The sequence below is a fragment of the Mesoplodon densirostris genome, chromosome X (assembly GCF_025265405.1).
Source record: "Mesoplodon densirostris isolate mMesDen1 chromosome X, mMesDen1 primary haplotype, whole genome shotgun sequence".
NCBI classification, from domain to species: domain Eukaryota; kingdom Metazoa; phylum Chordata; class Mammalia; order Artiodactyla; family Ziphiidae; genus Mesoplodon; species Mesoplodon densirostris.
The window spans coordinates 48,302,254-48,446,432 of NC_082681.1; the positions used below are offsets into that span (position 1 = coordinate 48,302,254).

At 43.2% G+C, this 144,179-nt stretch overlaps 3 pseudogenes; 2 read left to right on the forward strand and 1 right to left on the reverse strand.

The window, feature by feature from the left end:
- Window positions 1-23,805: 23,805 nt before the first annotated feature.
- Window positions 23,806-39,345, reverse strand: LOC132481562 (nuclear RNA export factor 2-like; annotated as a pseudogene).
- Window positions 39,346-42,752: 3,407 nt separating this feature from the next.
- LOC132482249 (nuclear RNA export factor 3-like) lies at window positions 42,753-84,996 on the forward strand (annotated as a pseudogene).
- Window positions 84,997-114,873: 29,877 nt separating this feature from the next.
- The window catches only part of LOC132481444 (nuclear RNA export factor 2-like), a 66,319-nt pseudogene continuing 37,013 nt past the window's right edge, over window positions 114,874-144,179 (forward strand).

Sequence of the window (144,179 nt, forward strand, 5' to 3'; positions counted from 1 at the left end):
ACCCATTCTTCTCAAACTCGTCCAAACAATTTCAGAGGAAGGAACACTCCCAAACTCATTCTACGAGGCTACCATCACCTTGATACCAAAACCAGGCAAGGATGTCACAAAGAAAGAAAACTACAGGCGAATATCATTGATGAACATAGATGCAAAAATCCTCAACAAAATGCTAGCAAACAGAATCCAACAGCACATTAAAAGGATCATACACCGTGATCAAGTGGGGTTTATTCTAGGAATGCAAGGATTCTTCAATATACGCAAATCAATCAATGTGATACACCATATTAACAAGTTGAAGGAGAAAAACCATATGATCATCTCAATAGATGCAGAGAAAGCTTTCGACAAAATTCAACACCCATTTATGATAAAAACCCTGCAGAAAGTAGGCATAGAGGGAACTTTCCTCAACATAATAAAGGCCATATATGACAAACCCGCAGCCAACATTGTCCTCAATGGTGAAAAAGTGAAAACATTTCCACTAAGATCAGGAACAAGACAAGGCTGCCCACTCTCACCACTCTTACTCAACCTACTTTTGGAAGTTTTAGCCACAGCAATAAGAGAAGAAAAGGAAATAAAAGGAATCCAAATTGGAAAAGAAGAAGTAAAGCTGTCACTGTTTGCAGATGACATGGTACTATACGTAGAGAATCCTAAAGATGCCACCAGAAAACTACTAGAGCTAATCAATGAATTTGGTAAAGTAGCAGGATACAAAATTAATGCAAAGCAATCTCTGGCATTCCTGTACACTAATGATGAAAAATCTGAAAAGGAAATCAAGAAAACACTACCATTTACCATTGCAACAAAAAGAATAAAATATCTAGGAATAAACCTACCTAAGGAGACAAAAGACCTGTATGCAGAAAATTATAAGACACTGATGAAAGAAATTAAAGATGATACAAATAGATGGAGAGATATACCATGCTCCTTGATTGAAAGAATCAATATTGTGAAAATGACTCTACTACCCAAAGCAATCTACAGATGCAATGCAATCCCTATCAAACTACCACTGGCATTTTTCACAGAACTAGAACAAAAAATTTCAAAATTTGTTTGGAAAAACAAAAGACCCCGAATAGCCAAAGCAATCTTGAGAATGAAAAATGGAGCTGGAGGTATCAGGATCCCTGACTTCAGACTATACTACAAAGCTACAGGAATCAAGACAGTGTGGTACTGGCACAAAAAACAGAAAGATAGATCAATGGAACAGGATAGAAAGCCCAGAGATAAACCCACGCACATATGGTCAACTTATCTTTGATAAAGGAGGCAGGAATGTGCAGTGGAGAAAGGACAGCCTCTTCAATAAGTGGTGCTGGGAAAACTGGACAGGGACATGTAAAAGTATGAGATTAGATCATTCCCTAACACCATACAGAAAAATAAGCTCAAAATGGATTAAAGACCTAAATGTAAGGCCAGAAACTATCAAACTCTTACAGGAAAACATAGGCAGAACACTCTAGGACATAAATCACAGCAAGATCCTTTTGGACCCACCTCCTAGAGAAATGGAAATAAAAACAAAGATAAACAAATGGGACCTAATGAAATTGCAAAGCTTTTGCACAGCAAAGGAAACCATAAACAAGACCAAAAGACAACCCTCAGAATGGGAGAAAATATTTGCAAATGAAGCAACTGACAAAGGATTAATCTCCAAAATTTATAAACAGCCCATGCCGCTCAATAGCAAAAAAACAAACAACACAATCCAAAAATGGGCAGAAGACTTAAATAGGCATTTCTGCAAAGAAGATATACAGACTGCCAACAAACACATGAAAGAATGCTCAACATCATTAATCATTAGAGAAAAGCAAATCAAAACTACAATGAGATATCATCTCCCACCAGTCAGAATGGCCATCATCAAGAAATCTAGAAACAATAAATGCTGGAGAGGGTGTGGAGAAAAGGGAACCCTCTTGCACTGCTGGTGGGAATGTGAATTGGTACAGCCACTATGGAGAACAGTATGGAGGTTCCTTAAAAAACTACAAATAGAACTACCATATGACCCAGCAATCCCACTACTAGGCATATACCCTGAGAAAACCATAATTCAAAAAGAGACATGTACCAAAATGTTCATTGCAGCTCTCTTCACAATAGCCCGGAGATGGAAACAACCTAAGTGTCCCTCACCGGATGAATGGATAAAGAAGATGTGGCACATATATACAATGGAATATTACTCAGCCATAAAAAGAAATGAAACTGAGCTATTTGTAATGAGGTGGATAGACCTAGAGTCTGTCATACAGAGTGAAATAAGTCAGAAAGAGAAAGATAAATACCGTATGCTAACACATATATTTGGAATTTTTTAAAAAATGTCATGAAGATCCTAGGGGTAAAACAGGAATAAAGACACAGACCTACTTGAGAATGGACTTGAGGATATGGGGAGGGGGAAGGGTAAGCTGTGACAAAGCGAAAGAGAGGCATGGACATATATACACTACCAAACGTAAGGTAGATAGCTAGTGGGAAGCAGCCGCAGAGCACAGGGAGGTCAGCTCGGTGCTTTGTGACTGCCTGGAGGGGTGGGATGGGGAGGGTGGGAGGGAGGGAGATGCATGAGGGAAGGGATGTGGGAACAGATGTATATGTATGACTGATTCACTTTGTTATAAAGCAGAAACTAATTTAAAAATTAAATTAAAAAATGACACAGACCTACCAGTGAATGGACTTGAAGATATGGGGAGGGGGAAGGGTACGCTGTGACAAAGTGAGAGAGTGGCATGGACATATATACACTACCAAACGTAAAATAGATAGCTAGTGGGAAGCAGCCACATAGCACAGGGAGATCAGCTCGGTGCTTTGTGACCACCTTCAGGGGTGGGATAGAGAGGGTGGGAGGGAGGGAGACAAAAGAGGGAAGGGATGTGGGATCAGATGTATATGTATGACTGATTCATTTTGTTATAAAGCAGAAAGTAATTAAAAAATGATAAATTAAAAAAAACTAGACAACTCAATTTCCAAGATAAAAAGAAAATAAAAGCAATAAATAGCAGACTAACCAAAGCAGAAGAATAAATAAGTGATCTGGAAGATAGAATAATGGAAATCACCAAATCAGTCCAGCAGACAGAAAAACAAATTTGTAGAAATGAAGAAAACATATGAGGTCTATAGGATAATATAAAGCATGCGTAATATGCATAATCATATGTATAATGTGCACATTCATATGCATAATAGGGGTACCAGAAGAAGAGGAGAGAGAAAAGGGGATAGAAAATGTATTTGAAGAAATTATGACTGAAAACTTCCCAAACCTAAAAAAGAAAACCTAAAAAAGATATCCAGGTACAGGAAGCACAGAGGGTCCCACCCAAGAAGAACCCAAATAGAGGGACACCAAGACATAGCATAATTAAAATGCCAAAAGTGAAAGATGCAGAGAACTACAAAGTCAACTGGAAAACAAGGTTTAAAATGGCAGTAAGTACATCCTTACCAATAATTACTTTCAATATCAGTGGACTAAATGGTCCCATCAAAAGACAGCGTGGCTGAATGGATAAAAAAAAAAAACCCCAAGGACCTACGATATGCTGCCTATAAGAGACTCACTTCAGGGCACAAGACACAGACAGATTGAAAGTGAGGAGATGGAAAGCTATTTCATGCAAATGGAAACAACAAGAAAGCGGGGTGAGCAATACACATATCAGACAAAATAGACTTAAAACAAAGTCCATAAAGACAAAGAAGGACATTATATAACGATAAAGGGATCAATAAAGAAGAGAATATTACACTTGTTAGCATATATACACCCAATATAGGAGCACCTAAATATATAAAGCAAATAGTTACAGACATAAAGGGAGAAATTAACAGGAATACTCTAATATTAGGAGACTTTAACACCTCACTGACATCAATGGACACATCTTCCAGACAGAAAATCAATACGGCAACAGAGGCCCTAAATGACACAATAGACCACTTGGACTTAATTTATATCTACAGGACACTACATCCCCCAAATAAACAGAATACACATTCTTTTCAAGCGTGCAAGGCACGTCCTCTAGGAGAGGCCACATACTAGGACAGAAAACAAACCTCAACACATTTAAGAGGATAGAAATGACTTCAAGCATCTTTTATTATCAAAATGTTATGAAACTAGAAATCAACCACAGAAAGAAAAATGGGAAAAGAACGAATACATGGCGACTGAACAACATGCTACCAAAAAACCAGTGGGTCAATGGGGAAATCAAAGAAGAAATCAGGAAATACCTCAAGACAAATGACAATGAAAACACAACCTTCCAAAATCTATGTGATGCAGCAAAAGCAGTTCTCAGAGGAAAGTACATAGCGTTTCAGGCCTTCCTCAAGGAAAAAGAAAAATCTCAAATAAACAAAAAGAGAAAAATAATTAGAAAAAGGAGAACCAAAAAATTCCCAAAGTCAGTTCTTTGGGAAAGATCACAGGGAAAGAAATAAAAGAGATAAAAATAGAAAAGATCAATAAAACCAAGGGCTAGATTTTTGAAAAGACAAACAAAATTGAGAAACTTCTAGCCAGGCTCACCAAAAAAAAGAAGAGAAAGGGCCCAAATAAACAAAATAAGAAATGAAACAGAAGCAACAACCAATACCACAAAAATACAAAAAAAAATAAGCCCACAGAAACCAAAACACATAACAGAATACTATGAACAGTTATATGCCAACAAATTAGACAACCAAGAAGAAATGGACAAGTTCCTAGAAATATACAGCCTGCCAAATTTGAGTCAAGAAGAAACATATTTTGAACAGATCAAACACTATAAGTGAAATAGAATCTGAAATTAAAACAAAACAAAAAAAAACCTCCCTGCAAACAAAAGTCCAGTACCAGACAGCTTCACCAGTGAATTCTAGCAAACATACATATAACTTATACCTATACTTCTCAAATTCTCCCAAAAGATTGAAGAGGAGGGAACAGTCCCAAATTCATTCTATGAAGCCACCATCACCCTGATACCAAAAGCAGACAAAGACACTACCAAAAAAGATAATTACAGGCCAACGTCTGTGAAGAATATACATGCAAATAACCTCAACCACACATTAGCAAACCGAATCCAACGGTACATTAAAAGGGATCATACACCGTGATCCAGTTGGATTCATTCCTGTTGCTCTGATAGCCTTATGGGAGTTCCCTTGTATGTTATTAGTTGCTTTTCCCTTGCTGCTTTTAATATTCTCTCTTTATCTTTAATTTATGCCATTTTAACTACAGTGTGTCTTGGTGTGGTCTCCTTTGGCTTGACCCTGTTTGGGACCCTCTGTGCTTACTAAACCTGGATATCTCTTTCCTTTCCTAGGTTAGGGATGTTTTCAGCTATCGTGTCTTCACGTATGTTCTCAGCCCCATTCTCTTTCTCTTTCTCTTCTCCTTCTCAGACCCCTATAATGCAAATGTTAGTACACTTGCTGTTGTCCCAGAAGTCTCTTAAACTGCCCTATTTCTTTTTCTCTTTTTTTCTTTTTTCTATTATGCTTCAGTTATTTCTACTACTCCGTCTTCCAGCTTGCTCGTCCATTCCTCTGCATCATTTCATTTACTGTTGATTCCATGTAGTGTATTTTTCATTTCCGATAGTGTTCTTCTCTGTGTGGTTCTTCCTCATATTTTCGAAATCTTTGTTAAAAACTTCTCACTCTGTTCATCCAATCTTCTCCTGAGTTCTTTGAACATCTTTATGATCATTACCCTGAACTCTTTATCAGGTAGATTTCCTATCTCTACTTCACTTTGTTCTTCTTCTGGGGTTTTATTGTGTTCCTTTGTTTGGAATAGATTCCTCTGTTGCCTCATTTTGTCCAATTTTCTATTTTGTTTCTCTGTATCTGGTAGGTTGGCTATATTTCCCAACCGTAGAGAAGTGGCTTTTTGTAGGAGACGTCCTGTGTGTCCCAGCCGAGCTCTCCCCTCTGGTCACCAGAGCTACATGCTCTAAGGCTGCCCCGTTAGGGCTGTGTGTGTCTTTCTGTTGTGAACAGCACACTACTGTGCATGCTGTGGTAGGTGTGGCTGGCCCCTGTTCCAGTGGGTTGCCACACCCTGCCTTGTGCAGAGGCTGGTGACCACTGGCGAGTGAGGCTGGTTCATGAGGCTACTGGCTGCAGTGCCACAGGAAGTCCCGGGATTAGCGCTGGCCCACTGGTGGGTGGTTCTAGGCTCTGCAGTGGGTGGTGGTGGGGCTAGAGGTCCTGTATGTAGTGTCAGCCTGCTGGTGGGCAGGGCCAGTTCCACATGGCTGGCTGCCGGGTTTGGGGGTGTCCAAAAGCTAGAGTTGGCCCACTGTTGAGTGGGGCTGGATCCCAGGGCAGTTGGCTGTGGGGACCAAGGTGTCTTGGAACTGGGGTTGGCCTTCTGGTGGGTGGGGCTGTGGCCCAGAGAGTCCTGGAGGTAGTGTGGTCTCGCTGGTGGGCACAGCCAGGGTCCTGGGTCTCTGACTGCTGGGCCTCGGAGTCCTGAAGCTAGTGTCAGTTTGTTGGTGTTTGGGCCAGTTCCTGACATAGCTGGGTATGGGGTCTGGGGTGTCCCAAGGCTGGCTTCATCCCACTGGTGAGTGGGGCCAGATCCAGGAGCAGCTGGTTGAGGGGCCCAATGTGTCCCAGAGCTGGTGCCAGGCTGTTGGTGTATGGGCTGGGTCCTGGTATGCCAGGAGGCAGGGCTGTGGTGGTTCTTGGGCTAGTGTTCCCAGAGGAATATTCCTTTTTACATATTTACAAATATGTACACTAACAGAAGATGTTCTTTAATGTTATTACATTTTTATAAGACTGAATTTCTTCTAAAAGCTTGAAGCTTTTTTTTTTTTTTTTTTTTGCGGTACATGGGCCTCTCACTGTTGTGGCCTCTCCCGTTGTGGAGCACAGGCTTTGGACGCGCAGGCTCAGCGGCCATGACTGACGGACCCAGCCGCTCTGCGACATGTGGGATCTTCCTGGACCGGGGCACGATCCCGTGCCCCTGCACCAGCAGGCGGAATATCAACCACTGCGCCACCAGGGAAGCCATGGATGCCTTTGTGGTTCATCCTAAACTTACTGCAGGGATGAGAGCTCTAGTGCTTTGTAACTACCCATTCACTAATTCAATGTAGGTATTTCCTGAGTAGAAGTATTTGTTGCCTGGAAAGACATAGTAGTTGAAAACCATTTGAGCTTGAGTACTGTGGGTATTATGCTTATATTGATAATTGTGTCTTCAAATGGTGCCTGAAGGTGACATTTTTGTTTACCTATGCAATATACATTCCTCTTCTTCCTAACTGGTCTCAGATTTTCATTAGTGCATTTCCTCCCTCATACAGTCTCATGTTTGGGGGGAATTTGACTGCTAGTTCCAAGGGTGAGACCAGAGTTACTCTAGATCTCACACAATAATCCTATGTCCCTAGCCACAGTCATTGGTTCAAGATTGGGCCTGAGTCTTTATATCTTTGAGCCACTGGATCAACTAACCTAAAGTCTCCTCTACCTCTGGGCTCTCAGTTATATAAGCAAGTATATTTCCTTATGGTATACACAAAAGTGGATTTTACTTTCTGTTACTTGTAACTTTGTTACTTACTGCTATATCTGTTTTAAAGATATGTTATTAGGTGAATGTAAGTTCAAAATTTATAATCTTAATACATTTTCTTTTATGGTTTGATAGCAGCCTTCTTTGTTGCAATTGCTTGATGTCTATTTTGCCTGATAGTAATACAAATTAACCACGTTCCTTTCAGTTTTACTGATCATTGGTATTTTTTACCATCACTTTATTTTCATCCTTTCTGACAGTCTACTCTACCTGCTTCATAACCTACTGAAACACATTCATAATGCCTGTATTAGACTGTTCAGACTGCCACACAAAAATACCACAGATAAGTGGCTTAACAACAGAAATTTGTTTCTCACAGTTCTGGAGGCTGGAAGTACAAGGTCAAGGTGTGAGCAGGGTGATTTCTTCTAAGGCCTCTCTCCTTGGCTTGAAGATGGCCATCTTCTTGCTTCTTTTTCACATGGTTGTCCCTCTGTGTATACACACTTCTGCTGTCTCTCTGTGTGTCCTGAACTCCTCTTCTTGTAAGCACACCAGTCAGATGGGATTAAGGTATCCCCTAACAGCCTTAAATTAACTTAATCACCTTTTAAAGGCCCTATCTCCAAATCCAGACACATTCTGAGGCACTGGTGATTAGGGCTTCAGGATATGAATTTTGGAAGAACACACTTCAGTCAATAACAAAACCTAATGTTAAGATGACGTTATCATAGAAAACAAGAGAGCAGAGGCAGGAGCAATGATGCGGAGCAGGCAGGAGGATGGCATGTTAGGCTTTCATTTTCCTGTAGCTTCTCCAGTTCCTAAAATCCTCTAATGGCCAATGAATCCCAGGCCTTTGACTGGGAAACTTGCATTGCTACTACCTCAGCCTGGACCTAAAGGACGGGAACGAGTCATCCACACTAGTTAAGAGCTCACAGCTTAAAATCTAACACTTTCCTATTATCAGTAGATCTGCTGTTTTCTTCCAAGATACTTGACCCTTCTTAACCTCAGTTTATTAATTAGCCACAGAGACAAAATAATTAGTCATACAACTCCAACTGTGAGAATTACGTGAAATTGAGATCTACTTCTGCACATAATCAGGGCTGTTTACTGGGTGGAAGGTTTGGAAAGCTGTTTCCTCAGCCATTTATGCACAGCATGTTCAGGCTCATTCTATTCTAACAGCTCTATATTCTAGGTCATGCCACAGCATTGTCTATGAGACATGCAGAAGGGGAAGAGTTGCATCTGTGCACTGGGCTTAGACCTTTTGGGGGCCCAATTATCTCACCAAATACCTCCCTTACTATTTAGCAACCAGAGCCACTTGCAGTTCTCTATTTTGCCTCCTAATCTTCAGGAAGACAGAGACGTTGTCTGAATTTTTTCATGGTCCTATCTTCCCTTCTTAGCACAGAGCTTGACATGCGCTAGGTGCATGAATGAATGAATAGGTGGGTAAATGATAGTTATATTCCAGACATACATGTTTCTTCTCTAATAGTTAGTAGCCCCTGGCAGGCCAGAGCCTTAGCCTTATAGCTAAGTCCAGTGGTTAGGACTCGGTGCTCTCACTGCAAGGGGCCCAGGTTCGATCCCCAGTTGGGGAATTAGGATCCTGCAAGCCGTGCAGAACAGCGGAAAAAAAAAAAAAAAGATTGATGCATTCTGTTGAACGTAAATTATAACTCAGTGAAGTAGGTTTTTATTATGTCATTGTATCCCTTCCAGAATCTAGACCTGCATCATGCTCATATGTGGAATCAACCTGTATTTTCAGATTGAACGGTACAGTTGGGTATTTCGTTTGTTTTCTTGCATGCTTGTTCTTTTGTTTTATTTTGTTTGTTTTTTGTTTTTTTTGTTTTTGCCACAGCCAAGAATATTCTCAGGATCTCCTGACTTATACATCCAACCACATGCTCCCCACCCAGATTTTTCATAGGCTCCACAAACGACATGGTCAAAATAGAACTGTCAGTTTCCTGGCATTGCACTGAAGCTGGTCCCCCGTTCATTTCCCCAGCGAAGAAAACCACCCTAACCCAGCTGCCAAAATCCACATTCCAAGAGACACGCTTACTTCCTCTCTATCCCTTACCACAAACGTGGACTTCATCAACAAGTTCAGTACTTCCAAGATACATGTCATTTCAAACCCCATCTCACCCCTTCCATTGCTACGACTGTGGTCTACGAGACTGTAACCTCTCACTCTCATGCATGTCGTAGACTCCTAATCTTGTCTCTTGATCTTACAGTTGCTCTAGTTCAGTCTGTCTTCCAAGGAACATTTAGAATGAGCTTTAATAAAGTAGATTATAATAATAAATTCCCTTCCTTTCAGAAAGCACCCATCATAATAAGATCAAAAGCCAGAGTCCTTACCATGGCCCACAGGACCTTCTGTTATTGGGCCCCTCCTACCATTCTCATCTCATTTTCTAACGTTGTCCTCCCAATACACACTGGCATACAAGCTGTTCCCTAAAACTGCCAAGCTTGCCCATATCTTAGGGCCTTTCGTCTTGCTCTTCCCTCTGTCTCGAGGGCTCAGCTCCGATATCTTCCCACTGCTGACTGTGTACTTCTTGTTATTTGAATATTAAATCTAAGTTACACCTTCAGAAAATCCTTCCTTGCCTTCCCCACCCTAGTCATTCTTTGTCACATTTTCCCATATTATTTTCTTAATGGCTTTTAAATCTTGAGTGAATGAACCCCTGTAGAATGTGAGCTCCATGAGAACCATGACCCTGTCTGTCAGGTTCTCTGATTATCTTCAGTGCCTATTACAGTGCTTCACATATCATTGGTAACCAATAAATATTTGTTGAATGAATGAATGAGTGAGTGAATGACGTAGATTAAGCACGCTAAGTTGTGAGGACTCAGGCATAGTCTGGGACATGGGATTTGGGCGGATGGGAGAGTGAGCTCAGGTGTCTCTGAAGCAGCAGTTTTGTTTGAACCCATGAAAACTGTGGTTGGAAAACTGGGTAGAAAGGACATGATAATTGAGGTAGTGCTTCTAGCTGCCTTGGGTATGAAAGTGTAGCATATGTTCTATACCAATTCTCCTTCTTTCTTAATAAAAGAATCCCACATTTATTTGGTACAGTAATGTTTCCAGTAAAAGAACATATTTATAGCCTGCTTTGCAGGCAAGAATGGTCATATGACCAACTCCTACCTAATGAGGTGATGGCAGAAGTGTTGTATAGTAGTTCCAGGAAGGTAGCTAAAAGGGAGATGAATTTCTCACACCAAGGTATTTCTCATACCATCTGTTGTGGACTGAACTGTGTCCTACTCAAATTCATATGTTGAAGCTTTAACCACCAGTACCTCAGAATGTGGCTGTGTTTGAAGATAGGGTCTTTAAAGAAGTGATTAAATTAAAATGAGGCCCTTAGGATAGACACTAATCCTATATGATTGGTTTCCTTATAAGAGGAGTTTAGGACACATAAAGAGATACCAGGGTGTGTATGCACAGAGGGACAACCATGTGAAGAAGGACTAAGAAGGAGGCCATTTGCAAGCCAAGGAGAGAGTCTCAGAAGAAACCAAACCTGTGGACACCTGGATCTTGAACTTCCAACCTTTAAAATGTGAGAAATAAATTTGTGTTGTTTAAGCTACTCAGCCTGTGGTATCTTGTTATGGCAGCCATAGCAAACTAATACACCATCAGATAAGGTTTTCAATTCTGACAGCTCATTAGAATCAACTGAGGTGAACCTTGAAGATACTGATGACTGGGCTTATCCCTAGAGGCTCTGATTCAGTTAGTTGAATCTGAGCATTACAGGGGATCCTAATGGATATCCAGAGTTGAAAACCACAAGTCTCGGAGAATAGTTTTTTGCACTCCATTGAGCAGGCTGAGAGTGATGAATCTAGCATCATTTAGAAGGCATCCCCCCATATCTCCCTCCTTCCACTGTTCTTCCTCTCCCCTATATCCCCCTTCTTTTTCTGACCTATCCAGATCTCCACAGATGGACCCAGAGATGCCCCCACCTCTTAATCCTGTTCCATATCCAAGTTCAGTCCTAATTTGAGGAACATTTAATAGCTTCAGCCCCACTTCTGCCCTCCCTGTCAAGAAAAGTGAGTCTCGAGGGGCCTCACATTCTCTTACTCTGCCTGCTAGCCAGAGCCAGGGCAGCTCTCTAGAGGTAACTTCTTGCCTCTTAATCCAATTATAAAATGGATGAAAGACATGACCAGAGGGCAAATAGGCTTAGGAAAAGCTATTCAACATCTTTAGCCGCCATGCAAATGCAAATTGAAGTACAATGAAATGTTAAACCCACCTATCCGAATGGCTGAAAAAAACAGTGACAAAACCAAATGCAGGCAACACTGGATAAACTGAGTCACTCATACATTGCCAAAGGGAATGCAAAATGGTACAGGCCATCTGGAAAACAATTTGGAAGGTTTTTCCAAACGATACATGCAATTACCATACGATACAGCAGTTGCACTCTGGGCAATTTACCCCGAGCAATGAAAATTTATGTTTACACAAAAACCTTTACATGAAGTTCATCACAGTTTTACTCCCAATACTTAAAAAGTGGAAATAGCCCAGATGTCTTTCAATGGGGGAATGGCTAAACAAAGTGTGGTACATTCACACCATGGAATCCTATTCAGCAATAAAAAGGAACAGACGATAGACACACTTTACAACTTGGATGGATCTCAGGAGAGTTATGCTGAGTGAAAGAAATCCATTCCTACAGGTAATGTACTATAGGATTCCATTTCTATGACATTTAGGAAATTATAATAGTGTTTGACAGAGTTTAGGGATGTGGGATCAGGAAGAAGGTGGGTGTGGCTATAAAGGCTAACATGAGGGAAACGTGTGGTGATGAAACAGTTTTTGATCTTGTTTGTGGTGATAGTTAGAACACCTGCATAGCTGGTAAAAGTGCATGGAATCATATGTATGAGTATTATGCACAGGCGTTCTAACACACAAATGAGTGCATGTAGAACGGCAAAATCTGTCTTTAAAACTTTGAACTCAAGGCATACCAGAGAGAGATTTGCTTCCTTCATAAAGATATGTATATTCTCATTAGGAGAAAGAATGAAAAACGCATTTCCACAGTGCCTGCCTTAGCCCTAAGGCTGAGCCAGGCCCTGCTACTGAGTCTTGACTTTTAAAGAGCCCTTGAAGTCCCACAATATGCCATATACTTAGGGCAGGTTTTCTCAGTTTCTCCTTGGGATGGCTGTGTGACAAAAGGATCCTGAGTCCCATTTCACAGACAACAAAGCTGAGGCTCATAGAACTGACAGCACCTCTTCAGATAAGTGGCAGGATTCAAATGAAGTTACATCCCTTGCCCTAAGAAGAGGACACAGAGCAGCCTCCCTTTGAGAAAATGGGCTTCCAAGGCTTGAGAAGTGAGCATCTTACACTCCCCTGACATTGTGGCCCCATGGGTACTCACCCAAAAATCCCTCTTGACGATGAAGATGATAGTGCACATATGTGTGCACATACATTCTTCACGTTATAAACATTCATTACATTCAATTTTATAGAAGAACAAAGTAGATTTTACAATTGAATTGACACTGTGTGTATGTGTGTGTGTGTGTTTCTATATGTCCTATGGCTTGTACACTCCACGTCACAATCTTTATCTTCGTATCAGACCAGAGCTTGATTCCTATCTCAGATTTAGATATGGCAGAAAAATGGTAGATACAGAGAAATTGCCACCAGCAAGTGAACAATTCCGGAAAACACTGGCTAAAACCATTAACCCAGAGCCCAAACTTCGTCCTCACTCTCCTTTGCCAAGCTCCCTGGTCAGAGCCTCAGAGCAGCAATCCTGGATCTGGCCAGCAGGTGGCTTCCACCTCCATTTTTCTTTTACAAAGAAAATGAGCGCTTGACGCCAAGAATAAGAAGATCTTGGGATGTTTTGTTTACTAAGACACTAATTATGTTTGTGAAATTTATATGTATTACTAGAGCAGTCCCATCTGCTGTTGACCCGAAAAGAACATCGAGTTCATTGAGGTATCTCCTTCCCTCCTAAGTGTAGTTTGAAGTGTCCACACTGCAGATGGGGTGACCCTCCCAGAGAGTAGGGTGTTCACCCTCCAGCCCCACCCAGCCCGTAGAGTCTGTCCAGAACTTTTCCCACTCCGTGTCTGTCATACCCTGTCCATGACACTGGACACAGCCGCCAAGACCCCGCTCTGGAGCCCCATTCTCTCTTCCACCTCCCACCAGTCCTGCAAAGCCCTTCAACAGCCGACCATTGCCAACACGCTACTGCCACCTGCTATTTCGTCTTCGTATTCAAGACCCGGAGTATATGTTTTTACCCTCTGCTTTTACACCTAACAGGTTTTTCAGACAAAACTAGAAACATTCTATACATAGGTTCATGGGCTGGGTTTTGAGGAAGAGGATGGAATTTTTTTGCTCTTTGAATGAAAGTCTTTGTGGAGAAGTTTGACCATCGAGGTACGAAGGTGCCAACTCGTGACAGTGGACTGAACTGAAGCATGAACATCGCTGAGCCAGAAGGTGGGAAGGAAAGGCCTAAATCCAGAGAGCTTTCTGGAAGCCTGGGTGGAAAAGGGGCACACTCCGGGTACAGGAATACTGAGGTATCTAGACAGAAAGTGCAGCTTCTTTCTATGCTGAATGGAAATCTCTATGTGATTTCAACAGAAAGACCATTTTTATTTTTTAGGTTTTAACAGAAAGAGTTTTTTTAAGGACCTCTGGATAAAGGGTTATACACCTATATAAGCAAATCTGGATCCCTGTCATTTATTTTTTATTTTTTATTTTTTTTTAACAATTTTTTTATTTTTTACTTTATAACAAATTTGATCAGTTATACATATACATATGTTCCCATATCCCCTCCCTTTTGCGTCTCCTTCCCACCCTCCCTATCCCACCCCTCCAGGCGGTCACAAAGCACCGAGCTGATCTTCCTGTGCTATGCGGCTGCTTCCCACTAGCTATCTACCTTACGTTTGGTAGTGTATATATGTCCATGCCGCTCTTTCACTTTGTCACAGCTTACCCTTCCCCCTCCCTTATGATCACTGTAACCCACCTTGGCACTTATTGTGACCATATTTCCATGTAAATGAATTTCTGTGATAACATTTTAAGTTACTTGACAATAAAATTTCACTTATTTTTTTATATTGACCTGTTGTTGCATCATATGGATGCTCCAGAATTCACTTTTCTAGTACTAGTGATGTAAATATAGTTCCTTTACCACGTTTTCTGCTACAAACTATAGTGTGCTTAACATTCTTGTTCATATACATGCAGATATCTTAGTAAGCATTTTTATAAGTTCCTGAAGTGTTCTTTCAAAACAATGAAAAAACTATTTTATTTGAACAAACTCTATTTTATATTTCTAACAATAGTATATGAAAATTCCTGTTTCTGCACACTTTAGAAATAATGTGAATTACTGCTAATCTGATAGGCCACAAATCCTTTCTCCTTGTCGTCACTATAACTCGTTTTTGCTGCCTGACTAGAATTCCATCCTATGGATGTGACATAATGGAGTCTCACAACCTCGTGTCATTTGGAATTCAGTGTTCCTTATATTCCCCATTGTCAAGGCTGTGTGGATGGCATTTAACTGTGCTGAAGGGCACAGCTCAGGATTCATGTGGCTATTTGCACATGAGCTGAATGTGTCCTCTTTGAGCACACACTGCACTCTCTGGGGAGAGTCCTAGGATTCAAAACGCAGCCTGGTCGATGCATGAATATATATGGTGTGAGTGTGTCAGTGTATGGGTGCATGTGTGTGTGTGTGTGCACACTGACAACCACATTTCCTTCTGTTTCGTTCAGCCCCTTTATGGCCTTGCTTCTCATTCGTTCTCCCTTCCTAAATCCAGGTTCACGAAGGAAGGTAGGGAATTATCAGGATGGCAATCCTTATAACCAACTCCTATCACCATCCTTTACTACGTCCATCCTGCATGTAATTTGCTTGGTATGGTGGTACAAAAGAAGACCAGGGCAACATCATATTTTACTTTTATTTTTAATTTCTTTTATTTTAAACAGCTTTCTTTGGGTAAAATTTACAGGCAATAACGTTCACACATTTTAAGGGTACAGGGTGATGATTTTTAGTAAATGCACGCAACCATCACCATAACTGAATTTTAGGCATTTCTGTAGTTCCCAAAACTTCCATAATGCTTGAAAACACTGAAGCCCCGTACCCATATTTAGTACCAGGCAAGCACTGATTTGTCCCCTGTCTCTATGGATTTGCCTATTTTGAACATTCCCTATAAATTGAATCATATAGTATTTGGTCTTTTATGTTTGACTCTGTTCACTTAGCATAATGGTATCAAGGATTATATATGTTGTACATGTATCAGTGCTTCATTCATTTCATGGCTGAATAATAGTTTGTTGTATAGCTAGACCAAATTTTACTTGTGCATTTATCAACTGATAGGCATTTGAGTTGTTTCCACTTTTTGGCTGTTATGAGTAATGGTACTATGAATATTTTTCTCCGAGTTTTTATGTAGACGTGTTTTTATTTCTCTTCAGTATGTAACTAGAAGTGGAACTGCTGGGCCATACGGCGCCTCAACATGTGAGACAACATTACAATTTCAGATGATTTCATTCCATAATTGGAAATACCTTGAGAAAAAAAAAGAGAGACAGGTGAGACAGTCTCTAATGAGACGACCCTAATAAACATGCTTATCCTGCTGTAGACCTATTTGTAAAATCCCTCTCAATGATGCAAAAGTATGAGACATGTGGGGGACATTTTCAACTTCATTTGAAAGCCTACTGTCTATAGCACACACTTCCCCATTATCTGACTTGGTCTCCATGGAAGGTGTTTTACCATTCTAGATTTCAGGTAACTGACAGTATCAGTTTGCAATGTAATCCTTGTCTGTAGACAAGCAACTTAATTGTATCCTGGCTAGGGAAACCTCTGTCTCCATTTGACCATGCATTTCAACACTCATGATGTATAAATGTGACAAAAAGGTGGTTGTTGACTTGGGCAAGATCAATTTCAGTGGAGGAGTGGAGGGACGTACCCATTAGATGAGAGATGAAGACTGGGTTGGAGGGGAGGTCGGGGGATGTGAATTGAGTATCAAGAGTTCATTGTAGATCTTTGGTTGAAGACTGCAGAATATATATGTAAAGAGGTCAGTAACCAGAGATGTGGACAGAGGTCCACAGCATTAAATGATGTTCTATAATCACCATTTATCAGAAACTTGAGCAGCTTGAAATCTTAATGAGAAGGATCTATCTCTTTCTAGATTTAACATCTGAATTTACCACACCAGCCTTCCCACACTTTATTTCCTTGTTTCCTTCCATTCAGGAGAAGCCTAAAACTTACTGAAGGGCTAGTGCAGAGTTTCTTCGTAATGTCTGTTAAACGTAAGAACAGATGAATAGGTGGATGCACGATGTGCCAAAGATGTGCTTAGAATTTAAGGATTTTTATCCCTGAGTGCGGAGCTCCTCGTGCAGATGACTGAACCCATGGTGGTGGATGGCTGAGAGGATACAGCTTCTCAGGACTCTGCAACTGACAGCTGCAAGATGGGAGCCCTCAACTTCAGTGTTCAGAAGCACATTTAGGCAGACTGCCACACCTTATGTCCTGGAGGGATCCATCCCTGACCTGAGCAGGTGAGTTCACAGACAGGCTTGCCTTGCATCTGGGGGAACAAGACTATTGTCTGCTCAGAAGCTTGCTGTGGTCCAACTCTTGTGCCATTTCTAAAGACTCCAGAACGAGCAGATCCAGCTCCTCTCTAAACTTGAACTCAACATATATCACAAAGAGATATTCTCAGTCTCTTTCTAGGGTTACACATTGTCCTTAGGAGCCCCCAGAGGACACACACACACACACACACACACACACACACACACGCACACACAGCCTAGAGCCTTCATGCAGGCAGTAGCCCTAGGAGAACTTGCTGGCTTATAAGGCCGTCACACATGGTTTGTTAGGTTGCAGAGGTCACTGGAACTTTTTGCGTTAATAACTAATGCAAATGATGATTAGCAGAATAGTCTGCATACTAGGGATACTTTTAAATAACCTTACTATCCAATTAAATCTGATGACAATAAGAGAATTTCTATGTTCCTGTTTTTCAAGTGTAACAATAAACTACTGAGAATTTCCAGTGTGGGTGTGCCTGTGGGGTCTCCTACAAAGTCTGATATTGCTGGTGGGGATTTCACTTAGTACAACTTTTTCACAGGTTGATTTATAAATATGCATTAATGAATCCAGGAAGTTTTGACCTTCTTGCATTTGGAGCCTGTTCCTTCAATTATTCATCCTCAGCATAACACCTGTCCCTCTATTATACTGTGCGTATTCCTTATGTTGTCTGGGAATTCACTTTCAAACACTAATGAACTAATCACATTCAGTTGTCTCCACAGAATAGGAAAATGAAGTACAACTTGCATAAATACAAGCAGGACTATCAGCCTGGCATCGGAAGTGAAGATAGATTTCAGAAGTGACACAGGTCAGCAGGAAAGCAAGACTTATTTGAATATGGTGTCATGTGCGGCTGAGCATCATGCAGCCTGCACTTGGACATACAGGGTGTCAGTCTCTGCTTTTCCTCTTAAGAGAAGGATGACCCCCAGCCAAGTAGCGTAACCTCTGTACATTACTGTTTCTCCAGCTACAACATGATGTAAAGATATGTTATTCTCTGCCTTCCAGGAATGTTGTGGAAAATGCATGAGAGAGAAAAATGCATGCATTCACAATAGATAAGCCCCTATGATTTGCTGGGTCAGAGGTCCTGCCCTAATATATAACTTTTCAGTTCCAACCATCCAAAGACTATTCACAAATGGCCGTTCAAGTACAAAGTAATGCAAGGACTTAAGCCTATTGAATTCATTCAACACAGAGTATGATAATATCTGAAGTGTAGATTGGAAAGTAATTACGTAGAAATAATAGCTTCTTCCATCCCATCTAAGGTCTCAAAAGTGCTTTCCCAGATGGTATCTCATTAGCCTCTACATCTGAGAGGTTTTATCCAAAAAAATGGCCAGCATGGGGGAAACGATTTAGCCAAGAACCTATGATGTGTCTGAACCCCAGTGATTTACTGTAGTGTTCTTCTGCAAAGCCCATTCTTGCTGGGTTACAGTACATGTTATTCTTTTTTATTATTATTGAAGTATAGTTGATTTACAATGTTGTTTCAATTTCTGCTGTACAGCAAAGTGATTCAGTTACACATATATATTCCTTTGGACTTTCTTTTCCATTATGGTTTATTAGAGGATATTGAATATAGTTTCCTGTGCTATACAGTAGGTCCTTGTCGTTTATCCATTCTATGTATAATACTTTACATCGGATAATTCCAATCTCCCAATTCATCCCTTCACCATCCCATCTCCCCCTTGGCAACCACAAGTGTGTTCTCTGTCTGTGAGTCTGTTTCTGTTTCATAGATAAGTTCGTTTGAGTACACATGCTATTCTTAAGAAATTAACATAATTATTAAAAGTGGAATGGGAAAGGATATGAAATAATGTGAAATGGACCAATGGTTTTCTTTCACACACCCACTGGAAATGCTGGAGTCAGGTTTCCTTTCTCCTAAATTATCTGAGAAATGATTCCAGCACAGAGGAATGACACTGAAGCGAATACGTAATGATAACTTATACATTTCCCTTCCATTTAATATTTCCACATTACTGTCTTATAATCATGTGGTTTGGATTGTATCAAGGGAATCTCCTTTAAAGTACAGTCAGGTATGAAATAAGACTATTCATCCCTATTCAGTACTATATGTATCATCTGCCCGATTGACCTTTTGCTCCTCACAGTAATTGTCTAATATGGATAGAATTGTTTCCGTTTTACAAGTGAGGAAAGGCAAATTCAGAGATACTGTGATGCAGCTATTATAAAATTTCCCAACTGCTTTTCACATCCCTTTTTTTTTTGCAGCCTCTAATGATCGTTGCCTAGAGCTACATTTCATAAAAGGTTGCAAAAGCATGATGTACACATTCTTTAATTGCTTCTGCATGTATCGGCGGAAATTCTTTTATAAAAGAATTCTTCCCTCAACAACTATGTGTAGGTATAACATGCACAGGAAAGGCAAGGTGTATATACAGTTCATTGGCAATATTTCCACTTTCAAACATTAGGTGTTTCCCTAGGACTCTCAAAGGTGAGCACTGAGTTGGTTTTGTTGGCTTTTTTTTTAGAGTTGTCATAGATATCTCCATATTTGACGTGTTTTAGTGCATGATAGTCATTAATGTTTGTTCTATCTTTGGCCAATGGGAGGCCCTGAGGTTATGAGCCTTTTTTTTTTTTTCCGGTACGCGGGCCTCTCACTGTTGTGGCCTCTCCCGTTGCGGAGCACAGGCTCCGCACGCGCAGGATCAGCGGCCATGGCTCAGGGGCCCAGCCGCTCCGCGGCATGTGGGATCTTCCCGGACCGGGGCAGGAACCCGTGTCCCCTGCATCGGCAGGCGGACTCTCAACCACTGTTCCACCAGGGTAGCCCCAGAAGCAATTTCTTATTGAGCCCCAGGAAAAAGAATTAGCACAGAAGAGCAAAGAATAGGCACAGTTCAGCTAGACAGAAGTCATCAAACATATGTCCAGTTCCAGAGCCATCCACTGACCACAGGACCTGGGTTGAATCTCTTCCCCTGTGTCGGCCTGAGTCCTAACATAGAAGTACACTCGATATAGAAACAGGGGTTAGGGGTGGGGCGTTTTTGGTCAGAAGACCAGGATTTGATACTGGGAACCATTACTGTCTGGTTGACTTACCTCGAGCAAGTAATTTATCTAATATGTGTGCTATACTTGTTGCTATCTTTTATTACTATTGTGGGTTTATTCTTTCAGTTTTATGAGTATTATTATTTTCCCTACCACTCAGCCAAGTGTTAATGGTAGGAGTGGTGATTAGCACAAAGTTAGGGACGAACCCAACTGAGGGTGGAGAATAGAGGAAGTGAAGACAGAGAATGGAGGTGAAGTAAGCAGACAAGGCCTGGGCTCTCTCTGGGTGCCAGGCCCTGGTCCCACCCTTTCATGACCCAGGGAAGCTTCTTACCCAACAGCACTCCTGCTTCTCAGCTGCAGACAGTGGTGACCTGGGGGCTGCCAGGGAAGTGCCCAGATGAAGGACTATAGCCTTATTAGCTCCCTCCACACCGAAGACCACCAGAGCTGCCTCTCCATTGCCATCTCCCTGCTCTTTGCTTCTGGGTATCGGAAAAGGTACCACGTGGAAACTTCCACACCTGACCCTTGAAGGGCTTTCCTCATACAAAAGATACTCTACCTTCCTCAGTCCTCAAAGGTTGTCCTGCACAACTTACATTCCCACCAACAGTGCAAGAGGGTTATGACCCAGCAATCCCACTACTGGGCATATACCTTGAGAAAACCATAATTCAAAAAGAGTCAGGGGGCCTCCCTGGTGGCGCAGTGGTTGAGAGTCCGCCTGCCGATGCAGGGGACGCGGGTTCGTGCCCCGATCCCGGAGGATCCCACATGCCGCGGAGCGGCTGGGCCCGCGAGCCATGGCCGCGGGGCCTGTGTGTCCGGAGCCTGTGCTCCGCAACGGGAGAGGCCGCAGCAGTGAGAGGCCCGCGTACAGCAAAAAAAAAAAAAAAAAAAAAAAAAAAAAAAAAAAAAGAGTCAGGTACCACAATGTTCATTGCAACACTATTTACAATAGCCAGGACATGGAAGCAACCTAAGTGGCCACTGACACATGAATGGATAAAGAAGACGTGACACATATATACAATGGAATATTTACTCAGCCATAAAAAGAAATGAAATTGAGTTATTTGTAGTAAGGTGGATGGACCTAGAGTCTCTCATACAGAGTGAAGTAAGTCAGAAAGAGAAAAACAAATACCATATGCTAACACATGTATATGGAATGTAAAAACCAAAAACGGTTCTGAAGAACCTAGGGGCAGGACAGGAATAAAGACGCAGATGTAGAGAATGGACTTGAGGACATGGGGAAGGGAAGGGTAAGCTGGGACGAAGTGAGAGAATGGCATGGACTTATATATACTACCAAATGTAAAACAGACAGCTAGTGGGAAGCAGCCGCATAGCACAGGGAGATCAGCTCGGTGCTTGGTGACCACCTAGAGGGGTGGGTTAGGGAGGGTGGGAGGGAGACACAAGAGGGAGGCGATATGGGGAGACAAATACACATATACCGCATTCACCTTGTTATACAGCAGAAACTAACACAACGATGTAAAGCAATTATACTCCAATATAGATGTTAAAAAAAATAATTGTCCTGCACACTAAGGAATGCGGACTCTGAGGTAAAGACAGACTCAGAGGTATGTCATCTCCACGTTTTTACCTGATATATTGTACTTTTATCACTAATGACTTTATACATTTCCTACACACAGCCCATCGATACGCACACACAAACACACACACACACACACACACACACACACACACACGGAGATATGCTGTCAATTCCATTTGGTTCTACTTTATCTCCCCCATGAAACTGAGCACAATGAATGCTTTTCCAAGTTAATGAAAGCATGTGCACATGTATGTGTACTATCCTATTCCTCAATAGGGGTTTTGAGGGAGTACCCCTTGGGCCTGTTATATCAGGGGGGAACAAATTGACCATTTCCCCAGCCCTAGAAGCCCATTGTCTAAAAGGGAGGCTGCTCCACTGTCCTCTAGAGAGGGTGAGGGATGGAACCTCATTCCCAAACTCCCACTTACCTGGATAGGTGACAGAAGCTATATGAGGAGGAGCTTTGTCATGTGTGAAATGGGACTCATCTTTAACACAGAGCTGTCCTGAGGGGTGAATGAGAAAACCTGGGGCTAAGGCAGGCATTGTGGAAAGGTGTTTCTCATTGTTTCTCCTAATGAGAACATAGATATCTTTATGAAGGAAGCAAATCTCTCTCTGGTACGCCTTGAGTTCAAAGTTTTAAAGACAGAAGGATCTCTAGCTTCTTGGGAGACTCAGAAGCTCCTAAGAGCTGCCCAACATCGTGCCTCTGAGCAGACCCTAACCCAGTTCCCCATGCTGGGAAGACAGGCTTGCCTTTGATTCACCTGGTGAGCTCAGTGAGAGATGGCACCAGGGCAGCAAGCTGTGGTGTTTGCCTAACTGCTGCTCCTGGACTGCTCCGCCTGTTAATACGTTTATGGGAAAAGTCTAGACCTGTCTCCCATTCAGCAGTGCAGGGGTCCTCAGATCACGTGTCATCCAGCCACGTCACACCACAGTTTCAACCATCCGCTGCCTCCCTGTGAGACCAAAACCTAAAAAGTACTACCATTTCATTGAAATACAATTGTCCCTTCTTTCTTTCACTAATAACTAAATATATATTGGGCTTAAAATTTATACTATTCCATTTGAGGTGTCTCATTAGCTCTGTGGTAGAAATAAGATAAGAAGGAAAATTAATATATGGGCAAATTTAAGAGTGGAAAATGAGCTGAGATGGCTCCTTCCCATTAGCTGTTAACTTGCTCAAGCTTCAAGGCACTGAAGATTAAATAATCCCTCTTTGGACCCCTCTTCCCCATTCAGCCACAAGCCCCTCTTTCTCTTTGTCTCTGTCTCTCTATTTCCTTCTCTCTCTCTCTCATGATGAGATCTCATTTTCTGTAGATAAATATAGAAATATATAAACGTGCATAATAAATATGTAAACACCTACATAAGCAAACTTACAGGAAGATATGATGAAGATGAAAACATTCAACGGTTACCTCTGGGTAGTATGTTTTGGGCTAACGATTTTTCCCCCCTCCACATATACTGTGACATATACAGTGGAATGAACCTCATGCACACTCCTGAACACCCAACTCTCTGTTAATACAGAAGCAGCATCCATGAAATTAATAAAAATAATACAAGGATGCTCAAAATAACTAGGTAGCTTTATATGTACCACGAATGAAATGTTCAGATTAAAAATGACTGAAATAAACAAGGAAAACAAATTACCTTTAAGTTCCCATTAATCCCTCCTCTACTCGTCCCAGCTCCCTCCTATCCCCATGCAAACCCAGCACTCACTTCTGAGATCACTAGAGGTTCATCTCAGATGTCGTGGAGGATGCCTCCATGATGTCCTGCTGCAGCTGGGAGAGGGTGTGCATGGAGCTGGAGGTGGGTGTAGGCACTGGGATGCAGAACACCTCTGGGTCTCACTGGGGTTGGCATCCCTCACAAACAGCTCGTCATTCACGATGCACAGACTGAAGGAAAAATGGGCCCTCAGACAACTGATGGATGGACACCCTCCCCCCCAATACTGACTCTGCTCCCAGTGGCACTCAGCAACCAGATTCCTTCCACGTCCCTCCTGTGTCTGTCTCCCAGGTTCCTTGACTGGTACCTCTGCCCCTCCCCACAGAGCCCACATTTGGAGAGGCTGTCTACCACCTTCACTCGATTTATAGGTTTATCCCCAACCCATGGGCAATTTCGCATTTACCCTTTACCACAGCCCAAGGGCTGGACGCTCTGATCCCCATTCCCGGAAGAAGACACTGAGTCACACAGAGGTCATGTGACTTGACCAAGGTCACACAGCGAGTGAGTGTTGTGTCAAGGAGAGAACCCATAGGCTGATTCCAGAGCCCACGCTCTTCTTAACCAGTAGGCTAGACTGCTCCTGGCATCTCCCTGCTGGCTTCCCACAGTACCGAGTAAACCTAAGGTCTGCACCACCACATTCCCATGCCCCTGAGCCCAGGCGGGGATGGGTATTCCCGCCCACAACAGGGCTCTCACCTGCAGTATCTGGCACGGGTAGCGATGAAAGTCCGGGTGAAGGCACGCACACAGCCCTGACAACTTCCTTCAACAGCAAACAAACAACAATCCCCCTTAGTGTAGCACATGCTGTACATGTTCACACGGCGGTCCCCAGTCAGGGTGTGACTGGACACTCATGCTAAGAGAGCAGTTGTTCGCAGGGGCCAGGGTGTCTGGAATGGGGAGGGCAGCTGTAGAAGCAGTCTGAGCCCAGTTACATGGCCCCTGACAACCACTACACAAGTTCACGGGTGCATTCTTCGCAGCTCCCCAAGAGGTGGATACTACTACCGCATTGTGCAAATGAGGATACTGAGAGGTTTAGTAACGGCCCATGTTCTCAGAGTAAGTATCCGGGTAGAGAGCCACCAAACTCCACAGCCTATGTCCCCAACGCCCAGGGTATGCAGGGCAGACAGGCATGGACACAGCTCAGACCTGGATAGTCAGTGGGAAGACTGAGGGCTGGAGAACACAGTGGGGAAGGGGAGGGGAGGGGAGGGGAGGTGGGAGAGGGCAGGTGGGGAGGGAAGTGGGGAGTGGAGGGAAGGGAAGGGAAGGGAAAGGAAGGGGTCCAGGAAGCTGGGTGGGTCTGGGAGTGAGCCTGGCCAGGGGGAGGCAACAATGAGACATCAGGGGTGGGGGTCTACACACACTTGCCTTCCTTGAACACCCCGCTGATGGAGAAGCAGAGCATCGTTTCCTGAAAGGGAAGAGCCCAGGTGCCCAGTCACCACCTCCACCTCCTACCCACCCGTGGCTTCCTGGGCCCGCCCAAGGGAGGAAGCAGGCGCTCACCATCTGGAACCAAATGTCCACTACGAAGGAGCTGAAGTCATGCTGAGTCTTGGGCAACCCACAGAGGGTGTGCACAATGACACGTTTTGTGTGCTTCAGCAGCTGAACCCGCAGGTCTGTGAGGGGAGGGCAAGCGAGCGAAGGTCAGGGGCTGCCACGCCCTGGGCCCTATGATTGACCCCTTCACCACCCTTTCCCACCCAGTCTTCCCATCGCACACTCACGGGGGTCCTTGAGCTTCTTCATATTCCTGCTGTCCTTGAAGTACTCGCACAAGCTGCTTCTAGGAGACAAAGAGCAACAGTGGGTGGTGCGTATTTGCAGGAGCTGGCCTGTGTCTGCTGGGGAGCCACACGGCCCAGGAGCAGAGCCTGTGCTGTGATACTCACGGGGCTGGGTCCTCGGGGTGGAAGGGAATGGTCAGGGAGAAGCAGGCCTCCTCGTGATAAGCACCCGCGAGACGCTGTCGGTCTCCATAGTCATGGATCAAGTAGTACCTAAGGGAGGGCAGTGAAGGCAGTCTATCTCTGTGGTCTGGACCTCAAATGAGACTTGAAAACTCCCCTGAGCAGACCTGTGCTTAGGTGGCCTCACCTCTCCTAGCCCTCCACCCCTTGCTCCGCTTGTCAGAGGTACTTACTGCTGTAGGAATTGCAGGACTAGGCTCTTCAGCTCATCAGATCCAAGGAAGATGTGCTGGAATCAAATGGCACTTGAGACTATGCAGTAGATAAAGCCTCCCTGCAACACCCCAAATGTTGTTTGATCCACTTCCTCACCTTGCAGGGTTTTACTATGTAGGGAGTGTCAACGTCAAGGGTAACTGGTGACTGTAACTCCTGGCCATCCTGGAGAAGGGAAGAGGAAGTCAGGAGTGGAGAATAGGGGAGTGGCCCTGGATGATCCGGGAAAAGGATGGGCCCAGGAGGGTGAGGGTCAGAGGTCAGGTGCGAAAGGGCCCTGGATATTCCATGGGAAAGCTTACAGTGGATGTCTTCATCATGAGGTCCTGGAAGTCTCTAGTGTTATATTCAACTTGTGTGTGTGTGTGTGTATTTATGGGTATTTTTCCAGCAAGTATATCCATGTCATTTTCAGGAGTCCATGTCCCCCAAAATGGTTAAGGTTCTGATGCTAATATGCGATCTAGGCAAGACCCAAACGGCTTGAGGGCTGGTGCAGAGGCCACCAACATTCGTAAGAGACAATGATTTACGTAGGCACTTACCAGGCGTAACAACTTCGGGAAACATTCTCTGATGGCCCTGTCCAAAACCAAAAATAGAGAAGAGATGGTTGATAGTTCAAGGTTGCAATGCTTCCTTTCAGTTAACACAGTGATACCACAAAGAGAGATCAGTGTGTTCTGGCCAATCCAGCAGCACCCCTTGCCCAGCTCTGCTTCTGATTTTAAGGGTTTTCGGTCCACTTGCCTGTTGAGCACTGAGTATCTGTAATCTTACTGTCTGAGAGGCACTGTCTCCTCATCTCTCTCAGTACCTTCACTTAATATTCCTTCCCTCCCTCCCTCTGCTTCGCCTTGGTAGCTCCCACCCAGACTACTCGGACTCCCTTCTCCAGTGCCACAGGGACCAGCATTTCAAACCCATGCTGCAGGGCTTGCTTCTCCTCCCTTCCTTCCTCCAGGGCCCCACTGAAGGCTGTGGGGAGAAGAGGGCATGGAGTGGGAGCCCGGGGCCCTGCCACCTCACCGGGAGTCCAGCACTCTGGCAAGACCCGGACACCCCCCCGGGATGGCCCAGGATGCTGGGCTAGGGAGGTGAGTGAGGTGGGGCTCAGGAGGCAGGGAGGGAGATGGAGGGGATGAGGACAGAAAGGGAGTGAAGGTAGGAGGGGAGAGATGAGAGAGACCTAGGGGCCCAGAGACAAGGGAGAGAGAGAAAACAAAGGGAAGGGAAAGAAGCTCTCCCGTGGTGGGGGTCAGGGAAGAAGAGAGAAGAAAGGGGAAACGGCACACCCATTGCGGCTCTTCACCTGCCCCAGAATCACCCAGACACACCAGCTAGGAATGGAAAATATGCACATGTTGAACTGGGGGCCCATTGTATGCTGGTTGAAACTTTGTCACCTGTGTGAGCTCAGCCAGACTTGGGCATGGGAAACAGAGCAGCCATGGGGGCAGATCTTCCCAAGAAGGAGAAAAGGGTCAGGTCCCAGCTCAGCATGGGGCTGAGGATCCCTGCCCCCCTCTGATGACCACCAACTTCTCTCCCGATGACCCCTGCACCTGTCTGAGTTGGTCCTTTATCTGAGGAATCATATCTGTCTCAGGCTGCCCAGGGCTCCTGTGAAGGACCAGGCGGGATGCTGTGACGTGCGCAGGGAGGGATGGCAAGTGCCCCTGAGAGGTCTGTCCTTCTGTCTCCTCTACCACCTCTGCCCTGTGCCATCCACTCCTGCCTCAGGAAGCCCTCTTATCACTGGCGGGGACCCACGTCTGGCCCCCTGACTCAAAGAGCCCTGCTTTTTCCCAAGCTGGACCCCAAGGAGGGTCCAATTCCTGGCACTGGGCCACCAGAATGCATGTCATGACAGCAGCCACCCATGGCCTCAGCCCTCAGCATGGCGCAGGAAAGCCCCCATGTCAACCTGGGAGAGGAGGGTGGACCGCTTTGGAGGCAGGGGAAGAGGGCCCCTCTCAGAAAGGGGGAGGCACACCCCAGCTCAGCACGAAGAAGGAAGGCTTCGCTCAGCAAGAGGCCCGGGACTGGAGGGCCCTTCTCAGTCCAGGGCGCCAGCATCTGGATCAAGGCTGGTCGCTCCTGGTCCTGGTGAGGAGGAGAAGCCCTGCTTCCTGGGGCACACTCTTGGGAGGCCTGGGTGCAATATAGCTGGGCGCAGAGAGCTGGAAACAGACCCCAGAGCGCCTGCAGAGGTGAGCAGGTCAGGGCAAGGAAACTCCTCACCGGTGATAGACACAGAGAGAGCAGAAGGTGGGGCCTGTGATCCTCCCAGAAGACCAGGGCGGCCACCTGTGGCATAGGGGCACTGTCACAGATAGTCTAGGCTCCCATGGGTGAAGGTCACCAAGAAGGGTGACAGGGTGTTCACACTGACCTTACATAGGTGGACTGGTCTGCGAAGGTGCTACACAATGGGTTCCCTTGCAGCCACAGCTCTTCAAGCTTCAGCCCTTGCATCTTGCTCAACTCCCACACAGACTTCAGCTGAGAAATATGGGGTGGAAGTGAGAAAAGGAATCCCAGGGAAAGAGGGACATCTGGATCCCTGCACCCCCAGACCCCTCCCTCCCCCACAGGTACCTTCATCTGCCTCCTGTCATCACTCTGATGGCCACTAACGCGCCCCCTCTGCTCTCAACCCAACTTTGACCTGGCTCCCTCTTCTCACCTCATTTTCAGACAGGTTCAGGGTTTTGACCGTAGGGGCCACCTGTATAATGTCAGACAGGCCATCCAGCTGGTACAGCTTGTTGCTGCTCAAGTTCAAGGACAACAGCTTTGGGGCAAGAAGAGGTAGAGTGAAGGTTACTATCGAGGACCTTGGAGACAAATCGGCCCTGCACCCCAGCTCTTGCACCCCCTACCCTAATACCAGCACTGGGCCTACAGCCTCACCTCAGGGAAATTCTTTTCGATGACATGCAGGGTGGCAGCCATGCAGCTTCTTCGGTTCAGAATTATATCAATATCACGGCCTACCAAGTCTTCAGGAAGGAGAGGGGAGGGAATCAGATGGCTGAGTGGGGTCTGGGGCCAGCACCAGCCCCTCCCCACGTTACCATCCCTAAGTCACCCTCCAGGAAGACCCCTCTGCCCTCGCCTGCCCTAGAATTACTGCTGTCAGCCATACCTGGGTCAAAGCGGAGCCTCTGGAGGTCAAGAGCTTGCCGGGAGACATCAAATCGTTTGCCCAAGGTCCGCTGTGGAGAGAGAGATGGAGACAGCCGCTCTGAGGCTGTGGTGTTGGCAGGGAAATCGGGGGTGAGGGGGACGGGGCACTGGAGGAAGGAGAGGTGGGTCTGAGTGCTGGCACACCACACGCCTTGAGTCTGCATTACCTTTAGCTGCTCCATTTCTTCTGGCTTCAACTTATCCCACACAGAGTCGGGAACAGCGGAGGGGCTGACAAAGACAGGCATCTATAGCAAGAAGAGGTGGGTTAAGCACCAGGAACTCTAGTTCCAAAGAAGACAACCAGCCCCTGGCCTGTCCTCCTTCCTCAGGATGAGGTACACGTAATGCCCTCGACACACACCTTTCGTCTCTCCTCGTCACAAATCTTGTAGCTGACATCCATCAATGCACAGGCAGTGCTAGCTTCCTGGACAAAGAACTGAGCCCCATTTTGCAAAAAGTGGAACTACAGGGATTGAATGCAACAGCAATAGTATCAGAAGCCAGCAGACCCTGCTGAACCAGGTTTCCCTCTCTCCCCCTTCCCTGTGCCCACGCGTCTGTCTTCCGCATCCTCTCTTAAGTCCACTGGAGTGAAGAGGACACTGCAATGGCTCTGGATTGAGTTCATTAGCCATGTCTTGTCATACTTCATCCCACAAGGATTCTAAGGATGAAAAGAAGGGATGCGAGAGAGGACAGACAGCAGGGAATTTAGGCTGGAGGATGAACCTTTTCCTGTACTTTTCTGGCCTTCTACTGAGCTTGAAAGGGCTTCTAAAGAAGGGTCCACTGGCATGATTTCTTATGGGTGTGCGTAATATGGATTTCCTAAATACTCTTCTCTCCAGTGAAACTCTCTTCCAAATAATCAAGGTGTCAGAGATGATCTTCCTTTTATAAATATCCAGGAGATCCTACCCAGGGCAGATACTGCTTGCCCCTCAGACAAGGTCTCCGGAGGCTCGACCCTCGATCTCCCACACTCACCTTGCCAAGCTGAGACCTCCAATGTGGAGTTGCTCCATATCCTTGGCAGTAGTTTCCATCTTTGCTTTGAGACAGGCTCCTCCGTCCTCCTCACAGTCAGCCTGTTCCCTTTACATTGCTTATCTGAATCTGCCCTTACATGAACAAGATTGTTAACTCCTGGTAATAAAAGGGACAGATTACAAACTGTCCCCAGTGAAATAAACCAGCATGTCTTCATGAGCCCAACACAACTCCCCCTGGCTTTTCTCTCCTGCACATTCCATACATTTTTCAGGATACTCACTGTGACCCTGAACCAGCTCCCTGGGGTTCCATCATGTGTGTTCTCCCCCATTTCTCTCTCCACAGGTGTTCTCTTTCTCCACACACTCTTATCCCTGTGGCCTTCACTGTGCCATCTCACTCTCCTCTTGTTGTCTCGGATGGTACAGGGAGAGCTGCAGGGAGGATGTGGACAGAAAGAGGATGAGGGGTCATAAGTGCTAAGAAAGTCTTCTGTACACCCTCGTCTCTTTGATACCAGCACTACAATTAGCATTGCTCAACCATTATTTCACTTCTAGCATGCTTCAATTTTGCAGTGAGAGAAGAAAAACAAGTCCAAGGAGACTGAGAGAGGTGCATAGTCCCAGGGGCTGCTGTGTACAAACCCTGCTGCCTGACCACTTACTGTCTTACTTCGGGGTCCTCCTGGACATCCCTCTTCACCACGTTTCCTGCATCCTCCTGGAGGTGTGAGGGCTGAGGCTCACACCCATCGTGTTCGTAATGAGGGCTCCTCTCGCCAGAATTACCTGGGAAAGAACTTCAACCTTTCTTTCTTCCTTGAGGTGGTCTACCACAATCACTGTATTCTGAAAAGAGGAACAAAAATACAAGTTTGCAGACACATCTATGGTCCACTTACCACGTACCATGTCTTAGGCTAACAGCATGGTAGGGCAGGCAAAGTGCCAACCTGGCCTAAGGGACCAATCCCACAAACCTCAGAAAGGACACTCTTCTGCCTGTCCAGAGAGGACAGCCTTATCCGACAGATGGCACTATCAGGGGACGAATCGAGGAGGAGCAGGATGAGGAAGAAGAGGACAAGGAGGAGATAGAGGGAGGAGAAGGAGGAGAAAGAGGGAGGAGGAGGAGGAGGGAGGGGAGGACAACGGCGGTGAAACTTTTAAAACGGTGGAGCAGGACTGATAAAGAACCGCGGTGTATGCATCCATGGGTTAGACTGGACAGCAGTCATATATATACCAGGAAGGCACCCGAATCTTGCCTTCTCTCAGGACTTTCCAGCAACCACACCAAAACGTCTCTCGTGCTTCCCAAATCCAATGATCCACCAAACCGATTTCACTAACAACCAGCAAGCTGGCTGGACTTCCTTTGCCAGTGCACTAGGAGCTTTTATGTCAGGTGGCACTGATGTAACAACCTCCTGAACTGTCTCCCTTCCTCCAACATTGCCCTGCACAATACGCTGTTTGAAAGAGCCAGAGTGAGCTCTCTCTTGGGCCAGCCTGAAATGCCTTTCAGCTCAGCAGGCAACTCTTCCTCACTTCAGCTCTTGTACAACAAGTGTGTGAATGATAACCTGGAATAATGTGTCAACCACCATTTCCAAGTGTTTAGGGATTCTTCTATTTGCTTTCTATTACTGGTTTCTAATTTGATTCCATCGTGGCCAGAGAGCACACTCTGGGAGATTTCAAGTCTTCTTTTTTTAAAAAATAATTTTATTTCTTTCTTCATGGCTGCGTAGGGTCCTCGTTGCTGCACACGGGCTTTCTCTACTTGTGGCCAGCGGCGGCTCCTCTTCGTTGTGGTGCACGGGCTTCTCGTTACGGCGGCTTCTCTTGTTGTGGAACTTGAGCACTAGGCGCGCGGGCTTCAGTAGTTGTGGCACGCGGGCCCAGTAGTTGTGACTCGAGGGCTCTTGAGTGCAGGCTCAGTAGTTGAGGCACACGGGCTTTGCTGCTTGGCGGCATGTGGGTTCTTCCTGACCAGGGCTCAAACCTGTGTCCCCTGCACTGGCAGGCGGATTCTTAACCACCCACCACCACGGAAGTCCCTCAATTCTTCTTGAATTTACTGACGCTTCTCTGATGGTCGAGGAGGTGGTCTAACTTGGTGAATGCTACAGAGACCCCCGGGGAAAAACCTGTACTCTGCTGTTGGTGGGCGGAGTGTTCTATTTATGTCATGCAGATCTCGTTAGTTTACTGTGGTATTCAGGTCTCCTATATCCTTGCTGATTTTCTCTCTAGTAATTCTGTCACTTGCTAAGAGGGAGGTGGGTGTGGGAGGCCCCCACTATGATTATACATCTGGCTCTTTCTCCTTTCAGCTCCACCAGCTTCTGTTTCGTGTACTTTGAGGGTCTGTTGTTTGGTGCGTACACATTTAGGATCTTTATGTCTCCCTGTTGTCCTGATCCTTTCATCATTCTGTAAGGCCTCGCTTTGGCTCTTGATCATTTTCTCTACTCTGACATCTACTGTACTGGACACTGAAGCCACAGGCACGCTTAGAAAGTGTCCTGGGTACACCTCACCTTGTATTCACTCCCAGGAGTTGTGTTGCTGTTAACCCCTCCACCCACAAATTCTCCCCTCCAACATCTCTAATTCACCATGGGAAAACATTTGGAAGTTTTTCGGCCCCTGCAGAAATAAGGTCGTGTCAAATCTCTTCCCCATAGGTGGACTCACTAAGGGTATTTTATTTTTTAACACATTCCACTGAAACAGTGAACCAGCAGATAATCATACTAGTGGTTTGTGGAGAGGGAGGATTATGGTAATTACACTGTTAGAAACCAGCTTCCTTTGGGTTGTAATACTTAAAGTTCTCTAGGTTTGTGTGCTGTGCCTTTTGTACATTAACTATTCCATGTTGTGTCAGGGCACGCTTATGAGTAAAGAGCTGTCCACTGCTAATCACTCCACGATGGAGTGATTACGACCAGGCCTCAGGTGAACTCCACGGGGAAGGGGTTGCTTTCCCTGTGTGGCCCGATGTCAGGGCAATCCTGCTACTCACAACCTTGGGACTTTCCTGTGTGGCACTGAAAGGGAAAGTAAACAAAGATACTGCACTTGACCAACAAATGTCACTTGCTCAGTCCCCAAAACTCGGAGGGGGCCTGGCATGCTCTTTTTCTCCCACATCCAATTGGTGAGGAAATTCTATCGGCCCCTCTCTCAAAATATGTCCAGAAGCCAGCCACTTCTCACCACCTCCATGACCACCACCCTGGCCAAGATACCAACATCTACCTCCTGGACTGGACTGCTGTCCAGCTGGCCCCTCTGCTTTCATCCTGGCTCCCTTACCTGTCTGTTTTCAGCCCAGCAGCAGAGCGCAAGTCACATCATTTCAGTCCTCTGCTCAACACCACATGACAATGGTTTGAAGCCCACCAACATGTTCAAAAGCCAGGAGTTCATAATGACCCTCATCAACAATAACAACAACAAAGAGGAACCTTATTGCTGACCTTTGGAGAATGCCGGGCAACCAACTCGTTTTCAGGGAAATCCAGCAATGAAAGGGAAAAGTTCACATTTTAAAGGGAGCAGTAAGGGCATGTGGTCTACGTACGGTGTACAGGAAGAGTCAGAGTCATTTGCAAGAATCCACATTCCTTCCGAAATAACGCCGCCGAGGGGAAAGCATAAAAGGATCTAGCTGACAGCTACTGCAGTCCCCTGGCTGACCAACTGCATCAGGTGCCTGAACAGGGCTAGAGACCTCCCTCAGCAAGGTGATTCAGACATTGGAATCTCAGGCATTGCCTTGTTTTGGAACTCTTCCAGGAGAGTGGGTATATGATCAAAAGCCACAGAGGGGTCATCACACACACCCGTGCGCGCCCAAACGCACACTCACACGCACACGCATACATTCACTTACTGATCATTTGCAATTCAGTCTGATTCCTGTCTCACAGTCGTGCTGCCAGAATCAAAGGTGATCACAGGAGTATCATAAAGCAACTAGTGCCTCCCGCTCAGGCTGCCTGGGTTGCCCCTCAGGCTCCACCACTTATGAGCTGATCCTCCCACGAAGAAATAGTCATTAGTATCCTTTATGACATCATGTGTATTCATATGGCGACTTTCTGTGTCATTTTGGAATTCTGCCTACATCATGGCTATGCCACTGAGTACATGGCAACAGCATCCCCGCTATGGTAGTGAGAGAACATGGTGAGAAGTAAGCCAACACTTGCCCAGCAGCAACCACTTGCCCAACAGCAACCAACTTGCTCAGTGTTGGGCAGACTCACTAGATTTCTTTGACCTCTTCACAAATACCCCATGACGATTGTATCCACGGTCCCTTCTCAGGCTCACAGGGGTTAGATACAATAAACTTTCCAAGATTCTCAGCCAAGTATGTGGCAGAAGGGGGATTGTGTCCTCACCTATCAGTCTCCCTCCACATCCTAAGTGTTCCTCCAGCTACTGCATTGGTTCTCCTTTAATGGTGAGCTTTCAGGTCTCGGGGACAGATTTCTGTGAGCAGACCTGGGATGATGTTTTGTGACCAGGTGCTAGTCGCTCCTGCTTGGGTGGGCCAGGTACCTCAGACCAAGTGGATATATCTGTCTTGAAATAGAGGAGAAATCTCTCTGGATCACAGGGTTTGCAGATTAGAAATCCCTTTGGTCTGGCAATGCCTGGCGTAGAATAACAACTAATTAATATCAGTTAAATGAATGTGTGTAATGGCGACTTGGGATCATCAACAAAGCCACATTTGAGAATCCACAGATCTCAACCATTTCCACCCACATCTATTTATTTCAGACAAAAAAAAAAGTAAAACTGGGCTGCAAAACTGTTTCATAACCTGCTTGTAAAACTAGCATGTGTTGATACTTGCTTTGGCAAAATTAATATTTTTCATTCATGTACAGTTAGAAATAGAGCTAAGCCCCTCCCTGTTGAGTAACACTAATACTACAGCTTTTCTGATCACAGGAAGGGAGGCTTTTGCAAACAGTGGGGACACAGAAACAAGGAGAAACTTTCCTTGAATCCAGCTGACACAACTTCTTCCAGGATGTCTGGTGGGTGGGGGAAGAAAGTTCCGGGCCCGCAGACATGACTGTGGGTGCTCAGCTTTGTGACAGAGAGTAAGCATGGCTTACTTCTCAGAGGAAGAGAAAAGTGTGAGTGTGCATGGGTGTGTGTTAATATTTTGCATTATAAGCTTTTATAACTGGGTTACAGATACATGTATTCCAAATCATGCTGGAAAATGCACTGCCCCTCATACTGGATTCTACTCTACATTTTCTGGATCCCACTGTATTACATATAACCAGTATTTGCTCCTTGGACTTAGTCTTAATATGATCTTTAATGATTTTTTTTCATATTGGTGTTTGATTTCTTTAAATTATGCAAGTACTGTGATAGAGTTCTGTGTACCAGAAAAAAAAAAAAAGGAACAATACCCATGGGTTGACCAGGGTTATAGAGCATCCCCAGTGGTGGAGGCCAAAGAACCCAGTGGAGCACAGCTTGGGCTTCAGAGTAGGTCCAGGACTTGTGTCCCTGCTCTTCAGCTTCCCAGAAGAACCACACCAATATTTTTCAATGTAAGACATAGTTTTGTAAGGACGTGTGATGATAGTTACAGCAATATGCATTTCCGCTAATAGTGTATGACAGCCTAATTGCCTACAGTATGCTTAAACCATTCAGAAGTCATTCTTATACTTTGACCCAGACATTTCCCTTTTTGAATTTATCACACAAAATATTTCCTGCCTAAATATATACCTACAGCTACATGGCTGTGCTTTACCGTCTCTTTGTCACAGAAGGACAATGGGACCAGAGTGGCTGCTATTGTCAGAAGAGGGGTAGAAACGATTGTCATTGGAATCAAGCACAGGTGGAAAAGAAGGGACGTGAGTTCCTGACATACAGAGTGTAAAGGCCAAGGGATGGATGTAGGGGCTGGAAAAATGAGGGTGAGCACTGGGAAGAGAATGAAACACAAATGAAAAAGCCTCTAAGGAGTGAATTCATCCTGGCCATATGCACACACCCGCTGGAAACCTTCCTTTCTTTCCATGTGTAGCTTGTCTGTCTCTGTTACTTCACCTTCAGTTGGAACACCAGAGAAAGAGTTCCCACACAGTCTGTGAAAGGAGAGACAGTACAGGGCAACAGCGTGCAGCGATAGGCCTCTCAGACAGAAGGCTGGAGATCAGGGCACCTTGGTCCCACACCCCACACTCATCACTGCCTACCCGACTTTGTGAGTCCCATCCCAGTGCTCGTTTCAGTCTGAACACAGAGTCACACATGAATGATTATGGGCAAAAGATTTGAGGTCAGATCGATCAGAGTTGGAATACTGGTGCTAAATTGTATGGTCCAAGGCAAGTAACTTTGACCTTACGGTGACTCAGTTCCTCCGCCCCACCCTCCCCCACCAAAGTGAAGACAGTAATAGTTTCTACCTCATGAGGTAATTGTGAGAATTGAGTTGCTATATGGAAATACATGGAAAGCCCCTGGAGAAGTGCCTGTGACCTAATGAGCACTGCAAATAAGTTAGCTATTCCTAGGTCAGGTACTTAATACAGTATCTGGTGTTTAGTAAGGGATGAATATGTATTAGTAGCATTTGTTGTTATGAAAAGTAACATGGATGGCTGTACGGGGGCAGGTTGCAGTGTCAGCTACTAGTGTATCTTATAAAGTGGGAACAGTAAAACTGGGCAGCCCCAGTGGGAAGCAACTTGACATGCTGTTTAAGGGGACCAAAATTAAAAGTTCAGAGCCTGAAACAGGCATGTGGAAGGATTAATGGTGGGGGGAGCTAAAGTTCCCATTTCCAAACGCGGCTCAGAAAAGAAAAAGCATCATTACTGAAGAAACAGTTTGGGTTTAAGTGGTAGATTACAAAAAGCAAGACAGAATATTCCTGACACCACATGATACAATGTGAAAAAAAAGGGGTATAAAACTGTATATTACAGTATGGTTCCTCAGAAGATATTAATGAATGTTAATGATTTTATGGTTCCTCAGAAGAAGATATCAATGAATGCTTATGTTTTTATGTGTAATAATTAACATTAAGAAGTCAAGGCAAAGGAACGCGTGAGAGTGTCAACTATGTTTATCAATGGGTGATTGGAATGCACAATAGTTGTTCGTTCAGATCTATGCTTTGCTTGTATAAAAGGCTGTTTGTGTCAGGGTCAGCGTCTTCCCAGGTGCTTAGGGTGAAGCACTATACCTGTTGGCTCCTTACGCAGCATAACAAGGACAATCTATCATTGATAAGCAGATATGAGTATCTCCTCGGTGATTAATAAGCTGCAACACTTTACATGACTCACCCAATATTTCCTGATGCCCAGTTCCTTACATGTGAAAATCAGGGGTTAGGGCTAACCGCCAGCTTAATCAATATATAGAGCACATGCCACACTCTCTAAAGGCTCCCAGTTAATCTCCTCTTCTTCCTCTGGCCCCTTGCAAACTTTGATCTGATTTACATTTCTATATATTATCTTTTCCTGCTCTAGAATTTCGTATAAATGAAATCACACATCCTGTACTCCTTTGTGTCTGGCTTCTTTAACTTAGCATAATTTTTTTTTCTTGAGATCCACCCGTGTTCTTACCTTTTTATTGCTGGGTAATATACCATTGTATTGATCTGTTTACCTTTCATGTTGTTTTAATCAACTTTCAGGAGAAAGTGTAACTCCACACTTGTGTTCAATCAGCCATCTTCCTGATCAGTGTTCTGTTCATACACAATGGATATAATTTCAACCTTTACCACTCCTTTATCTCTCTAGGGAAATACTCTCTTTAGGTCTTTTCCAGGCTTTTCTCTTTTTCCTTTTCCCTCAGTGCCAATCACTCCATGTGTTGTGTTTGCTCTGTCCCTTCCATGCTTACCCTGGGTTGTGACCGTCTCCTGAAGAGAAGACTTCACTGTCGAGTCAGCCCTGGGCTCCTGGGTGCTTGGCTTTAACCCATACCTGGCTCTGGACTCATCAGTGGCTTAGCCTTCCTCCCTGACCCTACCACTGGTGGCCCCTGCCTTACCACTGTGTTTTCCCATTACCTCCCTCCCTCCCTCCCTCGCTCCTTCCCTTCCTTCTTTCCTTCCTTGAAGAAGAGCATTCTCCATTTATTACATGGGAATTCTTATTTCATATTTTCAAGCATGGTTATGTATTTATTATGATTAGAATATTCTATGTATTCATTATTGGAATATTATTATTCCAAAACCACCTTTAAAAGATTTTTAAACTAAATATTATAAAATACTGGCACTCTCATCATTTAAATTTTTTAGGCAGTTCTCAACCTTGTTTACACACTAGAGTCACTTGGGAAGATTGAAAAAATCACTAGCGCCAGCCTACACCCACAACAATTAAAACAGACTTGGGAGCAGACCCAAGCAATCACATTTTTAAAACTCTTCATGTGATTGCAGTGTGCAACCAAGGTTGAAAACCACTATGTTAAAAAGCATCAGCTTTGGGGTTATGCTTGGCAGAAGACCTTAGGAATGCCTGCCACCTCACTTTGCTGACTTTCCACTCGGTGCTCTTTTTGGGGACCTAGTGATTCCATTAGCTTACAGTGGGGATTGGGATACTATGGTCCACGAGCCTGTTTCTCTATGACCTGCAAGCTAAGAATGTTTTACATAGTCGAATGGTTAAAAAAATCCAAACAAGAATCGTATTTCCTGGCATGTGAAAATTACTTGAAATTCACATGTCCCTGTCCGTATATAAAGTTTTATTGGAAGAGAGCCATGCTGTTTCAGTGGCAGCTTTTGCTCTACAATGCAGATATGAATAGCACCATCGGAAACTGAAAGGCCTGCAAAGCTTCAAATATTGGTCATCTGGCCCTTTCCAGGAAAAGTTTGTTGAGCTCTGGCTTAGAGCAAGTATCCTTAAAGCAAATGCACAGTAACAGCGGTAAGTTGATGACAGTTCCGCTCGCTAAGCCTGGGAAGAAAAGTTACTGTAGTTACTTGCCACTTCACTGTAGGGTCCTTCCTCAGTAGTCCACTCATTCATCGTGTTCTGGGTCAAGTGTGGGAATTGACTAACCGACTACCATTCGCCATCACGATAGCTCAAGTCACCAGGCCTAGAGCTTGATTTATTTACTTTTATGTTCTTATATTTTATTATAAATCAATACTTATTAATATTTTATTTGTTTTTACACTGATCAAATGCAACTTTGGAGTATGTTCAGATATTTCAAGATCCAAGGGATCTGTTGATCAATTAGCCACCTTCAAAGATTGCTGTAGGTCAAACCAATGTGACTACCCTTCCAGCCTTGCTGCTTATTAAGGTAAACAGCACTCACCTTGAGGCAGGAGGTTAAGTGTTCCTACTGGGCCTGCAACTCCAGGACCACAACATCCCCAGTGAAATGAGGGGATCTCCCATCTCATCGGTGGCCTACACAAGTCAGCCACTTCAGAACACTTCGAAGATGAAGATGCCCTCCGCACTAATGTGTTTCTCAGTGTTGTGGGGAAGGGAGCCTCCTCTGAGTCCCTAACAGCATCTGTTTGGACCACGGACACATTGACTTCAAAGGCATTTCATTCAAGTGACCACAGGTGACAACTCCTGCAACTGTTTCACCATTGTGTGCCATGGGACACCAATATTTCATCCTCTAATGTCAGTTGGATCCTTACTGTCTTCAGATGGACCTAAGCCAAATAACTTTTCTCAGATTCCCACTTCCTCCAGGGCTCTTGGCTTGAACCAATTTTGGTGTCAAGGACTCTATCAATCAAAGTTCCCACTTGCCTATGCCAGCTATTCATTCTAATAGCTATTTCATAAAAATAAGATGTTGTTAATAAAATATATTACATAGCTGACAAAAACTCTGTGAGGGCCAGAAAAGCCGGCTTGGATGCTGTGCAGCCAGGGGAAGTCCACTCACGCTTTGGGACTGCTATAGCTGAAACACCACTGCTGCCTGTGTGTTATCTGATATGTATGCATTCCAGGCACTCTGCTGTGACTGCTCCATAAGAACCAGAGACCCCTCCCATCATACACAGCTAATCAAGTCACTGAGCCATACGTGGCTCCCATGTCATTCAGTTACACCTCCAATTCTCAGGATGCTGCATATGCTTGATACAACCGAGATCCCATTTAAAACCGAGCTGTAAGGCGTTCCGCTTAATGTGTACACACACACACACACACACACAGACACACACAGACAAAGACACTGGTTTCATGTCTTTAGCTTTTTGTTCACTAAAGAACAGGAAAGCATATGAGTGTTCAGGTATGTCTGAAGAGTTGCCAATGGAATCCGATTCATCGTTGATTTTATAGAACGTTATAATTTTTGCTTCTGTAAATGGTATATTCAAAATGGAAACGGGACTTTGTACTTGTCACAATTATTTTGTGTATATTTGTCTTATACTCAACAAACTTATTAATCTCTATCGTTAATCTTAATTTCCTTAGCCTCTCTTGAATTTGCATGAAGGTAACTGTGTTATCTTGACAGCTTTATTTTCCCTTGTACACATTTATTAATTCACATGTGTATAGATGCATATATACATTCTGGCTCACTGTACTGCCTAGTAGATGTAGTGTGATGCTAAAACAAAGTGGTCATGTAAGTCATCTTTGTCTGTCTTCTGATTTTAAAGGGAATGCTTCCAACGTTTCGCTCTTGTGTATGATGTTTGATGTAGTTTACTCTTTTTTTAATATTTGTTGTCAGTCTAAAGAAACATCTTTCAATTTATGAGTTGCCGAGAATTCCCGTTATTGTCAGTTTTACTGCTGATTGGCTGTTTCAATTTTTGTAGGCCTTTTTTTACTGAATATTTAGTGATAATCTTCCTTTCCTCCTTCCTTTATTTCACTAATGGGCTAAATTAACTTCACAGATCTCCTAATGTTGAACCAACGTGGCATGCTTGGGGTTAAACACGACTTTGTCATCCTGTGTTTCCTGTCTTGGCCGTGGCAGGATTTAGCTTGCTATTCATTTATGTATACTTTTTGCATATGTGTAACTATCTGAGGTTGGCTAATCATTTTGCCTTCTCGTGTATTCTTTGTCAAGAATACTTTTAATAATATTAAGATTTTCTGTTTCTTTAGCATGGAAAATCGTGTTTTTCCCTGGGATTTTCCTGTTTTCTCTAAATTTTAAATTTATCAGCATATCTTTTCCATAACACTGTTGTATCTTTTGAATCTTTGCTGAAAGTGTGACAGCTTTTCTCATTTCAGAGTGCCTTCTCCATGCCTTATCTCTAATTTTCTTGAGCCTTGTTGCCAGATGTATCCTTATTTTCTTATCTCTCTAAACTGTTTGCAGCTAGCATTTTGTTGTTGTTGTTGAACTCTGTCATATCTCCTATCAGTTCCGTTAATTTCTGTTCTTATTTTTATTATTTTTCCTTGACAAGAGTGGAAAGACATGAGATTAATTTTTGTACATTAAATGATCCATGAACAGGCTTTGCATCTAACTCCAGGTTTTATTTTCTAATTTTTATGTTTGAATATAATGAACACTCATATACCCAATCCATTCATCTGTTTGGAGGAGGCCCAAAGCTTTGCAATGCTGCCACTGCCACGACGTCTATTCAGTTCCACTGTTGGCACATCAGATGATTGAGGAAGAGGGAACTGGAGCACTGAAGTAATAGGCTCTCTACTCTAAGTACAGCTGACCCTGAAACAACAGGGTTTGAACTGTGTGGGTCTGCTTATACATGCATTTTTTTCAACAAATGTATAAAAAATACAAGTGTACAACATCGTATACAAGACAGGTATTAAACTGGATAGCCTATCCTTACACAGGCAGAAGATGTGTGATATTTAATAAAAAATTAATGATGTTAGTTTTCTTACTATTTTATAACTTTGCTTTCAAGGACTTACATACTCGTACCAGTACAGTACGTCTTTCTCTCTTTCTGTCTCTCTCTGTCTCTGTCTCTCTCATAATCGGAGAAACTGCACATCAGACTATCATCACCACAGGTATGTGTTTTTTTTAGTATAACAATGTTTCCAATGCTGTATTATGAATATGACTCTGATACTGTATGCCATAAAAGTTTTATAATGATTCATTCATTAGTGTATGGTCTAGGCTACCATGAAGCAATGGTATCCATCACACTAGACAACCATAAAGCAATCATATGGCTGCTTCTTTGTTATCAATGCACAAATCCCTATATCTGTTAAAAATATGAATTTTTTTTCACACAATCTTTCTACTTTCGGTGTCTAGTGTTAGTAGTACATATAACATCTACCATGTTTTGTATCGTATAAGACAGTATTGATGTAGGTACTGACGGACAGATGATTCATTTTGTAAGCAGATGATGCAAACTTTCGGTATCAATAAATACAGTACTGTACTGGAAATGTATTTTCTCTTCCTTATGATTTTCTTTTTTTGAATAGTTTTATTTATTTATTTATTTATTTGTGTTACGCGGGCCTCTCACTGTTGTGGCCTCTCCCGTTGCGGAGCACAGGCTCCGGACACGCAGGCTCAGCCGCCATGGCTCACGGGCCTAGCCGCTCCACAGCATGTGGGATCTTCCCGGACTGGGGCACGAACCTGTGTCCCCTGCATCGGCAGGCGGACTCTCAACCACTGCGCCACCAGGGAAGCCCCCTTATGATTTTCTTAATAACATTTTCTTTCCTCTGGCTTACTTTATTGCAAGAAGACACTATATAACACATGTAACACACAGAATATGTGTTAATCCACTGTTTATGTTATCAGGAAGGCTTCCAGTCAAGAGTAGCCTATTAGTAGTTACATTTTGGAAGGACTCAAAAGTTATCTGCAGAGTTTTGACTGTGCAGGGGGTCGGTGACCCCAACTCCCGCATTGTTCAGGGGTCAAGAATATATATGTATTTCACTTAAGAGAATAGCATACAATATAGAAAAGAGTATGTAAAGAACCTCGACTTTGAAAACATACCTGTCTGGATTCAAATCCTGCTCTGTCCCTTACTGCCCATGTGACTTTACACAAGTACTCAATCTCTCTGCATTTCAGTTGCATCATGCAGCAGTCAGTGGTCCTGTTTGCCAAGTGTTTCCATTTCTCCCCTGTTCCAGGCCCCTGGCAGAACTGCACTTCTTGCTTTATCCCCTTTGTTTGGGCGGGGCCATAAATGTGACTAGTTCTGGCTAATGGGTTTGTGTGATATGTGAAATAATTCTGGGCCACAACATATGGTTGTTGGTGTGAGACCTCCCTCCAGGCCCAAGGCCCTCTTTCCCTCAGGCACTACAATCAACAACTTTCCACATGGTGGCTGCTCTGTCGGGTTCAGTCTCCACGTCATTCCAATAAGAAGAGATCAGATCTCTGACATCCACCATCCTGTGATGGATGTGCACCTGCCATGGACATGTAGTGGGAGTGAGGAATAAGCCAGTGAGATTTGGAGATTGTCTATGACCACAACATAGCTCAGCCTCTCCTGACTCACATATCTCATCTGCCAACTGAAATAACACCCTCTCAGGATTTTTCTGAGGGTGAAATGACTTAACTTACCTGACGAGGTTATCACAGTGCTTGACACATTATAGGGACTCAAAACATGGCAGCTTTAATTATTACATAATAATAAAAGTGTTTTGGAAAAGTGTGGGATATTTGTATAAAATGAGAGGTATTTTTTCTGCTCATCCTGACAGGTAAGTTGTACTTTGCTTTCCAGAGGGGGGCACTATATTTGTTGCTATAGGTAAGACTGCTTAATGATTTGCACTTATGCCCTTGTCTTTGCCACTACGCTATCCGACATATGTTTAGAAATTAAAGTTACCTCTGAAGACTAAAAAGTGAATAGATTTAAGCAGGAGAGAGACTGGCTGATGAGATAAGATAAAATGCATTTCAGCACAATAAGTAATTTCTTAAAGAGAAGAATAATAGATTATAATAATTATAAGCATACATTCTCTTGCTCTTAGTACGCAAAGGCACAAGCTTTTAAAGTGGTAGGAGATTTAGTGTGGACAGGTCCAAACAGAATATTTTCTGGGAATACTCGTTTCTCAGATGCTCTGTGGAAAAATGTATCATCCCCACATAAGTTAGGAAAACGATCCCTCTCTTTGACATTCATATTGTATATTAGCATATTATCTAAAAAACATCCTACGGTATGGAAATTCATTTACCTCTACTCCTGTATGTTCCACACGTCTCTGAAGTAGAGTCCAATTTCGCTGTTGCTGTTTTTTTGTGGCCTTAGTGTTTTGCAGAACAAGCTTGGAAATGCTGAAGTGAGAGAAAAATAAAGTGGATTATTTAAGCATCATGTAATATAAATTATCACAAGTGACAGTATTCTTGAGCCATGTATCAAGAAGTATTTCTCCCCCTTAAATGTAAACACAATGTCGCTACCTGCTCAACTTGACTCATTCAACACCACTTTCATGACAGACCAGGACCCAGCTGATGAGAGATGACATCCAAGTCCATGAATCCCAGTCACCCCATCCACGGCCACCCCACCCACCCAGGCCAGGCCATCCTCCTTCTCCAGTTCACTCTCTACCAGCAGCTTCTCCCGTAAGTCCAGGTTCAGGTCGCATACACCCACAGGCTTTCTCTGCCAGCTCTACAACAGTTAGGCCGTAGCCAGAAGCCCCCTCACGCCACCCACCTCCATCCAACCTCTCTTGCAGGCCCTCGGCTCTTTGCCGGACTTCGGTCTGACCTTGCTTGGGTGCCTCTAAAAGCCCAGTTCCCTGAGAAAACTTCTACCACTGGCGAGGGCACCTCCTTCATGAGTACCACCCACCGCAGCAGGATATAAAAGTTGGTGGAAAGGTTGGGATGTGAGCCAGAGTCCCCTCAAAGTCCCCCCTCAGCCAGAGCACCCACCAGAGGTCTAAAGGTCTTCTGCACCTATGGGACTGACACTTCTGGAGGTTAAGCCGAACTGCAGTTCAATAGACCCTCTCCACTCTTAAAGGCCAGACCCTCTTGCACGACTGTAGGTGATCACATGACTTCCGGGACCACCTGAACCACTGAACTGAGGAGCCCTCAATCTTCACGTGACTGAGGGGGCTGAGTCTCACGTGATCACATGCTGGCACATGACCATAAGGTCCACTTGACCAACAGTGGTCCAGAAGCTTCAGAGACCACATGAGTGGAAGAACCTTAGGTGCCACGTGTGGTAGGAGCCACACTGTTGCCCATACATGGATCTACAGCGTGTAGTAGCCCACAACCTTCACATGATGGAGATTGCTGAATGTGACATGTACCATACTGGGAAGGGTACCAGACCATAGCATCCACATAACCCTAAGCAGTAGGTCACATCAAGGGCTGAGGCTACCACATGCTGGTAGCTAGTCAGGGTCACATGAGAGTAGGAGCCACGTGACACACAGGGTTTAGGAGTCCACCATTCTCTAGTGACTTGTAGGGCTGGATCTACCACAGGGTCATGGTGACAACAGAGCCAAAGAGACCATATACCCTTTGGGTTTAAGAGCCCAGGATTCTGACCGGACAAGAAGGGCTGGGCCTCTCAGGTAAATATTGTCCACAGGATGGCAGCAGCTACATGACCCTCACCCTTAGCAACCCACAGAGCTCATGTGCCTGGGAGGGTTGAGTCAGATTTCTGACAGTAGAGTCCAATGACATTAAGGTTCTACTTGATCTGCATGTTTCAGAGGAACATTACCTTCGGGAGAACAGGAGATCTGAGATTGCCCACATTCCTCATCTCCTCCATGATGTTGGTGCCTCCGAGTGACACTCTAAGCGCACAAGCTTGAGCTTTACCTACACCCACCCCTCTCTAATGTATTAATTTTATGTGCTTCCCCCCCCCGATAGCACATGAAATTTAACACATAACTAATTAACACATAAGGATGAAATAAGTCTTCCCCCAAAACCACGGTCCTGGGCATGCTGTAGAAACTACTGTTAAGAGCCTAAGCAGTGGGTACAGGAGAGCGCTGTTGACTTAAGTTTCCTGCAGGTCTAAAGGAAATTAAAGCAAATCTAATGAGTTGTAGTTTTTAATTTCGGAGGAAAAGTGTATAGTGATGAATTCGGGCCACACACTTGAGAAGGATAACTCATTTAAGAGAGGTAACTCTATGGATTACGTACTGTTACAGAACTTTACAGATGTGAACACTGAAGTCCAGAGGTATTAAATCAATCACTTAAGAGGTCACGGATATTGCAGGTGGCACACCAAGAGTGTCCCACAAGCCGTCTGGCTCCAGACTCTGTGTTCTGCTCACCCACCAGGTTCCTCACTGGAAGGTAGCATTGGGTTCAGCCTTACTAATTCAAAAAATCTAGGAAATCAGCCCCAGTTACTGAAAAGTTGAGATCATGAGAGATCTCTTTGGAATGCCACACTAATTAGACCCAGTCAAATTTGAGTCTATTTCATGGTCTCTATTTAAGGTTTGTGTATAGATATAAACGTATATCTACTATGTGAAATATGTGTATATGAGTGGTTTATGAATTGCTTGATGATAGCTGAAAACATTTCCTTCTTTTAAATAAACACTGAAAAGAAGGTACCTTAGTCACCATACTCCCTGTGCCTGAATTACAACTATTACAAATGAGTGGAATCTGAATTCATTAGATTTTACAGTGTATATTCTGTCTGTGTCTCCCCAGAAAGAACAGAGAAAAGAGTAGTTGAATATATATTGTAGGGGTTTTTTATTGCAAATCCAGAAACACCTATTTTGCTGATTTGTGTGGGAAACTGCAGGATCATCAGTATGTCCAAAATAAGTGTGATCTGATCTTTCTGGTTTGTTGGCTTTGGTAAACCATGTTATACGTTGTTCGGATTATTTTACTAGGTTCCTGCAATGAGGCATGGATGCATAAATGAGCTGAAGAAAATGCAACAGATCAAATTTTCCACTGTGATTAAACTTGAGGTATTTAGAAAAGACAAGAGACTCTGTGGTTCTAGGCCTACTGAAAAATGTCCTAGTTTGGGGTTAAGAATTGTAAGAGAAGACAGTTATTCGTGCAGGTCACTGTGTCTCATGTAACTGTGGAGAATTATTTGTGGGACACATAAATTCAGGAGACAAAAAAGGAGGCATATCTTTATTTAAAATAGAGCCTATTATGAACCTTTAGGCTGGATTTAGGAAACATCTCCATGTAGTCATAGGATGGAATCTGACACCAAGCCCTGATATAGTTGTTATAACTAGATACAGATGAGCAGATCAACAGTGCAAGATGCAGAACAATTTTATCGAGCCTAACTATGGTCACCTGATGGTGATTGGGGTCAACTTTTTTCACCAGAAGACCAATTCTGGCCATATCATTAACCCTCTTAAGTCAGATTTTGCTCCTGTCAGATCTGATAACTCAAATCAATCATTCTTTCTCTGAGAGGACGATCAGGAGTTCCTCAGGACCTTTTAAAAACATTTAGTTACATCAGTGGGGCCCTGTCACCACCCTCTACTATATATCGCTGGGGCAGGGAAGAAACTCTATGGTTAAAGATCTGTGTATCTGGGGCCCAGTTTAGGCATTACATTTATCAGGCACTGTGTTTAGGCAGCATGATAAACCATTTCTCATGCATGTGATTTGGCAGGATTTCATGGGAACAAATTTTCATTCTTTTATCTTTTTGTTTTGAGGTGGCCACTTTGGAAGTTGGTGCCAGTGGTTTTAGGAGGAGGATTGGCTTTATCTAACACAGAGAACTGGGAAAGGGGAGAAAGAGAACAGTTGTGATGTTGTTTCCCTAAAGGTAAATACTCAAATTCTTCTGGTTCTAACACACATATGTACAACTGAACTAGATGTCCCATGTGACTTTACTTTCAGAAAGCAAAGTTGACTTACCTAGCAACAGTACACCAGAGATAGCATCAGATGGGGCTGTATCATTATGGAAGTTGCATTCAGTACCTGTTTCACTTTGTTCCTCTGTGAAATTCGTTAAGATATATGGAAGTAAGTTTATTGTCACTGTTTTTTTTCTTTTTTTTTAACATCTTCTTTGGAGCACAGTTGCTTTACAATGGTGTGCCAGCCTCTTCCCTACAACAAAGTGAACCAGACACACATACACACACGTTCCCATATCTCCTCCCTCTTTTGTCTCCCTCCCTCCCACTCTCCCTATCCCACCCCTCCAGCTGGTCACAAACACCGAGCTGATCTCCCTGTGCTATGTGGCTGCTTCCCACTAGCTATCTATTTTACGTTTGGTAGTGTATATATGTCCATGCCACTCTCTCACTTTTTCACAGCGTACCATTCCCCCTCCCCATATCGTCAAGTCCATTCTCTGGTAGGTTTGTGTCTTTATTCCTGTCTTACCCTTAGGTTCTTCATGACCTTTTCATTTTTTCCTTAGATTCCATATATATTTTTTAGCATGTGGTATTTGTTTTCCTCTTTCTGACTTACTTCACTCTGTATGACAGACTCTGGGTCCATCCACCTCGAAAGAAGAGAAACAGTTGCAGTTACTGTCCTGTGGCGTAGAGTTGAGTATCCCTACACACCAACCATCACAATGTAAAACTCAACAGCCCTAGGTTGAATATAATAGGGCGAATAAGAGGCTTATCCTGTGAGGATTACCATAGCATGGAAATAGGAGATTACATCCACAATTAAAATTTCTTCCAGGCAGAAGATGGAGAGAAGTGAGAAGATAGGGATTCTGTACAGGGTGTTTATTCATGAGCTGTGTTGTTTGTCATGATATGCCTCTCCAGTACAATTTGGAAACCCCTTCCATGTGAAAACCATTGAAAATAAAATTGTGGTTCATAGACTTTCATAGTACTAGTCAAGAATGAACGTTTTCCTGGGCTGCTTCTTTTTATCCACTCAAACATTTTTCCATTCAAAACATAGTTCTAGAGTGTGATGTCAGGAAGTTGCAGAATATGAGTCTCCAAATAAACATTTTGCCTAATCAGCCATGGGCAAGAGTGTTTTTGTGGGAGCCCCAGTATCCAGTGATGAAGCCCCAACACCCTGATCCATTAAAAAAATCAATCCAAGAACAGACATGTTGAAGAGTGTAGGAAGAACAGCTTCACCCTACCAATATCAAACATCCAACCAGGCTACACATATCAATGCCTAGATAGATGCACTACGCCTGCAATTCCTCCCATGGGGGAAAGTGAGAGTGTGGTGAGCACTTGAATACCCAGTGGTGCTAGATGCTGCCCAGGAATACCACTTCTTTCTTGCCCAAACCTAGAACTCAGAGGTAATGAGCATGGCTGAATAGTCTTGGGATAGCAAGGAGAAGGGGAAAGGAGAAGGGGTCACAGCAAACAGGGCACCAAGCTCAACAAATGGCTGCAGTTCTACTAACTGCCTCACAGACTGTACCTTACAAACCTCATAAGGATATCACCTACAGAAGTCTCAATTTGCCTATGAGCACATCCAGCACTCCATGTTCCTGTCCCCCTCAGAACCGACATTCCATGGACACCCCTGCAGAAGGTGCACTCATGCCTCCACAGATCATGCACATGTGCATAAAGAGGACACGCACCACTCTGCTGGATGGTGAGAACAGACATACCTTAAACACTTCAGGGTACCGAAATGGGGAAAATAAACAGGAGGCTGTCAGCATGTGTCCTGCTTTGTGCAATTGAGAAAAGGCGTGTATCATCCAAACACTTCCTTCACAAGATGAAACAAGAGGGGCAGAGCAGGTGAATCCACAGAAGAGGCCTCAGAGACCCCCCAGTATCCCTAGCTTGGCTGAGTGGTGCAGGAGTTTCTCTCCTGAAAAAAGTCAGTAAAGACTGATGGAGGAGATTGCTTCCTTAAATGTGAAGACACCAACACGAGATATTCAGGGACAGGAAAAATCTAGGAAGCCCAACTCCCCACCTATGAAACAAAATAATTTACCAAAAACTGACCCCATAAAAATGGAGGTCCATGAATTGCCTGACAAGGAATTCAACATGATTGTTTCAAAGATGCCCAGCCAGCTGAAAGGCAACTCAATGAAATCAGAAAAGAAATACCTGAACAAAATGAAAAAGTCAACAAGGAGACAGAAATCATAAAAAGGAGCCAAAGAGAAATGATGGAGCTGAAGAATACAATGGATGAATATTGAAATATAATAGAGAGCTATAACAACAGACTTCATCAAGCAGAAGAAATAATTTATGAACTCAAAAAGAAGTAATTTGAATTTACCTAATCAGAGGAGAAGAAAAAAGAATGAAAAAGAGTGGGGGAAATCTATGGGATTTTTAAATGGACTCATATACGGATGATGGGAGACCCTGGAGGAGGAGGAGTGGAGAGAGATAGAGAGAAAGAGAGAGAGAGAGAAAGAGAGAGAGTGAGAGAGAGAGAGAGAGAGAGTGAGAGAGAGAGAGGTGGTGGGCGGGGATTATATTTATAGAAATAATGGCTGAAAACCACCCAAATTGTGGGAGCAACATGGACCCCTAAGTTCACGAAACTCAAAAGTCCTCGAACAGTATCAACTCATAGGAGGTTATATGAAGACACATTATAATAAAAATATCAAAAGTCAAAGACAAGGAAATAATTGTTTTTCTTCTCTTAACTCTCTTTATATTTTACTTATTTATTTTGAATACTTACAACAATCTAGAATTTTTGTCAACTCTATTAAAAATTAATTTTATTGGAGTATACTTGCTTTACAATGTGGTGTTAGTTTCTGCTCTACAGCAAAGTGAATCAGCTATATATATATATATATATATATATCCCCTCTCTTGTGGATGTCCTTCCCGTTTGGGTCACCACAGAGCACTGATTAGAGTTTCCTGTGCTATACAGTAGGTTCACATTCGTTATCTATTTTATATATAGTAGTGTATATATGTCAATCCCAATCTCCCAATTCAACCCACCCCCCCTTCCCGCCCTGGTATCCATATGTCTGTCCTCTACATCCGTGTCTCTAATTCTGCTTTGCAAATAAGTTCATCTGTATCATTTTTCTGGATTCCACATATAAGGTATATGATACAATATTTTTCTCTTTCTGAATTACTTCACTCTGTATGACAGTCTCTAGGTCCATCCACGTCTGTGCAAATGGCACAGTTTCGTTCCTTTTTATGTCTGAGTAATGTTCCATTGTATATGTGTACCACACCTTCTTTATCCATTCCTCTGTTGATGGATATTTAGGTTGCTTCCATGTCCTGGCTATGCAATGAACATTGGGGTGCATGTATTTTTTTGAATTATGTTTTCTCAGTGTATATGTCCAGGTGTGGGGTTGTTGGGTCATATGGTAGTTCTATTTTTAGTTTTTTAAGGAACCTCCATACTTTTCTCCATAGTGGCTGTATCAAATTAAATTCCCACCAACAGTGTAAGACGGTTCCCTTTGCAAGGAGAGAATTGTTAAGTCTGTGAGAGAAATGCCACTTGTCATATACAAGGGAACAGCATAAGGCTATCAGGAGATTTCTGAAAAGAAACCTTGCAGTCCAGGAGAGAGTGGGATGATATATTCAAAGTGCTGAAAGAAAACAACCAACAACCAAGAATACTCTATTCACAAAAGCCGTCCTCCAGAAATGAAAGATAGATGATGACATTCCCAGACAAACAAAAGCTGAGGGAGTTATTCACCACTCGGCCTGCCTTACAAAAAATGCTAAAGGGAGTTCTTTGAGTGGAAACAAAAAATTAACAACATGAAAACCTACGAAAGCATATAACTCATACATAAAAGTAAGCATATAGTCAAATTCAAACACTCCAACATTGTAATGGTGGTGGGTAAAACACTTTTAACTTTAGTATAAAAATGGAAAGACCAAAGTATTAATAATAAATACAGTTGCAGTAATTCATTAGTGCTCACAATATAAAAGATACAAACTGGGACATCAATAACATGTAATGAGGTGGGAAGAGGTAAAAGTATACAGATTTTGCATATGATCAAAGTTAAGCTGTTATCATCTTAAAGCAGACTGGCATAACTAAAGATGTTTTATGTAAGCATGGTGCTAACCACCATGGTTAATTAATTTTAGTTTTCTTTTTTTTTGGTAAGTCTTTGAAATGCAGTGCATTATCTCGATATGTAAGCAATATGAACAGATTATTAAATAATTTTGCATCCTTTCTCTTCTTTTAATTGAAATATAGTTGATTTACAATATTATATTAGTTTAGGTGTACAGCAGAGTGATCCAGCATTTTTTCAGATCATACTCCACTACAAGTTATTATCAGATAATGCCTATAATTCCCTGTACTATAGAGTACATCATTGCTGCTTTCCCATTTTATACATAGTAGTTGTATCTCTTAATCCCATGGCCCTGATTTGTCCCTCCTACCTTCCCTCTCCCTTTTGGTAATCAAAAATTTGTTTTCTGTATCTGTGAGTCTGTTTCCATCGTGCATATGCACTCATTTGTATTATTTTTTAGATTCCACATATAAGTGGTATCATACAGTATTTGTCTTTCTATATCTGATATTTCACTAAGCATATTATTGTCTAGGTCCATCCATGTTGCAGCAAATAGCAGAATTTCATTCTTTTTATGGCTGAGTAATATTCCATTGTGTGTGTATATATGCCACATTTTTCTATCAGTTCGTCTGTTGATGGCCACTTGGGTTGCTTCCATCTCTTTGTTATTGTAAATAGTGCTGCTATGAACCTTGGGGTGCATGTATCTTTTCAAATCAATGCTTTTGTTATTTTTTCTGTATATGTATCCAGGAGTGGAATTGCTGGATCATATGGTAGTTTTATTTTTAGTTTTTGAGGGAGCTCCATATTGTTTTCCATAGTGGCTGCACCAATTTACATTCCCACCAACAGCATACAAGGATTCCCTTTTCTCCACATCCTCTCCAATATTTGTTATTTGTAGACTTTTTGATGATACCCATTCTGACAGGTGCGAGATGATATGTGATTGTTGTTGTGATTTGCATTTCTTTAAATATTAGCGATGCTGAGCATCTTTTCATGTGCCTGTTGGCCGTGTGTACATCTTCTTTGGAAAAGTGTCTATTCAGGTCTTCTGCCCATTTATCATTGGGATGTTTGTTGTTTTGATATTGAGTTCTATGAGCTGTTTATATATTTTGCATATTAACCCCTTGTCAGTCACATCATTTGCAAATATTTTATCCCAATACTTAGGTTTTATTTTCATTTTTCTTGATGGTTTCCTTTCCTGTGCAAAAGCTTTTAAGTTTAATGAGGTCTCGTTAGATTATTTCTGTTTTTATTCCTTTCGCTTTAGGAGATTTATCCAAAGGAATATTGGTATGATTTTTGTCAAAGAGTGTTCTGCTTATGTTCTCTTCTAGGACTTTTATGTTTTGAGGTCTTGCATTTAGGTCTTTAAACCATTTTATTTTTGTATATGGTGTGAGGGAATTTTCTAATCTTTGTTTTACATGTAGATGACCAGTTTTCCCATCACCACTGATTGAGGAAACTGCCTTTTCTCCATTGTATATTCTTGCCTCCTTTTCTGTAGATTAATTTACCATGCGTGCATGGGTTTATTTCTTGACTGTCTATTCTATTCCATTGATTGATGTGTCTGTTTTTGTGCCAGGCCCATGCTGTTTTGATTAGCTTTGTTGCATAGTCCGAAGTCTGGGAGGGATATACCTTCAACTTCATTCCTTTTTTTTCTCAAGATTGCTTTGGCAATTTGGGGTCTTTTGTGGTTCCATATGAATTTTTGGATTCTTGGTTCTAGTTCTGTGAAACATAGCATAGGTATATGATAGAGATTGCATTGAATCTGTAGATTACTCTGGGAAGTATGGACATTTTAACAATATTAATTCTTCCAATCCAACAACATGGGATATCTTTCCATTTCTTTGTTCATCTTCAGTTTCCTGCATCAGTGTTTCATAGTTTTCAAATAGGGCTTTCACCTCCCTGGTTAGGTTTACTCCTAGGTGTATTATTCTTTTCAATGTGATTTTAAATGGAGTTTAAAAAAACACTTTCTTTTAGTGATATTTCATTATTAGTTTATAGAAATGCAACGGATTTCTGTATGTTAATCTTGGATTCTGAAAGTTTGCTGAATTCATTCATTAATTCTAATAGTTTTTGGGTGGAGGCTTTAGAACTTTCTATACAAAGTATCATGTCTTCTGCAAAGAGTAACGGTTTTGCCTTTTCCCTTCCAGTGTGGGTACCTTTTATTTCTTTTTCTGTCTGATTGCTGTGGTTAGAACTTCCAATACTATGTTAAATGTAAGTGGTGACAGTGGGCATCCTTACCTTGTTCCTGAATTTAGTCTTTCAGCTTTTCGCCATTCACTATGGTGTTGGCTGTGGGTTTGTCGTAAATGCCCTTATCATGTTGAGACATGTTCCCTCTATACACACTTTGTTGAGAGTTGTTGTCATGAATGGATGTTCAATTGTGTCAAAGGCTTTTTCTGCGTCTATTGAGATAATCATGTGATTTTTATCTTTCATTTTCTTGATGTGGTGTCTCACACTGATTGATTTGCAAATGTTGAATCATCCTTGTGACCTTGGAAGAAATCCTAAGTGATTTATGGTGTATGGTCCTTTTGATATATTGTTGGATTTGTTTTGCTAATATTTTCTCCAGGACCTTTTCATTTGCATTCATCAAAGATATTGCCCTCTCATTTCCTTTTTCTGTAGTGTCTTTGTCTGGCTTTGGTGTCAGGGTTTTGGTGGCCTTGTTGCATTCTTATTTTATGATGTCTTTGAAATGCCATGTGTTATCATTTCAACAAAGCAACAACATATACAATTCATTTAACATGTTCGTGTCTCTAAGTCAGAAATGCACTAGCAAAATGGAGGTAAGAACAAGTTATTAACAATTTTTATTATTAATTAAGTTTTACATTATTTTGTTTCTGAAATGCAGTTTATCACTTCAACATGTAAGCAATAAGAAAAAATCGTAAAAAAATTTTTACTGAGTCTTTAAAATGTGTGTTATCATTTCAACAAGGAAACAATGTAAACATCATTCATTACTTTTACATTCTTGTTTCTTACTAAGTCTTTAAACTGCAATCTGTTTTCATTTCAACAAGGAAATTGCAATCTGTTTTCATTTCAACCAGGAAACACTATACACAAAATACTAATTATTTTTCCATTCTTTTCCGTTATCAGATCATTGACATTTTTTTTTTAATTTTTCTATTTTTTATTTTTTTTACAAATTTAATCAGTTATACATATACATATGTTCCCATATCCCCTCCCTTTTGCATCTCCCTCCCACCTTCCCTATCCCACCCCTCCAGGCGGTCACAAAGAACCGAGCTGATCTCCTGTGCTATGCGGCTGCTTCCCTCTAGCTATCTACCTTACGTTTGGTAGTGTATATATGTCCATGCCGCTCCATTGACATTTTCTGTTACCATTTCAACATATAAACAGTAGGAACAACCTATTGATTAACTTTATTTTCTCTCAATTAGTCTTTGGAATGCAATGTTTTATCACGTTGACATGTAAACCTATACACAGGTAATTATTATAACATTTTTCTTACTAAGTCTTTAAAATAAAATGGTATCATTTTAACACGTAAGAATATAAAGAATTTAATTTACATTATTTTGCCTTTACTGTCTTTGATATGCAGTATGTTATCATTTCAACATGTAAACGATACACGTAAATTAGCAGTTAGTTATTCTGCATCCTTAGTTTCTTGCTAACTCTTGGATACACAGTGTGCATTCAACACCTAGGGTACATCACATTTGAGAGTAGCCAGATTTCTAGAATTCAGAAGCCACTTATGGTTAGTGTGCACCATACTGAGCAGTGCAACTCTAGTGGAAGAGCTGAGGGAGCAAATACACATGCAACAATGTGTACCATGAAGGAAATATACATGATACCTTAAGAAAAAGCAGCTGAAGAATAAATCTACTTAAATGGGGAAGCAAGAGAAAACCTATATGAGGAGGTAAAATATAAGCCATGATTTGAGGCCTGAGCATCTACCCAACAGGATAAAAAGGCCAATATCATTTGAGCAGACTATGTAAGGGGAAAAAGTGAAAAAAAATACTGTGATATGGGGGAATAAATAATTTCCCAAGTCCTCTAAGAAAGAGTAGAGAAACTGATAAATCATAGGAATGTCTACACTCTGAGGGAGATCAGGGACTTTATCTTTCTTAGCACATGGAAAAGTACCTAAATCATAACAGATACTTGGTGAATGTGTGTGGAATAAGGAATAACTGAGCCAGGGATCTGAGACCTGGGAAATCAGGCAGCAATATGCTGATGAAGATACCAGTAGGTAGTGGGCATAGTTTGTTTGTTTCCTTTTAGTTGCATGTGGTTTCTCATAAGCCACCTGAGGTAATCAGAAACACAAGAAGTTTGCAGGTCCCTAGAGTGTAAAATTATTCAACAACTACCACCTCTCGGAAGAGTTTCAATTGATCTGACTTGTGTCAAGTGCCCATAAATGGATAAGTGAACCAATCAGTGTGGATAAAGAATTGATGTACCATGACTGGGTCAGCTTACGTCACATACCCAACACTGTGGTTAGTAACCAGAAGATGTAGAGGGCAGTGGGCAAGAGATCCAGAGGACCTTTCAAATTCCTCTATTTCCTTTTAAAATTTCCTCTTTTATAGAGATCAGTTAACCTATCCAGTGTTCCTAACCCCAGTTTCCTAGAACATTAGAACATTACGTATGTGTCTCTACAAACTTGGGTTTCAGGCAAAAAAAAAAAAAAAAAAGGAAAAAAGTGAACGCTTTCATGGCCACACATCAGTGTTGAAACACCTCCTTGTACTGTGGAAATCACTATGAACAAGTGGCCCAATTCATGTCATCCCGCTGTGCCCCGTGCAGCATCGCCTCCAACTGAGCCTGAACTTCAGCAAGTTTCTGTCGGTCCAAACTGTCATGAAAATTCCCTTCCTCGTAGCAATGGAGAGGGACAGGATAAATCACATACTTCAGCTTCATCAAGGATGTCAAGTGCTGCAGAAGACTCTTGAGCACAGGCATGGTAATGGGATTGAAGACAAAGCTAAGGACACGGAGGTGGGTACAGTGGCTCAGGGCTGGGAGGATGGCAGACAGAGTAGAATCAGTTATCATACAATTGTTTATCTCCAGATGTTGCAGGGTGCTTGAGACCTTCTCCAGCAGAGCCTGGAAGGGCTCATATCCTTCTGAGAAGATCTTGTTGTTACTGAGACTCAGTTCCTTTAGGTAGGTGGCCTGAGAGCTCTCGGACAGGACAGTGATGTCTCTGTTAGAAACGCTACAGTAAGGTAGATACAGTGTATCCAACTGACGTGGCACAATGCTATAGAGAGAAAAATGTAAGGTTATTTCAGAAGAATGAGGGCAATGAGCCCCAAATTATAGGTACCTAAGGCTCTAGAATAAAGTACTGTGTTCACGGTTTGCAACAGGTGGTTAACATTGTGGACTCTGGGATCAGACTTTATAGATTTGTGACCTTGAGAAAGTTACTTTACAACTCTGAGGTACAGGGATTTAATCTTGAAAATGTGCACAGTAGTAATTATTATAAAGAACTGCGGGAAAGATTAAGTGAAGAAATTGCATGCACTTAGTATATACGACATAATCAGTGTTGCATCTGATTCACTTATTTGGCGAGGATGGGTCTGGGAAAGCAGCCAACTGAGGGTTTCCTTTGACTAGTTCCCAGATGACAAGCTCTCCATTCAGGGTCTAAGGCTTGGGGGAAATACAGGAGCAAAATTATCTGGCAATGTTAACTATTGGGGCCCATCCATGGGCACGTGCATTAGTCCTATAGCTTAATGTTTCTCCATCTGAATGCCTCCCCTTCCTCTCCAGAGAGCTGTAAAGTCCAATAGGAGAAGGACTGAGTCTTTTTCACCAATATATTTACAGACTTATTATAGTGTCTGCCCAGGGTCACTGAATGAATGAATGAATATATGAGCACAGCTTCCTTTTCTAACCTCATCTGCTGCTCACCATAAGGTACCCCTCTCTCCCCCAGCTAGGTTCAAACTCCCAGCAGTGCCTACACTGAGGTAAAAAGAGAAATGGGTTACAAGGAGCTTAGGAAGATCCAAGCATGGTCTCTTCTGTCTTAACAATGAGGTGTTCAAGGAACACAGGTTCCTCCCCTCCCCTTCACCTGAGCAGTTGGTGCAGTTGATTGGTGAGGCAGACGAGAGGCAAGCTGAGCTCCTGGAGGTTGTCCAGCCGCCCAAGGGAGAGGAGAAAAGATCTGAATTTCCTTCTCGTATAAGATTTAAAGGGGATGTTACACAGAGTAAGGCTGTTCAGGTGGATCACCTGAGCCAAAAGGGTGAGGACTTTACTCAGATCAGCCTGATCCATTTCCAGGTGTTCAATGCACCCCAGATCAAGAAACTGCAGGATACTTTTGTGGGCAGACATTCTATCGATTTGCAAATCTCTGCAGCAGATGTGCAAGGACCCAAAGTCCTGCTGAATTTTACTACAAAGGAAAGAGAGGAATTGCTCTGTTCTCAAGGTACTATTGAGGGAAATATCCACTAGTAATTCCATGGGTTCCTGAGCTGACTGAGGCGCAGACCCAGAATTACCAATCCCGAGGCGCCTGACACTATGCTGAGCTTCTTCTATCTTAAGGATAGAGTGCTGAGAGTAAAGGCATGACTTAAAACAGAAAGGGAATGTGGTCCGAATCTCAGAGCATACTGTCTTACAGTCCGGGTCACGCCTTAAATCTAGGATCCTCAGTTTGGGCCCCCTGGAAGGAAAGGAAGCGACAGAACACATGAGAGATAGCTGATTTTAATATAACCCAGCAAGATCAATGATGAGAAGCAGGGACAGTGCACTTTAACCCTGGTTTGCGCTTCATTGCCATTCACCAAGAAGTTCTTTCCACACAAATGCAGCGTCTTTCATCCTTTCCCCACCCCCTCCTTCACCTCCAGGCTTTCCCTGTCTCAATGCCCATATTCCGCTTGTGTGTAATCACACTCAAATCCATTCATAGTATCCTCAAGCACCTCTATTCTATAATCAACACTATAAAGCAATAGAGTCCCGAAGGTGACCCCAAGTGCTGACCGACAGCTCTGCAAAGACTGCAGTATTCACCATTGGCTACTGTTGGGAGATGGTTTAGTATTCCCCTGCCCCAGGCTACAGCATACCCTCCTGCTGACTCCCTGTGTCTCTACTGCTCATAGCCTTACCAAGAGGAAGAGTTCTGGGCAGGGAGCATCTGCAGACCATCAATCATGGCTTCCAAGATGTCATAGTATGACTCCTGTGTGTTCAATGACCCAATGTGGAGACAGCGAAAAGGCCAAGCCCTCACCATTGCCGTTAGCATCGCCTTATGCCCACCCAAGAAGGCAGCGTTGAACAATGGAACAAAGAGGTCTCTTGGGATTTTGTCCAGGGCATGGATAGCTACAGGCTCATTATTCAGCAGACTCTTTGCAACAAGCATTAGGAGTGTAACTGTGGTCTCTTGGTCCATCTTCAAAAACCTGCTTCAGAGTGGAGAATATTTAGAAATCCTGAGAAGATATCTATAGTCACTTGTTTGCTTCCAGGGTTAGCTATGGACAAAATACTTATTGAATAAGTATGTGGTCAATCATAGGGCCAACTCAAGTGACCTCTACTATAGGAATAGAATGAAAATGGACTTGTGTGTAATTTAATTATATATGTGCACAAACACGTGCACACAAGCACACACACACACACACTTACATGAGATAAAATGCCATTAGAAATCAGAGGTACGTTAGCAGAAGACAATGCTTACCACCTAGCTGACTTCGTCAAATTATTTCCTCTTGAGGAGCTTCAAGATGGAGGAAGAGTAAGACATGGAGATCACCTTCCTCCCCACAAATACATCAGAAATACGTGTACATGTGGAACAACTCCTACAGAACACTTACTGAACACTGGCAGAAGTCCTCAGACCACCCAAAAGGCAAGAAACTCCCCAAGGGCCTGGGTAGGGTAAAAGAAAAAAGAATAAACAGTGACAAAAGAATAGAGACAGAACCTGCATGAGTGGGAGGGAGCTGTGAAGGAGGAAAGGTTTCCACACACTAGGAAGCCCCTTCGTGGGCAGAGACTGCTGGTGGCGAGGGTGGGAGTTTCGGATCCATGGAGGAGAGCGCAGCAACAGGGGTGCAGAGGAAAAAGTGGAGAGATTCCCGCTCAGGGGGTTGGTGCCGACCAGCACTCACCAGCTTGAGAGGCTTGTCTGCTCACCCGCCAGGGCGGGCGGGGACTGGGAGCTGAGGCTCAGGCTTCGGAGTTCAGATCCCAGGGAGAGGACTGGGGGTGGCTGCATGAACACAGCCTGAAGGGGTCTTGTGCGCCATGGCTAGCTGAGAGGGACTCAGGGAAAAAGTCTGGAGCTGCTGAAGAGACAAGACACTTTTCCTTGCCTCTTTGTTTCCTGGTGCACAAGGAGAGGGGTTTAGGAGCTCTGCTTAAAGGAGCCCCAGAGAAGGGAGCAAGGAAATAGTTAATCCAGTCCAGGAAGCACAGAGAGTCCTATGCAGCATAAAACCAAGGATAAACACGCCAAGACACATATTAATCAAACTATAAAAAATTAAATACAGAGAACAAATATTAAAAGCAGCAAGGGAAAAACGACAAGTAACACATAAGGGAATCCCCATAAGGTAAACAGCTGATCTTCCAGCAGAAACTCTGCAAGCCAGAAGGGAGTGGCAGGACATATTTAAAGTGATGAAAGAGAAAAACCTACAACCAAGATTACTCTACCCAGCAAGGATCTCATTCAGATTTGAAGGAGAAATTAAAAGCTTTACAGACAACAAAAGCTAAGAGAATTCAGCACCACCAAATCGTCTTTACAACAAAGGCTAAAGGAAGTTCTCTAGGCAAGAAACACAAGAGAAGTAAAAGACCTAAAATAAAAAAAACCCAAAACAATTAACAAAATGGTAACAGGAACATACATATCGATAATTACCTTAAATGTAAATGGATTAAATGTGCCAACCAAGACATAGGTTGGCTGAATGGATACAAAAACAAGACCCGTATATATGCTGTCTACAAGAGAGCCACTTCAGACCTGGGGACACATACAGACTGAAAGTGAGGGGATGGAAAAAGATATTCCATGCAAATGGAAATCAAAAGAAAACTGGAGTAGCAGTTCTCATATCAGACAAAATAGACTTTAAAACAAAGACTATTACAGGAGACAAAGAAGGACAATACATAATGATCAAGGGATCAATCCAAGAAGAAGATATAACAATTGTAAATATTAACGCACCCAACATAGGAGCACCTCACTACATAAGGCTAATACTAACAGCCATAAAAGGGGAAATTAACAGTAACACAATCATAGTAGAGGACTTCAACACCCCACTTTCACCAATGGAGAGATCACTCAAAATGAAAATAAATAAGGAAACACAAGCTTTAAATGATACATTAAACAAGATGGACTTAATTGATATTTACAGGACATCCCATCCAAAAACAACAGAATACACATTCTTCTCAAGTGCTCATGGAACATTCTCCAGGATAGATCATATCTTGGGTCACAAATCAAGCCTTGGTAAATTTAAGAAAATTAAAATCATATCAAGTATCTTTTCCGAACACAACACTATGAGACTAGATATCAATTACAGGAAAACATCTGTACGAAATACAAACACATGGAGGCTAAACAATACATTACTAAATAACCAAGGGGTCACTGAACAAATCAAAGAGGAAATCTAAAAATAGCTAGAAACAAATGACAATGAAAAGACGATGACCAAAAACCTATGGGATGCAGCAAAAGAAGTTCTAGGAGGGAAGCTTAGAGCAATACAATCCTACCTCAAGAAACAAGGAAGATCTCAAATAAACAACCTAACCTTACACATAAAGCGATTAGAGAAAGAAGAACAAAAAACCACCCACACTTAGCAGAAGGAAATGAATCATAAAGATCAGATCAGAAATAAATGAAAAAGAAATGAAGGAAATGATAGCAAAGATCAATAAAACTAAAAGCTGGTTCTTTGAGAAGATAAACAAAATTGATAAACCGTTAGCCAGACTCATCAAGAAAAAAAGGGAGAAGACTCAAATCAATAGAATTAGAAATGAAAAAGGAGAAGTAACAACTGACACTGCAGAAATACAAAGGATCATCAGATATTACTACAAGCGACTCTATGCCAAAAAAATGGACAACCTGGAAGAAATGGACAAATTCTTAGAAATGCACAACCTTCCCAGACTGAACCAGGAAGAAATAGAAAATATGAACAGACCAATCACAAGCACTGACATTGAAATGGTGATTAAAAATCTTCCAACAAACAGAAACCCAGGACCAGATGGCTTCACAGGTGAATTCTTTCAAACATTTAGAGAAGAGCTAACACCTATCCTTCTCAAACTCTGCAAAAATATAGCAGCGGGAGGAACACTCCCACACTCATTCTACGAGGCCACCATCACTCTGATACCAAAACCAGACAAAGATGTCACAAAGAAACAAAACTACAGGCCATTATCACTGAGGAACATAGATGCAAAAATCCTCAACAAAATCCTAGCAAACAGAATCCAACAGCACATTAAAATGATCAAACATTATGACCAAGTGGGGTTTATCCCAGGAATGCAAGGATTCTGCAGTATATGCAAATCAATCAACGTGATACACCATATTAAAAAACAGAAGGAGAAAACCCATATGATCCTCTCAGTACATGCACAGAAAGCTTTTGACAAAATTCAACACCCATTTATGATAAAAACCCTCCAGAAAGCAGGCAGATAGGGAAACTTCCTCAACATAATAAAGGCCATATCTGACAAATCCACAGCCAACATCATCCTCAATGGTGAAAAAATGAAACCATTTCCACTAAGATCAGCAAATTGACAAGGTTGCCCACTCACACGACTATTATTCAACATAGTTTTGGAATTTTTAGCCACAGCAATCAGAGAAGAAAAAGAAATGATAGGAATCCAAATTGGAAAAGAAGTAAATCTGTCACTGTTGGCAGATGACATGATACTATACATAGAGGATCCTAAAGATGCTACCAGAAAAGTACTAGAGCTAATCAAGGAATTTGGTTAAGTAGCAGGATACAAAATGAGTGCACAGAAACCTCTTGCATTCTTATACATTAATGATGAAAAATCTGAAAGAGAAATTAAGGAAACACTTCCATTTACCATTACTACAAAAAGAATAAAATATCTAGGAATAAACCTACCTAAGGAGACAAAAGACCTGTGTGCAGAAAATTACAAGACACTGATGAAAGAAATGAAAGATGATAGAAATAGATGGAGAGATATACCAAGTTCTTGGATTGGAAGAATCAACACTGTGAAAATGGCTCTACTACTCAAAGCAATCTACAGATTCAATGTAATCCCTATCAAACTACCACTGGCATTTTTCATAGAACTACAACAAAAAATTTCACAATTTGTATCAAAACACAAAAGACCCCGAATAGCCAAAGCAGTCTTGAGAAAGAAACACAGAGCTGGAGCAATCAGGCTCCCTGACTTCAGACTATACTACAAAGCTACAGTAATCAAGACAGTATTTTACTGGGATAAAAAAACAACTATAGATCAATGGAAGAGGATAGAAAGCCCAGAGATAGACCCACACACATACAGACACCTTATCTTCAATAAAGGAGGCAAGAATATACAGTGGAGAAAAGACAGCCTCTGCAATAAGTGGTGCTGTGAAAACTGGACAGCTACATGTAAGAGAATGAAATTAGAACACTCCCTAACACCATACACAAAAATAAACTCAAAATGGATTAAAGACCTAAATGTAAGGCCAGACACCATCAAACTCTTCGAGGAAAACAGAGGCAGAACACTCTATGACATACATCACAGTAAGATCCTTTTTGACCCACCTCCTAGAGAAATGGAAATAAAAACAAAGATAAACAAATGGGACCGAATGAAACTTAAAAGCTTTTGCACAGCAAAGGAAACCATAAACAAGACGAAAACACAACCCTCAGAATGCAAGAAAATATTTTCAAATGAAGCAACTGACAAAGGATTAATCTCCAAAGCTTACAAGCAGCGCACGCAGCTCAATATCAAAAAAACAAACAACCCAATCCAATAATGGGCAGAAGACCTAAATAGACATTTTTCCAAAGAAGATATACCAATTGCCAACAAACACATGAAAGGATGCTCAACATCATTAATCCTTAGAGAAATTCAAATGAAAACTACAATGAGATATCATCTCACACCAGTCAGAATGGCCATCATCAAGAAATCTACAAACAATAAATGCTGGAGAGGGTGTGGAGCAAGGGGAACACTCTTGCACTGCTGGTGGGAATGTGAATTGGTACAGTCACTATGGAGAACAGTATGGAGGTTCCTTAAAAAACTAAAAATAGAATACCATACGACCCAGCAATCCCACTACTGGGCATATACCCTGAGAAAACCATAATTCAAAAAGAGTCATGTACCACAGTGTTCATTGCAGCTCTATTTACAATAGCCAGGACGTGGAAGCAACCTAAGTGTCCATCAACAGATGAATGGATAATGAAGATGTGGCACATATATACAATGGAATATTACTCAGCCATAAAGGGAATGAAACTGAGTTATCTGTAGTGAGGTGGATGGACCTAGAGACTGTCATACAGAGTGAAGTAAGTCAAAAAGAGATAAACAAATACCGTATGCTAACACATATATATGGAATCTAAAAAAAAAAAAGAAAAGAAAATGGTCAGAAGAACCTAGGGGCCAGATGGGAACAAAGATGCAGACCTACTAGAGACTGGACTTGAGGATACAGGGAGGGGGAAGGGTAAGCTGGGACAAAGTGAGAGAGTGTGAAGAACTTATATGCACTACCAAACGTAAAATAGATCGCTAGTGGGAAGCAGCCACATAGCACAGGGAGATCAGCTCGTTGCTTTGTGACCAAATAGAGGGGTGGGATAGGGAGGGTGGGAGCGAGGGAGATGCAAGAGGGAAGAGATATGGGGACATATGTGTACATATAACTGATTCACTTTGTTATAAGGCAGAAGCTGACACACCATTGTAAAGCAATTATACTCTAATAAAGATGTTAAAAAATTATTTTCTCCCAAAAGGATAAAAACCAATAAGAAGGGAAATCTATATTTACACAAAAGCCACACCCTCATCATTACTTGAAAATGGAGAAGGCCAAAAATTCAAAAGAATTGTAAGTAAAAAAGAAAAATCTTGAATCCTGGCATAAGATTTGTCACACTCCCATTACTAGGCTTTGTGGAAAACAAAAGACAGACCAAGAAAAGCTGCCAAGAGAGAGGAAAGAAGATGGAAAAGGGATGAAAGCTCATCTAGAATGCCTAAGCCCAGAATAAATCTAAAAATACCAAAAAGGTGTCCTAGAATATGAAAGCCCGGACTACAGGGAACGTACTCCACAATCAGAGCTTATGAAGGGACAGGGATGATTTAAAGTGCAGTCTTTGAAAGATATAACTCTTAGGGAAGAATAAAGGCAAACAGTTAGGGAGAAGCACCCATCGGCACTTGGGTAATGACGGAGAAAAGAAACAAAAGGGGAAAATTAAGGATCTTGCAAGACATAAGAGAACCGCAAAATCAGAGCACTCAGGACTTCTCCCTTCATCACCAAAATAAACAAACAAAATAAAAAGGATCTGGACTTTGCCATACTAACAAAAAATCACATTATTATACTAGGAATCTTGTTGAAAAAAACCAATATCATACAGATGAAGAGAATGAAGGGAATTCCATACCAAACTTTGTAAAAAAAAAAAAAAGAGGGATGAGGAAACAAAAGTGCATATATATTAAACAACCATGAAGGAGAAAAAGACTGGAAGTCAACACTCCAAACAAAATTAATTACACTCAAGCAAGCATTGGAGGATATGAAACCCACCTTAAATAGAATATTTTTAAAAATCAAAAGACAGAGAGTGACTAAAATGAAAGGCTGAAGCATAGATTTCATAACCAACTGGGGTGTCCTTTAAATATCACAGCCTACTGAAAAAACGTTTGAACTTGTAGAAACTTGGGAAATTCTGCACCCCTCAGCCCTTCCTAAGGAAGCTACTAGAGCAGGGGTCTGCAAACTGGCCCAATGATCCAAATCCAGCCCACTGCTTGATTTTGTAAATAAAGCTCTATTGGAACAAAGCCATGATCAATCATTTATGTATTGTCTATGAATGCTTTTGCACTACAGTAGCAAAGTTGAGTAGAGAGACAGTGACACTGTGACCCAGGAACTTACAATACTTCCTATACTTCTCTTTACAGAATGTTTGCCAAGTAATTTAAAACAGGAACTGGGATTGTGGTCCCACTGCGATGAGAAGGAAAACTTCACCAAAATACCTAATGGAGAGTATTTTACATACAATAGTAAAATCAAGGTGGAGGAAAGGGGAGAAGGCTAATGTACAAAAGGTTTATGCTGTGAAAAAAGAACACAGAAAATGTGCAACTAAACATGAGAGAAGGGAGAGAAGTAGAAGGAAATAGAACAAACACTTTATCATAATGCAGTAGGTGAGTGTTAAATGATACGGGAGGAAAAAGTGCATAGACCAGAGAGTAAAGTGTTAAGAAAACAGGTGGTTCAGAATGATTTTAAGAAAGCATTAAACGTGACCAAAAACATGTCTTAATGACAAAAGCCAAAACTCACAAAGAAGATATAACCCTTAGGAATATTTATGCACCAATAACAAACAAACACCTTTATAAACCAAAAATGAAAGGAGACGTAGATAAAATAATAACAGGAAACAGTAACAGTAGGAGATTTAATACACCAAACTCAGTCTAAGGCTGATCAAGTCATATAAAAAAAAGAGAAAGCTAACCAATAATGTTATATAGGGAATATATATTTGTCAAAATGGATCATAATTATCTCACAGAGATTAGATAATTGATTTCTATAAAGTAGAAAAAGTACAAACAATCCTCTCTAACCCCAAAGCAATAAAAGTTAGTAACAAAAATTGAAAACAGAAAGCCCTTTCCACCTGAACAAAATTTTTAAGGCTTCTCTTAAAAACTGTTGAACACAAGAGGAAATGCAAACTGAAGTTGTAAAGAAATTTTTTAAAGGAATGACTATGAAAAACTACATATCGGCATCTATGGGATACATTTAGCGCGGTGATCTGAGGCAAATTCACACAGTATGCACTTTTATGAGTAAAAATGGAAGGATGAAGATAAATGAATTAAAGTATGGCCTCAAAAAATGAAAAAAAAAACCAACTAGGAAAAAAAGAACAACTAAAGAAAGCAAAATATAAAAGCAGAAATGAATGAGATACAAAATAGAAAAACGAAATCTTGTTTTTCAAAATGAACAAACCCCTAGCTGGCTTGATGAAGGAAGAAAGGGAGAGATCACACATAGACAAAATAATAAATGACAAAGGAGAAATAATCATCAAAACAAAAAAAAGAGATTACTTTGCCAACATCTATGCAAATAAACTTGAAAATCTATATGAAATAGGTAACTTCCTAGATAAATACAGATTACCAAAGTTCTGATTCTTGTGTTAGAAAGCTTAAATTAGGCAATTTTCATAGAAGAAATAAAGTTATTACAGCAATACCCCCAAGAAGCACCTTGCTCAGATGGTTTTACAGGTGAAGTCTAGTAAACCATCAAAGATCAAAAAGTACCAAAGCTCTATGAGTTATGTAAGAACATTAGAAAGGAAGGAAACTTCCCTAACTTCTTTTATGAAGCCAGTAGGATGCTAACAGGTAAAACGTAGATACCAAAATACTAAACAGAATATTAGCAAACATCCAACAGTACATTTAGAAACTAATATACTGTGATGAAGTGCAATTTATTCCATTAATACAGGGCTGGTTCTATATTAGGAATTCCATTGATATCATTCACCATAGTAATATAATTAAGGACAAATATCATATGATTAAAACCACAGATGCCAAACAAATCTTTGGGAAACTTCAACACCCATTCAGTGTTAAGAAAAGAAAAACCTCAAGAAATGGGAAAGAGGGATGCATTCTTAACATGATAAAAGATATATAATTAATTCCTCATGCTAGTATTTTATTTAGTGGGGGACTACCAGAGGTTCTCCAATAAGGTCAGGAACAAGAAAAGTATGCCCATTATATCATTCCTGTTCAGTCTTCAACTACAAGCATTAGTCAGTTGACTAGAGAAATCAATTAGATTTATGAGAATGAATAACAAGCAGTAAAGCCACCTCTGTGCGCAGATGATATTACTGTACACCTGAAAAGCCCTATAGAAACAACGACAGATTAAGCAAAACAATAAGAGAGATCAGCAAGGTAGTAGGATATAAAGTTACATACAAAAGTCAATGGTCTTTGTGTACACTCACACACACACAGCTAGAGGACACTTTAGTAGAGAAAATTCCATATACAATAGCAAAAACAAACCTTAAATGCATAGAAATAAATGTAATGAGAGCATCTATGCAAGGAAAAATTTTAGACACTCCTGAACGACATAGAAGGAAACTTAAATAAGCACAAAGACATTGGTCAATGTTCTTGGATAGAATAACTCAACATTAAAAAGATGTCGGTTCTCCCTAAACTAACGTATAAATTTAATATAATCTCAAAAATATCAGCAAACGTTTTTATGTTGTAGATCAATGGATAGTAAAATTAATATTTTTTAAATCATGCAAGAATAGCCAGGATATAAGTGAAAAAGAAAACCTATAAGTGGGGAGTAATGATACCAGGCATTAAAGCACGCTATAAAGCCTCAGAAATTATAACACTGTGGTACTGGTACATGAATAGACAAATAGTCCTGTGAAACAGAATAGGAAACCCAGAAAAACAACCATAATATATGGAAATTTCAGTATATGATGAAAGGGCATTTAATATCACTGTGGCAAAGATGGACGTTCAATAAATGATGCTGGAACAACTGAGCCATTTGGGAAAAGAATCAGTGTAGATCCATATCACACACTATACACAAAAATAAACTGTAAACGGGTTAGGAATCTAAACAAATGAAACCATAACAAAATCTTTAAGAAAATATGGCAGGACCTTGCTTTAACCTCAGCATAGGGAAAGGCTTTCTAACTGTGACTCAAATTTCCAGAGGCAATGAAAGAAAACAATGATCTGTGTGACTACAAAGGATTTTTTTTAATGTATAGCAAACACATCATAACTAAATCAAAAGGCAATTGACAAATTGAGATAAAGTATTTGCAGCATGCCTCCCGGACAAATGAATAATAGTCCAAGTATATACAGAACTCTGAAGTACGGAAGGACAAAAGGCTAATATTTCTACAGAAAAATGGGAAAAGATATGAGCAGATAATTCACAAAAAATATATAAAACAGTCCTCAAAATATAGAGTCAAACTTTCTCATAATTAGACAAATGCATACTAAGACAATGCCGAGATATCATTTCTCACCTACCACATCAACAAAGGTCACAAAAGTAGGGCAACATGTTCTGTTAGTGAGTCTGTGGGGAGACAGTCACAGTAGCTAGTGGGAGTGAAAACCAGTACAACCCTTCTGGAGAGAAATTTGGAAATACCTAACAGAAATACACATGCACTTCACTTTTGGCCCAACAATACTACTGCTGGGAATAAAACTTGAAGATCCATTTCCACCAACACAAAAGTACTTATGCCTAAGGTTATTCACTGCAGCATTGTTTGTCGTTGCAGAGTGTTGAAAACAAGTTAAATGCCCCTACATATGTCAGCGGAGTCCAATGCAGCTGTAAAAAACACAGAAACAAAAACAAAAACAAAAAAGCAATGAAGCCCTCTATGGCATAAAGAGTTTTTTTATGGAATGCTGCTAACTGAAAAAGGAAAAGTGCAAAGGAGCATTATAAGGTGCCGTCCTTCATTTAATAAACAAGGGAATATAAGAAAACATATATGGATCAGTTCATTTGTGCAGAGTAAACACAGGAAAGATTAAACCAGAAACTAAAGAGATTGGTTATCTACAGGGGGAGTGTGGGAAGTAAGTGGGGAACGGGAAGGGGTTAGAAGGCCTGACGAAAGAGTGACACTTGTCTAATAGACGTTTCTGTGCAGCCCTGACTCTTTGAATCACAGTAATATTTCACATACCCCAGAATTAAATAAAAAATCAAAACCAACTAAGATGTGGGGAGGAGGCAAGCTCAAATACAAACACCACAAAATTAACCTAACTATATGACAAATGAATGTCTTAACCACAGCTGAAGAGGTGAGAAAGAAAATAGCTAAGCTAAGCAACGTGGGGAAATAGTATTTCTTTGATTGCATCCTCTGAGGCCTAAGGCATAAAGAACTGTACACAAACACAAGTTATCAAATCTGTTTCTAACAGGTGTATTGGGTAGCATTTCTGCAAGTACTTCATGTATATATCAGGAATGAACAAGTAAGTAAATATTGAAGATAAGGAGAGCCAGGTCACACAAAGAAGTTACAAACAGGGCTACAATGGATTAACATAAGAAGTATCAGTATGAGCTCCTGGCTTTCAATATCTATACATATAGGTAGAGAAACTGAGAAGTATCTGTAAACATGAGTATATACATACAATATATTTCCTTCATTTGTGGATGGAGAGGGAGGGCTTAGGAGCAATGAAACCGCAATAGCAATGAACACACACTGAGATATTGGTTTCTAAATGTCATTTTCCAAGAAAAGGAAGCTTGACTCTTTGCAGAAGTGTTTTTTTGATTTCAGGGCCGTGGTGGGGACAAAAACACAAGATGAACAGGAATACCTTAGTGCCAGCAAGGAAGTACACAAAAAAGGATCAGGTCATGCTGAAAGAACACAGACCCCACCAAAAGAAGCTTGCAGTCACCAAAGCTGGAACAATTCAAGAAACTAAATAATGATATAATTTGATTATAAGTCACAATGTAACATAGTTATTCATGATTCAATACTGACATAAATAATTTGATTAGTTATTTGATTCAATAATTTGAAATAAAACAATTTTTATTAACAACTTGAAAGTAATAAATAAATAAATGGGGGAGAAAAGACAGCTCTTCAGAATTCCAATGAACCAATGTAGTAGGAATAAGGAAATAGAAAGTCACCATTAAGTCATAATTGTTGTAGGCAAGATCAACAGATGGATTTTAAAAGTCGTGAATAATAGTCTGAGAAGAAATAGGATATTTTCATAGTCTGAAAGTATTTCCTACACGATATTTATTACTTACAAATAGGAAAACAGTACCATTACAATGGAGCCACACAGTTGTCCCTACCTTAATCAAGTGTTGCAAATGAATAGCATCATTAATACAACATATGGACATCATGTACCCCCACACATGATGCTTGGAGAAGGGAACAGAATCGCTTTTGCAGCGCTGTGGTATAAGACCTAAAATTAAGGCACAGTGACATGCATGCCTTGACATTTGGGGGAAAACCTAGAGGGTCTCAAATGGACTCACCACAAGTTCCCATTCCCCTTTTGTGCTCCCAGGAAGAAGGTCCCCTAGCCAAAGAACCAGCCTTATCATGGGAACTAGCCACAGTGCCTGCTCGCCCCTGACTATCAGGTTTCGGTTCCCTACCAGCTCACAGAAGTATTCAAACAAGCCAATCACATCCTCCCATGTGAACCAAGGGTCATCTCGTCCTCTTGCTACTACAGACTGCCCCCCACAGCCCCTGCTTGTTCACTCTCTTCCAGAGAATGACTCCTGTGGGGCTCTACCTGGCCAGTAGTGTCCTCCTCCCCAGGCTGTGAGTACTAATAAGCTGCTGTGGGTAGTATCTGTCCAGTGTCAGGTGTCGTGTGTTCAGCCACCCCCATAACACTAGGGTGGAAATTCCTCCATCACCAATGGGATGAAGGGGAGGAGAATAAAACCGGTATTGTTGCCAAAAATTTGTAATTTCAATCAAATCACATGAACACATCAGAGAAACCCAAGTTGACAGACATTCTATAAAATACCTGACCAGTATCTTCAAAAGCGTCAAGACCGGGAAACACCCAGAAAGCTTAAGGAACTGCCAGCCTGGAGGAGACTTAGGAGAAATGATGGCCAAATGCAATGTGGTATCCAGAATGGGATGCTGGAATAAAAAATGAGATTACTGGGACAAATGGTGAAATTCAAATAAAGTATGTAAATTAGTTAATAGTACTGCATCAATGTTAATTTCCTAATTTTGATAATTTTTCTATGGCTATATAAGATGTTAGTTAACATTAGGGAAAGCTGGGTGAAGGATTTCTATACTGTTCGCAAAGTTTCTGTGAGCCTAAAATTATTTCAAAATAAAGAATTTTTAAAAAAGTTCAGTGGTTAAAGGAATGGTTATTGTATAAACGACACTGTTTAATAATAGTTTAACTTATTGAAATACGGTTAGGAGGATGGATAAATGCTCGTGCCACATCATCCAGCAAGAAACTATTTCAAACTGCTTTAGAGAGCCCATTAAAATAAATGAAAGTGCAGTCATCTCCAAGATGTAGATGAGTATTTATGTGCTCTTCAGAAGATAACCATTTTAAGTATAAAAACAATGAAATACCATATATATATAGATAAGGAGAGACCAGAGAGAGATAGAGGTGGGGGAGGGGGGAGAGAGAGACAAACATTTCAATACTTACAATTTAAAGTCTGAGGTATCAAAACAAACCGCAAACAAAACTGAGGTGCAAAGGAGAAACACAATTTTGTTTTTTAACAAGCGGGAGGCTGATTGAGGGATTTCAAAGAGAGAGTGCGAAATGATTAGCCACACAACTGAAGCGAATCACAGCTGAGGAAAGAGGAACGCACGGCGTGTGGACAGGACAGTGGACCCAGCAATCCGGTTGACTGCCTTTCTTATTAACCCCCAAACCTTGATCCTGGGTAATTTAATTTAGGTCAATAGAGGCGTAATTTATAGAAAGAATGCTGTTGTAATTTACCTGATTGGAACAAGAGTTGGAAAAAACTTGAGCTGTCCAAGACCCCAGCAGTAGGAGCAGTTTCCTCCCTCTCCGGAGATCACAGAGGACACGCCTCAGTGTTGCCATCCGCCTCAGTGTTGGCGGCACGTGGTGTCTTAATGGCTCCCTCTCAAAGTTAAGCTCGCCGGAAAAGGACTTGGATTGGTGCAGCTCAGGTCACGTGACCCCCTATAGCTCAATGTATAAGGTACTGGGAGGCGGGGCCAGATTCCCGACCCCACCCAGAGGGACCGAGGGGAGAGAGCCTTATGGGTGAGAGGGTTCTTCTCAGGCGCCAGCCCCACCCTCCTGCATCTCCTTGGCCCAGTGTCTCTCCTTGTGGCCTGGGCACTGCCTGGCCAGGGTTTCTGCCAGGCGGCTCTCAGACCTAGAGAACTGACATCCAAATTCATAGGCTACACAACAGAGGGTGTGAACTTAAAAACGAGTGGCGGGCTTCCCTGGTGGCATTTTTAATGTTTTTTAATGTTTTTACTTTTAATGTTTAATATTTTGTGATTAGGCTAATTTGTTGAGATGGAACACTTGAAAATATCTAGTAAGCAACTAACAAAAAAAGTTCACATATATTTACCATGTTATCAAAGAGTTCACATGACACTGTTTCATAAAAAATAAAAAATTTCAATTTTAGACTTGACAGTTTATCTGTGTGGTGTGTGCATTTCTGTCTTACACTTCTTTTACCCCCAAATGTTCACACACTTATGTGCAGAATTTTCTTCACCTCTCTCAGTGGCTGGACTTTTCTCAGGGCATTGAGATCCAGGAAGGGATTGTAGACATGGTGTGGAAAATTCCAGAAATGTCCAACTAATGCACTGGAGCCCAATCTCCTCTCTCCTTCCCTCTGCCTTGAAACCTCTCTGGTCTGGAACTTTCAGAGCTACAATTCTGGCTCTGACCATAGGGGCATCTATCTACATTGAGGACTTTTTTTTTTTAAAGGAAAATACATGATTTGTTTTCTTTTACTGTCATTACAGGGACCCACAAAACTCTGACTGCTATTTCGTTTATAGTTTTCAGGTCTGTTCTTTGTTGTTTGGTTTTTGGAAGTTTTTGTTTTTTGGTATTATCTCTCTGAGGTGGGCTGAGGTTAATTCCAGCCATTTGACTATTTTCAGAAAATTCTGTTACTTTGTACTAACTTAAGACAATCTCCCACACTACAGCAATAACTTAGTAAATCTCTGCTTGGAGAAGTCATCTTCCATTCCGTGGAGCTCAGTTTCAGTCTCTGTTTCCCCAGGTAGCATCTGAATGACCCTAGACAAGCTCCAGCACCTCAGTAAGCCTCAGCAACCTTGGAAAGTTGGTGATTCTGATATCAGAGTCCCCTTGTGAGGAATTCATGAAAGAATAGAGGCAATGTAGCAAGTACAGAGCCTGGCCTACAGCTGGCACACAGAGTTCTCTGGGTTTGCCGTACGAAGGAACACAATGTAGTGTAGCTGATCCAGAGTCTGGCATACAGAGCTCCCTGTGTTTGTAACCAGAAGTACCAAGGTCCCCTAAGCCTCCTGATTCCAGATGCCCTCCTCTGCAAGGGTGGTACAGTTGGAAAGAGTTCCCTGGGTGTTAGGCTGGCAGCAAACTCAGGGGGCAGTAATTACAGGAAGTGAAGTCTCCTCTGGCCCCCAGGACTCTCCTCCTCTATGCTCTTGGGGAGGGGACTTCCTGTTAGGACTCCATCTTGTTTGTGTGGCTCTGACAGAGTGGTTTGGGGCTTGCACTCTCCTTCTTCGGCAGCCCTTCCTGATATTCTCCAGACCTCCAGCTCCAGACCCACAGATTCTCTTCACGAGCAGCCTGTGAGGAGGGTGGTGACAGATCACTGCCTTCAGGCCAGCCCATGGGTGAGTTGGTCAGCATGAGACCTTGTCCTCAGATCCCCACAGGGCAGGAGGGGTTCTGGGTTCCCTCCCTAACCCCAACCCACAGGACCCCCAGCAAGCTGACCCCCCTTTAGAGAAGGCATGCAGAGGGCTCAGGCTCACTATTTCCCACTCTCTTGAGGAAATGGGCCAAGTGGGCTCTGACACACCCATCCTGATTCCATGTGGAAAACCTCCCCTCGGGCTTCCCTGGTGGCGCAGTGATTGAGAGTCCGCCTGCCGATGCAGGGGACACGTGTTCGTGCCCTGGTCCAGGAAGATCCCACATGCCGTGGAGCAGCTGGGCCCGTGAGCCATGGCCGCTGAGCCTGCGCGTCCGGAGCCTATGCTCCGCAACGGGAGAGACCGCAACAGCGAGAGGCCCGCGTACCGCAAAAAAAAAAAAAGAGAAAACCTCCCCTCTTATGGAAATGGCCATGGCTGAGGTGAATTATTTCCCCTGGCTAAGGAAAAGGCAAAAGTCATGTGATCTTCTCAGGTCTAGGGTTTGGCAAGTAGGGAGTGTCACCTAGGTGGGGCGTGGGATTGTGTAAACTAATATTCCTTGGATTTATACGAGGTGGAGGAGGGGCAGAAAACCCACCATTACCACTGAATATTACATTAACTAGTCAGGGTAAATTGTATTAGTCCATAGAAGCTTACTGAGGCTTGCTTTGTTGCCCAGCATATGATCTATCCTGGAATGTTCGATGAGTAGTTCTTATGTGCATTGTTCTATGTCACTTAAATACATTTGTTAACTTAAGTCACATTTTGAAACCTTCTCCCTCTAGCTGAGTTTTTGTCTGCCATTTTGTGCATCACTCAGTGAGCTGTGTAAAAATTTCCCACTGTGACTGTGAATTTGTCCATGCTCTATTTCTGTTAGATTTTGCTTTGCATATTTTGGCTCTATTTTAGGACATGCATACAAATTTAGAATTTTATATTAATATCTCCTTATTGCATTGAACCTGTTATCAAAAAGAAATCTCCTTCTTTCTCTAGTGATTCTTTTTTCTTTAAACTGTACCTTTACTTTTACTAATAGGGTTATACCAGCTCTCTGTAGGTTACTGTGGAAAAGGTATACATTTTGCCATCATTTTTTTATTTTAAAATTTCCTAGATATTAAAATTTGCATGTGTCTCTTTTCAGGAGCATTTGATGGAGGGTTTCTTGTCCAGTCTGATAATAGCTGTCTTTCTATTTGGAATAATAATCTCAAATTTTTAATGTAAAAGTAGATGTAATTTGGTTTATACATACTATCTTACTGTATATTTATTTTTGTCTCTTCTAAGTTCTTTTTCCTTTCCTTTCCTTTGAAATGATTAACATTTTATAACTATTAAATTGTTACCTCATGTGGCTAGATAAACATTCTTTTGCCATTCTTGTAGTGTTTACCCTTCAGATTACAATGTACATTTTTGCACTTTCAGTCTAATGTTAATTAATTAGTTCTTTAGAACTCCTCAGACAATTAGGGGACCTTGAGACACTTTGATTCCATATACTCCCTCCAAATTTATTGTCATGCATTTTCATTGTCTATATATTTAAATCCCCAGAAGAAATTACTATCATTGTGTTATATAATCAGCACTCATTTAAATTTGCCTACATATTCACAAATGTCATTAGTCTTTCTTTCCTGTATCTATGTGCCTCCACCTGGGAAGATATTTCTTCTGCCCAAGAAAGAGTCTATAATATTTCTTTTAGTTTGAGTCTTCTGGTCACAAATTTTCCGAGTTTTTGTTACAGGATGAAGAAATGAATGCCTTTTTTTAAAGAATGTTTCTCTTTAAAGCATACTTTTTCTCCTGTTACAATAATACTGTTACACTGAGTTGATATCTTGTTACTTTTGGAAACTTCTCAACAAAGATCTCTTCAAATACCACTTCTCCACTGTTCCCTCCCCTTCTTTCCGGGACTCACATTAACCATGTGTTAGCTATGTTCACTGCATCACCTTTAATTATCTCCCCCTCGCTTTTGGTATTCTCCATGCTATGTCTCTCCAGGCTGCATTCTGGATCTTTTCATCGGCCTTATCTTTCATATCTCTAATTCTTTCGTCAGGCAGGGAGGTCACCTTTGACCCTTGAACCATCACACAAGGGTAGATTTCAGGGTAGATTTTATTGTGCCCCTAGAGCCGAGCAGAGAAGAGAGAGTTAGAGGTGAAAAGCTACTTGTCCCAGGTCACATAACCTGAACCAAGCAGAGCAGGGACTAACATCACAGACTAAACCCTGGGTCCAGACCCTTTCCTCTGTGCTTGTTTTCTTCTTGGCTGTGAACGCTCCCCACCTCTCATTTCCTGAGAAGTGGAACCACAGTGAAGTTTCTAAGCCTTTTTTTTAGCACTGTGATACATTTCTCTTTAGATTATAAAGTCAGTGATATTTCTTCATTAGCCATGAGAACTTTCCCAGGAATTTTTCTGGTACTGGGCCTATTGATGTGTTGTTCTCAATTTCAGAGAACATTGATCAAGTGAACACTTTACAAAGAAAAGCAAGATGCAGGGGTATCTACCAAAGGAGACAGAGCTCTTGGTCTCAACAGGCCACATCCCAGCAGCAGCAAGATAGAGAATCACTGCGAAGTGATGCTCACGTGGACATCCAAGCAAGATAGTAAGTGACGAGGCAGCATGGCTGACAAGTATCAACCAGTGAAAAACAAAACCTTGTAGTTAAATATGTCACTTTTCTCTCTAACCTGGAAGAGTGAGGAATGATGGGATCAGGTTAACGGTTGAGCAATCTTTATTGTAGCTCTGCTATCATTGGGGAAAATGTAGAGAGGACTTCCCAAGACTATGCGGACCACTTTCTTCTCTCCACTTCCCCACAGTGCTCCCTATGCCCTTCCATCCTGTCATCGGAGAGGCAATTTTCAGGAACAAGACGAAACCCCTGTTAACAAGGAGACAGAGCAAATGCCTCCAGAGAGAAGAATGGAGAGAAACAGGCAGGATGAGACCTTGGGGAGCTGGTTCAAGATCAGAGTGAGTGTGCTGGCTAAATGGACCTAACATGTAGAAGAAGATGACAGAGAGAGTCATGTTGGGCGCATGTAGAGATGCTGGGACTTTTCTCTCGTGGCAGTGGAGCTGGTAATCTGTCTTGTTATTACTAGGAGTTAACTTCCTAGATCATGTGAGGGCAGGTTCAGAGAAGCAATATAAAGGGAGCAGACTGACTGCAGGAAGCATGGGAGACGCTGTCTAAAACAAAGGAGGAAACTACTGCCAAGGAGATGGAGCAACTCCACACCAGAAGACGCAGTTTGGCTCAAGCTGAGTGTGGGAGGAGGTTGAGTCTCTGGGATCCTCGTCAGAGGGGCAGGCCAGGTCTGCCTTAGGTAGGATCTCTTAGAACTTTATAAAAGTAAGTACGTGTGAAAGATATGAAGTCGATTATTTCAGGAAAAGTATTTAAATGGAAAGAAAGGATATATAGGAAGCCCATGTCTGGTGTAAAAGTTAGCGATAACAGATATTGTCCTATCTTAAGAAATTACCTAAAGCCTGAAAAAAGGTCCTAAAGCAAGACACAACTGGGTCTTATCTTAACCTTGGATTCCATTTTATCACTTTTCTTTCCCCAATTATTTCTTTGCCTCTTAGGTTCCCTTCGGTATTAAATATGATGAGAAGTGGCTGCTGAATTTGATTCACAAGCAATGCAGTGTCCCCTTCACCCCAGTCGAAGTAAGAGAGGACATTGAGGCCGATGAGAGGAAACGGGGTAGATGGCAGGCCCAGATGAGAAATGGCTCTGGTCTCATATTATGCTTCTCTTGTCACTCTCCCTACAGTTTCACTATGAGAAAATGGAGGCCCAGTTCTTCGTTCAGAATGCCAACATTGCTTTCGAACTGAAGAATGTCAACGGCAAGATTTACAATGAGGCTAATGAAAGGGTGTGTGTCAAGGGCATGAGCAGGGCTAGCTGGGAGCCAGAGGGCAGGGCAGGGGCATGGTCTTGCTTGATCCCAGAGCTCAGATTTCCTGGAGCTTACCCAGCCCCTCTTGTGTTCTCAACAGATATCTATCTTTGTTGATCCCTGTGATGCACCTCACTCTGTGCTGAAGGAGCTGAGGTCAGAAAAGGTGGAGCAGATAAAGGTAATGCAGACTCAACACAACCTGTGCACTCACAGCCAGACCCACCTATTGCCCCCGATCACCACCTCAGACTCAGAGCCCCTGAACCCCATCCCTAACTCAGCAGCTGCCCATGAAGGAACGATATGATGCCTCCCAGCAATCTCGTGACATCCAGGGAGTCCGCTCTGACCCTGGTATGGCGACAGCAGCAATTGTAGAGCAGGTGAGAGCAGAGGGGTCTAGCTGGGAAGGATACTCAGGAATGGTAACTCGGGGAGGGGTTGGTGCTGGAGCTGTACCAGCCAGGAGCCTCTCAGCCCCCGATTCCCTCCTCCTGGCTTCCTGAAGACTTGATGACCCGTGATACTGGAATGGCGCAAAACCCTAGAAATGGCATGGCTGCCTCCCTGCAGACCCATCCAGGGAAGATGCCCAAGATGAGGACCTTAGACCCAGTGTTGGGGCTGGTGGTGATGGTGGGAGAGATTAGGTAGAAGAGGCAGATTGGTCTCAGGTATCCCCTGCTGGGGTCCTCACTCTAACTCTTTCCTCATCATAGCTTTTGGCCTTGGACCTGAGCGATAAGAAACCCTACCAGCTGCACGGCCTGTCCAACATTATGCCGAATGCTTCCAACACCAAGAACTGGAACCTCTCCAACACTGAGGTGAGGTGTGGTACCCAGATCCGTCTTTGAAGGGAAGGTGGGAAGGCTCATGTGATGGTGGCAGAGGAAGGGAAATGGATTTGTAGGAAAAGGAAGGGAGTAGGGGTGCACGGCCATCCTGGCTCTTTTTCTCTGGCCCATGTGGTTCCTCCTCATAATCACAGGTGAAGTCTGCAGGGGAGATGGACAAGGGTGAGCGGCTGGAGCCAGAAGGGATGTGTGCAGAGAGAAATCCCCTGTGCACCACCTTCCCTGATAAGTCAACCAACATAAGGTCAGATGTATAATCTGTTTCCCGCTGGCAGCCAAAGCTATTCCCGAAAGTGCCCGTTTGCAAGGGGCAGCTGATGTGGACCTCAGGGAGGACTACAGGCCCTATGCTCTCCTCTCTGCATCACAAAGTGGACAGAGTTTCAACCACAATCCATATGGGCCCCCAGCCCAACATGTGCATATTTTACATTCTTACCTGCTGTGTCTGAGCCATTCTGGGGCAGGTGAAGAGCTGCAAAAGGGGTGCCATTTCACATTTCCTCTCTCTTCTTCCCTGACCCCCACCACGGGAGAGCTTCTTTCCCTTCCCTTTGTTTTCTCTCTCTCCCTTGTCTCTAGGCCCGTATGTCTCTGTCATCTCACCCCTCGTACCTTCACTCCCTTTCTGTCTTCATCCCCCTCCATCTCCCTCCCTGAGCCCCACCTCACTCACCTCCCTGCCCCAGCATCCTGGGCCACCCATGGGGGGAGTCCAGGTCTTGGTCCAGGTCTTGGCAGAGTGCAGGACCCTAAGTGAGGTGGCAGAGCCTCGGGCACACACCCCAATCCCTCTTCTCCCCACAGCCTTCAGCCAGGCCCTGGAGGAAGGAAGGGAGGGGAAGGAAGCCCTGCAGCATGAGTTTCAAATGCTGGTCATGGTGGCACTGGAGAAGGGAAGTCCACGCATTCTGCGGGGAGCTACCCAGGGGAAGGAGAGGAAGGGAGGGAGGGAGGCGGGGAGGGAGGCAGGGCATGCTCTCCCTCTGTGTCAGTCGATGGGGGACGTGTTCAGGGCCCTGGAAGGCTGGGACACTGGGGTGTGGGTGTACTTGCTCCCATGAGGAAGAGGGTCACCTCCACAGTTTCACTGACTTTTCTGTTTTGTCTTGATTTTGGCAGCTCCATCCTGGAATTGTTCCCCAAGTTACTAACCTTGGTAAGTGCATTCCTTGTTCATGGACTCCTCTAACTGGCACTGACAGCACCCACAAACTACTCTGAACCCCATTAGGTCTTGCCACAGTTACAGTTTTGAAACTGACCCTTAAACGTCCTGGGCGGAGGGGGATGGTACAGCCCCTGTGGGAACGTGACAAAGGCTCTGGATCTTCTTCAACCACGTTTTTCACAGGCTTTGGGGAACCCACGGTGATGATCCAAACTGTAGTCCTGCCCATGGAATTTCCAGGGCTCTTTCACCCCTGACCTCTGACCCTCACCCTCTCTTGGGCTCATCCTTTTCCCTGATCATCCAACACCACCTCCTGTTCTGCACTGCTGACATCCTCTTCTCTTCCCCAGGATGGCCAGGAGACATCCCCACTGGCTAAATGTGGTATTGAAGCCTGCAAGCGCTTACCAACCTGCAAGGTGAGGACGGAGGATCAAGCCGGGTTTTAAGTGGTGCCTGAGAAGGGGGTGTCAGCCCTGGTCCTGAGGACTGTTTTGATGCCAGGGAAGCTACTTTGGATCTGATGAGCTCAAGAGCCAAGTCCTGAAATTCCTGAGGCAGTAAGTACCTCTTGGAAGCTGAGCAAGGGGAGGGGAGCTAGGACAGGTGAGGCCACCTAAGCACAGGTCTGCTCAGGGGAGTTTTCAAGTCTCATTTGAGGTCCAGACCACAGAGATAGACTGCCTTCACTGCCCTCCCTTAGGTACTACTTGATCCATGACTACGGAGACCAACAGGTTCTCGCAGGGGCTTATCACGAGGAGGCCTGCTTCTCCCTGACCATTCCCTTCCACCCCGAGGACCCAGCCCCGTGAGTATCACAGCACAGACTCTGCTCCTGGGCCGTGTGGCTCCCCAGCAGACACAGGCCAGCTCCTGCAAATACGCACCACCCTCTGTTGCTCTTTGTCTCCTAGAAGCAGCTTGTGCGAGTACTTCAAGGACAGCAGGAATATGAAGAAGCTCAAGGACCCCCGTGAGTGTGCGATGGGAAGACTGGGTGGGAAAGGGCAGTGAAGGGGTCAATCATAGGGCCCAGGGCGTGGCAGCCCCTGACCTTCGCTCGCTTGCCCTCCCCTCACAGACCTGCGGGTTCAGCTGCTGAAGCACACAAAACGTGTCATTGTGCACACCCTCTGTGGGTTGCCCAAGACTCAGCATGACTTCAGCTCCTTCGTGGTGGACATTTGGTTCCAGACGGTGAGCGCCTGCTTCCTCCCTTGGGCGGGCCCAGGAAGCCGCAGGTGGGTAGGAGGTGGAGGTGGTGACTGGGCGCCTGGGCTCTTCCCTTTCAGGAAATGATGCTCTGCTTCTCCGTCAGCGGGGTGTTCGAGGAAGGTGAGTGTGTGTAGACCCCCACCCCTGATGTCTCATTGCTGCCTCCCCTTGGCCAGGCTCACTCCCAGACCCACCCAGCTTCCTGGACCCCTTCCTTTCCCTTCCCTTCCCTTCGCTCCACTCCCCACTTCCCTCCCCACCTGCCCTCCCCCACCTCCCCTCCCCTCCCCTCCCCTCCCCTTCCCCACTGTGTTCTCCAGCCCTCAGGCTTCCCACAGACAACCCAGGTCTGAGCTGTGTCCATGTTTGTCTGCCCTGCACACCCTGGGCGTTGGGGACATAGGCTGTTGAGTTTGGTGCCTCTCATCCCAGATCCTTACTGTGAGAACTTGGGCTGCTATTGAACCTCTCAGTTTCCTCATTTGCACAATGGGGTAGAAGTATCCACCTCTTGGGCGGCTGTGAAGAATGCATCCCGTGAACTTGTGTAGTGGTTGTCAGCGGCCATGTCACTGGGCGCAGACTGCTCCTATAGCTGCCCTCCCCATTCGCGACACCCTGGCCCCCGTTAACAACTGCCCTCTTAGCATGAGTGTCCAGTCACTCCCTGACTGGGGACCGCCGTGTGAGCATGTACAGCACGTGCGGCTCTCAGGGGTACTGTTGTTTGTTTGCTGTTGAAGTGGAAGGAAGTTCTCAGGGCTGTGTGCGTGCCTTCACCCGGACCTTCATCGCTACCCCTGCCAGCTACTGCAGGTGAGAGCCCTGTCGTGGGTGGGAATACCCATCCTCGCCTGGGCTCAGGGGCGTGGGAATGTGGTGGCACAGACCTTAGGTTTACTCGGTATTGTGGAAAGCCAGCAGTGAGATCCCAGGAGCAGTCTAGCCTAGTGGTTAAGAAGAGTATGGGCTCTGGAATCGGCCTATGCATTCACTCCTTCCCCAACACTCACTCGCTGTGTCCTTGGTCAAGTCATATGACCTCTATGTGACTCAGTGTCTTCCTCCGAGAATGGGTATCAGAGTGTCCAGCCCTTGGGCTGTGGTAAAGGGTAAATGTGAAATTGCCCGTGAGTTGGGGATAAACCTATAAATCGAGTGAAGGTGGTAGACAGTCTCTCCAAAGGTGGGCTCTGTGGGGAGGGGCAGAGGTACCAGTCAAGGAACCTGGGAGACAGGCACAGGAGGGACGTGGAAGGAATCTGGTTGCTGAGTGCCAGTGGGAGCAGAGTCAGTATTTGGGGTGAGGGTGTCCATCCATCAGTTGTCTGGGGGTCCATTTTTCCTTCAGTCTGTGCATCGTGAATGACGAGCTGTTTGTGAGGGATGCCAACCCCAGTGAGACCCAGCGGTTTTCTGCATCCCAGTGCCTACACCCACCTCCAGCTCCATGTATACCCTCTCCCAGCTGCAGCAGGACATCATGCAGACATCCTCTACCCCATCTGAGATGAACCTCTAGTGGTCTCAGAAGTGAGTGCTGAGTTTGCATGGGGATAGGAGGGAGCTGGGACGAGTAGAGGAGGGATTAATGGGAATTTTGAGGTCATTATTTTAAATCTATTTTTTCTTACAAACGTTTACTTGTGAAAAAGTCCCTAATTTCATACTAATACATTTCCATGTACTATAAAATACAGGTTTCCTATCTTATATACTGTTCTGAAACTTCTTTTATTAGCAGTACCAGCATAGTTTCTTCTCAGTATATGTGAAGCTACATTACTCTTTCTAAGATCAATATATCAAACAATTGAATTCCTGGAAGCCATAAGCTATTATTGATCGCCATTTACCTTTTCGCCTCTTTTTCAGCATTACATGCAGTGGCATCTGCTCCTTCTGGTACATACATGTTGGTAAACTTGAAGGCTTGCTCTTGTAGCATAGATTTAGCAGTGAAGTTGTGTGGTCAAGTGTCTCCAGTTTGGTCCTAAGGGAGGTCATCTATCCTCCCCCACTACAGGTGCTTTCAGTACAATGACTAGACTATACCAGAAATAAAAACTTCTTTACTCATCAAAAAGTGAATTCTGAGAATTCAGCGATAAGACGAAATAGACCTCTAGGGTTTCAGGAAGGTGCAGGCGGACAGAAGTCAGGTGCCCTGGGGTTGACACTCACGGCTGCTGGCTCTGCTGACATCCCAATTCTTTCTCTTTACTTTCTTCAGTCCAAGGGCAAAATTCCAGATGAGACCCTCACCCACTGACCTGGGATCTTGAGAGCAAAACTCTGCAAATGAGCCTTTAGATGTCATTCTCATCCTCATCATATTTGTTACCTCTCTTCTCTTAACTGAAGCCACATCCATGACTAAGCTTGCAGTCCAGCTAATCAGGAAGCCAAAGTTTACCGTGTAGGCCTGCCCGTTGCTCTATATTTTTCCCACGCATGATCCTTGTTTATCTTTATATTAAAGAGTAACATTGCACATTATATGTTGTGTGTCTTGGATTGCTTTTCCCCTGACCCAACCATGAGTTACTGGGGCCAGGACCAAAAGGTCCCATCTCCTGCATCATCCCTGGCAGTCTCTAGCATTTATATCTGACCTACACAGTGCTTGAAAATTATACAGTAACGACTCCATTCCTGGACTACCCTAAAATCCACGCTTTGCCTCCTGATAACCTTCTCTCCACCACTTCAGTACTCACAAGTTGTGACCGTTCTGATGTTCACTTCTATAAACAAATATAATGGATTTAGCAAGTAAAGTACCATATTTACTCCAATAATTATGGGTTTCTTAATCATTTAACAGGTCTAAAGCTTTGTTAACATTTTTATTAGGTTCTTAGGCTCTGTACCTAAGACTGTATTCCCCACAAATCCTGTGTTGTTTTTTTAACTTTTTAAATTTGAAATAATTATTGATTTACCAAAAGTTGCAAAAAAATGTGTATAGAGGTCATGTATACCCATCACTCACCTTCTCCTAATGATAACACCTTGTATTACTTTAGTACAGTATTGAAACAAAGAAATGGACATACGTACAATCCACTGAGCTTACCACAATTTCACCATTTTACATGCACTCATTTGTGTGTTAGAACACTTGTGTATAGTACTTATATATATAATTCCATGCACTTTTACCAGCTGTGTAGGTGTTCTAAACATCACCACAAACAAGATAAAAAACGTTCATCACCACACGTTTCCCTCATGTTAGCCTTTATAGTCACACCCACGTTCTTCCTGATCCCACATCTCTAAATTCTGGGAAACACTATTATAATTTCCTAAATGTCATAGAAATGGAATCCTATAGTACATTACCTGTAGGAATGGATTTCTTTCACTCAGCATAACTCTCCTGAGATCCATCCAAGTTGTAAAGTGTGTCTATCGTCTGTTCCTTTTTATTGCTGAATAGGATTCCATGTTGTGAATGTACCACACTTTGTTTAGCCATTCCCCCATTGAAAGACATCTGGGCTATTTCCACTTTTTAAGTATTGGGAGTAAAACTGTGATGAACTTCATGTAAAGGTTTTTGTGTAAACATAAATTTTCATGGCTCTGGGTAAATTGCCCAGAGTGCAACTGCTGTATCGTATGGTAATTGCATGTATCGTTTGGAAAAACCTTCCAAATTGTTTTCCAGATGGCCTGTACCATTTTGCATTCCATTTGGCAATGTATGAGTGACTCAGTTTATCCAGTGTTGCCTGCATTTGGTTTTGCCACTGTTTTTTTCAGCCATTCGGATAGGTGGGTTTAACATTTCATTGTACTTCAATTTGCATTTGCATGGCGGCTAAAGATGTTGAATAGCTTTTCCTAAGCCTATTTGCCCTCTGTTCATGTCTTTCATCCATTTTATAATTGGATTAAGAGGCAAGAAGTTACCTCTAGAGAGCTGCCCTGGCTCTGGCTAGCAGGCAGAGTAAGAGAATGCGAGGCCCCTCGAGACTCACTTTTCTTGACAGGGAGGGCAGAAGTGGGGCTGAAGCTATTAAATGTTCCTCAAATTAGGACTGAACTTGGATATGGAACAGGATTAAGAGGTGGGGGCATCTCTGGGTCCATCTGTGGAGATCTGGATAGGTCAGAAAAAGAAGGGGGATATAGGGGAGAGGAAGAACAGTGGAAGGAGGGAGATATGGGGGGATGCCTTCTAAATGATGCTAGATTCATCACTCTCAGCCTGCTCAATGGAGTGCAAAAAACTATTCTCCGAGACTTGTGGTTTTCAACTCTGGATATCCATTAGGATCCCCTGTAATGCTCAGATTCAACTAACTGAATCAGAGCCTCTAGGGATAAGCCCAGTCATCAGTATCTTCAAGGTTCACCTCAGTTGATTCTAATGAGCTGTCAGAATTGAAAACCTTATCTAATGGTGTATTAGTTTGCTATGGCTGCCATAACAAGATACCACAGGCTGAGTAGCTTAAACAACAGAAATTTATTTCTCACATTTTAAAGGTTGGAAGTCCAAGATCCAGGTGTCCACAGGTTTGGTTTCTTCTGAGACTCTCTCCTTGGCTTGCAAATGGCCTCCTTCTTAGTCCTTCTTCACATGGTTGTCCCTCTGTGCATACACACCCTGGTATCTCTTTATGTGTCCTAAACTCCTCTTATAAGGAAACCAATCATATAGGATTAGTGTCTATCCTAAGGGCCTCATTTTAATTTAATCACTTCTTTAAAGACCCTATCTTCAAACACAGCCACATTCTGAGGTACTGGTGGTTAAAGCTTCAACATATGAATTTGAGTAGGACACAGTTCAGTCCACAACAGATGGTATGAGAAATACCTTGGTCTGAGAAATTCGTCTCCCTTTTAGCTACCTTCCTGGAACTACTATACAACACTTCTGCCATCACCTCATTAGGTAGGAGTTGGTCATATGACCATTCTTGCCTGCAAAGCAGGCTATAAATATGTTCTTTTACTGGAAATATTACTGTACCAAATAAATGTGGGATTCTTTTATTAAGAAAGAAGGAGAGGGCTTCCCTGGTGGTGCAGTGGTTGAGAGTCCGCCTGCCGATGTAGGGGACACGGGTTCATGCCCCGGTCCGGGAGGATCCCACATGCGGCGGAGCGGCTAGGCCCGTGAGCCATGGGCGCTGAGCCTGCGCGTCCGGAGCCTGTGCTCCGCAACGGGAGAGGCCACAACAGTGAGAGGCCCGCGTACTGCCAAAAAAAAAAAAAAGAAAAAAGAAAGAAAGAGAATTGGTATAGAACATATGCTACACTTTCATACCCAAGGCAGCTAGCAGCACTACCTCAATTATTATGTCCTTTCTACCCAGTTTTCCAACCACAGTTTTCATGGGTTCAAACAAAACTGCTGCTTCAGAGACACCTGAGCTCACTCTCCCATCCTCCCAAATCCCATGTCCCAGACTATGCCTGAGTCCTCACAACTTAGTGTGCTTAATCTACGTCATTCACTCACTCATTCATTCATTCAACAAATATTTATTGGTTACCAATGATATGTGAGGCACTGTGATAGGCACTGGAGATAAACCAGAGAACCTGACAGACAGGGTCATGGTTCTCATGGACCTCACATTGTACAGGGGTTGATACACTCAAGATTTAAAAGCCATTAAGAAAATAATATGGGAAAATGTGACAGAGAATGACTAGGGTGGGGAAGGCAAGGAAGGATTTTCTGAAGGCGTAACTTAGATGTAATATTCAAATAACAAGAAGTACACAGTCAGCAGTGGGAAGATATCGGAGCTGAGCCCTCAAGGCAGAGGGGAGAGCAAGATGAAAGGCCCTAAGATATGGGCAAGCTTGGCAGTTTTAGGGAACAGCTTGTATGCCAGTGTGTATTGGGAGGACAACGTTAGAAAATGAGATGAGAATGGTAGGAGGGGCCCAATAACAGAAGGTCCTGTGAGCCATGGTAAGGACTCTGGCTTTTGATCTTATTATGATGGGTGCTTTCTGAAAGGAAGGGAATTTATTATTATAATCTACTTTATTAAAGCTCATTCTAAATGTTCCTTGGAGGACAGACTGAACTAGAGCAACTGTAAGATCAAGAGACAAGATTAGGAGTCTACGACATGCATGAGAGTGAGAGGTTACAGTCTCGTAGACCACAGTCGTAGCAGTGGAAGGGGTGAGATGGGGTTTGAAATGACATGTATCTTGGAAGTACTGAACTTGTTGATGAAGTCCACGTTTGTGGTAAGGGATAGAGAGGAAGTAAGTGTGTCTCTTGGAATGTGGATTTTGGCAGCTGGGTTAGGGTGGTTTTCTTCGCTGGGGAAATGAACGGGGGACCAGCTTCAGTGCAATGCCAGGAAACTGACAGTTCTGTTTTGACCATGTCGTTTGCGGAGCCTATGAAAAATCTGGGTGGGGAGCATGTGGGTGGATGTATAAGTCAGGAGATCCTGAGAATATTCTTGGCTGTGGCAAAAACAAAAAAAAACAAAAAACAAACAAAAAAAACCAAAAGAACAAGCATGCAAGAAAACAAACGAAAAACCCAACTGTACCGTTCAATCTGAAAATACAGGTTGATTCCACATATGAGCATGATGCAGGTCTAGAATCTGGAAGGGATACAACGACATAATAAAAACCTACTTCACTGAGTTATAATTTACGTTCAACAGAATGCATCAATCTTTTTTTTTTTTTTTCCGCTGTTCTGCACGGCTTGCAGGATCCTAATTCCCCAACCGGGGATCGAACCTGGGCCCCTTGCAGTGAGAGCACCGAGTCCTAACCACTGGACTTAGCTATAAGGCTAAGGCTCTGGCCTGCCAGGGGCTACTAACTGTCAGAGAAAGAACATGTATGTCTGGAACATAACTATCATTCACCCACCTATTCATTCATTCATGCACCTAGCGCATGTCAAGCTCTGTGCTAAGAAGGGAAGATAGGACCATGAAAAAATTCAGACAACGTCTCTGTCTTCCTGAAGATTAGGAGGCGAAATAGAGAACTGCAAGTGGCTCTGGTTGCTAAATAGTAAGGGAGGTATTTGGTGAGATAATTGGGCCCCCAAAAGGTCTAAGCCCAGTGCACAGATGCAACTCTTCCCCTTCTGCATGTCTCATAGACAATGCTGTGGCATGACCTAGAATATAGAGCTGTTAGAATAGAATGAGCCTGAACATGCTGTGCATAAATGGCTGAGGAAACAGCTTTCCAAACCTTCCACCCAGCAAACAGCCCTGATTATGTGCAGAAGTCGATCTCAATTTCATGTAATTCTCACAGTTGGAGTTGTATGACTAATTATTTTGTCTCTGTGGCTAATTAATAAGCTGAGGTTAAGAAGGGTCAAGTATCTTGGAAGAAAACAGCAGATCTACTGATAATAGGAAAGTGTTAGATTTTAAGCTGTGAGCTCTTAACTAGTGTGGATGACTCGTTCCCATCCTTTAGGTCCAGGCTGAGGTAGTAGCAATGCAAGTTTCCCAGTCAAAGGCCTGGGATTCATTGGCCATTAGAGGATTTTAGGAACTGGAGAAGCTACAGGAAAATGAAAGCCTAACATGCCATCCTCCTGCCTGCTCCGCATCATTGCTCCTGCCTCTGCTCTCTTGTTTTCTATGATAACGTCATCTTAACATTAGGTTTTGTTATTGACTGAAGTGTGTTCTTCCAAAATTCATATCCTGAAGCCCTAATCACCAGTGCCTCAGAATGTGTCTGGATTTGGAGACAGGGCCTTTAAAAGGTGATTAAGTTAATTTAAGGCTGTTAGGGGATACCTTAATCCCATCTGCTGGTGTGCTTACAAGAAGAGGAGTTCAGGACACACAGAGAGACAGCAGAAGTGTGTATACACAGAGGGACAACCATGTGAAAAGAAGCAAGAAGATGGCCATCTTCAAGCCAAGGAGAGAGGCCTTAGAAGAAATCACCCTGCTCACACCTTGATCTTGTACTTCCAGCCTCCAGAACTGTGAGAAACAAATTTCTGTTGTTAAGCCACTTATCTGTGGTATTTTTGTGTGGCAGTCTGAGCAGTCTAATACAGGCATTATGAATGTGTTTCAGTAGGTTATGAAGCAGGTAGAGTACACTGTCAGAAAGGATGAAAATAAAGTGATGGTAAAAAATACCAATGATCAGTAAAACTGAAAGGAATGTGGTTAATTTGTATTACTATCAGGCAAAATAGACATCAAGCAATTGCAACAAAGAAGGCTGCTATCAAACCATAAAAGAAAATGTATTAAGATTGCAAATTCTGAACTTACATTCACCTAATAACATATCTTCAAGAAAGATATAGCAGTAAGTAACAAAGTTACAAGTAACAGAAAGTAAAATCCACTTTTGTGTATACCATAAGGAAATATACTTGCTTATATAACTGAGAGCCCAGAGGTAGAGGAGACTTTAGGTTAGTTGATCCAGTGGCTCAAAGATAAAAAGACTCAGGCCCAATCTTGAACCAACAACTGTGGCTAGGGACATAGGATTATTGCGTGAGATCTAGAGTAACTCTGGTCTCACCCTTGGAACTGGCAGTCAAATTCCCCCCAAACATGAGACTGTATGAGGGAGGAAATGCACTAATGAAAATCTGAGACCAGTTAGGAAGAAGAGGAATGTATATTGCATAGGTAAACAAAAATGTCACCTTCAGGCCCCATTTGAAAGCACAATTATCAATATGAGCATAATACCCACAGTACTCAAGCTTAAATGTTTTTCAACTACTATGTCTTTCCAGGTAACAAATACTTCTACTCAGGAAATACCTACATTGAATTAGTGAATGGGTAGTTACAAAGCACTAGAGCTCTCATCCCTGCAGTAAGTTTAGGAAGAACCACAAAGGCATCCATGGTAGCATAATTAAATCTTATTTTCTTTCTCAAATTTTTGGCAAAGCTTTTTCTTTACTACCGTAACTTGATGTTATTGTGTCAGGATAGTTTGACTAGAAGGGAATGGATTCTTTATAGTTACAATTTTATCAAGTATTACCATTCTGTAAACATACAACACAGAGTTCATAAAGATATGAAAGGTAAGAAGCAAGAAAATTGTCAACATTTATGATCAGCAACAATTTTCTTTAAAGAGCACTATTAAATTTCAATATGGAATATCTTTAAATGCTTCAAGCTGGGCTTCCCTGGTGGCGCAGTGGTTGAGATTCCGCCTGCCGGTGCAGGGGCACGGGATCGTGCCCCAGTCCAGGAAGATCCCACATGTCGCAGAGCGGCTGGGTCCGTCAGTCATGGCCGCTGAGCCTGCGCGTCCAAAGCCTGTGCTCCACAACGGGAGAGGCCACAACAGTGAGAGGCCCACGTACCGCAAAAAAAAAAAAAAAAAGCTTCAAGCTTTTAGAAGAAATTCAGTCTTATAAAAGTGTAATAACATTAAAGAACATCTTCTGTTAGTGTACATATTTGTAAATATGTAGAAAGGAATATTCCTCTGGGAACACTAGCCCAAGAACCACCACAGCCCTGCCTCCTGGCATACCAGGACCCAGCCCATACACCAACAGCCTGGCACCAGCTCTGGGACACATTGGGCCCCTCAACCAGCTGCTCCTGGATCTGGCCCCACTCACCAGTGGGATGAAGCCAGCCTTGGGACACCCCAGACCCCATACCCAGCTATGTCAGGAACTGGCCCCACACACCAACAAACTGACACTAGCTTCAGGACTCCGAGGCCCAGCAGTCAGAGACCCAGGAACCTGGCTGTGCCCACCAGCGAGACAACACTACCTCCAGGACTCTCTGGGCCACAGCCCCACCCACCAGCAGGCCAACCCCAGTTCCAAGACACCTTGGTCCCCACAGCCAACTGCCCTGGGATCCAGCCCCACTCAACAGTGGGCCAACACTAGCTTTTGGACACCCCCAAACCCGGCAGCCAGCCATGTGGAACTGGCCCTGCCCACCAGCAGGCTGACACTACATACAGGACCTCTAGCCCCACCACCACCCACTGCAGAGCCTAGAACCACCCACCAGTGGGCCAGCGCTAATCCCGGGACTTCTTGAGGCACTGCAGCCAGTAGCCTCATGAACCAGCCTCACTCGCCAGTGGTCACCAGCCTCTGCACAAGGCAGGGCCTGGCAACCCACTGGAACAGGGGCCAGCCACACCTACCACAGCATGCACAGTAGTGTGCTGTTCACAACAGAAGGACACACGCAGCCCTAACAGGGGGCACCCTTAGAGCATGTAGCTCTGGTGACCAGAGGGGAGAGCTCGGCTGGGACACACAGGACGTCTCCTACAAAAAGCCACTTCTCTACGGTTGGGAAATATAGCCAACCTACCAGATACAGAGAAACAAAATAGAAAATTGGACAAAATGAGTCAACAGAGGAATCTATTCCAAACAAAGGAACACGATAAAACCCCAGAAGAAGAACCAAGTGAAGTGCAGATAGGAGATCTACCTGATAAAGAGTTCAGGGTAATGATCATAAAGATGTTCAAAGAACTCAGGAGAAGATTGGATGAACAGAGTGAGAAGTTTTTAACAAAGATTTCAAAAATATGAAGAAGAACCACAAAGAGAAGAATACAATAACTGAAATGAAAAATACACTACACGGAATCAACAGTAAATGAAATGATGCAGAGGAATGGACGAGCAAGCTGGAAGACGGAGTAGAAGAAATAACTGAAGCAGAATACAAGAAAGAAAAAAGAGAAAAAGAATTAGGGCAGTTTAAGAGACCTCTGGGACAACAGCAAGTGTACTAACATTTGCATTATAGGGGTCTGAGAAGGAGAAGAGAAAGAGAAAGAGAAAGGGGCAGAGAACATATGTGAAGACATGATAGCTGAAAACATCCCTAACCTGGGAAAGGAAAGAGATATCCAGGTTTAGTAAGCACAGAGAGTCCCAAACAGGGTCAAGCCAAAGGAGACCACACCAAGACACACTGTAGTTAGAATGGCAAAAATTAAAGATAAAGAGAGAATATTAAAAGCAGCAAGGGAAAAGCAACAAATAACATACAGGGGAACTCCCATAAGGCTATCAGAGCAACTGGAATGAATCCAACTGGATCACGGTGTATGATCCTTTTTAATGTAGTGTTGGATTCGGTTTGCTAATATGTGGTTGAGGATTTTTGCATCTATATTCTTCACAGACGTTGGCCTGTAATTATCTTTTTTGATAGTGTCTTTGTCTGCTTTTGGTAGCAAGGTGATGGTGGCTTCATAGAATGAATTTGGGACTGTTCCCTCCTCTTCAACCTTTTGGGAGAGTTTGAGAAGTATAGGTATAAGTTCTATGTATGTTTGGTACAATTCACTGGTGAAGCTGTCTGGTACTGGACTTTTGTTTGCAGGGAGTTTTTGTTTTGTTTTAATTACAGATTCTATTTCACTTCTAGTGATTGGTCTGTTCAAATTATCTGTTTCTTCTTGACTCAAATTTGGCAGGCTGTATATTTCTAGAAACTTGTCCATTTCTTCTTGGTTGTCTAATTTTCTGGCATATAACTGTTCATAATATTCTCTTATGTGTTTTGGTTTTTGTGAGTTTATTTTTTTTGTATTTTTCTGGTATTAGTTGTTGCTTCTGTTTCAATTCTTATTTTGTTTATTTGGGCCCTTTCTCTTTTTTTCTTGGTGAGCCTGGCTAGAAGTTTGTCGATTTTGTTTGTCTTTTCAAAAATCTAGCCCTTGGTTTTATTGATCTTTTCTATTTTTACCTCTATTTTAATTATTTCCCGCTGATCTCTCCCAAAGAACTGACTTTGGGAATTTTTTCGTTCTTCTTTTTCGAATTCTTTTTCTCTTTTTGTTTATTTGAGATTTTTCTTGTTCCTTGAGGAAGGCCTGAATCACTTTGTACTTCCCTCAGAGAATTGCTTTTGCTGCATCACATAGATTTTGGAAGGTTGTGTTTTCATTGTCATTTGTCTTGAAGTATTTCCTGATTTCTTCTTTGATTTCATCACTGACCCACTGGTTTTTTGGTAGCATGTTGTTCAGTCTCCATGTATTCGTTCTTTTCCCATTTTTCTTTCTGTGGTTGATTTCTAGTTTCATAACATTGTGGGAATAAATGATGCTTGAAGTCATTTCTATCCTCTTAAATGTGTTGAGGTTTGTTTTCTGTCCTACTATGTGGCCTCTCCTAGAGAACGTGCCTTGCACGCTTGAAAAGAATGTGTATTCTGTTTATTTGGGGATGTAGTGTCCTGTAGGTAAAAATTAAGTCCAAGTGCTCTATTGTGTCATTTAGGGCCTCTGTTGCCGTACTGTTTTTCTGTCTGGAAGATGTGTCCATTGATGTCAGTGAGGTGTTAAAGTCTCCTAGTATTAGAGTATTCCTGTTAATTTCTCCCTTTATGTCTGTAAGTATTTGTTTTATATATTTAGGTGCTCCTCTATTGGGTGTATATATGCTAACAAGTGTAATATCCTCTTCTTTATTGATCCCTTTATCATTATATAATGTCCTTCTTTGTCTTTATGGACTTTGTTTTAAGTCTATTTTGTCTGATATGTATATTGCTCACCCTGCTTTCTTGTTGTTTTGATTTGCATGAAATACCTTTCCATCTCCTCACTTTCAATCTGTCTGTGTCTTGTGCCCTGAAGTGAGTCTCTTATAGGCAGCATACTGTAGGTTCTTTTTTTTTTATCCATTCAGCCACTGTCTTTTGATGGGAGCATTTAGTCCACTGATATTTAAAGTAATTATTGATAAGTATGAACTTACTGCCATTTTAAACCCTGTTTTCCAGTTGACTTTGTAGTTCTCTATATCTTTCACTTTTGCCATTTTAATTATGCTACGTCTTGCTGTCACTCTATTTGGGTTCTTCTTGTGTGGGACCCTCTGTGCTTCCTGTACCTGGATATCGGTTTTCTTCTTTAGGTTTGGGAAGTTTTCAGCCATAATTTCTTCAAATACATTTTCTATCCCCTCTTCTCTCTCCTCTTCTTCTGGTACCCCTATTATGTATATGACTGTGCCCATTATGCATATGATTATGCATATTACGCATGCTTTATATTATCCTATTGATCTCATATGTTTTCTTCACTTTAAAAAATTTGTCTTTCTGTCTGCTGTTCTCATTTGGTGATTTCCATTATTCTATCTTCCAGATCACTTATTTATTCTTCTGCTTTGGTTAGTCTGCTAATTATTGCTTTTAGTTTGTTTTTTATCTCAGCAATTGAATTGTCTAGTTTGATTGATTTCTCTTTACAGTTTCTATTTCCTTGTTGCAGTGATCTGCATTTCTATCAATAATCTTCCTTAATTTCTTTAGCCTTTTCCTTACCTCCTTTCTGAATCTGGGGTCTAGTAGACTGGTGAGGTCTCCTTCATTATTTGTTCCTTCAGGGGATTTCTCTTGTTCATTTTATTGGGAATAGTATCTCTGTTTTTCATTCTACTTAACTTTCTTCGTCTCTGAATTTAGGACAGACATGAATCTACTGTGTTCTTGAAGGGGTGTTTTTAGGTAGGAGGATCCTTCTGTAGATGGTATGAGTCCAATACTTTTGGTGCAAGGGCTGGTTTTGGTGTGGGTGCTTGCCACGTATTTCCTTAAATTGTGCTGGCCCTTGTTCCCTTGATAGGGTGTGTGCTTGAAGTTGTGTTGACCAGAGCCTGCACTGGTTCTTGGCTGGGGCCTCCTCTTTGCATTATGGCGGGCACAGCCCTGTTCTGGCTGGGGTCTGATTCCCAGCTGTTGGAGTAGAAGCACTGAGGTCAGGTTCAGTCAGGTTCCACTGCCCCTGAGCCCATGCCCTGATGCAAAGGAGGTGACCACTGAAGCTAATGAGGTCCGTGTGGTCACTGCAAACCTATGTGCCTCCAGTGCAGGCATCCATGGCTCTGCCCAGAAGCAGCCCATGGTTGCATCTCTTTCTCTGTTGTGTTCACCCCAGACCTAGTGCTGGGCTGTGGTGTGGAGTAGGCTGGTGCTGGGGGCTGGAGCCCTGTGGCTGCAGGAATTTAGTTGGTTGTGCCACTGCCTGGAACCTGGGCTGCCTCTGTGTCAGACCTCTCCCAGGACCTGTCAGCTCCAGATCTGGCTCCAAGCTATGGTGTAGAGTGAGCGGGGCCAGTGTGCTCCCACTGTGAAATGAACAACTGCATACTCCTGCCCAGCGCCCATCCAACCGAGATGCAGTGCCCAGCTGCTCTGCCTTTCCATGGCGCCATCTAGTGCACGTGCTGGCAATGTCCACCATGGCCAGACCTGCCCCCACTGTGTGCACACTGATAATGGGCACTGTGGCAGGACCTGCCCCCACTATGTGCAGGCTGACAATGGGCTCCTTGGTTTGGCCCAGACCATACCCCAGGCCCTGCGGTCTGTCTCCACACATCTAGATCAAGTCCTCTCCCTGGACCTGTCTACCTAAGATTCAATGCTCAGCTGCTGTGTGCATCTGTGGCCCCACCACCTTGTGTGTGCTTTGGATTGGGAAGTGCAGCAAGGCAGCAGCGCCAGTGCCTGTCTCTCTCTGCCCTGATTGTTAGCAAGCCAGCATGCATGCACTCCTTGTGAGCAGAATTTAGGCTTTTCCAGCCCCTCCATCTCTCCCAGCGGCTTTTCCAGCAGGCAAGGGGGCTGCCCGGGGCAAGGGTCTGCCTATGTGGACATTTTCTCCTTTACAGATCTCTCCCAGCGGTGCCAGGACCGTCCTCATGCCTTTAAAATTTTTTTCTGTCCTTCCTGGATATGTAGAGATATTTCTTGCAGCTTTGGTTGTGTAGGAGATCTTCTGCCAGTTTCCAGTTGGTTTTCTGTGAGAACTGCCTCACATGTAGGGGTATTTTTAATGTGTTTGTGGGGAGAGGTGAGCTCCACATACTTCTACTGCACCATCTTGATACTCCTCCCTATTTGGGAGACTTTGAATTGCATCAACGTGTCCCATATAAAAACAGATACACTAGACTAAATTAGAATTTCAGAATCCAGAGATAGTTACCTATCGCAAGTGCCTGTCAGTTTTTAGAGAGCACAGGATATGCCAGGTTTTTCCAGATTTTGTGGGGGAAAAAGGTAGAGCATCATGTACATTTTAGATGATCTTTGGACCCAAACAGGCTACATGAATTAGATAATTAAAACATCATCTGGTGATGTGATGAAAATGCAGAGTTCATTGATATGACTTAGTCCTCAAAGCCTGCTTCTATCCTAAAGAAAGCTGGCAAATCTCACTCATTTACATCATATGGGAACATATCCACCAGCAGTAGATGGCAGTGTGATATCGTAACAAGAAAACAATGTGGCTGTTTACGTAAAAACACATATCACAATACTTTCAAAGACTATAGTTAGAATTATTTGGGGATTGTGGCAAAAAAATAGTTACAATGAGTGGATAACAAGAGCCAAGCTAGGACCACTTCAATTCTCCCTGTCTAATAATTTTTAAAGCCTTGAAACACACTTATTTAATTTTTAAATGGTCTTCACCCGGAAGGGATTTTCAAACTGTACCAGAGAATCATACCATCACAAATGACATAGTTTATGAAAGGAATCCCTGCCTTCTTGACCCTTTCCATCCTTTGGCCTCAAAAGAAGTTTTCACTGTGGATGTAATTTTTTGTTTCCTCGCTGTGGTAGTCCCCAAGAATGAGCTCATCACCTAGAGCTGTTAAAATTTACACTGTGCTGGGGGAAGGAAGCACACTGAGTACTCTGACAGGGAGCACAATCTACAATTGTTTCTCTTCTTTCCCATTGCTTGACACTGACAGGAAAGTCACTTCTAGTTAATTAAGGAGCTTCTTAAAGGAACAAAGAAAAACATGTTTCGATTACCATTTCTATAAAGGTACAGCAATATCTGATAAGTTCTCTTGGATAATGTTACCAGATTAAGTCAATTTTCCTTTCTGAACGTAAATTCACTTAGGACCTCTACTTGAGTTGTACATATTTGTGTTTGAACCAAAAGCATTTGAGTATTTGTGTTTAATTTAGCAGCATCACAAATGTCTGCTATTCTCCTTTCCCATTTCTCTGTGTTAAACAAAGCCACTAGCACTGACCTCCAAAACGTCCACCCCAAAACAGAAATATAAAAGAAGTAAAAGTTGTTCCCAGTAAACCTTGCCAAACAACATTCAAGAAGAATAGCTTATCAGCCTGCCTCACCTAAACAGACACAGCACCTGATATGTGCAGTGCCTAAACTGCCTAGCTCACATAAGCTGTGTTCATACAGGTGTTTATCCATAGCCTTAGCGTCCCTTCCCCAATGTATGTAAGAAAGAGCTGACAGGCACCCACTGGTGTAACTAAATATATTTTTTAATCCTAAAATAGCTCCTGGTAATCATCGCAGGGCAAGAATAAATGATACGACCATTAGTTCTGACAGGAGAATATCTAACCTTTTGCAAGAAAATTATAATTAGAACTCCAGGGTTTGCCTTTTGGTGAAAGAAGTTGACCTCAATCACCATTAGTGGATTTGTCCATTACAGAAGCTTCAGTTGGGACAGACATCAGGTCTTGATGGCGGATTCCATCCAGTGATTGTACACAGATGCTTCCTAATTCCATCTTGAGGTTTCATAATACGCTCTATTGTAAACACGTGGCTCCATTTTCATACCCTGCATTTACATTTGTCCCATAAATAATTTTCCAAAATTATCTAAGTAACACCAATGTGCCCAAACAGAGTCACTCCAAAAAATCACTACTTCCTTCAATAGGCTTACAACTACAAACAGTCTGTTATCCTTACTAGTATATTCAAATTTAACCATGGTGCAAAATTTGGTCTGTTATATTTTCTTCAGGTTATTTATGTAGCCATGCCACGATGCAGGGTGCCAGCAAAATAATCCCACTGCTTGTATAGCATTAAGTTTGCCTAAGCCAGCAAACACGCAAGTTCACTTCAAATCTCTTTTGGATATACAGACAGATATTCAGTTTTCCACACAAATCAGCAGAAGAGGTGTTTGTAAAACTGCGTTTAAAAAAAACCAAAAGTATATTTTATATTCTCCTTTCCCTTTCTCTGTCCTTTCTAGGCAGATGCAAACAAAATATAAGTGCAGTAATATCTAATTCAGATTATGCTTACTTTTAACTTTTGGAATTCTGTAAAGAGCCATAAAGTCTGCAATATTTCTCTTTAGAGAAAAAGAGCCATAAAGTCTGCAGTATTTTTCTTTAGAGTGTTTAAAAATAAAAGAAGGAAACGTTTTCAACTAACGTCTAGCATTTTATACCACCTTTTATATACACATATACTTCACTTATTAAGGATAAGTTTATATTTATACCTTAAAATGAATCCAACGGCCTTAACTGGCTTCAGCTACGATTAGTTCTAATTACTGGTAGTACTGGAAATTATTTAAATGGCACTTTAAAGAGGTCCTCTATGATCTCATCTTTTCAGTAACTGCGGATGCCTTTCCGCTTAGTCTGAATAAGGAAGACTGAATTATTCTTAATTTTCTTTGGAGGCTCTTGTGGGTGATCCAAACTAAAGTCTGGAGCCAGGGTGCCTGGGAGTAAAACCTGGTTTGGCACCTATAGGTTCAGTTACCTCTTAGGCAAGTGACTTAACACATCTGTGCTTCCACTTTCTCATCTGTGAAAACTGGAATAATAATCATAGTACCTAGTTGATAGAATTGCCACTATTAAAGGAGTTGACGTTTTAACGTGCCTGACACATAGTAATCATTATATACATTTTCTTCAAATTAACAGCTAAAATTCACTTACTGTGTTTGCTTTAATTTCTCTTAGACTTGCATGAAATTATGGCAACAAAGCTTACCTGTACCCACTGCTTAGGTTTTTGAAGTAGACCTTAAAATATGGTAATGGTTATGGATTTAGGGAGGACCTAGTCCATTGCTATGTGTTAATTTATGCATTAAATTTCACGTGTTATTAGGGAAAAAAATTAGCACACGAACGAAGCACATTAGCACATTAAAAAGGGGTTGGGGCAGGTGAAGCCAGCTTGTGTTCTGAGGAAGATCATCCGGAGGCACCACCATCAATGGGAAGCCCAGGAATGTGGGCAATCTCAGATCTCCAGCTCTCGTGAAGAGAACGGCCTCCTGAAACACGCAGCTGGGAGAACTCTACTGTCACTATGCTACACTCAGGAGGCTGACCCAGCTTTTGAGCACCGTGGGCTCCTATGGCTATGTTCACGCGGATGCGGCCATCACGTGGCAGGCCCAGACAGTTATGTGGCAGGCCCAGACCTACTGGCCATGTCAGCACCATGAGCCCTTAAACCCTGAGCTCGTGTAGTCTCTCTGGACCTATTGCCACTATGATCATGTGGTAGATCCAGCTTTTCAAGGCGCTAGAGCATGGCAGACTCCTAAACCCTGCCCATCATGTGGATTCATCCTGTCATGTGGCCCTCAGGAGCTAGTGGCATGTGGAAGCCTCAGCCCTCCAAGTCACAAAGGTGACCTGCTTCTGAGAGTCATGTGGATGCTATGGTCCGTCACATATCCCCCTTGGTCACACATCAGGCTCAGCCATCTCTAATCTCGTGAAGATTGCTGCCTACCAGAATCTTCAGATCCCTGAGTCAACAGGGATGTGGCCGCTACCATCACATGGCAGGCAAAGCGCCTGCCGTCATGTGAACACTGCACCTACCCTTCGGCTGTTGGTCGTGTATATTCTACGATCATGGGACATGCTGTGGTCTCCTGAGGATCAGTTCTCTCGGTCACACTTCACGATTGAGGGCTCCTGAATCCTGACGTCACATGCATCCTTCTACTCTGTGGCCTCCGCCAGCCAAGCCCCTGGAAGTCAGGTAGGGCCCCACAGCGGCGCGTTACGTTACGTAGGTCCCGCAGTCACGTGACGCCGTAAGGTCGTGACCTCGGGAGGTGCCGTTATAGCGTGTGGAGAGCCTGCCGAACGGTGGGTAGCTCGGCTTAGCCTTCTGAGGAGTCAGACCGAGAGGTGAAGAAGACCTTTAGAATTAAGGTACTTGTCCTGGCTGAGGGGGAACTTGATGAGGCTCTGGCTCTGATGCCATCCTTTCCACCGACTTTCATATTCTGACACGGTAGGCGGTAGTCTGGTAGGAGGGGCGCCCTCCAGTACTAGAGGTTCACTCAGAATCGGCGGGACAGCGGGCGGCAGGCGTTCATGGGCTGCTCTCGGCAGCTAGGCTCGGGAAACTGGGTGGACCCCTCCCTTCCCCCTTCCTTCCCAACCCCCACATTAAAGCCCTACTCTTGCTTATCTCTGTTTCGTATCCGTATTCACTACCTGCCATGTGATGGTGTCCTCTGCGCTCTGCTGACCACGTTTGTTATTAGGAACAGCAGAGAACTCCTAGATGCCACTTCGTATCAATGATTTCAAATCTGATCTGAGTTTCTGTCTCTTAATTTGTTGTGTGGAGAGAGGCAAGGAGAGAGACATTTTTTAATTTGATAGTTCTCCAGTAAAAGTGTGAAAGTAGCCAGCACGTTAAGGTTCAGAATTTGTTTTCTGTATATGCTTTGCCGACCAGTAGTTTTTCAAAGTGTGTGTGGGGTGGGATGCCATAATCTTTTTCTGCTTGGACTCTCTAAACGGCTTAAATTAGTCCAGCCAGCCACTATTGGCTTCTGATTTTCCTCTTGATTTTCTAACCATTCCTTGTTACATTCCTTGAAAGTTCTCCCCTTTCCTTCATGTGGGAAAAAACAGTGAATTTATTTAAGAAAACCATATGAAGTAAAATTATAGATGATACATTTCGTAAAAATCACGTAGATGGTACTTAATGAGTAAAATGAAGCAAGTAAAATAAGGTGTTCACATTTGTGAGGGATTTAAAGATTGTTTGAGAGACGGTTAAAGGGGTGATATATTTTTTAAATTATATAATAGCCATTTCTTTCCTCTCATTTCAGCACTTTCAGGTTTGTTCTACAACACACTATGTCTGAGAGACAGCAACAACCAAAATGCTTTTATCCATTGAAGAAATATGGGACATACAAGAATGAAGGTATAAAGGATTTCTATATGTCATATTTTTAAGATAATATGCCACTTGAATCTCAAAGAGAAGGGTAGTGTCTTAGCTTGTTCAGGCTGCTGTAGTAGAACACCATGGACCGGGTGGCTTGTAACTTACAAGAATTTATTTTTCCCGGTTCTGGAGTCTGTGAAGTCCAAAATCAAGGCACGAGCAGGTTGAGTGTCTGGTGAGAGTCTGCTTCCTGGTTCATAAAGGCCTGTCTTCACGCTGTATCCTCACATGGCAGAAAGGGCAAGGGAGCTCTCTGGGTCCTCTTTTATAAAGGCACTAATCCCATTCATGACGGCACCTCCCTCATGACCTAATCACCTACCAGTGACTCTAACTGCAAATTCTGTCATCTTGGAGCCTAGGTTGGTACATAAACATTCAGTCTGTAGCAGGTAGTTTCCTCAAGCTATATGGGGATGGAACATTTTCCCACAGTCCACTGGAAGTACTAGTGTTCCTCAGAAAACATTTTGGGAAAGCCTGTTCAAACTAAATCTCTTCTGCCACATTAATAACTTGTACCTTTGTTTACTAAGTAGAATGTATGCTTACTAATAATTATAATCTGTTCTTCTCATTGAGAAACTACTTATTGCTAACTCATTTTATCTTATGTCATTAGTCATTCTCTCTTTTGCTTAATCTTTCCACTTTTTCATTCTTTACATACAACCTCAATTTATGTTTCTGATATCATGATGGCAAGAAATAAGTGCATAAGTGCTAGTCATTAGGAAGTCTGAAAAATAAAATAAAATGCCCCACTCTTGAAAAGATGATACAACTTACCGTAACGATGAGTGGATGAAATAGCTCTCATTTTATACCAATTTTCCACCCTTTTTCAAAACTAGTTTGTTATTATTATTTAATCATTATAGCTGCCATTTTTTGAGTTCCTGTTATACGTCAAGGACTGTGGAAACCTTGTCATACCAGTTTTCTCATTTAATCCTCAGAAAAATCCTGAGAGGATGTTATTTTAATTTACAGATAAGATACAAGGATCAAGATAGGCTAGATTATGCTGTGGTAATAGACAGTCCCCGTATCTCAGGGGCTTATTCCTCACTTCGACTACATGTCCATGGCAGGTGCATGCCCCTCACAGGATGGTGGACTTTGGGGGTCTGAGCCATTCTTAGTGGAATGACTTGGAGACTCAAACTGACAGAGCAGCCATCATCTAGGAAGTTGCCAGTCCCTGTGCCTGAGGAGAAGCGGACCCTGCAAGGTCTCAATCCAACAACCATATGTTCTGGCCCAGAAATAGCACATGTCACTCACAATCCATTAGCCAGAACCAGTCACATACACAGCCCTGCCCAAACCAAGGAGGTGAAGAAGTACAGCTCTTCCAGGTCCCCGGAACAGGGACAAATGGAAACACATGGCAAACAGCACTACTGCATGATGGAATTGAGGCTCAGAGAGGTAAAATACTCGCCTAAAGTCACATACGCAGTAAGGGACAGCGCACATTTTGGATATATGATTTCAAAGTCCGTGTTCATTCTGTTCCTACTCCTTTCTATATTGTATGCTGTCCTCTTCAGTGAAGTTCGTATGTACTTATCATAGAAGTTCTTTTGCTTCAATGCTGCAGTTCCATCTCCCTTAATCATCTGATATTTCAACAACAATGGATTTAGTTAAACCCCCCACATTGGTAAGCCACAGGTCTTTTCCAAGTAATTAAATGTACTGGATATTTGGATATCCATGCTATTCGAGGACAGCAATTATAAAAGAAAACGTGATGGTAGATGAAAAGACTGTGGATTTGTCACATACTTGATAAAAATCATCTCATGCATTTCCATATTGGCAAGAAAAAAAAATAAGAGCACAAGTTAATGAAATTGATAACAGATATGGATGAGTTGAATAAAAATGCTAGATGTTAGTGCTTTCAAAATATAAAAAAATAAGGAAACCTTTGGCAGTATGGGTCAAGAAAATTAGAAGGCACAGATAAGCCACTTTCGAAGAAGCTGTCTTGCTTGTATTTACAGAAAAGCTTTAAAAGATAATATTATGAAAAAGATATGCTGATAATTTGAAAATTAATACTGAATGGGTAAGTTCTAGAAAAAAGAACATTATATTGGGGAAACAAAATATTCAGCTTATTCTTGACATTGCATGCATGAGAAGGCAAAATTACTGGTCAATCTTAATTAGTTATAAAAATGCAAAAAATAGAAATAAGATAAAGACAAACTTAATCCAGCAATGGCTAAAACAGATAGTACATCAGGGCAAAGTTGTGTTTATACCAAACTTGCAATGTTGGTTTAACATTAGGAGAGTCATAACGTAGTTCAACACATTCATAGGATAAAGGAGCAAGAAAAGGATGATTATCACAAAGATTCCAGAAAAAAAATGCATGCAATACAATTCAACAACCAATCAAGATTAAACAACAACAAAAATAACACTTAGCTAACTGGGAATAGAAAGATATTTCTTTAAAATGATAATGTGTGCTTTAAAAAATCTATAACAAACACTGTAAGTAATAATGAGACATTAAAAGCATTCCATTCTAAATCAGAAGAGGCAAAGATGATTCATATAATCACTTCTGTTCAACATCTTACTGAGTCTCCTAGGCATTGCAGTAAGCCAAAATACATACATACATTAATTAATATATGGGTAAAAGTGAAAAGGAACAAAACTGTGAGTATAGTTGTCTTCATATAAAGCTCAGGATGATCTATGGAAAATTATAATAATAGTGATTAACCAGTTTATTGGATATAAGACTAATATACACAAAATAATTTCACAAAATAGAAAATTATATTTTCAATGTGAAATTACCATTTACAATAGCCAAAAAAATGGACCTGTGGAATATACCTCAAGTTGGCTCAGCTGGCAAGTATACCAACACTCATAAACACTCTTACATGTTTTCTTGTACCGTAGAGAAATGGAAAGGTAAAAACAAGAATGGAGACCTACATTAGTCTGTGTGTGTGTGTGTGTGTATGTTTTCTAGACCCCCTTTTGTCTAGGGTCCCAAAGAAGACCTCTGTGTATCAAGCCTATGCACCATAGTGAAACTTGGAGGTAGAACTGAGTAATGTGGGAGCCACAAGCAGGATCAGCTACGTATGATGGGAGAGGTCTCTGGTTTTTATGGGCAGCCACAGCAGAGTGCCTGGAATTCAGTCTCTGTCATACATGTTGCTGAGCTCATAGGCAGCAGGGGTGTTTCAGCTATACCAGCCCCACGGCGTGAGGGGGCTTCCCCTGATTGTGCGGCATCCAAGCCCACTTTTCTGGCCCTCACAGAATTTTTGTAAGCTGTGTGATATGTTTTATTAAAGATGTCTTATTTTTGTAAAATAGCTAGAATGAATATCTGGCATAAGGAAGTGGGGACTTTGATTAATAGAGTACTTGACACCAAAATTGGTTGCAAGCAAAGGGCCGTGAAGGAAGTGGGGATCGGGGATGAGTTATCCGGTCTAGGTGGATCTGAAGATGGTAAGGACCCAGTTGGTAACAGAGGACGAATCATTAGTGTTCCATGGCACACAATGGTGAAAGAGTTGCAGTTGCGTGACTGGACAGAACTTGGGTCCACTCGCCTGCTGCACAGCAAAGCCAATCTACTGACGCTGGGTTGTCGGTGAAGGAAAGTACAGTGTTTGTTTTCTGGGTGCCAAGCAAGGAGAACTGGCTGCTTGTGTTCAGAAGACTCTAACTCCCTGCTGACTTTCAGGGAAGTGCATGACTTTCCTCTGATTGTTTGTTGGTGAGGAAACAGGGTGCTGTTTCAGGGATCTTAATCATCAGCATTCTGGTTCTAACCAGTCTGGGGTCGGTGTGCTTGTGGTCAGCATGGAGTCACCATCCTCCACCTGGGCAGGGGATCTTAGTTTCTGCATAACAGCTCAAAGATATGTATGAAGTTGTTATCCCTTGCAGAGAAACTAGGACTCTGCTTTATCACTGCACTATTGTTCTTCCCTGCTTTTCTTTCTTTTTTTTAAACATCATTATTGGAGTATAATTGCTTTACAATGGTGTGTTAGTTTCTGTTTCTAACAAAGTGAATCAGTTATACATATACATATGTCCCTATATCTCTTCCCTCTTGTGTCTCCCTGCCTCCCACCCTCCGTATCCCACCCCTGTAGGTGGTCACCAGGCACCAGGCTGATCTCCCTGTGGTATGCGGCTGCTTCCCACTAGCTATCTATTTTATGTTTGGTAGTGTATATATGTCCATGCCACTCTCTCACTTCATCCCAGCTTACCCTTCCCCCTCCCCGTATCCTCAAGTCCATTCTCTAGTAGGTCAGTGTCTTTATTCCCATCTTGCCCCTCGGTCCTTCATGACCAATTTTTCTTAGATTCCCTATATATGTGTTAGCGTACAGTATTTCTTTTTCCCTTTTTGACTTACTTCACTCTGTATGACAGACTCTAGGTCCATCCACCTCTCTACAGATAACTCAATTTCGTTTCTTTGACTGCTTTTCCTTTGTTTCTGCATTTCCTCACTTCCCTAATTAGTAAGTGCTTGAGTCTGTTGTTTGGAACTCAGGGAAGGCCTAGGAGGCCAAAGCCTTTTCCTACAGATAAGAAACAGGGAACACAGCGGGGCTGTTGTACCCGGGAGGGCCCTGAAGGGTTCTGTTCAGTGTCAGTCCCCCCTTTTCTTTGATACTCCTCAATCCTGAGGGGATCATGAGTGGGGCAAGAGAGGGAATAAAGTTTTGGATAGAGAAGTTAATCATAAACTTGACAAGGGAACTCGGTTTTAGGGGGACTCAGTTTCAAGCGTTACCAGCTGTACCTCTGGTCACTTGAATTGAAATGCCTTTGAAGTCAGTGTGTTGGTGGACCAGGCAGCTGCTGTTTGGGACCCAGAGGACACTCCTTTCCCCCACAGCACTGAGAAACACATTAGTGTGGAGGGCATCTTCATCTCTGAAGTGTTCTGAAGTGGCTGACTTGTGTAGGCCACAGATGAGATGGGAGATTCTGCCATTGACAGGGTCACCCTCACTTGAGTGGGGATGTTGGGGTTCTGGAGTTGCAGGCCCAGTAGGAGCACTTAATCTCCTGCCTCAAGGTGAGTGCTGTTTACTTAATAAACATCAAGGATGGAAGGGTAGTGACACTGGTTTGACCTGTAGCAACCTCTGAAGGTGGCTAATTGATCAACAGATCCCTTGGATCTGAAATATCTGAACATACTCCAAAGTTGCATTTGATCAGTGTAAAAATAAATAAAATATAAACAAAGATTTGTAATAAAATATAAGAACATAAAAATAAATAAATCAAGCTCTAGGTCTGGTGACTTGACCTCTCTTGATGGCAAATGGTAGTCCTTTACTCAATTCCCACACTTGACCCAGAACACCATGAATGAGTGGACTACTGAGGAAGGACCCTACGGTGAAGTCGCAAGTTACTGCAGTAAATCTTCTTCCCAGGCTTAGCCAAAGGGACCGTCAGCCATTTACCACAGTTACTGTGCATTTGCTTTAAGGACACTTGCTCTAAGCCAGAGCTCAACAAACTCCCTGGAAAGGGCCAGGTGACAAATATTTGAGGCTTTGTGGGCCATTTTGTCTCTTTCGTAACTACTCAGCTCTGCTGTTGTAGAGCGGAAGCCTCCACAGACAAGTATGGCTGTGTTCCACTAAAACTCTGCGTATGGACATTGGCGTGTGGATTTCAAATAATTTTCACATGTCAAGAAATATTATTGTTTTAACCATTGAAATATGTAAAAACCATTCTTACCTTGCAGGCCCTAGAGAAACAGGCCCCAGGCCAGGTTTGGCCCATGGGCTGTAGTCTGCCAGTCTCTAATTTAAGCTAATGGAATCACTAGGTCCCTAAAACAGCAGAGTGGAAAGCCAGCAAAATGAGGTGGCATCCATTGCTACGGTCTCTGGCAAGCATAAACCAAAAGCTGATACTTTAATACAGTAGCTTTCAACTGTGGTTGCACACTTCAGTCACGTGGAGAATTTACAAAATGAGGGTGCCTGGGTCTCAACCCAGTTCTGCTTTAATTATTGTGGGTATAGCTTGGAGCTGGTGATATTCTCAAACTCCCCAAGTGGCTCTACTGTGTAAACGAGGTGGAGAGCTACAACCCATACTGTGGGACATTACTCAGGAATAAAATAGGCAGGAACATAAATGGATTTCAAAAACATGATGCTGACTTTAAAAAGCCAGACACAAAGGTGTGCAGCATGTATGATTCCATTTACAAGAAATTCTACAGCAGGCAAAACAAATATATAGGGACTGTGAGCAGATCAAGGTTTATATGGAGCTGGGAGGTGGAAAGATTAACCGGGAACCGTTTGGATTGTGATATATGCTTTATATCTTTTTTTTTAAATTGGAGCATAATTGCTTCACAATGGTGTGTTAGTTTCTGCTTTATAACAAAGTGAGTCAGTTATACATAAACATCTGTTCCCATATCCCTTCCCTCTTGCGTCTCCCTCCCACCCACCCTCCGTATCCCACCCCTCTAGGTGGTCACAAGGCACCGCACCGAGCTGAACTCCCTGTGCTATGCGGCTGCTTCCCACTAGCTATCTACCTTACGTTTGGTAGTGTATATATGTCCATGCCTCTCTCTTGCTTTGCAACAGCTTACCCTTCCCCCTCCCCATATCCTCAGGTCCATTCTCAAGTAATTTTGTGCCTTTATTTCTGTTTTACCCCTAGGGTCTTCATGAAATTTTTTTTCTTAAGCTCCATGTATATGTGTTAGCATACGGTATTTGTCTTTCTCTTTCTGACTTACTTCACCCTGTATGACAGACTCTAGGTCTATCCACCTCATTACAAATAGCTCAATTACATTTCTTTTTATGGCTGTATGCCTTGTATCTTGATTGAGGTGGTGGTTAGCTCTAATCCCTGATTTTTACATGTAAGTAATTTGAGATCAGGAGAAGTTGGGTGAATTGTCCAAAGTGATGTAGCTTAATAATCAGAGAGAAGACAGGTGGATCTGATTATCAGTAATTTTTTCCTGTTATGCTATGGAATGAGTCAATAGTAATAGTGCTTCCCCCCAAGCCCATGGCAAAACCTGACCCAGCCTTTTATGCAAGTAAAGCATGCACATGAAAGTACACCTCTTGTGCATTCCAAACACCTACTCATAAGCACAGTTGACATTCTCACGTGTTCCTTTACGTTGACTTGTTTACGTTTGTATTTACATATCCAAACAAAAACTTTTCTTAATATTTCCTTTTGAGTAATCACACTCTAATATACAGGTTTACAAACTATGGTAAAAATACGTGACATAAAATTTACCATCATAACCATTTTTAAGTGTTCAGTTCAGTACAGTTAAGTTGATTCACATTGCTGTGAAACCAATCTTCAGAACTTTTTCATCTTTCAATTCTGAAACTCTATACATTAAACAGCAATTCCCCTTTGTCCCTTCCCCCCAGTCCCTGGTAACCCCATTCTACTGTCTGTTTCTATGAATCTGACTACTTTAGATACCTTATTTTGATTAAACCCATGGACTCTGTTTACGATAGTTTTCCCAACTTTAAAGATATATATATATATTTATTTATTATTTTGGCTGTGCCGGCTCTTTGTTGCAGCATGCTGGATCTCTAGTTGCGGCATGCAGACTTCTTAGTTGCGGCATGTGGACTCAGTTGTGGCATGCAGGCTTCTTAGCCTTGGCATGCAGACTCTCAGTTGCAGCATGCTTGCAGGATCTAGTTCCCCAACCAGGGATTGAACATGGGCCCCCTGCAATGCGAGCATGGAGTCTTACCCACTGGACCACCAGGGAAGTCCCTAGAAACCTTATGTAAGTGGAATCATACAGTATTTGTCTCCTAGTGACTGGCTTATTTCATTTAGCGTAATGTTCTCAAGGTTCATCCATGCTGTAGCATATGACAGAATTGCCTTCCTTTAAAAGGCTGCATAATATTCCATTGTGTGTGTGTGTGTGTGTGTGTGTGTGTGTGTATATATATATATATATATATATATATATATATATATATATACCACAATTTGTTCATCCTTTTATCCATCGATGGACATTTTAATTGTTTCTACTTCTTAGCTGTTGTGAATAGTGCTGCTATGAACATAGATGTGCAAGTATCTCCTCAAGATTCTACTTTCAGTTCTTTTGGATATATACCAAGAAGTGGGATTGTTGGGTCATATGGGCGTTCTAGTTTTCATTTTCTCTGGAATCCCCATACACACTCATAAAGAATAAATGGGTCAAAGAAGAAGTCACAAAGGAAATTAGAAACTACTTTGAGACAAATTAAAAGGAAAGTCCATCATACCAAAACTTAAGGGATGCAGCAAAGGTGTGTTAAGAAGGAAGTTTATAGCTTTAAATGTGTACATTGAAAAGACAAAAGATCTCAAATCAACAACCTAATTTTACACCTCAAGAAATTAGAAACAGAAGAAAAAACTAAAGCCAAAGCTAGCAGAAGGAAGGAGATATATAAGAGCAGAGATAAATGAAATAGAGAAAAAAACCAACAACAATAGAAGAAAAGTAAATGAAACTAAGAGTTGGGTTTTTGTTAAAGCTACACAAAATTAAGAAACCCTAAGTTAGACTCACTAAGAAACAGAAAATAGAGGACACTCAAATAATTAAAATCAGAAATGAAAGAGGGACATTACAACTGATACTACAGAAATTAAAAGGATTATTAGCGAATACTGTGAATAATTGTATGCCAACAAATTGGAAAACCTAGAAGAAATGGATATAGTCCCCCAAACAGACAATCTAGCAAGACTGAATCATAAAGAATTACATAATATGAACAGATCGATTAATGAGTAAGGAGATTTAATCAGTTAACAAATATCTCCCAGCAAAGTAAATCCCAGGACCACATGGTTTCACTGGATTATTCTATCAAATACTTGACAAGGCGATGTCTGAGACTGCTTGTGTCTGAATCACCTTGCGGAGGGAGGTCTCTAGCCCTGTTCAGGCACCTGATGCAGTTGGTCAGCCAGGGGACTGCAGTAGCTGTCAGCTAGCTCCTTTTACCCTTTCCCCTCGTCAACGTTATTTCGGAAGGAATGTGGGTTCTTGCAAATGACTCTGACTCTTCCTATACACCGTATGTAGACCACATGCCCTTACTGCTCCCTTTAAAATGTGAACTTTTCCCTTTCATTGCTGGATTTCCCTGAAAACGAGTTGGTTGCCCGGCATTCTCCAAAGGTCAGCAATAAGGTTCCTCTTTGTTGTTGTTATTGTTGATGAGGGTCATTATGAACTCCTGGCTTCTGAGCACGTTGGTGGGCTTCAAACCATTGTGATGTGGTGTTGAGCAGAGGACTGAAATGATGTGACTTGCACTCTGCTGCTGGGCTGAAAACAGACAGGTAAGGGAGCCAGGATGAAAGCAGAGGGGCCAGCTGGACAGCAGTCCAGTCCAGGAGGTAGATGTTGGTGTCTTGGCCAGGGTGGTGGTAATGGAGGTGGTGAGAAGTGGCTGGCTTCTGGACATACTTTGAGAGAGGGGCCGAGAGAATTTCCTGACCAGTTGGATGTGGAGTGTGGGAGAAAGAGAGCACACCATGCCCCCTCCGAGTTTTGGGGACTGAGCAAGTGACATTTGTGGGTCAAGTGCCCTATCTGTGTTTACTTTCACTTCCAGTGCCACACAAGGAAAGTCCCAAGGTTGTGAGTAGCAGGATTGCCCTGACAGCGGGCCACACGGGGAAAGCAACAGCTCCCCAGAGGAGTTCATCTGAGGCCTGGTCGTAATCACTCTATCGTGGAGTGATCAGCAGTGGACGGATCTTTACTCATATGTGTGCCCTGAGACAACATGGAATAGTTAATGTACAAAAGGCACAGCACACAAACCTAGAGAACCTTAAGCATTACAACCCAAAGGAAGCTGGTTTCTAACAGTGTAATTACCATAATCCTCCCTCCCCACAAGCCACTAGTATGATTATCTGCTGGTTCACTGTTTCAGTGGAATGTGTTAAAAATAAAATACCCTTAGTGAATCCACCTATGGGGAAGAGAATTGACACGACCTTATTTCTGCAGGGGCCGAAAAACTTCCAAATCTTTTTCCATGGTGAATTAGACATGTGGGAGGGGAGAATTTGTGGGCGGAGGGGTGAACAGCAACACAACTTCTGGGAGTGAATACAAGGTGAAGTGTACCCAGGACACTTTCTAAGCGTGCCTGTAGCTTCAGTATGCAGTACAGTAGATGTCAGAGTAAAGAAAATGAACAAGAGCCAAAGCCTTACGGAATGATGAAAGGATCAGGACACCCGGGAGACATAAAGATCCTAAATGCGTACTCACCAAACAACAGAGCCTCAAAGTACACGAAGCAGAAGCTGGTGGAGCTGAAAGGAGAAAGAACCAGATCTTTAATTATAGTGGGGGCCTTTGACACCCACCTCCCCCTTAGCAAGTGACAGAATTACTAGAGAGAAAATCAGCAAGGATATAGAAGACCTGAATAACACAGTAAACTAAGGAGATCTACATGACATAAATAGAACAGTCCACCCACCAACAGCAGAGTACAGGTTTTTCCCCGGGGGTCTCTGTAACATTCACCAAGTTAGACCATCTCCTTGACCATCAGACAATTGTCAGTAAATTCAAACATAATTGAGGGACTTCCCTGGTGGTGCAGTGGTTAAGAATCCGCCTGCCAGTGCAGGGGACACTGGTTCGAGCCCTGGTCAGGAAGACCCCACATGCCGCCAAGCAGCTAAGCCCATGCGCCTCAACTACTGAGCCTGTGCTCTAGAGCCCTCGAGACACAACTACTGAGCCCGCGTGCCACAATTACTGAAGCCCGCGCGCCTAGAGCTCAAGAGAAGCCATTGCAATGAGATGTCCATGCACCACAACGAAGAGTAGCCCCTGCTAGCCGCAATTAGAGAAAGCCCGTGTGCAGCAACGAAGACACAATGCAGCCATAAATAAAGAAAGAAAATTATTTAAAAAAATAAGAAGACTTGAGATCTCCCAGAGTGTGCTCCCTGGCCACGATGGAATCAAATTAGAAACCAGTAATAGAAAGCAAATAGACGGATCCATAAACACTTGGAAATGGTGGTTGACACATCATTCCAGGTTATCATTCACACCCTTGTTATAGAAGAGCTGAAGTGAGGAAGAGTTGCCTGCTGAGCTGAAAGGCATTTCAGGCTGGCCCAAGAGAGAGATCACTCTGGCTCTTTCAAACAGCCTATTGTTCAGGGCAAGGCTGGAGGAAGGGAGACAGTTCAGGAGGTTGTTACCTCTGTGCCACCTGAGATTAAAGCTCCTAGTGCACTGGCAAAGTAAGTCCAGCCAGCTTGCTGGTTGTTAGTGGAATCGGTTTGGTGGCTCATTGGATTTGTCAAGCACAAGAGAGGTTTTGGTGTGGTTGCTGGAAAGTCCTGAGAGAAGGCAAGATTCGGGTGCCTTCCTGGTATATATATGACTGCTGTCCAGTCTAAGCCATGGACGCATACACCGCGGTTCTTTATCAGTCCAGCTCCACTGTTTTAAAAGTTTCACCGTAGTTGTCCTCCCCTCCCTCCTCCTTCTCCTCCCTCTTTCTCCTCCTTGTCCTCCTCTTCCGCATCCTGCTCCTCCTCGATTCTTCCCCTGATAGTGTCATCTGTCGGATAAGGCTGTCCTCTCTGGACAGGCAGAAGAGTGTCCTTTCTGAGGTTTGTAGGATTGGTTCCTTAGGCCAGGTTGGCACTTTGCCTGCCCTACCATGCTGTTAGCCTAAGACATGGTACGTGGTAAGTGGACCACAGATGTGTCTGCAAACTTGTATTTTTGTTCCTCTTTTCAGAATACAGTGATGGTGGTAGACCACCTCAAGGGAGAAAGAAAGGTTGGAGTTCTTTCCCAGGTAATTCTGGTGAGAGGAGCCCTCATTACGAACACGATGGGTGTGAGCCTCAGCCCTCACACCTCCAGGAGGATGCTGGAAACGTGGTGAAGAGGGATGTCCCGGAGAACCCCGAAGTAAGACAGTAAGTGGTCAGGCAGCAGGGTTTGTACACAGGAGCCCCTGGGACTATGCACCTCTCTCAGTCTCCGTGGACTTGTTTTTCTTCTCTCACTGCAAAACAGAAGCTTGCTCGAAGTGAAATAATGGTTGAGCAAAGCTAAGTGTAGTGCTGGTGTCAAAGAGACGAGGGTGTACAGAAGACTTCCTTAGCACTTATGGCCCCTCACCCTCCTTCTCTCCACATGCCCCCTGCAGCTCTCCCGGTACCATCCGAGACAACATGAGGAGAGTGAGATGGCACAGTGAAGGCCACAGGGATAAGAGTGTGTGGAGAAAGAGAACACCTGTGGAGAGAGAAATGGGGGAGAACACACATGATGAAACCCCAGGGAGCTGGTTCAGGGTCACAGTGAGTATCCTGAAAAATGTATGGAATGTGCAGGAGAGAAAAGCCAGGGGGAGTTGTGTTGGGCTCATGTAGACATGCTGGTTTATTTCACTGGGGACAGTTTGTAATCTGTCCCTTTTATTACCAAGAGTTAACAGTCTTGTTCATCTAAGGTCAGATTCAGAGAAGCAATGTTAAGGGAACAGGCTGACTGTGAGGAGAACGGAGGAGCCTGTCTCAAAGCAAAGATGGAAACTACTGCCAAGGATATGGAGCAACTCCACATTGGAGGTCTCAGTTTGGCAAGCTGAGTGTGCGAGATGGAGGTCCAAGCCTCTGGAGACCTTGTCTGAGGGGCAAGCAATGTCTGCACTGGGTAGGATCTCCTGGAAATTTATAAAAGGAAGATCATCTCTGTCACCTTCATTATGTGGAAGAGAGTTTGGAGAGAAAGGGTATTTAGGAAATCCATATTACGCACACCCATAAGAAATCGGACCAGTGGTCCCTTCTTTAGAAGCCCTTTCAAGCTCAGTAGAAGGCCGGAAAAGAACAGGAAAAGGTTCGTCCTGCAGCCTAAATTCCCTGCTGTCTGTCCTCTCTCCCATCCCTTCTTTTCATCCTTAGATTCCTTGTGGGATGAAGTATGACAAGACATGGCTAATGAACTCAATCCAGAGCCATTGCAGTGTCCCCTTCACTCCAGTGGACGTAAGAGAGGATGCGGAAGACAGACGCGTGGGCACAGGGAAGGGGGAGAGATAGAGACCTGGTTCAGCAGGGTCTGTTGGCTTCTGATACTATTGCTGTTGCATTCAATCCCTGTAGTTCCACTTTTTGCAAACTGGGGCTCAGTTCTTTGTCCAGGAAGCTATCACTGCCTGTGCATTGATGGATGTCAGCTACAAGATTTGTGACGAGGAGAGACGAAAGGTGTGTGTCGAGGGCGTTACATGTACCTCATCCTGAGGAAGGAGGACAGGCCAGGGGCTGGTTGTCTTCTTTGGAACTAGAGTTCCTGGTGCTTACCCCACGTCTTCTTCCTGCAGATACCTGTCTTTGTTGGCCCCTCCCCTGTTCCCTACTCTGTGCGGGATAAGTTGCAGCCAGAAGAAATGGAGCAGCTAAAGGTAATGCAGATTCAAGACGTGTTGTGTGCCAACGCTCAGACCCACCTCTCCTTCCTCCAGTCCCCCGTCCCCCTCACCCCTGATTTCCCTGCCATCACCACAGCCTCAGAGCGGCTGTCTCCATCTCTCACTCTGCAGCTGACATTGAGCAAACGATATAATATCTTCAAGCAAGCTCTTGACCTCCAGAGGCTCCGCTTTGACCCAGGTATGGCTGACAGCAGTAATTCTAGGGCAGGCGAGGGCAGAGGGGTCTTCCTGGAGGGTGACTTAGGGATGGTAACGTGGGGAGGGGCTGGTGCTGGCCCCAGACCCCACTCGGCCATCTGATTCCCTCCCCTCTCCTTCCTGAAGACTTGGTAGGCCGTGATATTGATATAATTCTGAACCGAAGAAGCTGCATGGCTGCCACCCTGCATGTCATCGAAAAGAATTTCCCTGAGGTGAGGCTGTAGGCCCAGTGCTGGTATTAGGGTAGGGGGTGCAAGAGCTGGGGTGCGGGGCAGATTTGTCTCCAAGGTCCTCGATAGTAACCTTCACTCTACCTCTTCTTGCCCCAAAGCTGTTGTCCTTGAACTTGAGCAGCAACAAGCTGTACCAGCTGGATGGCCTGTCTGACATTATACAGGTGGCCCCTACGGTCAAAACCCTGAACCTCTCTGAAAATGAGGTGAGAAGAGGGAGCCAGGTCAAACTTGGGTTGAGAGCAGAGGGGGCGTGTTAGTGGCCATCAGAGTGACGACAGGAGGCAGGTGAAGGTACCTGTGAGGGAGGGCAGGGGTATGGGTGTGCAGAGATCCAGATGTCCCTCTTTCCCTGGGATTCCTTTTCCCACATCCGTCCCATATTTCTCAGCTGAAGTCTGTGTGGGAGTTGAGCAAGATGCAAGGGCTGAAGCTTGAAGAGCTGTGGCTGCAAGGGAACCCATTGTGTAGCACCTTCGCAGACCAGTCCACCTATGTAAGGTCAGTGTGAACACCCTGTCACCCTTCTTGGTGACCTTCACCCATGGGAGCCTAGACTATCTGTGACAGTGCCCCTATGCCGCAGGTGGCCGCCCTGGTCTTCTGGGAGGATCACAGGCCCCACCTTCTGCTCTCTCTGTGCCTATCACCAGTGAGGAGTTTCCTTCCCCTGACCTGCTCACCTCTGCAGGCGCTCTGGGGTCTGTTTCCAGCTCTCTGCTCCCAGCTATATTGCACCAAGGCCTCCCAAGAGTGTGCCCCAGGAAGCAGGGCTTCTCCTCCTCACCAGGACCAGGAGCGACCAGCCTTGATCCAGATGCTGGCGCCCTGGACTGAGAAGGGTCCTCCAGTCCCGGGCCTCTTGCTGAGCGAAGCCTTCCTTCTTCGTGCTGAGCTGGGGTGTGCCTCTCCCGTTCTGAGAGGGGCCCTCTTCCCCTGCCTCCAAAGCGGTCCACCCTCCTCTCCCAGGTTGACATGGGGGCTTTCCTGCGCCATGCTGAGGGCTGAGGCCGCGGGTGGCTGCTGTCATGACATGCATTCTGGTGGCCCAGTGCCAGGAATTGGACCCTCCTTGGGGTCCAGCTTGGGAAGAAGCAGGGCTCTTTGAGTCAGGGGGCCAGACGTGGGTCCTCGCCAGTGATCAGAGGGCTTCCTGAGGCAGGAGTGGATGGCACAGGGCAGAGGTGGTAGAGGAGACAGAAGGACAGGCCTCTCAGGGGCAATTGCCATCCCTCCCTGCGCACGTCACAGCATCCTGCCTGGTCCTTCACAGGAGCCCTGGGCAGCCTGAGACAGGTATGATTCCTCAGATAAAGAACCAACTCAGACAGGTGCAGGGGTCATCGGGAGAGAAGACGGTGGTCATCAGAGGGGGCCAGGGATCCTCAGCCCCATGCTGAGCTGGGACCTGACCCTTTCCTCCTTCTGGGGAAGATCTGCCCCCATGGCTGCTCTGTTTCCCATGCCCAAGTCTGGCTGAGCTCACACAGGTGACAAAGTTTCAACCAGCATACAATGGGCCCCCAGTTCAACATGTGCATATTTTCCATTCCTAGCTGGTGTGTCTGGGTGATTCTGGGGCAGGTGAAGAGCCGCAATGGGTGTGCCGTTTCCCCTTTCTTCTCTCTTCTTCCCTGACCCCCACCATGGGAGAGCTTCTTTCCGTTCCCTTTGTTTTCTCTCTCTCCCTTGTCTCTGTGCCCCTAGGTCTCTCTCATCTCTCCCCTCCTACCTTCACTTCCTTTCTGTCCTCATCCCCTCCATCTTCCTCCCTGCCTCCTGAGCCCCACCTCACTCACCTCCCTAGCCCAGCATCCTGGGCCATCCCGGGAGGGTGTCCGGGTCTTGCCAGAGTGCTGGACTCCCGGTGAGGTGGCAGGGCCCCGGGCTCCCACTCCATGCCCTCTTCTCCCCACAGCCTTCAGTGGGGCCCTGGAGGAAGGAAGGGAGGAGAAGCAAGCCCTGCAGCATGGGTTTGAAATGCTGGTCCCTGTGGCACTGGAGAAGGGAGTCCGAGTAGTCTGGGTGGGAGCTACCAAGGCGAAGCAGAGGGAGGGAGGGAAGGAATATTAAGTGAAGGTACTGAGAGAGATGAGGAGACAGTGCCTTTCAGACAGTAAGATGACAGATACTCAGTGCTCAACAGGCAAGTGGACCGAAAACCCTTAAAATCAGAAGCAGAGCTGGGCAAGGGGTGCTGCTGGATTGGCCAGAACACACTGATCTCTCTTTGTGGTATTATTGTGTTAACTGAAAGGAAGCATTGCAACCTTGAACTATCAACCACCTCTTCTCTATTTTTGGTTTTGGACAGGGCCATCAGAGAATGTTTCCCGAAGTTGTTACGCCTGGTAAGTGCCTACGTAAATCATTGTCTCTTACGAATGTTGGTGGCCTCTGCACCAGCCCTCAAGCCGTTTGGGTCTTGCCTAGATCGCATATTAGCATCAGAACCTTAACCATTTTGGGGGACATGGACTCCTGAAAATGACATGGATATACTTGCTGGAAAAATACCCATAAATACACACACACACACAAGTTGAATATAACACTAGAGACTTCCAGGACCTCATGATGAAGACATCCACTGTAAGCTTTCCCATGGAATTTCCAGGGCCCTTTCGCACCTGACCTCTGACCCTCACCCTCCTGGGCCCATCCTTTTCCCGGATCATCCAGGGCCACTCCCCTATTCTCCACTCCTGACTTCCTCTTCCCTTCTCCAGGATGGCCAGGAGTTACAGTCACCAGTTACCCTTGACGTTGACACTCCCTACATAGTAAAACCCTGCAAGGTGAGGAAGTGGATCAAACAACATTTGGGGTGTTGCAGGGAGGCTTTATCTACTGCATAGTCTCAAGTGCCATTTGATTCCAGCACAGCTTCCTTGGATCTGATGAGCTGAAGAGCCTAGTCCTACAATTCCTACAGCAGTAAGTACCTCTGACAAGCGGAGCAAGGGGTGGAGGGCTATGAGAGGTGAGGCCACCTAAGCACAGGTCTGCTCAGGGGAATTTTCAAGTCTCATTTGAGGTGCAGACCATGGAGGGAGATTGTCCTCATTGCCCCCCCTTAGGTACTACTTGATCCATGACTAAGGAGACCGACAGGTTCTCGCAGGGGCTTATCACGAGGAGGCCTGCTTCTCCCTGACCATTCCCTTCCACCCCGAGGACCCAGCCCCGTGAGTATCACAGCACAGGCTCTGCTCCTGGGCCGTGTGGCTCCCCAGCAGACACAGGCCAGCTCCTGCAAATACGCACCACCCACTGTTGCTCTTTGTCTCCTAGAAGCAGCTTGTGCGAGTACTTCAAGGACAGCAGGAATATGAAGAAGCTCAAGGACCCCCGTGAGTGTGCGATGGGAAGACTGGGTGGGAAAGGGCGGTGAAGGGGTCAATCATAGGGCCCAGGGCGTGGCAGCCCCTGACCTTCGCTCGCTTGCCCTCCCAACACAGACCTGCGGGTTCAGCTGCTGAAGCACACAAAACGTGTCATTGTGCACACCCTCTGTGGGTTGCCCAAGACTCAGCATTACTTCAGCTCCTTCGTGGTGGACATTCGGTTCCAGATGGTGAGTGCCTGCTTCCTCCCTCGGGCGGGCCCAGGATGCCGCGGGTGGGTAGGAGGTGGAGGTGGTGACTGGGCACCTGGGCTCTTCCCTTTCAGGAAACGATGATCTGCTTCTCCGTCAGCGGGGTGTTCGAGGAAGGTGAGTGTGTGTAGACCCCCACCCCTGATGTCTCATTGCTGCCTCCCCCTGACCAGGCTCACTCCCAGACCCACCCAGCTTCCTGGACCCCTTCCTTTCCCTTCCCTTCCCTTCCATCCACTCCCCCCTTCCCTCCCCACCTGCCCTCCCCCACCTCCCCTCCCCTCCCCTTCCCCACTGTGTTCTCCAGCCCTCAGTCTTCCCACAGACAATCCAGGTCTGAGCTGTGTCCATGCCTGTCTGCCCTGCATACCCTGGACTTTGGGGACATAGGCTGTGGAGTTTGGTGGCTCTCTACCCGGATACTTACTCTGAGAACATGGGCCGTTACTAAACCTCTCAGTTTCCCCATTTGCACAATGTGGTAGTAGTATCCACCTCTTGGGCGGCTGTGAAAAATGCATCCCGTGAACTTGTGTAGTGGTTGTCAGGGGCCCTGTTGTCACTGGGTGCAGACTGCTCCTATAGTGGCCCTGCCCATTCCCGACACCCTGGCCCCCGTGAACAACTGCCCTCTCAGCCTGAGTCTCCAGTCACACCCTGACTGGGGACCACCGTGTGAGCATGTACAGCATGTGCTACTCTAAGGGGTACTGTTGTTTGCTGTTGAAGGAAGTTGTCAGGGCTGTGTGCGTGCCTTCACCCGGACTTTCATCGCTACCCGTGCCAGATACTGCAGGTGAGAGCCCTGTTGTGGGCGGGAATACCCATCCCCGCCTGGGCTCAGGGGCATGGGAATGTGGTGGTGCAGACCTTAGGTTTACTCGGTACTGTGGAAAGCCAGCAGGGAGATGCCAGGAGCAGTCTAGCCTAGTGGTTAAGAAGAGCGTGGGCTCTGGAATCGGCCTATGGGTTCTCTCCTTGACACAACACTCACTCGCTGTGTGACCTTGGTCAAGTCACATGACCTCTGTGTGACTCAGTGTCTTCTTCCGGGAATGGGGATCAGAGCATCCAGCCCTTGGGCTGTGGTAAAGGGTAAATGCGAAATTGCCCATGGGTTGGGGATAAACCTATAAATCGAGTGAAGGTGGTAGACAGCCTCTCCAAATGTGGGCTCTGTGGGGAGGGGCAGAGGTACCAGTCAAGGAACCTGGGAGACAGACACAGGAGGGACGTGGAAGGAATCTGGTTGCTGAGTGCCACTGGGAGCAGAGTCAGTATTGGGGGTGAGGGTGTCCATCCATCAGTTGTCTGAGGGCCCATTTTTCCTTCAGTCTGTGCATCGTGAATGACGAGCTGTTTGTGAGGGATGCCAACCCCAGTGAGACCCAGAGGTGTTCTGCATCCCAGTGCCTACACCCACCTCCAGCTCCATGCACACCCTCTCCCAGCTGCAGCAGGACATCATGCAGGCATCCTCCACGCCATCTGAGATGAACCTCTAGTGGTCTCAGAAGTGAGTGCTGGGTTTGCATGGGGATAGGAGGGAGCTGGGACGAGTAGAGGAGGGATTAATGGGAACTTAAAGGTAATTTGTTTTCCTTGTTTATTTCAGTCATTTTTAATCTGAACATTTCATTCGTGGTACATATAAAGCTACCTAGTTATTTTGAGCATCCTTGTATTATTTTTATTAATTTCATGGATGCTGCTTCTGTATTAACAGAGAGTTGGGTGTTCAGGAGTGTGCATGAGGTTCATTCCACTGTATATGTCACAGTATATGTGGAGGGGGGAAAAATCGTTAGCCCAAAACATACTACCCAGAGGTAACCGTTGAATGTTTTCATCTTCATCATATCTTCCTGTAAGTTTGCTTATGTAGGTGTTTACATATTTATTATGCACGTTTATATATTTCTATATTTATCTACAGAAAATGAGATCTCATCATGAGAGAGAGAGAGAAGGAAATAGAGAGACAGAGACAAAGAGAAAGAGGGGCTTGTGGCTGAATGGGGAAGAGGGGTCCAAAGAGGGATTATTTAATCTTCAGTGCCTTGAAGCTTGAGCAAGTTAACAGCTAATGGGAAGGAGCCATCTCAGCTCATTTTCCACTCTTAAATTTGCCCATATATTAATTTTCCTTCTTATCTTATTTCTACCACAGAGCTAATGAGACACCTCAAATGGAATAGTATAAATTTTAAGCCCAATATATATTTAGTTATTAGTGAAAGAAAGAAGGGACAATTGTATTTCAATGAAATGGTAGTACTTTTTAGGTTTTGGTCTCACAGGGAGGCAGCGGATGGTTGAAACTGTGGTGTGACGTGGCTGGATGACACGTGATCTGAGGACCCCTGCACTGCTGAATGGGAGACAGGTCTAGACTTTTCCCATAAACGTATTAACAGGCGGAGCAGTCCAGGAGCAGCAGTTAGGCAAACACCACAGCTTGCTGCCCTGGTGCCATCTCTCACTGAGCTCACCAGGTGAATCAAAGGCAAGCCTGTCTTCCCAGCATGGGGAACTGGGTTAGGGTCTGCTCAGAGGCACGATGTTGGGCAGCTCTTAGGAGCTTCTGAGTCTCCCAAGAAGCTAGAGATCCTTCTGTCTTTAAAACTTTGAACTCAAGGCGTACCAGAGAGAGATATGCTTCCTTCATAAAGATATCTATGTTCTCATTAGGAGAAACAATGAGAAACACCTTTCCACAATGCCTGCCTTAGCCCCAGGTTTTCTCATTCACCCCTCAGGACAGCTCTGTGTTAAAGATGAGTCCCATTTCACACATGACAAAGCTCCTCCTCATATAGCTTCTGTCACCTATCCAGGTAAGTGGGAGTTTGGGAATGAGGTTCCATCCCTCACCCTCTCTAGAGGACAGTGGAGCAGCCTCCCTTTTAGACAATGGGCTTCTAGGGCTGGGGAAATGGTCAATTTGTTCCCCCCTGATATAACAGGCCCAAGGGGTACTCCCTCAAAACCCCTATTGAGGAATAGGATAGTACACATACATGTGCACATGCTTTCATTAACTTGGAAAAGCATTCATTGTGCTCAGTTTCATGGGGGAGATAAAGTAGAACCAAATGGAATTGACAGCATATCTCCGTGTGTGTGTGTGTGTGTGTGTGTGTGTGTGTGTGTGTTTGTGTGTGCGTATCGATGGGCTGTGTGTAGGAAATGTATAAAGTCATTAGTGATAAAAGTACAATATATCAGGTAAAAACGTGGAGATGACATACCTCTGAGTCTGTCTTTACCTCAGAGTCCGCATTCCTTAGTGTGCAGGACAATTATTTTTTTTAACATCTATATTGGAGTATAATTGCTTTACATCGTTGTGTTAGTTTCTGCTGTATAACAAGGTGAATGCGGTATATGTGTATTTGTCTCCCCATATCGCCTCCCTCTTGTGTCTCCCTCCCACCCTCCCTAACCCACCCCTCTAGGTGGTCACCAAGCACCGAGCTGATCTCCCTGTGCTATGCGGCTGCTTCCCACTAGCTGTCTGTTTTACATTTGGTAGTATATATAAGTCCATGCCATTCTCTCACTTCGTCCCAGCTTACCCTTCCCTTCCCCATGTCCTCAAGTCCATTCTCTACATCTGCGTCTTTATTCCTGTCCTGCCCCTAGGTTCTTCAGAACCGTTTTTGGTTTTTACATTCCATATACATGTGTTAGCATATGGTATTTGTTTTTCTCTTTCTGACTTACTTCACTCTGTATGAGAGACTCTAGGTCCATCCACCTTACTACAAATAACTCAATTTCATTTCTTTTTATGGCTGAGTAAATATTCCATTGTATATATGTGTCACGTCTTCTTTATCCATTCATGTGTCAGTGGCCACTTAGGTTGCTTCCATGTCCTGGCTATTGTAAATAGTGTTGCAATGAACATTGTGGTACCTCTTTTTGAATTATGGTTTTCTCAGGGTATATGCCCAGTAGTGGGATTGCTGGGTCATAACCCTCTTGCACTGTTGGTGGGAATGTAAGTTGTGCAGGACAACCTTTGAGGACTGAGGAAGGTAGAGTACCTTTTGTATGAGGAAAGCCCTTCAAGGGTCAGGTGTGGAAGTTTCCACGTGGTACCTTTTCCGATACCCAGAAGCAAAGAGCAGGGAGATGGCAATGGAGAGGCAGCTCTGGTGGTCTTCGGTGTGGAGGGAGCTAATAAGGCTATAGTCCTTCATCTGGGCAGTTCCCTGGCAGCCCCCAGGTCACCACTGTCTGCAGCTGAGAAGCAGGAGTGCTGTTGGGTAAGAACCTTCCCTGGGTCATGAAAGGGTGGGCCCAGGGCCTGGCACCCAGAGAGAGCCCAGGCCTGGTCTGCTTACTTCAACTCCATTCTCTGTCTGCACTTCCTATATTCTCCACCCTCAGTTGGGTTCGTCCCTAACTTTGTGCTAATCACCACTCCTACGATTCATACTTGGCTGGGTGGTAGGGAAAATAATACTCATAAAACTGAAAGAATAAACCCACAATAGTAATAAAAGATAGCAACAAGTATAGCACACATATTAGATAAATTACTTGCTCGAGGTAAGTCAACCAGACAGTAATGGTTCCCAGTATCAAATCCTGGTCTTCTGACCGAAAACCTCCCACCCCAACCCCTGTTTCTATATCGAGTGTACTTCTATGTTAGGACTCAGGCCGACACAGGGGAAGAGACTCAACCCAGGTCCTGTGGTCAGTGGATGGCTCTGGAACTGGACATATGTTTGATGACTTCTGTCTAGCTGAACTGTGCCTATTCTTTGCTCTTCTGTGCTAATTCTTCTTCCTTGGGCTCAATAAGAAATTGCTTCTGGGGCTACCCTGGTGGAACAGTGGTTGAGAGTCCGCCTGCCGATGCAGGGGACATGGGTTCGTGCCCCGGTCCGGGAAGATCCCACATGCCGTGGAGCGGCTGGGCCCGTGAGCCATGGCCGCTGATCCTGCGCGTGCGGAGCCTGTGCTCCGCAACGGGAGAGGCCACAACAGTGAGAGGCCCACGTACCGGAAAAAAAAAAAAAAAAAAAAAGACTCATAACCTCAGGGCCTCCCATTGGCCAAAGATAGAACAATTTGAACATCAAAAACATTAATGACTATCATGCACTAAAACACGTCAAATATAGAAACATCTATGACAACTCTAAAAAAAAAAAGCCAACAACACCAACTCACTGCTCACCTTTGAGAGTCCTAGGGAAACACCTGATATTTGAAAGTGGAAATATTGCCAATGAACTGTATATACACCTTGCTTTTCCTGTGCATGTTATACCTACACATAGTTGTTGAGGGAAGAATTCTTTTATAAAAGAATTTCCGCCGATACATGCAGAAGCAATTAAAGAATGTGTACATCATGCTTTTGCAACCTTTTATGAAACGTAGCTCTAGGCAATGATCATTAGAGGCTGCAAAAAAAAAGGGATGTGAAAAGCAGTTGGGAAATTTGATAATAGCTGCGTCACAGTATCTCTGAATTTGCCTTTCCTGACTTGTAAAATGGAAACAATTCTATCCATATTAGACAATTACTGTGAGGAGCAAAAGGTCAATCAGGCAGATGATACATATAGTACTGAATAGGGATGAATAGTCTTATTTCATACCTGACCATCTTTTAAAGGAGATTCCATTGATAAAATCCAAACCACATGATTATAAGACAATAATATGGAAATAATAAAAGGAAGGGAAATGTATAAGTTTTCATTACTTATTCACTTCAGTGTCATTCCTCTGTGCTGGAGTCATTTCTCAGATAATTTAGGAGAAAGGAAACCTGACTCCAGCATTTCCAGTGCGTGTGTGAAAGAAAACCATTGGTCCATTTCACATTATTTCATATCCTTTCCCATTCCACTTTTAATAATTATGTTAATTTCTTAAGAATGACATGTGTACTCAAACGAACTTATCTATGAAACAGAAACAGACTCACAGACAGAGAACACACTTGTGGTTGCCAAGGGGGAGAGGGGGTGGTGAAGGGACGAATTGGGAGTTTGGAATTATCCGATGTAAACTATTATACATAGAATGGATAAACGACAAGGTCCTACTGTATAGCACAGGAAACTATATTCAATATCCTCTAATAAACCATAATGGAAAAGAAAGTCCAAAGGAATATATATGCGTAAGTGAATCACATTGCTGTACAGCAGAAATTGACACAACATTGTAAATCAACTATACTTCAATAATAATAAAAAAAGAATAACATGTACTGTAACCCAGCAAGAATGGGCTTTGCAGAAGAACACTACAGTAAATCACTGGGGTTCAGACACATCATAGGTTCTTGGCTAAATCGTTTCCCCCATGCTGGCCATTTTTTTGGATAAAACCTCTCAGATGTAGAGGCTAATGAGATACCATCTGGGAAAGCACTTTTGAGACCTTAGATGGGATGGAAGAAGCTATTATTTCTACGTAATTACTTTCCAATCTACACTTCAGATATTATCATACTCTGTGTTGAATGAATTCAATAGGCCTAAGTCCTTGCATTACTTTGTACTTGAACGGCCATTTGTGAACAGTCTTTGGATGGTTGGAACTGAAAAGTTATATATTAGGGCAGGACCTCTGACCCAGAAAATCATAGGAACTTATCTATTGTGAATGCATGCATTTTTCTCTCTCATGCATTTTCCACAACATTCCTGGAAGGTAGAGAATAACATCTCTTTACATCATGTTGTAGCTGGAGAAACAGTAATGTACAGAGTTTACGCTACTTGGCTGGGGGTCATCCTTCTCTTAAGAGGAAAAGCAGAGACTGACACCCTGTATGTCCAAGTGCAGACTGCATGATGCTCAGCCGCACATGACACCGTATTCAAATAAGTCTTGCTTTCCTGCTGATCTGTGTCACTTCTGAAATCTATCTTCACTTCCGATGCCAGGCTGATAGTCCTGCTTGTATTTATGCAAGTTGTACTTCATTTTCCTATTCTATGGAGACAAGTGAATGTGATTAGGTCATTAGTGTTTGAAAGTGAATTCCCAGACAACATAAGGAATACGCACAGTATAATAGAGGGACAGGTGTTATGCTGAGGATGAATAATTGAAGGAACAGGCTCCAAATGCAAGAAGGTCAAAACTTCCTGGATTCATTAATGCATATTTATAAATCAACCTGTGAAAAAGTTGTACTAAGTGAAATCCCCACCAGCAATATCAGACTTTGTAGGAGACCCCACAGGCACACCCACACTGGAAATTCTCAGTAGTTTATTGTTACACTTGAAAAACAGGAACATAGAAATTCTCTTATTGTCATCAGATTTAATTGGATAGTAAGGTTATTTAAAAGTATCCCTAGTATGCAGACTATTCTGCTAATCATCATTTGCATTAGTTATTAACGCAAAAAGTTCCAGTGACCTCTGCAACCTAACAAACCATGTGTGACGGCCTTATAAGCCAGCAAGTTCTCCTAGGGCTACTGCCTGCATGAAGGCTCTAGGCTGTGTGTGTGCGTGTGTGTGTGTGTGTGTGTGTGTGTGTGTGTGTGTCCTCTGGGGGCTCCTAAGGACAATGTGTAACCCTAGAAAGAGACTGAGAATATCTCTTTGTGATATATGTTGAGTTCAAGTTTAGAGAGGAGCTGGATCTGCTCGTTCTGGAGTCTTTAGAAATGGCACAAGAGTTGGACCACAGCAAGCTTCTGAGCAGACAATAGTCTCGTTCCCCCAGATGCAAGGCAAGCCTGTCTGTGAACTCACCTGCTCAGGTCAGGGATGGATCCCTCCAGGACATAAGGTGTGGCAGTCTGCCTAAATGTGCTTCTGAACACTGAAGTTGTGGGCTCCCATCTTGCAGCTGTCAGTTGCAGAGTCCTGAGAAGCTGCATCCTCTCAGCCACCCACCACCATGGGTTCAGTCATCTGCACGAGGAGCTCCGCACTCAGGGATAAAAATCCTTAAATTCTTAGCACAGCTTTGACATGTCATGCATCCACCTATTCATCTGTTCATACGTTTAACAGACATTAAGAAGAAACTCTGCACTAGCCCTTCAGTAAGTTTTAGGCTTCTCCTGAATGGAAGGCAACAAGGAAATAAAGTGTGGGAAAGCTGGTGTGGTAAATTCAGATGTTAAATCTAAGAAGAGACAGATCCTTCTCATTAAGATTTCAAGCTGCTCAAGTATCTTATAAATGGTGATTATAGAATATCATTTAATGCTGTGGACCTCTGTCCACATCTCTGGTTACTGACCTCTTTACATATATATTCTGCACTCTGCAACCAAAGATCTACAATGAACTCTTGATACTCAATTCACATCCCCCAAACTCCCCTCCAACTCAGTCTTCATCTCTCATCTAATGGGGACGTCCCTCTACTCCTCCACTGAAATTGATCTTGCCCAAGTCAACAACCACCTTTTTGTCACATTTATACATCATGAGTGTTGAAATGCATGGTCAAATGGAGACAGAGGTTTCCCTAGCCAGGATACAATTAAGTTGCTTGTCTACAGACAAGGATTACATTGCAAACTGATACTGTTACCTGAAATCTAGAATTGTAAAACACCTTCCATGGAGACCAAGTCAGATAATGGGGAAGTGTGTGCTATAGACAGTAGGCTTTCAAATGAAGTTGAAAATGTCCCCCACATGTCTCATACTTTTGCATCATTGAAAGGGATTTTACAAATAGGTCTACAGCAGGATAAGCATGTTTATTAGGGTCGTCTCACTAGAGACTGTCTCACCTGTCTCTCTTTTTTTTTTTCTCAAGGTATTTCCAATTATGGAATGAAATCATCTGAAATTGTAATGTTGTCTCACGTGTTGAGGTGCCGTATGGCCCAGCAGTTCCACTTCTAGTTACATACGGAAGAGAAATAAAAACACGTCTACATAAAAACTCGGGGAAAAATATTCATAGTACCATTACTCATAACAGCCAAAAAGTGGAAACAACTCAAATGCCTATCAGTTGATAAATGCACAAGTAAAATTTGGCATAGCCATACAACAAAATATTATTTAGGCATGAAATGAATGAAGCACTGATACATGTACAACATATATGATCCTTGATACCATTATGCTAAGTGAACAGAGGCAAACATAAAAGACCAAATACTATATGATTCAATTTATAGGGAATGTTCAAAATAGGCAAATCCATAGAGACAGGTGGCAAATCAGTGCTTGCCTGGTACTAAATATAGGTACGGGGCTTCAGTGTTTTCAAGCATTATGGAAGTTTTGGGAACTACAGAAATGCCTAAAATTCAGTTATGGTGATGGTTGCGTGCATTTACTAAAAATCATCACACTGTACCCTTAAAATTTGTGAACGTCATTGCCTGTAAATTTTACCCAAAGAAAGCTGTTTAAAATAAAAGAAATTAAAAATAAGAATAAAATATGATGTTGGTCTGGTCTTCTTTTGTACCACCATACCAAGCAAATTACATTCAGGACGGATGCAGTTAAGGATGGTGATAGGAGTTGGTTATAAGGATTGCCATCCTGATAATTCCCTACCTTCATTCCTGAACCTGGATTTAGGAAGGGAGAACGAATGAGAAGCAAGGCAATGAAGGGGCTAAACGAAACAGAAGGAAATGTGGTTGTCAGTGCGCACACACACACACATGCACCCATACACTGACACACTCACACCATATATATTCATGCATCGACCAGGCTGCGTTTTGAATCCTAGGACTCTCACCAGAGAGTGCAATGTGTGCTCAAAGAGGACACATTCAGCTCATGTGCAAATAGCCACATGAATCCTGAGCTGTGCCCTTCAGCACAGTTAAATGCCATCCACACAGCCTTGACAATGGGGAATATAAGGAACACTGAATTCCAAATGACACGAGGTTGTGAGACTCCATTATGTCACATCCATAGGATGGAATTCTAGTCAGGCAGCAAAAACGAGTTATAGTGACAACAAGAAGAGAGGATATGTGGCCTATCAGATTAGCAGTGATTCACATTATTTCTAAAGTGTGCAGAAACAGGAATTTTCATATAGTATTGTTAGAAATATAAAATAGTAAGAGTTTGTTCAAATAAAATAGGTTTATCATTGTTTTGAAAGAACACTTCAGGAATTTATAAAAATGCTTACTAAGATATCTGCATGTATATGAACAAGAATGTTAAGCACACTATAGTTTGTAATAGAAAACGTGGTAAAGGAACTATATTTACATCACTAGTACTGGAAAAGTGAATTCTGGAGCATCCATATGATGCAACAACAGGTCAATATAAAAAAATAAGTGAAATTTTATTGTCAACTAACAAAATGTTATCACAGAAATTCATTTACATGGAAATATGGTCACAATAAGTGCCAAGGTGGGTTACAATGATCATAAGGGAGGGGGAAGGGTAAGCTGTGACAAAGTGAAAGAGCGGCATGGACATATATACACTACCAAATGTAAGGTAGATAGCTAGTGGGAAGCAGCCGCATAGCACAGGGAGATCAGCTCGGTGCTTTGTGACCGCCTGGAGGGGTGGGATAGGGAGGGTGGGAAGGAGACGCAAAAGGGAGGGGATATGGGAACATATGTATATGTATAACTGATTAAATTTGTTATAAAGCAAAAAATTTAAAAAAATTGTTAAAAAAAATAAAAAAATAAAAAATAAATGACAGGGATCCAGATTTGCTTATATAGGTGTATACCCCTTTACCCAGAGGTCCTTAAAAAAACTCTTTCTGTTAAAACATAAAAAATAAAAATGGTCTTTCTGTTGAAATCACATAGAGCTTTCCATTCAGCATAGAAAGAAGCTGCACTTTCTGTCTAGATACCTCAGTATCCCTGTAGCCGGAGTGTGCCCCTTTTCCACCCAGACTTCCAGAAAGCTCTCTGGATTTAGGCCTTTCCCTCCCACCTTCTGGCTCAGCGATGTTCATGCTTCAGTTCAGTCCACTGTCACGAGTTGGCACCTTCGTACCTCGATGGTCAACACTTCTCCACAAAGACTTTCATTCAAAGAGCAAAAAAATTCCATCCTCTTCCTCAAAACCCAGCCCATGAACCTATGTATAGAATGCTTATAGTTTTGTCTGAAAAACCTGTTAGGTGTAAAAGCAGAGTGTAAAAACATATACTCCGGGTCTTGAATACGAAGACGAAATAGCAGGTGGCAGTAGCGTGTTGGCAATGGTCGGCTGTTGAAGGGCTTTGCAGGACTGGTGGGAGGTGGAAGAGAGAATGGGGCTCCAGAGCGGGGTCTTGGCGGCTGTGTCCAGTGTCATGGACAGGGTATGACAGACACGGAGTGGGAAAAGTTCTGGACAGACTCTACGGGCTGGGTGGGGCTGGAGGGTGAACACCCTACTCTCTGGGATGGACACCCCATCTGCAGTGTGGACACTTCAAACTACACTTAGGAGGGAAGGAGATACCTCAATGAACTCGATGTTCTTTTCGGGTCAATAGCAGATGGGACTGCTCTAGTAATACATATAAATTTCACAAACATAATTAGTGCCTTAGTAAACAAAACATCCCAAGATCTTCTTATTCTTGGCGTCAAGCGCTCATTTTCTTTGTAAAAGAAAAATGGAGGTGGAAGCCACCTGCTGGCCAGATCCAGGATTGCTGCTCTGAGGCTCTGACCAGGGAGCTTGGCAAAGGAGAGTGAGGACGAAGTTTGGGCTCTGGGTTAATGGTTTTAGCCAGTGTTTTCCGGAATTGTTCACTTGCTGGTGGCAATTTCTCTGTACCTACCATTTTTCTGCCATATCTAAATCTGAGATAGGAATCAAGCTCTGGTCTGATATGAAGATAAAGATTGTGACGTGGAGTGTACAAGCCATAGGACATATAGAAACACACACACACACATACACACAGTGTCAATTCAATTGTAAAATCTACTTTGTTCTTCTATAAAATTGAATGTAATGAATGTTTATAACGTGAAGAATGTATGTGCACACATATGTGCACTATCATCTTCATCGTCAAGAGGGACTTTTGGGTGAGTACCCATGGGGCCACAATGTCAGGGGAGTGTAAGATGCTCACTTCTCAAGCCTTGGAAGCCCATTTTCTCAAAGGGAGGCTGCTCTGTGTCCTCTTCTTAGGGCAAGGGATGTAACTTCATTTGAATCCTGCCACTTATCTGAAGAGGTGCTGCCAGTTCTATGAGCCTCAGCTTTGTTGTCTGTGAAATGGGACTCAGGATCCTTTTGTCACACAGCCATCCCAAGGGGAAACTGAGAAAACCTGCCCAAAGTATATGGCATATTGTGGGACTTCAAGGGCTCTTTAAAAGTCAAGACTCAGTAGCAGGGCCTGGCTCAGCCTTAGGGCTAAGGCAGGCACTGTGAAAATGCGTTTTTCATTCTTTCTCCTAATGAGAATATACATATCTTTATGAAGGAAGCAAATCTCTCCCTGGTATGCCTTGAGTTCAAAGTTTTAAAGACAGATTTTGCCGTTCTACATGCACTCATTTGTGTGTTAGAACGCCTGTGCATAATACTCATACATATAATTCCATGCACTTTTACCAGCTATGCAGGTGTTCTAACTATCACCACAAACAAGATCAAAAACTGTTTCATCACCACACGTTTCCCTCATGTTAGCCTTTATAGCCACACCCACCTTCTTCCTGATCCCACATCCCTAAACTCTGTCAAACACTATTATAATTTCCTAAATGTCATAGAAATGGAATCCTATAGTACATTACCTGTAGGAATGGATTTCTTTCACTCAGCATAACTCTCCTGAGATCCATCCAAGTTGTAAAGTGTGTCTATCGTCTGTTCTTTTTATTGCTGAATAGGATTCCATGGTGTGAATGTACCACACTTTGTTTAGCCATTCCCCCATTGAAAGACACCTGGGCTATTTCCACTTTTTAAGTATTGTGAGTAAAACTGTGATGAACTTCATGTAAAGGTTTTTGTGTGAACATAAATTTTCATGGCTCTGGGTAAATTGCCCAGAGTGCAACTGCTGTATCGTATGGTAATTGCATGTATCGTTTGGAAAAACCTTCCAAATTGTTTTCCAGATGGCCTGTACCATTTTGCATTCCCTTTGGCAATGTATGAGTGACTCAGTTTATCCAGTGTTGCCTGCATTTGGTTTTGCCACTGTTTTTTTCAGCCATTCAGATAGGTGGGTTTAACATTTCATTGTACTTTAATTTGCATTTGCATGGCGGCTAAAGATGTTGAATAGCTTTTCCTAAGCCTATTTGCCCTCTGGTCATGTCTTTCATCCATTTTATAATTGGATTAAGAGGGAAGAAGTTACCTCTAGAGAGCTGCCCTGGCTCTGGCTAACAGGCAGAGTAAGAGAATGTGAGGCCCCTCGAGACTCACTTTTCTTGACAGGGAGGGCAGAAGTGGGGCTGAAGCTATTAAATGTTCCTCAAATTAGGACTGAACTTGGATATGGAACAGGATTAAGAGGTGGGGGCATCTCTGGGTCCATCTGTGGAGATCTGGATAGGTCAGAAAAAGAAGGGGGATATGGGGGAGAGGAAGAACAGTGGAAGGAGGGAGATATGGGGGGATGCCTTCTAAATGATGCTAGATACATCACTCTCAGCCTGCTCAATGGAGTGCAAAAAACTATTCTCCGAGACTTGTGGTTTTCAACTCTGGATATCCATTAGGATCCCCTGTAATGCTCAGATTCAACTAACTGAATCAGAGCCTCTAGGGATAAGCCCAGTCATCAGTATCTTCAAGGTTCACCTCAGTTGATTCTAATGAGCTGTCAGAATTGAAAACCTTATCTGATGGTGTATTAGTTTACTATGGCTGCCATAACAAGATACCACAGGCTGAGTAGCTTAAACAACACAAATTTATTTCTCACATTTTAAAGGTTGGAAGTTCAAGATCCAGGTGTCCACAGGTTTGGTTTCTTCTGAGACTCTCTCCTTGGCTTGCAAATGGCCTCCTTCTTAGTCCTTCTTCACATGGTTGTCCCTCTGCATACACACCCTGGTATCTCTTTATGTGTCCTAAACTCCTCTTATAAGGAAACCAATCATATAGGATTAGTGTCTATCCTAAGGGCCTCATTTTAATTTAATCACTTCTTTAAAGACCCTATCTTCAAACACAGCCACATTCTGAGGTACTGGTGGTTAAAGCTTCAACATATGAATTTGAGTAGGACACAGTTCAGTCCACAACAGATGGTATGAGAAATACCTTGGTGTGAGAAATTCATCTCCCTTTTAGCTACCTTCCTGGAACTACTATACAACACTTCTGCCATCACCTCATTAGGTAGAAGTTGGTCATGTGACCATTCGTGCCTGCAAAGCAGGCTATAAATATGTTCTTTTACTGGAAACATTACTGTACCAAATAAATGTGGGATTCTTTTATTAAGAAAGAAGGAGAATTGGTATAGAACATATGCTACACTTTCATACCCAAGGCAGCTAGAAGCACTACCTCAATTATCATGTCCTTTCTACCCAGTTTTCCAACCACAGTTTTCATGGGTTCAAACAAAACTGCTGCTTCAGAGACACCTGAGCTCACTCTCCCATCCGCCCAAATCCCATGTCCCAGACTATGCCTCAGTCCTCACAACTTAGCGTGCTTAATCTACGTCATTCACTCACTCATTCATTCATTCAACAAATATTTATTGGTTACCAATGATATGTGAGGCACTGTGATAGGCACTGGAGATAAACCAGAGAACCTGACAGACAGGGTCATGGTTCTCATGGAGCTCACATTCTACAGGGGTTCATTCACTCAAGATTTAAAAGCCATTAAGAAAATAATATGGGAAAATGTGACAGAGAATGACTAGGGTGGGGAAGGCAAGGAAGGATTTTCTGAAGGTGTAACTTAGATTTAATATTCAAATAACAAGAAGTACACAGTCAGCAGTGGGAAGATATTGGAGCTGAGCCCTCGAGGCAGAGGGAAGAGCAAGACGAAAGGCCCTAAGATATGGGCAAGCTTGGCAGTTTTAGGGAACAGCTTGTATGCCAGTGTGTATTGGGAGGACAACGTTAGAAAATGAGGTGAGAATGGTAGGAGGGGCCCAATAACAGAAGGTCCTGTGAGCCATGGTAAGGACTCTGGCTTTTGATCTTATTATGATGGGTGCTTTCTGAAAGGAAGGGAAATTATTATTATAATCTACTTTATTAAAGCTCATTCTAAATGTTCCTTGGAGGACAGACTGAACTAGAGCAACTGTAAGATCAAGAGACAAGATTAGGAGTCTACGACATGCATGAGAGTGAGAGGTTACAGTCTCGTAGACCACAGTCGTAGCAATGGAAGGGGTGAGATGGGGTTTGAAATGACATGTATCTTGGAAGTACTGAACTTGTTGATGAAGTCCAAGTTTGTGGTAAGGGATAGAGAGGAAGTAAGTGTGTCTCTTGGAATGTGGATTTTGGCAGCTGGGTTACGGTGGTTTTCTTCGCTAGGGAAATGAATGGGGGACCAGCTTCAGTGCAATGCCAGGAAACTGACAGTTCTGTTTTGACCATGTCGTTTGCGGAGCCTATGAAAAATCTGGGTGGGGAGCATGTGGGTGTATGTATAAGTCAGGAGATCCTGAGAATATTCTTGGCTGTGGCAAAAACAAAACAAAAAAAGAAACAAAAAAAAACAAAAGAACAAGCATGCAAGAAAACAAACGAAAAACCCAACTGTACCGTTCAATCTGAAAATACAGGTTGATTCCACATATGAGCACGATGCAGGTCTAGATTCTGGAAGGGATACAATGACATAATAAAATCCTACTTCACTGAGTTATAATTTACGTTCAACAGAATGCATCAATCTTTTTTTTTTTTTTTCCGCTGTTCTGCACAGCTTGCAGGATCCTAATTCCCCAACCGGGGATCGAACCTGGGCCCCTTGCAGTGAGAGCACCGAGTCCTAACCACTGGACTTAGCTATAAGGCTAAGGCTCTGGCCTGCCAGGGGCTACTAACTGTCGGAGAAGGAACATGTATGTCTGGAATATAACTATCATTCACCCACCTATTCATTCATTCATGCACCTAGCGCATGTCAAGCTCTGTGCTAAGAAGGGAAGATAGGACCATGAAAAAATTCAGACAACGTCTCTGTCTTCCTGAAGATTAGGAGGCGAAATAGAGAACTGCAAGTGGCTCTGGTTGCTAAATAGTAAGGGAGGTATTTGGTGAGATAACTGGGCCCCCAAAAGGTCTAAGCCCAGTGCACAGATGCAACTCTTCCCCTTCTGCATGTCTCATAGACAATGCTGTGGCATGACCTAGAATATAGAGCTGTTAGAATAGAATGAGCCTGAACATGCTGTGCATAAATGGCTGAGGAAACAGCTTTCCAAACCTTCCACCCAGCAAACAGCCCTGATTATGTGAAGAAGTAGATCTCAATTTCATGTAATTCTCACAGTTGGAGTTGTATGACTAATTATTTTGTCTCTGTGGCTAATTAATAAGCTGAGGTTAAGAAGGGTCAAGTATCTTGGAAGAAAACAGCAGATCTACTGATAATAGGAAAGTGTTAGATTTTAAGCTGTGAGCTCTTAACTAGTGTGGATGACTCGTTCCCATCCTTTAGGTCCAGGCTGAGGTAGTAGCAATGCAAGTTTCCCAGTCAAAGGCCTGGGATTCATTGGCCATTAGAGGATTTTAGGAACTGGAGAAGCTACAGGAAAATGAAAGCCTAACATGCCATCCTCCTGCCTGCTCCGCATCATTGTTCCTGCCTCTGCTCTCTTGTTTTCTATGATAACGTCATCTTAACATTAGGTTTTGTTATTGACTGAAGTGTGTTCTTCCAAAATTCATATCCTGAAGCCCTAATCACCAGTGCCTCAGAATGTGTCTGGATTTGGAGACAGGGCCTTTAAAAGGGGATTAAGTTAATTTAAGGCTGTTAGGGGATACCTTAATCCCATCTGACTGGTGTGCTTATAAGAAGAGGAGTTGAGGACACACAGAGAGACAGCAGAAGTGTGTATACACAGAGGGACAACCATGTGAAAAAGAAGCAAGAAGATAGCCATCTTCAAGCCAAGGAGAGAGGCCTTAGAAGAAATCACCCTGCTCACACCTTGATCTTGTACTTCCAGCCTCCAGAACTGTGAGAAACAAATTTCTGTTGTTAAGCCACTTATCTGTGGTATTTTTGTGTGGCAGTCTGAACAGTCTAATACAGGCATTATGAATGTGTTTCAGTAGGTTATGAAGCAGGTAGAGTACACTGTCAGAAAGGATGAAAATAAAGTGATGGTAAAAAATACCAATGATCAGTAAAATTGAAAGGAACGTGGTTAATTTGTATTACTATCAGGCAAAATAGACATCAAGCAATTGCAACAAAGAAGGCTGCTATCAAACCATAAAAGAAAATGTATTAAGATTATAAATTCTGAACTTACATTCACCTAATAACATATCTTCAAAACAGATATAGCAGTAAGTAACAAAGTTACAAGTAACAGAAAGTAAAATCCACTTTTGTGTATACCATAAGGAAATATACTTGCTTATATAACTGAGAGCCCAGAGGTAGAGGAGACTTTAGGTTAGTTGATCCAGTGGCTCAAAGATATAAATACTCAGGCCCAATCTTGAACCAATGACTGTGGCTAGGGACATAGGATTATTGCGTGAGATCTAGAGTAACTCTGGTCTCACCCTTGGAACTAGCAGTCAAATTCCCCCCAAACATGAGACTGTATGAGGGAGGAAATGCACTAATGAAAATCTGAGACCAGTTAGGAAGAAGAGGAATGTATATTGCATAGGTAAACAAAAATGTCACCTTCAGGCCCCATTTGAAAGCACAATTATCAATATAAGCATAAAACCCACAGTACTCAAGCTCAAATGGTTTTCAACTACTATGTCTTTCCAGGTAACAAATACTTCTACTCAGGAAATACCTACATTGAATTAGTGAATGGGTAGTTACAAAGCACTAGAGCTCTCATCCCTGCAGTAAGTTTAGGAAGAACCACAAAGGCATTCATGGTAGCATAATTAAATCTTATTTTCTTTCTCAAATTTTTGGCAAAGCTTTTTCTTTACTACCGTAACTTGATGTTATTGTGTCAGGATAGTTTGACTAGAAGGGAATGGATTCTTTATAGTTACAATTTTATCAAGTATTACCATTCTGTAAACATACAACACAGAGTTCATAAAGATATGAAAGGTAAGAAGCAAGAAAATTGTCAACATTTATGATCAGCAACAATTTTCTTTAAAGAGCACTATTAAATTTCAATATGGAATATCTTTAAATGCTTCAAGCTGGGCTTCCCTGGTGGCGCAGTGGTTGAGATTCCACCTGCCGGTGCAGGGGCACGGGATCGTGCCCCGGTCCAGGAAGATCCCACATGTCGCAGAGCGGCTGGGTCCGTCAGTCATGGCCACTGAGCCTGCGCGTCCGAAGCCTGTGCTCCGCAACGGGAGAGGCCACAACAGTGAGAGGCCCACGTACCGCAAAAAAAAAAAAAAAAAAAAAAAGCTTCAAGCTTTTAGAAGAAATTCAGTCTTATAAAAGTGTAATAACATTAAAGAACATCTTCTGTTAGTGTACATATTTGTAAATATGTAGAAAGGAATATTCCTCTGGGAACACTAGCCCAAGAACCACCACAGCCCTGCCTCCTGGCATACCAGGACCCAGCCCATACACCAACAGCCTGGCACCAGCTCTGGGACACATTGGGCCCCTCAACCAGCTGCTCCTGGATCTGGCCCCACTCACCAGTGGGATGAAGCCAGACTTGGGACACCCCAGACCCCATACCCAGCTATGTCAGGAACTGGCCCAAACACCAGCAAAGTGACACTAGCTTCAGGACTCTGAGGCCCAGCAGTCAGAGACCCAGGACCCTGGCTGTGCCCACCAGCGAGACAACACTACCTCCAGGACTCTCTGGGCCACAGCCCCACCCACCAGCAGGCCAACCCCAGTTCCAAGACACCTTGGTCCCCACAGCCAACTGCCCTGGGATCCAGCCCCACTCAACAGTGGGCCAACACTAGCTTTTGGACACCCCCAAACCCGGCAGCCAGCCATGTGGAACTGGCCCTGCCCACCAGCAGGCTGACACTACATACAGGACCTCTAGCCCCACCACCACCCACTGCAGAGCCTAGAACCACCCACCAGTGGGCCAGGGCTAATCCCGGGACTTCCTGGGGCACTGCAGCCAGTAGCCTCATGAACCAGCCTCACTCACCAGTGGCCACCAGCCTCTGCACAGGCAGGGCGTGGCAGGGCCTGGCAACCAACTGGACCAGGGGCCAGCCACACCTACCACACCACCCACAGTAGTGTGCCAGTCACAACAGAAAGACACACACAGCCCTAACGTGGCAGCCTTAGAGCATGTAGCTCTGGTGACCAGAGGGGAGAGCTCGGCTGGGACACACAGGACGTCTCCTACAAAAAGCCACTTCTCTACGGTTGGGAAATATAGCCAACCTACCAGATACAGAGAAACAAAATAGAAAATTGGACAAAATGAGGCAACAGAGGAATCTATTCCAAACAAAGGAACACAATAAAACCCCAGAAGAAGAACAAAGTGAAGTAGAGATAGGAAATCTACCTGATAAAGAGTTCAGGGTAATGCTCATAAAGATGTTCAAAGAACTCAGGAGAAGATTGGATGAACAGAGTGAGAAGTTTTTAACAAAGATTTCGAAAATATGAGGAAGAACCACAAAGAGAAGAACACTATCGGAAATGAAAAATACACTACATGGAATCAACAGTAAATGAAATGATGCAGAGGAATGGACGAGCAAGCTGGAAGACGGAGTAGTAGAAATAACTGAAGCAGAATAGAAAAAAGAAAAAAGAGAAACAGAAATAGGGCAGTTTAAGAGACTTCTGGGACAACAGCAAGTGTACTAACATTTGCATTATAGGGGTCTGAGAAGGAGAAGAGAAAGAGAAAGAGAATGGGGCAGAGAACATATGTGAAGACACGATAGCTGAAAACATCCCTAACCTGGGAAAGCAAAGAGATATCCAGGTTTAGTAAGCACAGAGAGTCCCAAACAGGGTCAAGCCAAAGGAGACCACACCAAGACACACTGTAGTTAGAATGGCAAAAATTAAAGATAAAGAGAGAATATTAAAAGCAGCAAGGGAAAAGCAACAAATAACATACAGGGGAACTCCCATAAGGCTATCAGAGCAACAGGAATGAATCCAACTGGATCACGGTGTATGATCCTTTTTAATGTAGCATTGGATTCGGTTTGCTAATGTGTGGTTGAGGTTATTTGCATGTATATTCTTCACAGACGTTGGCCTGTAATTATCTTTTTTGGTAGTGTCTTTGTCTGCTTTTGGTATCAGGGTGATGGTGGCTTCATAGAATGAATTTGGGACTGTTCCCTCCTCTTCAATCTTTTGGGAGAATTTGAGAAGTATAGGTATAAGTTATATGTATGTTTGGTAGAATTCACTGGTGAAGCTGTCTGGTACTGGACTTTTGTTTGCAGGGAGGTTTTTTTGTTTTGTTTTAATTTCAGATTCTATTTCACTTATAGTGTTTGATCTGTTCAAAATATGTTTCTTCTTGACTCAAATTTGGCAGGCTGTTTATTTCTAGAAACTTGTCCATTTCGTCTTGGTTGTCTAATTTTCTGGCATATAACTGTTCACAATATTCTCTTATGTGTTTTGGTTTTTGTGAGTTTATTTTTTTTTGTATTTTTGTGGTATTGGTTGTTGCTTCTGTTTCATTTCTTATTTTGTTTATTTGGGCCCTTTCTCTTCTTTTTTTTGGTGAGCCTGGCTAGAAGTTTGTCGATTTTGTTTGTCTTTTCAAAAATCTAGCCCTTGGTTTTATTGATCTTTTCTATTTTTACCTCTATTTTAATTATTTCCCGCTGATCTCTCCCAAAGAACTGACTTTGGGAATTTTTTCGTTCTTCTTTTTCGAATTCTTTTTCTCTTTTTGTTTATTTGAGATTTTTCTTTTTCCTTGAGGAAGGCCTGAAACGCTATGTACTTTCCTCTGAGAACTGCTTTTGCTGCATCACATAGATTTTGGAAGGTTGTGTTTTCATTGTCATTTGTCTTGAGGTATTTCCTGATTTCTTCTTTGATTTCCCCATTGACCCACTGGTTTTTTGGTAGCATGTTGTTCAGTCGCCATGTATTCGTTCTTTTCCCATTTTTCTTTCTGTGGTTGATTTCTAGTTTCATAACATTTTGATAATAAAAGATGCTTGAAGTCATTTCTATCCTCTTAAATGTGTTGAGGTTTGTTTTCTGTCCTAGTATGTGGCCTCTCCTAGAGGACGTGCCTTGCACGCTTGAAAAGAATGTGTATTCTGTTTATTTGGGGGATGTAGTGTCCTGTAGATATAAATTAAGTCCAAGTGGTCTATTGTGTCATTTAGGGCCTCTGTTGCCGTATTGATTTTCTGTCTGGAAGATGTGTCCATTGATGTCAGTGAGGTGTTAAAGTCTCCTAATATTAGAGTATTCCTGTTAATTTCTCCCTTTATGTCTGTAACTATTTGCTTTATATATTTAGGTGCTCCTATATTGGGTGTATATATGCTAACAAGTGTAATATCCTCTTCTTTATTGATCCCTTTATCGTTATATAATGTCCTTCTTTGTCTTTATGGACTTTGTTTTAAGTCTATTTTGTCTGATATGTGTATTGCTCACCCCACTTTTTTGTTGTTTCCATTTGCATGAAATAGCTTTCCATCTCCTCACTTTCAATCTGTCTGTGTCTTGTGCCCTGAAGTGAGTCTCTTATAGGCAGCATATCGGAGGTCCTTGGCGTTTTTTTTTTTTAATCCATTCAGCCACGCTGTCTTTTGATGGGACCATTTAGTCCACTGATATTGAAAGTAATTATTGGTAAGTATGTACTTACTGCCATTTTAAACCTTGTTTTCCAGTTGACTTTGTAGTTCTCTGCATCTTTCACTTTTGGCATTTTAATTATGCTATGTCTTGGTGTCCCTCTATTTGGGTTCTTCTTGGGTGGGACCCTCTCTGCTTCCTGTACCTGGATATCATTTTTAGGTTTTCTTTTTTAGGTTTGGGAAGTTTTCAGTCATAATTTCTTCAAATACATTTTCTATCCCCTTTTCTCTCTCCTCTTCTTCTGGTACCCCTATTATGCATATGAATGTGCACATTATACATATGATTATGCATATTACGCATGCTTTATATTATCCTATAGATCTCATATGTTTTCTTCATTTCTACAAATTTGTTTTTCTGTCTGCTGGACTGATTTGGTGATTTCCATTATTCTATCTTCCAGATCACTTATTTATTCTTCTGCTTTGGTTAGTCTGCTATTTATTGCTTTTATTTTCTTTTTATCTTGGAAATTGAGTTGTCTAGTTTTTTTTAATTTATCATTTTTTAATTACTTTCTGCTTTATAACAAAATGAATCAGTCATACATATACATCTGATCCCACATCCCTTCCCTCTTTTGTTTCCCTCCCTCCCACCCTCTCTATCCCACCCCTGAAGGTGGTCACAAAGCACCGAGCTGATCTCCCTGTGCTATGTGGCTGCTTCCCACTAGCTATCTATTTTACGTTTGGTAGTGTATATATGTCCATGCCACTCTCTCACTTTGTCACAGCGTACCCTTCCCCCTCCCCATATCTTCAAGTCCATTCACTGGTAGGTCTGTGTCTTTTTTTAATTTAATTTTTAAATTAGTTTCTGCTTTATAACAAAGTGAATCAGTCATACATATACATCTGTTCCCACATCCCTTCCCTCATGCATCTCCCTCCCTCCCACCCTCCCCATCCCACCCCTCCAGGAGGTCACAAAGCACCGAGCTGACCTCCCTGTGCTCTGCGGCTGCTTCCCACTATCTATCTACCTTACGTTTGGTAGTGTATATATGTCCATGCCTCTCTTTCGCTTTGTCACAGCTTACCCTTCCCCCTCCCCATATCCTCAAGTCCATTCTCAAGTAGGTCTGTGTCTTTATTCCTGTTTTACCCCTAGGATCTTCATGACATTTTTTAAAAAATTCCAAATATATGTGTTAGCATACGGTATTTATCTTTCTCTTTCTGACTTATTTCACTCTGTATGACAGACTCTAGGTCTATCCACCTCATTACAAATAGCTCAGTTTCATTTCTTTTTATGGCTGAGTAATATTCCATTGTATATATGTGCCACATCTTCTTTATCCATTCATCCGATGAAGGACACTTAGGTTGTTTCCATCTCCGGGCTATTGTGAATAGAGCTGCAATGAACATTTTGGTACATGTCTCTTTTTGAATTATGGTTTTCTCAGGGTATATGCCTAGTAGTGGGATTGCTGGGTCATATGGTAGTTCTATTTGTAGTTTTTTAAGGAACCTCCATACTGTTCTCCATAGTGGCTGTACCAATTCACATTCCCACCAGCAGTGCAAGAGGGTTCCCTTTTCTCCACACCCTCTCCAGCATTTATTGTTTCTAGATTTCTTGATGATGGCCATTCTGACTGGTGTGAGATGATATCTCATTGTAGTTTTGATTTGCTTTTCTCTAATGATTAATGATGTTGAGCATTCTTTCATGTGTTTGTTGGCAGTCTGTATATCTTCTTTGGAGAAATGCCTATTTAAGTCTTCTGCCCATTTTTGGATTGTGTTGTTTGTTTTTTTGCTATTGAGTGGCATGGGCTGTTTATAAATTTTGGAGATTAATCCTTTGTCAGTTGCTTCATTTGCAAATATTTTCTCCCATTCTGAGGGTTGTCTTTTGGTCTTGTTTATGGTTTCCTTTGCTGTGCAAAAGCTTTGCAATTTCATTAGGTCCCATTTGTTTATCTTTGTTTTTATTTCCATTTCTCTAGGAGGTGGGTCCAAAAGGATCTTGCTGTGATTTATGTCCTAGAGTGTTCTGCCTATGTTTTCCTGTAAGAGTTTGATAGTTTCTGGCCTTACATTTAGGTCTTTAATCCATTTTGAGCTTATTTTTCTGTATGGT